Source organism: Molossus molossus, unplaced genomic scaffold (assembly GCF_014108415.1).
Source record: "Molossus molossus isolate mMolMol1 unplaced genomic scaffold, mMolMol1.p scaffold_m16_p_16, whole genome shotgun sequence".
Classification (NCBI taxonomy): Eukaryota; Metazoa; Chordata; class Mammalia; order Chiroptera; family Molossidae; genus Molossus; species Molossus molossus.
Genome location: NW_023425351.1, coordinates 262421 through 406599, shown reverse-complemented (window position 1 = coordinate 406599; position 144179 = coordinate 262421). Strand labels below are relative to the sequence as shown.

The window sequence follows — 144179 nt, the reverse complement described above, 5'->3', positions numbered from 1 at the left end:
TGGGATCTTGTTTTAATTTTCATTTCCCTGACAAAATGATGTGGAACACCTTTTTATATGCTTTTTATTATTATTATTAATTAATTTTTGTTACAGATGTTTCTCCTTTTCCCCCATTGATTCCCCCCTCCCCCACCCTCCCTGCCCTTTCCCCAGTTTGTTGTCCATTTTTTATATGCTTTTTTTTTGCCACCTATACATGTTCTTTGGTGAGAGGTCTCTTAAGATCTTGGGCCAATTTTTAATCAAGCTATTTGTCTCCTTTTTTTATCTTCATCTGAGGGCATTTTTGCATTTATCTTCAGATAGAGCGAAAGGAAGAGAGGGCGAAAGAGAGAGAAACATCGATGTGAGAGAGACACATCAAGTGGTCGCCACCCACACGACCCCAACCGTGGCCGGGGACAAACTGCAACCAAGGTACCTGCCCTTAGCAGGAACCAAACCTGGGACTCTCTGGTCTGCAGGCCGATGCTCTAACGGTTAGAGTCTAACCACTGAGCCAAACCAACCAGGGTGAGCTATATTTCTATGTTACTTATTGTGGAGTTTTAAGTTCTTTGTATATTTGGGTAAGAGTTCCTTTTTTTTTCTTTCTTTTCTTTACTGATTTTTATGGAGAGAGAGAGAGAAACATCGATGAGAGAGAACACTGATTGGCCGCCTCCTGCATGCCCCCCCACCCCGGGGATCAGGCTCATAACCTGGGCCCAGGTAACAGTTCTTTATCAGCTATGTCATCCACAAATTATTTTCCCAGTCTGTGACCTGTATTTTCATTCTCTTGACAATGTCATTCGTAAAGTAGAAATTTTTAATTTTAATGTCAACTTACCTTTTTTTTTCTCCCCATGGATCCTGCCCTTGGTGTTATATCTGAAAAATCACTGCCAAATCCAAGGTCATCTAGATTTTCCCCTATGTTATCTTCTAGGCATTGAGTTTTTCATTTTACATTTAGATCTGTAATCCATTTTCAGCTAATGTTTGTGAGGTGAAAAGGACTCTTTCAAGATTCACTGTCCTGCACGTGTATGTCTAGTTATTGGAAAAACAGCCTCGCTTCATTGTGTGGTCTTGACTCCCTCGTCAAAGATCGGTTGACTGTACATATGTGGGTCTATTTCTGAATTTAATGTGACTAATTTATTACTAACTCCTGTTAGTAGTAAACGTTTTGCCTATATATTTCTTTGTTTTCCCTCGAACATTTCAGATGCATGTACATCTGTCTGTTCTTTTGCCAACACCACACTGCCTGCTTCTGTAGGTTCAGTAGCTTGAGAGGAAATCTTGAAGTTGAGAAGTATCAGTCTTCCCCTGATGTTTTCTGTTTTTTTCCTCTGGATGTTATAATAATAATAAACAACTTTCAGTTTTGATTACCTACTACATGCCAAAGGCCATGCTTAGCCAATTACATACACGATTAATTCTTTGCTCAACTAATGAACCAGTCATGATCGACAGTGTGAACAGGGAACTCAGTCTCATGTTAATGGAGCCACAGTGTCTTAAATAAATACATGATTCGTGGGAGAAAAGAAGAAACCAATTATTTACACCTATAACCAACAATCCAGTATGATATGATGGCAAGTTTTTGTCTATCTTCACTGATTCCCTATATCAAAAAGCCAAAGATTAATTTTATTTGTTTTTCCAGCTTTACTGAGGTATAAATATCATTTATAGTTAAGTTACATAACAGGATTTTAAAGGTATACAGCATGATGATTTAATATATATGTCCATATATGTATATATTGTGAAATGATTACAATCAAGTTATCACATTCATCACCACACATGGATGCCTTTATTGTGTGTGTATATGTGTGTGTGTGTGTGTGTGTGTGTAATGCAAACACTCAGGATCTAGTCTCCTAGAAAATTTCAAGTATAAAATCCATTATTTTCTACCATCGCCACCATGCTACACGTTAGATGCTCAGACTTGCTCACCTCATAACTGAAACGTTGTTCTCTTTGACCAACATCTCCTGCCCACACTCCCAGGCCCTGGCAACAACCTTGTGTTCTCTGTTTCCATGAGTCCTACGATTTTAGATTCCACATAGAAGTGAGTACAGTGTCTTCCTGTATCTTGCTTCTTCCACGCGGCATAATGTCCTTCCGGGACACACACAAGCTCGGCTAGAGTGCATCTCTGGCTGCCCCGATGACACACACTGCTCAGATCCTTTCCCTCAGATCCCCCCATGTACATGCAAGTCCAGTGAACACATGCAAAATCTAGAAAAAAACCCAAGTATCCTGGTTAAATGGAGAGAAGGAGGTAAAACATACATCGACAGGTATCGTGTGGCCCTGTTGATGGGAAATGCTTCTCCACACCTGGTCTGTCCTTCTGGCGAGGGGACGCTGATGACAAAGGCAGCTTTCTCTTGCCTGTGACTTAGCTTCGAGAACTGTGGGGAAGATGATTGGGCATCCTCTGATAGCCTGTCACGCCCACTTGGGGGGACACCGGTCTTCTCTTCCCCACTGTAAGGTGGGCCTGGGCAGGCTCCTTGTGTGGGCTCCAGTTCCCAGCTGCCGGGACCAGGTGAGCACATCCATGTGGCCCGGAGCTTCCGCTGGCATCCTCCTTGGCTGACAACACAGGGCCCCTTGCTCTGGCTAAGCCGCGTGAAAGGAACATTATTTTAGTCTCCACATTTCTTTGTTTCTTTTCCCCTCTAACATTTCAGATGTAGAGAAAGTATGCTATTTCCTGAGGTTTCCTTGAGAGTCCCACAACCCATTTTTCTAAAATTCTCTATGCTTGCTTACTTTAAAATCTGAAAAAAAAAAAAAATGAAAACAAAGAATAGAATTATTGACAATATAGCTTTGCGTCTTTGCATATCCTAAACTTTTACCTTATTGTCATCGGGAAGAGGCTTCAATATATATGTTTCTAAATCTAATGCTCACCTCCTCAGAAAAAAGAAACTGGGTCTCCATAGTCCTAACAATAGGTGTTGTCTGAAAATGCTTCATATCCTTATTTTAGGTATTTACCAGTATTTTAATAACGAGCTCCCAAATGCGTTGCACAGTCAGGGGAAATCCGCAGGAAGTCTTGAGCCTCCTATGTTATTACGACCCCTTTTTAATCAGTGAACGGACTCCGAGTAATCAAAGAAAACTGCCTTCTTTTTTTTAGCACAGATGCAGTTTTCAAAAAAAAAAAAATCCCTTCGCTGCTCCCCGTCCGTGGACACAGAGCCCCGTTGGTCTGGTACCAGCTGCTGCTGCTTTAGCGGTGACAGTTCTGCAAATACCGCCGCCTTCCGCAGGCAGGCTTGGAGGAGGAGACCCGGTTCTCTCCTGTCGCTGTGCTCGCCCTTAGCCTCGCTTCATTCCGCCTGCGCACGAATGAGAAAAATCACTCCGGCTTGTTTCTTTGCCCTGACGTAAGAAAATAACTGGGAGTCTACACAGGACTGCTATAATTTCAGATTCTTACCAATGAAAGGCTATGCATATACACAGACACATTCAGAATCGCTATTCCTGTCATTTTAGCAATGTATCAATTCGGGCTATGCCATTTTTCTTTTTCTTTTTAACTCAAGAGGAGTTCACACAGTCGGTATTTTTCTCCAGGTCTCTCACTTTCACAAAAGCCAGCAGCCTGAGGCGCCAGAGGCTGGGCGGCTGGCGCAGGCTCCCGGGCCGGAGAGCAGGTGCCCTCCCGCTCAGCGGGACAGCCTGCGCGTTTCTGTCCCCATCGAGAAACAGAAAGTCCCGTGTAGGCAGCAGGTGACCCAACACTGGCGGAGGAAAGCAGGCTCTGGGAAGGGCGTTGCCATGGGCGAGAACGTGGGCGGAGTGGCCTTTGTTCGGAGTGCGCTCTGCCCGCAGGAGGCGTTGGCAGGGGCGACGCTGCGTCAGGGCCGGACCGCAGCCACCACAGTCGCTGGAAAGACAGAAACCCCCAGTCCATGCAGAGCGGGGAGCGAGAAACAACTGACGCCTGATAAGGCACCAGGGCCTTACAGCTGAAGATGGAAAGCAGCAAATTAGGGGCAAGGAACAAGCCTGAATTTGATGAATTTTAATAAATTTGAAAAAAAACAGGGAGACAGGAAAAAAAAAACAAAAAATCTTGCAACTCAGCAGGGCTGCAACATCAAACAGCCAGGAAAGGTTTTCTTAAAGTGTTGCTTTTGCTTGGTCAGTTTTTCCCTTGTTCTTTAATTTAATAATGTACAGTAATGCGCTGGAATGTGGTGATCTCTGTGATGGCAATGAACCACTGTTGACAGAGCACTCAAGGATTGCTACAGTGTTCTGCCGGTGACGCCCAGCTGCTGCTGACTCCGGGCACCCGCTGTGGGAGACCTGCAGGGTGAACAGTAGGAATTGAGGGCTATATTTGGAGGGCTTGCTTTCCCCTTTTGAAGTGATGGTTTTGCCTGGTTACATCAGAGGCTTAGGAGAGATCTGACCCCAGATGCTGGAACCTGCTTTGCTGGGAGACTTCTAATTGAATCAGACACGCACAGAATAAAATGACGTAAAACATAACACAAGCCTCTGATCAAGAGTGGGCGTCTCTGACCCCTGACTGTCTCTCTCACAAAAGACATTGGTGATTAGACACAGGCATCATTTCCAAAAATCCGAGAGCACCTGTTTAGGGTGGAAGAAAACAAGATCAGGAAAAATCCTTAGGGACTTTTTCCATGTCTATATTTTTGACATGAAAATTATACTCACATAAGAAAGTGGGAATTATATCGTATATGGTTGTAATGCAAAAAAGATAAACATAGCTTTGTGTTAGCATTTATGACACAGTATTTGGACAGATATGGCAAAGCCTAACCCCCAACACGACCAGATGGACAGCCTGTCACAGGGAGAAACTCAGAGTTTTGCTCTCGAATTCTAAAACAAGCCCTGATGCCCAGTATCCTACAGGTAGCATGTCTACATACATGTTCTTCCTAGCTTGGCCCCACGCTCCAACTTCCTTGCCCAGGTTTTTAAAAATGTAAATATGGAGCAGTTGAATCCGGCACAAAATATCCCCTAACACGCACCGGGCTCACCAGTGGGTGCCTATTACAGAACAGACATTGGTTTTGAACCCGAGCAGAGACACGGTGATGATTTCGACGATACAGTACATGTGTGTTCAGAGAGTCAACCCAGACACTGGCATTCGGGAAGGAAAACAAATGCAGGAGATGAGAGAAGACATTTCTGACAAGAAACTGATTTTTCTCTCTTCACTTTCTGTCCTTAGAGATGCTGGCAGTGACCACCAGGCAGGCTCTCCCTGCCACATGCTGCCACCTGCAGGACAGTGGGTGCACAGCTTGTGCTCCTTCTCCAGCAGAAAGATGTCCTTGCGGATTTCAGGGCCCCTATTCCTCCTGCGGGTCCTTAGTATACACACGGGCTACCTTGTCTACAGTCATCCAATGGAAGTGTCTGAGCCTGAGACTGATTCAGGGAAACGGAAGAAGGCCTTCCCTTCACATAGCAGCTCATAGCAGGCCCTGTTCCCATTCCTGTCCCACCTCATTTCTGGAAGCCGGTGATCAGGACCAGAGGGTCCAGTTCTGAACAAGGACCCCGGTTCCTCTACTTGTGATAAAGCTCAAATTTACTTGCCATGTTGAGTGGACGCTTTGATGACAGTGACGGTCAGCAGTAAGAGTACTTTCACCCACTATTTCATTTATGGGGGGGCAATTAGACACGTTTCCCAAGGGTGGTGCTGCCAACATTTACATGAGAAAGATTTAAACTTTTAAGATCATCTTGTTAATAAGCATAGAAAAAATAATCAAAAGCAAAAAGACTTTCCATGACACACTTAAATCTTGAATCTTAAATCACAAACTTAAATTTTAATATCTGTTGAATGTACATAAAATGACCAAAGAGCATGGTTATCAGGAGGAGACCATTAAGTTTTGAGAGAAACAATTTGTTCTTTTCAATTTAGTAACAAGAACATTATGACATTTTCACTTCGGAAAGAATTATCAAATTACTTGCTTTAAGAAAAAATTGATCAAATTAGGCCAGAAGAGCAGCTTCCATGGCAACGGTTGCATTAGAGGATTATAGCTGTTCCTCATCCTCATTTATTGTCTTGACTGATATAATTCAGAGTCAGCAAGGCCTAGAGGGACCCGAGCTAAATTTGATCACGCTGATTAGTGGAAGTTATGATAAGATCACTGGTGACAAAAAATCCACAGATTCCCAAAGAGTGATTGAGCATTTTATTAAATGGTTTCAACTCATCCTAAAAGCAAATTAATCAGAAATAGTCCCATAGTGAAAAAAAAAAATTCTCTTTGCTTTTGGTCCACAGTAAGTTGTGACTCAAGTTCTGTGTGAACCCATTTCTGTCGGTCATTTCGCACCCTTCCCTGCGCTGGACAAGCTGTCTCCACGGCTCTGCATTTTGTACAACAGAATCTTTCTATGGCACAAATGGTAACAATTTCTCTCCTCTGTGCACTTGGTAAATAATGATCTTCAGATATTGAATTTTCTTAAAGTAACACAGCCGTAATTTGCAAATAACAGAATGCCAGGAGACACTCAGAAATCACTCCTTGAGAGCGCAGTGTTCACAGACATCGCACCACAATTTTCCTGTATTATAAAAAATAAGCATTTGTGAATTAATCGAGCCTGCTGTTCAAAAATAAGGATCCTGGAATTCAGGTTCTTGGGTTGAATTCAGTGGCGAGCGAGACTCCCATGCCTACGTACCCCAGAGGGGTGGAAATCGTGTATCAATTGTTTTCTTTTTTTTTTATTAATAATTTTTGTTACAGATGTTTCTCCTTTTCCCCCCACTGATTCCCCCTTCCCCTCCCTCCCTGCCCTGTCCCCAGCTTTGTTGTCCATGTCCACTGTTCATGCACACATGCATATAAGTGCTGTGGTCTATCTCTCCCCCGCCACCCCCCTCTTCTGGGGATTGTCAGTCTGTACCCCACTTCCAAGTCTCTGGGACTACCCCATTCCTCAGACTGTTATGTTCATTATATTCCACAAATAAGTGAGATAATTGTTTTCTTAATTAATGAGCTTTATTGTAGCTAAATGTAATTTAATTTTTCTTTGTATGCAAATTCAAACCTGCAATGTGTTGTATCATTTTGGATAGGTGTATATATGTATTTTTGTGTGGTTTGACTTTTGTATCCAACCATGGACCACCACAAGAAATAACGATCTAATTTTTATTTTTTATTTTTTCTATCCTCACCCGAGGATATTTTTCCATTTTTTGTACAGATAGAGTGGGAGGGAGAGAGAGGAAGGGAGAGAGAGAGAAACATCGATGTGAAGGGACACATCGAGTGGCTGCCACCCGTACGACCAACCAGGGCCGGGGACAAACTGCAACCGAAGTACGTGCCCTTAGCGGGAACCGAACCCGGGTCTCTCCGGACCACAGGCCGACGCTCTAACCGCTGAGCCAAACTGGCCAGGGCAACGATCTAATTTTTAAAACTACAGATGGGAGTATGTTTTGGAGTGGTGATTTCCCTCCAGAAATTTCAATATTCGGTTTAAAAGTAAACATTTTAGTAGGGATAAAATATAGTACAAAAACCAACCTGGATTCTTTTATTTTTACAGTATTGGTTGGTGATATTAAGAAATTTAAGAAAAGGTTTTTTTGTTTTTAATTTTTTTCTTTATTGATTTTAGAGAGAGAGGCAGGGAGAGGGAAAGAGAGATAGAAACATGGATGAGAGAGAACATCGACTAGCCCCCTCCTGCACGCCCCCCAATGGGGATCAGGCCCACAACCTGGGCATGTGTCCTGACCGGAATCAAACTGGGGACCTCTTGGTGCAGGGTCGCCCGTCAACCACTGAGCCACAACGGCTGGGCTAAGAAAGGTTTTTAATCTTTCTGCTGTATTTCTCAAAAAGGAAGTGGTATTTTACTCCAAATTATTTTAAACATTTTTAAATGTTGTATATAAGGCTCTGCCAGCCCCAAATAATTTTTTCCTGAAATAACGATTCCCCTTGAAGAAAGCTATAATGATTCTATTTGCCAGATAACTGGGAAGAGGTTTTGGCTCTATTTTGCATTAATTAGCAAATTGCTTTCATTTTGCCACTTATGTTCTTATTTGTAAGAAAAGCCTCATAACAGTTGTGATTGCATTAGAAACTTTCATGCTTCTGTTGGGAGGGAATACACACTTGGTGGCATGAAACCCGACCGTCACACTGCCTGTGAAGGCTCTCTGCATTTCAGCAGGCATTGACATGCACACTGTTCTGCACAGGTCACCACACCACACCAGTAGTTCTCACAGCGTCCCTGACGGACAGACAGGGTCCTTCCCGAAGCCTGCAGGTGAGGGAAAACGGAAAGAGGCTCAAGTTCAAGACTGCTCTGGAACCAATGATGAACACGAGCTCCTTGAGGGTAACCACAGTATCTTCTCATCTCTGCTCCCCCGCTGGGGACAGTGCTTTGCACCGTTTGGTAAAAGTAAAACAAAGTCATGGCCTTTGCACCTCCACAGCTGACATCCTCCACACAACCAGCCACGCCCACTTCCAACAGACTCGCTGCATCGTGCACATTCGCATACAGTGAAACCCTGACAGAGGTGTGGGGAAGCCCACACGCCACAGTTCGTCTTCTCTTCTCCTTGCGGAACTAGCACAGGCCACAGGCATGCTCCTTCTTTGAAAACTGTCAAATGAAATCATTTGTTCACTACCGAGCGGCAGCTTAGATCAACCCGAAGCACAGAGTATGCTAATTCCGTGGTGATTTCTCTAAAAGTAACCAAAGACACACATTACCAGTCTGTCACACCACTTCGTGAATGTCCATGAGAATTACTAACTCTTTAAGGGGAACCTGGACTGAAAGCTTGGATGGGAACGGACAGAGGTGGTGACGTGTCCCCGATCTGCACCTCCTGCCTCTCACTCCCACATTGGTCCCCACCACCTGTACCAGGGATGGTCAGTGTGACCAGTAAGAGATGGTAGAATTAAGAGTGTGTCACTTCTGAGATTAGGTTAGATGACTGCCTCTTCTCTCTCTCTCTCGGCTCCAACTGAAGTCCAGCCAGGAACCAAGGCTGCCCAAAACCACATGAGTGAGTTTCTCAGTGACTCTGAGCCTTAGCAAAGCCTGAGCTCACTGCGGTCCAGCCTCCAGCATGGCTGAGGCCTCTAGAGAGACTCTGATGCACACCTTCCCTGCGATGTTGCTCTCAGATTCCTGACCCTCAGAAACCAGGAGATAGCAGGTGCTTGGTGTTTTAAGCTGCGATGCTCTCAGATACTGTGTTACACAGAAACAGATAACCAATACAGAGGTAGGGATTTTACAGCATTTTTCTCTCATTGGAAAGTATGACTACAGAAGTAAAACCATTTTTTTTAAATCACAGAAGTGAATATCTCACTACATAAAAGAGGAGAACCAGGATTTGGTTTTCAAGACTAAGGTTGGTGACTCCTACACCGTGTGCTCTTGGGAAAGGCTAGATATCTAAAATAACACAGACAGCACAATGAGGACAAAGAAAAGGGTGTTTACAGAGAAATCCATGGACTTCTAGGCAAAGAAAAGGGTGTTTACAGAGAAATCCATGGACTAAGAGCACAAGCACATTTGGGAACCACTAGGTAAGATTAGCAAGAAAAAGTAAAAGAAACACTGTCAGGGCGTCCCCGGTCATTTGGTCCGCAGTTCACAGAAATCCCTCTCCGGCAAGTTTTGAACCCTGGACATACCCTACCCCACTGTGCCATCACCAGCTGGGTATGGAGGCCAGAGGGTCTCTATTGACAATATAGTCACAACAGTTATTAGACCAATATTTTTTCTGTACTTATCCTATAAATGTAAAGTAGAAATAGATGTTATGGGCTGTTTAAACCCAAAAACATCTTCTTAAGCATAGGCCATTTTGGACAGGACCAAATACCCTGCAAGGCTGACGGAACTGTGGGCTGCAGACACCTAGCCTTAGCAAAGCCACAGACTCAAAAATGCGCAGGTGATGAACTAAGGGACCTACAAAGAACTATGAGGAGTATGGCTTCTGATACAGCTCTTTTTATAAATGCACAATATCTGTCACATTTCAGACTCCGCTCGTTGACGTTGCCATGTTTTACAATACCCAGAACACTGACAAGATGTGTAAGTGTGTTTACAGTGGAAATGTCAGGGGGGCAGGGGGAAGAACCCTGGCTCATGTAAGAGATCCCAAAACTTAAAAACAGATGTTGCCAGTGATTTTTCAAAAAGAAGGGGACATTTTCCAATCTATATACTAATGGCCTGGATTCCTGGAACGTTCTAGAATAATGTGTGGATACTTGGGAAGCAGCTATCCTCAGAAACCCCCTGGGTCACCGAGAAAAGCTCCTGTTGTAATACCCCGATCTCCATTTTTTTTTTATAGAATTACAAGATAATAATAATTTGACTATTGCTTTTTAGAAGAATATACCCCAATTTAAAATATCTTTCCACAAAGCCTCTCCAGATACCTTGGGAAAACAAGAAAACTCTCTGGTTAGTAGCAATAGTTAGGTGGAATAATCATTATAACTTCAATGTGTTGATTACTAAATGGACAAAAACTTCTTTTAATAAGGTTCTAGTGACCTATTGTCCATTAATTTGGAAAGATACATTAAAGTGAAGTTTATCGCATTTACTCATAATGCAGTGTCAAGAAAAATAAATTGGTGGCAGAACTAAATTTCTTTTATAAAAAGTTCATTCAACAAGAAACATTTGAGGTCCTAGATTTAGATTAAATCTATTGCATACATCCAGATTGGGAGACAATGGCTATTAATTAACCAATTGGAAAAAAGTCCTTCTTAGTTAACCTACTACAATCTCAATATTAGCCCACAGAATGTTGTTTAAAATGTGGATTATGGAAGTCCTAAAATGTAATCATCACTTGCATTCTTCATTGATCAGATAATCTTAGGGGTATCATGCTTAATTTGGAGCATTACTTATAAGGGGGATAGTGAAAAACTTTAGAAAGCTTGGTGGTGACTGATCACTCATTCTTCTAATAATGCATCTAGATGTATGTTTTTAATTGTCTAATTTGTTCCTGACATTATGCTGGAACTGGAAATAGAAAGATAAAAATGACCCTGTCCCTGACCACAATGAGCAAGTTACCCAACAAGGGAGAAAGGCAAACATATCAGACAGTGGACACCTGCACACCTGGATGTCAGCCTCTGAGATCACTGGCATACTCTGCCTGAAGGAAGGCACTCAGGGACAGGGGAGATGTCTTCAAACAAGCAAATGTGGCTGTAGGTACGTGTCTGCACTGTGTCATACCGGGGGGCAAGGAGGAAGTGACAGGAAGGCAAAGTGTGGCCTGTAAGGTTTCAACAATTAGAAATGCAAAAGACTGAAGTTAATCATAAAGTACTGAGACTTTATCTTGAAAACCTTTGATGGGGAAAATTAAACTTGGTGGAAATACTGTAAAAAGAATTTTTGCCTTGGGGGTAATAGTGATGGTGGTGGTGGTAGTGATGGTGGTGGTGGTGGTGGTGGTGGTGGTGATGGTCGTGATGATGGTGATAGTGGTGGTGGTTGTGGTAGTGGTGGTGGTGATGGTGGTTGTGGTGGTGGTGTGGTGGTGGTGGTGGTGATTGTGGTGATGATGATTATGGTGGTGGTGGTGGTGGTAGTGATGGTGATGGTGGTGATGATGATTGTGGTGATGATGATTGTGGTGATGATGATTATGGTGATGGTGGTGGTGGTGGTGGTGATGGTGGTGGTGGTAGTGATGGTGGTGGTGATAATGATTATGGTGATGGTGGTGGTGGTAGTGATGGTGGTGGTGGTGGTGATGATTGTGGTGATGGTGGTGGTGATGTGGTAATGATGATTATGGTGGTGGTGGTGGTGGCTATGGTGGTGGTGGTTGTGGTGGTGGTGGTGATGGTGATGGTAGCAATGGTAATGATGGTTGTGGTGTTGGTGTTGGTGGTGGTTATGGCAGTGGTAGTGGTTGTGGTGGTGGTGATGGTGGTGGTTGTGGTGGTAAAGATGGTGGAGGTGGTGGTGGTGGTGGTGGTGGTGGTGGTAAAGATGGTGGTGGTGGTGGTGGTGGTGGTAAAGATGGTGGTGATGGTGGTGGTGATGGTGGTGGTGGTGGTGGTGGTAAAGATGGTGGTGGTGGTGGTGGTGGTAAAGATGGTGGTGGTGGTAAAGATGGTGGAGGTGGTGGTGGTGGTGGTGGTGGTGGTGGTGGTAAAGATGGTGGTGGTGGTGGTGGTGGTGGTGGTGGTAAAGATGGTGGTGATGGTGGTGGTGATGGTGGTGGTGGTGGTGGTGGTAAAGATGGTGGTGGTGGTAAAGATGGTGGTGGTGGTGGTGGTGGTGGTGGTGGTAAAGATGGTGGTGATGGTGGTGGTGATGGTGGTGGTGGTGGTGGTGGTAAAGATGGTGGTGGTGGTAAAGATGGTGGAGGTGGTGGTGGTGGTGGTGGTGGTAAAGATGGTGGTGGTGGTGGTGGTGGTGGTGGTGGTGGTGGTAAAGATGGTGGTGATGGTGGTGGTGGTGGTGGTGGTAAAGATGGTGGTGGTGGTAAAGATGGTGGTGGTGGTGGTGGTGGTAGTGATGGTGGTGGTGGTGGTGGTGGTAAAGATGGTGGTGGTGGTGGTGGTGGTGGTTGTGGTGGTGGTGATGGTGGTGGTTAGCACTCAAACCAGCCCTTCACAAACCATGTATGGAAAGGAACCATGCTGGTTCTTCTTAAATTTCCAACCCTTCATGGACTGAAATTTTTGTAAAATACAACACAAATTATTTGCTAGAAAAAAAATAACAACATAAAAAGACACAAATGCCAGTGAATTTTTTATATTTACATTTACTGTTGAAAGTATTACAGTTGTCCCCTCATTTTTTCTCCCCATCTACCCCTCCACCCTGCTCCCACCCCCACCCAGGCCTTCAAGTGCAGTTTTAATCATTTAAATTAAGAAATGTTTTTAAATTACTATTAGATTCAGTGGATGTGAACTCCTCTGGCAAGTGCCCAGCAAGGTTTCCGAATACTTGGGCTCTCTCTGCTGTCCACGGTGAGCACTGACAGTCTGCCAACAAGCACAGGTGTGGCCCACACGCTCCACACCTTTCCACAACCACTCCAGTGACACTCTCCCCGTTACAGTCAGACTACTTCCCACAAATTGTTAGAAAAGGGGTTAATCTTGTCCCTCTGTTTCTCTCCACCTCTTCTCCTCCGCAATGACTCCGTACGCCATGAAAATGAACTGGCAGTCCTGAGGCAAATCCTTTATCCTGGGTGGGACAGCTGCACCTACACTAATTAGAAGAGCTTAAAGCTTTTTCTCAGACGTGGCCCTAATTTGGAACATCATTCCCTTCTTGCCATCGTTTCTTCTCAGGTTTTCATTTCAAAGATGATTACATTCATTACAAACATCAGGCTCCCCTCCCTCAGGGCACGAGGACCAGGGGTTCCCAGTCCACTCCACCAGGGCCGGACTGTGGGACTAATCTAGTCAGTGGACAGTGAGAGCTCATGAGTGATTCTTTCCTTTCTTTTCCCCAGGCCAAGTAAACAAAACTAAACAAACAAAAGAAATCCTGTCTGAGGAGGTACCTCTCCAGTCGACAGGGAGACACCACAGCGTCCTGACTCTACACGTGCCCACCTGAGCCCCGCAGACCTGCTCTGCACACAAAGCAATAGCAAGATCGGACTGTGGTTGGAGCGCCTGACGTCTCCGAATTGTTCTGCAACATGATGTACCTGTGCTGGTAACACAGCCTTTGTCGGGAGATGATAAAGCGAGAAAAATAGACACCAGACCAATATTTGGAAAAGGGATCATTATAATAAATACAAAAAGAAAAAATAATAAAGGAGAGTCCCATATTTCAAAGGGCTTAATTCATTCTAGGCTGGGCTAGGCTAGAACGTGTCCTCGGAGCATGATCCAGAGCAGTCTGCGGAAGAGAACGAGGACTTCTGAAAGTGTTCCCATCTCAACCCCGTCAGCTTTGCTTACAATGTCAACATCCAAAGAACATTCCGTCCACTGTCCCATCTACTTTCAGACACAGTTTCCATATCAGAAGGCAATACAGCTGTCCATGGGCATTTTTTTAAATCCTCACCAAAGGATATTTTTCCATTTATCCTCAGAGTGGGAGGGAGAGAGAGAGAAACATTGATATGAGAGAGACACACTGACAGGCTGCCTCCTGCACGACCTCAACCAGGGCTGAAGACTCAACCACAACCGAGACATGAGCCCTCAGCTGGAATTGAACCCACAACTCACTGATCTGCAGGCTGACACTCCAACCACTGAACCAAACTGGCCAAGATGGTCCATGGGCATTTTTAAATGGAAGGATTTGTTATTTGATGCTCACCAACAAATGCTTACTCACTTAATCAGGGTACAGAAGAAAACAAAAATTAAAGGTATTAATTTTTGGACGGCATTAATGCTTCACCTACGGAGAACCACAGAGCACCCACCCTGCCTGTGCCCTGCCCCTACCCCGCTGCCCTGCACCCTCCTGCCAGGGCACGTCACTTGCTCCATCATCGTCAGCACTGCCTCGCACGTATCTTCAGGTCCCCTGCCCGCGCTGGACGTGCTTCCTTCCCCAGCAAACACCCTGCCCCCGACCGCAGTCAGCTCCTCACCTGCTCCATGCTTGTACATAGTAGATGCACAATAAATATTGAATACAAGCATTTTTTTCATATATTGCATGGGATACACTTACACTGAAACAACCCCACAGAATTTAACTGAGTGTCTTATAGTTTAGTTTGCTAAATCGGGCTGTCCTAGAAAAAATGACACAGAACTATGCGTACGCCAGTGTCACCTGCCTGGGTGTGAGATCATACGGTAGCTACGTAAAATGTAGTCATTGAGGGAAACTGAGTGAAGGGTACACAGCACCTTTCTGTATCATTTTTGCAACTGTCTGTGAATGTATAATTCTTTCAAAACAAAAAGAATGTCTCTCAAAAGAAAAGAAAAAAAAAAAAGAGCCTGGCCAATGTGGCTCAGTGGTTGAGCATCGACCATGCACCAAGAGGTCACCGGTTCGATTCCTGGTCAGGGCACATGCCCAGGATATGGGCCCGATCCCCAGTGTGGGGCATGCAGGAGGCGGCCAATCAGTGTTCTCTCTCATCGAGGTTTCTATCTCTCTCTCCCTCTTCCTTTTTCTCTCTAAAATCAATAAAGAAAAACAATTTTTAAAAAGAGAGAGAGAGAATGAGTACTCCAGGCATAAGAACCCATGTGTGACTGTCTGGAAGCGGGAAGGCATGATGACACAGTGCAGGAAGTGAGCTCCGGGAGTGAGCTCCATGTCCATCAGACACCGACCCTGGTGCAACGGCTTCACCTCTTGCTCCTGGGTCTTGGTGTCACACTCCTCTCAACAGTTTCAGTTCTGTTCAACACCTGGCCCCTGGGTGGCCAGCACACACCTGCGGTGGCGCTGCACTCACGTCACTTCAGGAGCCTCACGTTGATGGCAGTCCCAGTGAAGAGCTTGTAACCGACGGCGTGAGCAACGACGCAGGACTAATGAAACGGAGAGGTGCGCGTGGCCCATGACATCTGCTCCCAGGCAAACACCGAAACCAAGCACCGTGCGAGAGCTATTCTCAACCGATGGCTTTCCAGGGGTGCCCCTTCCGCGTCTCTCCCAAAAACGGGTGTGGAGAAAGCCAGGATGAATTAGTGAAAAGATATCAATTTTAAAGAGAAAAAAAAATGCCATTTTATTACCACCCAACACAATCAACCAATTAATGGAAGAATAGCAATGCTAAGGAGGCATTCTGTGGTTCCTATGCTTGGTGCCTAGTCTTACAGGCGTGGTAAACAGTTTTTAGAGTCTCTACTATGAATTTTGAAAAAACACAATATCATTAAAAAATCGCTGTCTGAAACATGCGAAGCTGAACAGACCAGAAGTTACTGAAGATCACCACTGAGTCCAAATAGCACATTTGATGACTGTTCACATACTGAATTAGCATACTCATTTAATTTATTCAAATACATACAGCAAAATTAATTCTAAAGAACTCATTCTCTGAAATGCACACACTTTCCAGGATTGGGAAACCTTTTTTCTGCCAAGGGCCATTTGGATACTTGTAACATCATTCGTGGGCCACACAAAATTATCAACTTAGAAATCTGCCTCTGTATGTGGTCACGCATTCAACGACCCTGCCCGATGTCACGGCACACTGCTTCTCTGGGGCGAGGCTGCGATGTCAGCGGGTATCGATTTTGCAGGCCTTACACGGCCCATGCTTTATTCCCATTTTTTTCTGTGTTATTTTATAGTTCCCTTTTCTGAAAGGTAATAAATAAACTTTACTTAAATTTGGACACACATACATCAAGAACAGAAAAGTCCAGAAAACAAATAAACAAAGAAGACAGGATCTTCCTCCTATAAATGTTTTAAAGTTTCTGATCTTCACAAACTAATCTCTATGATCTTTCAAATTCTCTTTTTTTATTGAACAGTAAGTGTTTATGAAACAACTATCTAACATCCTATCTCCCACTGACTGGAGAACGATGTCCACTCACAGGCACCGAGTTGTGTTCATATTTTGGCTGGTGTAAGTAATGTCACAATAAACATGAGAGTCATATATCTGGTCAAAATCCTGCTTTCACTTCCTCTGGGTATATACTCGCAAGTAAAATTGCTGGATTGTGTGGTATTTCTGTTTTAATTTTTGGAGTAACCTCCATATTGCTTTCCATATTAGTTGGATAGATTTATATCCCAGCAACAATGTGTAAGGTTTTTTTTATACATTTTCCTGTGTTTACTTTAACATTATTCGCAACAACCGAGATACAAAAACAGCCCAGATGTCCACCAATGGATGAATGAATAAAAAAGAAGTGGTACACATACACAGTGAAATAGTATTCAGTCCTGAGAAAGGAGGATAGCTTTTCCTTTGCAACAACATGGGTGAACCTTGAGCACACTATGCTACCTGGGATAAGTCAGATGGAGAAAGACAAGTACTGCATGATCTCACTTATTTGTAGACTCCACAAAAATTAAACCTTTAAAAAACAGAGAGTAAAATTGTGGTTACCAGGGGGTGAGGGGCAAAAATAACAGTGATGGTGTTTAAGGGTACACATTTTTAACAAGTAGTAAATCAGCCATAGAGCGCTAAGGCACAGTATAATGAATATAGACAAAAATATTATGGTACCATAATTGTGTGGCACGATGAATATTTTGACATTGACAATCATAATATCATACATAAATGTATCAAAATAACACAGTATACACCTTAAACTTACACAATACTACCCATCAAATTTATTTAAGAATAAAAAATAGAACTCCCTTGTTTAAGGAAGGTCCTAGTATAATGGTAATGTTACTGCAGCATAGATAGAGTACTGGGGAGTCTCCCCCATTGGCCAAGATGGCACAGGGGCAGGTTCTTACAGTGAGCCCTCCAAGAGCTAGAAAGACAAGTGGACAGGACCCCAGTGCACCAAAAGCTAGCAACATAATTGGATAGAAAACAACTCCTCGCCCCCCATTCCTATAAGAACACTGGCCTTAAACAGGAATGAGAGATGGTCTTTGAGACTGGAGTCTACCATTGTCCCAGGCCATACAGCACCTGAATAAACCTCTTTCCTTTTGCACTGACACCTGCCTCACATGTTTGGCTTTCGTTGCAACAGGTAGCCAAACCTGTGATTTTCAGTTATAGTAACAGAAGAGATCTCAACCATTCCTTTTTATAACACTAACACATTTGCTCTGCCCAACACACTATCTTTTTAAAATTTTGCTCTGCATATTATTTTGTATATAGATAACAAATAATGTAACCTGCTTTCAATTTTTAAAAGGTGAGTCATTCAGTGTGAGATTTATTCTGGGTATTATTTTGTGATCTTCCTTGCCGATAACCAATAACATTTTTTCTCTATGATTACATATTGTTGTGATCAGGTTTACATTTCAACTCAATGAAGAGTCACCCTCATGACATGATATGGCTCTTTTATGAGCTGGCAGCAGATTAATCACAACATGTCCTCAAGATCACGCTGATGCATGTCTGCTGGCTGCAGCATCGCTCCACCATAAATGGGCTGCAACAAAAACCACTCAGAATAACTATGATGACTGTATCTGATTTCACTGAAACAACCAAATCTGACCTTTTACTTTATAGCTACAGTGATGCTGAATCGTGTTCTGATACATCAATCTCAACCTGTACATTTTGTTCTGTATGTATTTATTTTTCAGTATGAAAACAGCTGGACCTCTAGGAGGAGAACACAGGGTCCCATGTGACCAGAAGATGCACCACTGCTCTCCGCACTGGCTGGGGAGCCAGACACACCTTACACCATGGGCTGCCGCCAGTCCTGTTTCTTCCATCAGTGAGTCCCCTCATGAAACAAAAGCCCCTCTCTAAAACTCTGCCATATGTATAGTATGGCCATCACTTATTTCCAATAATGGAGATTTTTATCCTGCCCTGTATTCAGGGAAGAATATTTAAAAGCAGCTGATACATGTGGATAGTCAGAGTAATACTCAGTTTTTGTTTTTTTAAATTCTTCTCCTTCTAAAAGAAGAATCCTTAGTAGAGCCAGGGGTCAGAATTAATGGAAAGATTATATAAGAAGTCACTTCATGAGAAGCCAACTTTTACTCAAAGTCCTCAAGGGGTTTTCATCTCCCATTTAGGGTGACAGTTTAAGCTGATAGACAGATTCTGTCTCAGCTTGAAAGCCTATAATTTACTTCTGTGTGGGAATGTTTAAAAAGATTTTTCTTTAAATTAAACAACCACATTTGTCATCATTTTTTTCTCCTCATATTCACTCATCAATAACGTACAAGTCGGCTGACGAAAATGAAATAACTCCTGCCTTTGACCATGGGGTGGATATTTTCCTCTTAAGAGTAGGTCATTGGTATCTTTCCAAAGTGTACTGAGTGGTCAGCAGTGACCTTCACTGGGAATTTTTGCCTTAAGTAAGAGAGTTGGAGGTCACTGTCACCTAGAACTTTAAGGCCCGTGGATCAAGGGATTCCTGAAAGTCGAAGAGAATTAATTTATCAGCTCGTCATCCATCCTGAGTCCCTGTGGAACCTGGACTCAAAGAGAACTTCAAGGATGTTTCTCTTTTCTTGTACCATGTCTTCGGAGAGAAACACATCAGCACCAGTAAACTTGGACCCCTACCCTTCCTAGTCACAGCTCTACTGATGAGAGAGGGAGAGAGAAATTTCAAGCCTCAATTGTAAGACTGTTTATTTATTTATTTTTAGAACATTTTTTTTTATTAACTAATTTTTGTTACAGATGTTTCTCCTTTTTTCCCCCACGAATTCTCCCCTCCCCCTCCCTCCCTGCCCTTTCCCCAGTTTGTTGTCCATGTCCACTGTTCATGCATACATGCATATAAGTTCTGTGGTTTATCTCTCCCCCACCACCCCCATCTTTAGGGGATTGTCAGTCTGTACCCCACTTCTGCATCTCTGGGACTACCCCATTCCTCAGACTGTTATGTTCATTATATTCCACAAATAAGTGAGATCATATGAAACTTGTCTTTCTCTGGTTGGCTTGTTTCACTTAGGATGATACTTTCCAGGTCCCTCCATGTCGTCTCAAAGGATAAGAGGTCTTTCTTTCTTACAGCTGCGTAGTACTCCATTGTGTATATGTACCACAGCTTTTTGATCCATTCGTCTACTGATGGACACTTGGGCTGTTTCCAGATCTTAGCGATTGTAAATAGTGCTGCTACAAACATGGGGGTACATATATTCTTTCTGATTGGTGTTTTAGGCTTCTTAGGGTATATTCCTAGTAGTGGGATCACTGGGTCAAATGGAAGTTCAATTTTTAATTTTTGGAGGTAACACCATATTGTTTTCCACAGTGGCTGCACCAGTCTGCATTCCCACCAGCAGTGCACTAGAGTCCCCATTTCTCCACACCCTCGCCAACACTTGTTGTTTGATGATTTGTTGATGGTGGCCATTCGAACAGGTGTGAGGTGATACCTCATTGTTGTTTTGATTTGCATCTCTCTGATGATTAGTGATGATGAGCATTTCTTCATATGTTTCTTAGCCATTTGTATGTCCTGTTTGGAGAGGTGTCTATTTAGTTCCTCTGTCCATTTTCTAATTGTGGTCTTTGTCTTCCTTTTGTGGAGTTGTATGAGCTCTCTATATGTATTGGAAATTAACCCCTTATCTGATATATCATTGGCAATTATGCTCTCCCATACAGTGGGTAGCCTTTCCGTTTTGATGATTGTATCTTTCTCTGTGCAGAAGCTTTTGAGTTTGATGTAGTCCCATGTGTTCATTTTCTCCTTTGTTTCTATTGCCTTAGGTGATGTGTCAGTAAAAATTCTGCTGCGTATGATGTCTGAAATTTTGTTGCCTACAGTCTCTTCTAGGATTTTTATGGATTCATGAGTTACATTTAAGTTTTTTATCCATTTTGAGTTTATTCTCATGTAGGGTGTAAGTTGATGGTCTAGTTTCATTTTTCGGCAAGTAGCTGTCAAATTTTCCCAGCACCATTTATTAAAGAGGCTGTCCTTACTCCACTGTATGCTCTTGCCACCTTTGTCAAATATTAATTGAGCATATTGCCTTGGTTCCATTTCTGGGTTCTCTGTTCTGTTCCACTGGTCTATATGCCTGTTCTTGTGCCAGTACCAGGCTGTTTTGATTACAGTGGCTTTATAGTATAACCTGAAATCTGGTATTGTGATCCCTCCAACTTTGTTCTTCCTTTTCAAGATTGCTGTGGTTATTTGAGGTCTTTTTTGGTTCCATATGAACTTCTGAAGTAATTGTTCTAATTCTGTGAAGTATGCCATTGGTATTTTGATAGGGATTGCGTTGAATCTATATATTGCTTTGGGTAATATGGACATTTTAATGATGTTAATTCTCCCAATCCATGAACAGGGTATGTGCTTCCACTTTTTTATATCTTGCTCTATTTCTTTTTTCAATGACCTGTAGTTTTCTGCGAATAGGTCCTTTATTTCTTTGGTTAAGTTTATTCCTAGGTATCTTAATTTTTTTGCTGCAATGGTAAATGGGATTGTTTTCTTACTTTCTTTTTCTGTGAGTTCATCTTTGGTGTATAAGAATGCCATCAATTTCTAGACATTAATTTTGTATCCTGCTACTTTGCCAAATTCATTTATTAAGTCTAGTAAATTTTGATGGAGTCTTTGGGGTTTTCTTTGTATAGTATCATGTCATCTGCAAATAATGACATGTCACTTCCTCCTTTCCAATTTGGAACCCTTTTTATTTTTTCTTCCTGTCTGATTGCTGTGGCTAAGACTTCCAGTACTATGTTAAATAGGAGTGGCGAAAGTGGGCATCCTTGCCTTGTTCCTGTTCTTAAGGGAAATGCTTTTACTTTTTACCCATTGAGTATGATGTTGGCTGTAGGTCTTTCATATATGGCCTTTATTATGTCTAGATATGATCCCTCTATTCCCACACTGCTGAGCATTTTTATCAGAAATGGATGCTGGATTTTGTCAAAGGCTTTTTCAGTATCTATTGATATTATCATGTGGTTTTTATTCTTCATTTTATTTATGTGGTGTATCACATTTATGGATTTGCGAATATTGTACCAGCCTTGCATCCCTGGGATGAATCCCACTTGGTCATGGTGGATAATTTTTTTGGTGTATTGCTGGATCCGATTTGCTAGTATTTTGTTCAGGATTTTGGCATCTATGTTCATCAGGGATATTGGCCTGTAGTTTTCTTTCTTTGTTGTGTCTTTTTCTGGTTTTGGAATTAAAATTATGCTGGCTTCATAAAACGAGTTTGGAAGTCTTCCTTCTTCTTGAATTTTTTGAAATAGTTTGAGGAGAATGGGTATTAGTTCTTCTTTGAATGTTCGGTAAAACTCCCCCGTGAAGCCATCCGGGCCTGGGCTTTTGTTTGCTGGAAGAGTCTTGATTACATCTTCAATTTCTTCTGTTGTTATTGGTCTGTTCAAGTTTTCTATCTCTTCCTGATCCAGTTTTGGGAGACTATGTGTTTCTAGAAATTTGTCCATTTTGCTTAGATTGTCGAATTTGTTGCCATATAATTGTTCATAGTAGTTGTTAACGATCTTTTGTATTTCTGTGGTGTCGGTTGTTACTTGTCCTCTTTCATTTCTGATTTTGTGTATTTGGGTTCTCTCTCTTTGTTTCTTGGTGATTCCAGCTAAGGGTCCATCAATCTTGTTTATCTTTTCGAAAAACCAGCTCTTTGTTTCATTGATCCTTTGAATTGTTTTTTTGGTCTCTATGTCATTTATTTCTGCTCTGATCTTTACTATTTCCTTCCTTCTACTTGCTCTGGGGTTTTCTTTTTGTTTGCTCTCTAGTTCTTTAAGTTGTGAGGTTAGATAGTCTATTAGAGATTTTTCTTCTTTTTTGAGGTAGGCCTGTAGTGCTCTTAGCACCCTCCAGTTCTGTCCCCACACAGTTCCAGTCCAGTCTGCCTTCCCTCTGCTGGAGCCCAAGGTGAGTGGCTGCTGCCAATTTAGCCTCGGTCTAGACTCTGCGTCGTGGAGCCACCTGGGACTTTTAACCCGAGACGGCTGCTTCCAGCCAAGGGCGGCTGCGGCTGTGGCACCAGCGGGGGCATTGCACTCAGCAGAAACCCAGGACTGAGCCGTGGTAGTGGGACACTGCCAAGGTGGCAGCAGCTTCCAGCAGAGTCCCCACGAGTTTGTGCGGCACCTACCGTGGGCTTAGCACTCAGAGTTCGCAGGACTCAGCCTAGGTAGCAGCGTCCCGCCGAGTCCCCTGGTCGGAGCCAGTCCATGCCAGTCCGTGCGGCACCAGCCGAGGGCTTAGCAGGCAGCAGAGTTCACAGGACTCAGGCGGGGTCGCAGCCTAGGCGGCAGCAGCAACTTCCCGCCGAGCCCCCTGGTCCCTACCCAGGCCGCTGCGGACCGTGGGCTCCGGGCCCCCTCTCGCGTCCTTGCAAGCCTACCAGGATTGAGTTGGTGTCCCTGGTTATGTGGTCCTCCAAGGTGTCTTTCGGTTGCCCCTTCCTGAAGATTTGCCTTTATTTTCCTTGTAAATCCAGTTTGGTCCTGGGAGATGGTCTGTGTAGCTCCATCCACTCCGCCGCCATTTCTCCCGTCCCCTAAAACTGTTTAGAAGTAGACAGAATAATAATGTCTGAAACTGTGCAGTGACCCACCTGCAAGTCACAGGTCTCACATGAGGCGGAGTCAAAGCACTCCTTCACAGACCCCCTCTCAGATGCCAAACAACGGGGTGTCTGACATCTCCTTTTAAAATCAACATATGCCGCTAATTGACTGTGAAAGGCCAATCCTGTCTACACCATCGGCCGGCTCACGCAGACAGGACCGATCCTGTCTACACCATCGGCCGGCTCACGCAGACAGGACCGATCCTGTCTACACCATCGGCCGGCTCACGCAGACAGGACCGACCCTGTCTACACCATCGGCCGGCTCACACAGACAGGACCGATCCTGTCTACACCATCGGCCGGCTCACGCACACAGGACCGATCCTGTCTACACCATCGGCCGGCTCACGCACACAGGACCGATCCTGTCTACACCATCGGCCGGCTCACGCACACAGGACCGATCCTGTCTACACCATCGGCCGGCTCACGCAGACAAGACCGATCCTGTCTACACCATCGCCGGCTCACGCAGCACAGGACCGATCCTGTCTACACCATCGCCGGCTCACGCCGACAGGACCGATCCTGTCTACACCATCGGCCGCTCACGCACACAGGACCGATCCTGTCTACACATCGGCCGCTCACAGCAGCACAGGACCGATCCTGTCTACACCATCGGCCGGCTCACGCACACAGACCGATCCTGTCTACACCATCGCCGTCTCACGCAGACAGGACCGATCCTGTCTACACCATCGGCCGGCTCACGCACACAGGACCGATCCTGTCTACACCATCGGCCGGCTCACGCAGACAGGACCGATCCTGTCTACACCATCGGCCGGCTCACGCACACAGGACCGATCCTGTCTACACCATCGGCCGCTCACGCACACAGACCGATCCTGTCTACACCATCGGCCGGACTCACGCACACAGGACCGATCCTGTCTCACCATCGGCCGGCTCACGCACACAGGACCGATCCTGTCTACACCATCGCCGGCTCACGCAGACAGGACCCGATCCTGTCTACACCATCGGCCGGCTCACGCAGCACAGGACCGACCTGTCTACACCATCGGCCGGCTCACGCACACAGACCGATCCGGTCTACACCATCGCCGCCTCACGCAGACAGGACCGTCCTGTCTAACACCATCGGCCGGCTCACGCGACAGGACCGATCCTGTCTACACCATCGGCCGGCTCACGCAGACAGGACCGATCCTGTCTACAACCATCGGCCGGCTCACGCACACAGGACCGATCCTGTCTACACCATCGGCCGGCTCACGCAGACAGGACCGATCCTGTCTACACCATCGGCCGGCTCACGCACACAGGACCGATCCTGTCTACACCATCGGCCGGCTCACGCAGACAGGACCGATCCTGTCTACACCATCGGCCGGCTCACGCACACAGGACCGATCCTGTCTACACCATCGGCCGGCTCACGCAGACAGGACCGATCCTGTCTACACATCGGCCGGCTCACCACCAGGACCGATCCTGTCTACAACCATCGGCCGCCCCAGACAGGACCGATCCTGTCTACACCATCGCCGGCTCACGCACACAGGACCGATCCTGTCTACACCATCGGCCGGCTCACGCACACAGGACCGATCCTTCCTACACCATCGGCCGGCTCACGCACAACAGGACCGATCCTGTCTACACATCGGCCGGCTCACCGCACACAGGACCGATCCTGTCCTACACCATCGGCCGGCTCACGCACACAGGACGCTCCTGTCTACACCACGGCCGGCTCACGCACCCAGGACCGTCCTGTCTACACCACGCCGTCTCACGCACACAGGACCGTCCTGTCTACACCATCGGCGCTCACGCACACAGGACGATCCTGTCTACACCATCGGCCGTCTCACGCATACATGCCGATCCTGTCTACACCATCGGCCGTCTCACGCACACATGACCGATCCTGTCTACACCATCGGCCCTCACGCAGACAGGACCGCTCTGTCTACACCATCGGCCTCTCAGGCACACAGGACTGACCTGTCTACACCATCGGCCGCTCACGCACACGGACCGATCCTGTCTACACCATCGGCCTGCTCACGCACACAGACCGATCCTTTCTACACCATCGGCCGGCTCACGCCACAGGACGGATCCTTTCTACACCATCGCCTGCTCACGCAACGACCGACCCTGCTCCACCACGGCCGCTCCACAGACAGGACGATTCTTCTAAAACCATCGACGGTCCGCACCAGGACCGATCCTGTCTACACCATCTGCCGGCCCGCACACAGGACGATCCTGTTACACATCGGCCGGCTCACGCATACAGGACTATCTGTCTACACCATCGCCTCTCACTCACACAGGACCGATCCGTCTACACCATCTGCCGGCTCAGCAGACAGGACCGATCCTGCTACCCATCGGCGGCTCACGCCCACAGGACCGGATCCTGTCTCACCATCGGCCGGCTCACGCAGACGGCCTATCCTGTCTACACCACGGCCGCTCACGCCACAGGACTATCCTGTCTACACCATCGTCCGTCACGCAGACAGGACCGCTCTTTCAACCATCGGCCGGCTCACGCCACAGACCGATCCGTCTACACCACTGCCGGCTCACTCATACAGACCGATCCTTCTACCTCGGCGGTCCCGCACCCAGGACCGATCCTGTCTAACCCTGGCTGGTCACGCAGACCGGACGACCTGTTACACCCATCGGCGGCTCCACGCACCAGGACCGCTCTGTCTACACCATCGGCCGGCTCACGCAGACAGGACCGATCCTGTCTACACCATCGGCCGGCTCACGCAGACAGGACCGATCCTGTCTACACCATCGGCCGGCTCACGCAGACAGGACCGATCCTGTCTACACCATCGGCCGGCTCACGCACACAGGACCGATCCTGTCTACACCATCGGCCGGCTCACGCAGACAGGACCGACCCTGTCTACACCATCGGCCGGCTCACGCAGACAGGACCGATCCCTGTCTACACCATCGGTCGGCTCACTCAGACAGGGACCGACCTGTCTACAACCATCGGCCGGCTCACGCAGACAGGACCCGATCCTGTCTACACCATCGGCCGGCTCACGCAGACAGGACCGATCCTGTCTACACATCGGCCGGCTCAACGCACACAGGACCGATCCTGTCTACACCATCGGCCGGCTCACGCACACAGGACCGATCCTGTCTACACCATCGGCCGGCTCACGCACACAGGACCGATCCTGTCTACACCATCGGCCGGCTCACGCACACAGGACCGACCCTTGTCTACTACATCGGCTGGCTCAGCACACAGGACCGATCCTGTCTTACACATCGGCTGCTCACGCATAAGGGGCGATCCTTCTACACATCGGCCGGCTCACGCAGACAGTACCGTCCTGTCTACACCCATCGGCGGTCTCACGCACACAGGCCGATCCTTTTACCCATCGGCCGTCCACGCAGACGGACGATCCTGTCTACACCATCGGCGGCTCAGCACACAGGACCGACCTGTCTACCATCGCCGGCTCACGCAGACAGACCGTCCGTTACACCATCGGCCGCTCACGCACACAGGACCTATCCTGTCTACACCATCGGCCGTCTCACGAGACAGGGCGTCCTGTCTACCCCTCGTCCGTCTCACGCACACAGGACCTCTGTCTACACCATCGGCCGGCTCACGCAGCACAGGACCGATCCTGGTCTACCACCATCGGCCGGCTCACGCACACAGGACCGATCCTGTCTACACCCATCGGCCGGCTCACGCAGACAGGACCGATCCTGTTCTACACCATCGGCCGGCTCCCGCACCCAGGGACCGATCCTGTCTTACACATCGGCCGGCTCACGCAACACAGGACCGATCCTGTCTACACCATCGGCCGGCTCACGCACACAGGACCGATCCTGTCTACACCATCGGCCGGCTCACGCAGACAGGACCGATCCTGTCTACACCATCGGCCGGCTCACGCAGACAGGACCGATCCTGTCTACACCATCGGCCGGCTCACGCACACAGGACCGATCCTGTCTACACCATCGGCCGGCTCACGCACACAGGACCGATCCTGTCTACACCATCGGCCGGCTCACGCACACAGGACCGATCCTGTCTACACCATCGGCCGGCTCACGCACACAGGACCGATCCTGTCTACACCATCGGCCGGCTCACGCACACAGGACCGATCCCTGTCTACACCATCGGCCGGCTCACGCACACAGGACCCGATCACTGTTCTACACCATCGGACGGGCTCACGCACCACAGACCGGATCCTGTCTACACCATCGGCCGGCTCACGCCACACTAGGCCCGATCCTGTCTACACCATCGGCCCCGGCTCACGCACCACGGACCGATCTGTCTAACACCATCGGGCCGGCTCACGCACACAGGACCGATCCTTGTCTCACCATCGGACGCTCCGCAGACAGGACCGATCCTGTCTACACCATCGGCCGGCTCACGCACACAGGACGACCCGGTCTACACCATCGGCCGGCTCACGCAGACAGGACGATCCTGTCTACACCATCGCCGGCTCACGCACACAGGACCGATCCTGTCTACACCATCGGCCGGTCACGCACACAGGACCGATCCTGTCTACACCATCGGCCGGCTCACGCAGACAGGACCGATCCTTCTACACCATCGGCCGGCTCACGACACAGGACCGACCCTGTCCTACACCATCGGCCGGCTCACGCACACAGGACCGATCCTGTCTACACCATCGGCCGGCTCACGCACACAGGACCGATCCTGTCTACACCATCGGCCGGCTCACGCACACAGGACCGATCCTGTCTACACCATCGGCCGGCTCACGCAGACAGGACCGATCCTGTCTACACCATCGGCCGGCTCACGCACACAGGACCGATCCTGTCTACACCATCGGCCGGCTCACGCAGACAGGACCGATCCTGTCTACACCATCGGCGGCTCACGCACACAGGACCAGACCTGTCTACACCATCGGCCGGCTCCACGCACACAGGACCGATCCCTGTCTACACCATCGGCCGGCTCACGCATCACAGGACGATCCCTGTCTACACCATCGGCCGGCTCACGCACACCAGGGGACCGATCCCTGTCTTACACCATCCGGCCGGCTCAGCACACAGGGACCCGACCCTTGTCTACCACCATTCGGCCGACTCACACCGACCAGGACCGACTCCTGTCTAACACCACGGCCCCGGCTCACACGCACACACTGGAACCGATCCCTGTCTACACCATCGGCCGGCTCACACACACAGGACCCCGGATCCCGGTCTACACCATCGGCCAGGATCACGCACACAGGACCGAACCTGTCTACACCATCGGCCGGCTCACGCAGGACAGGACCGATCCTGTCTACACCATCGGCCGGCTCACTCACACAGGACCGATCCTGTCTACACCATCGGCCGGCTCACGCACACAGGACCGACCCTGTCTACACCATCGGCCGGCTCACCAGACAGGACCCGATCCTGTCTACACATCGGCGGCTCACGCCACACAGGAACGGACCTTCTACACCATCGGCCGGCTCACGCAGACAGGGACCGACCCTGTCTACACCATCGGCCGGCTCACGCACACAGGACCGACCCTGTCTACACCATCGGCCGGCTCACGCACACAGGACCGATCCTGTCTACACCATCGGCCGGCTCACGCAGACAGGACCGATCCTGTCTACACCATCGGTCGGCTCACGCAGACAGGACCGATCCTGTCTACACCATCGGCCGGCTCACGCACACAGGACCGACCCTGTCTACACCATCGGCCGGCTCACGCACACAGGACCGACCCTGTCTACACCATCGGCCGGCTCACGCACACAGGACCGATCCTGTCTACACCATCGGCCGGCTCACGCAGACAGGACACGCAGAGAAGTGAGGAAGCCAGATGAACGCGGATTCCTTCCAGACACTACGGCCACTGTCGGGAACACCAGCGGGGTGAGCCCAGGGGCTGAACACATGGGTTTGTTTCTCATTTATTTTTTTAATCAAGCATGGGGGAGGCTGAGAATGATCTAATTTGACAGCATTTTATGGGAAAAGCCTTAATAATTTTGGTCGGGCAGTTTCAGTGAGTCAGTAGGAAAACTCAAGTACCAAACATGCTGATGTGGTCATGGCCGACATTAGGAACATTCCAAAGAACACAGTGTCAGCGTCCATGAGAAGAAAGGTCTGAAGTCAGCACAGAGAGGGGGATGTCTGGGAGGTACACTGTTCCCTCCACGCCGGACATGTGCAGAGGGATGCCAGCAACATTCAACAGGACCATACAAACACGCACACAAGGGAGTGTTAATGACATAGAAAATATAGCTGCTGTGACCACATCAGTTTAAACAATAACAGATTAAACATAGGCCATTTTGAAGATAAGTTTTCTCAGTTTCCATCGGAAAATGCATATATACCAGTGTACATTGTGAAGGTGAGGTTTTAGATCTTCTCAGACAAATTTACATTAAACCCTTTTTATTTTATTTTTATTTATTCATTTATTTTTAGTTTTTTAAAGATGGAGTTTTCAATTTTTTTCATTATTGATTTCAGAGAGGGGAAGGGAGAGGGAGAGAGATGAAAACATTGATAAGAGAGAACATCAACTGGCTGCCTCCTGCATGTCCCTCACTGGGGATCAGGGCATGTGCCTTGACCAGGAATTGAACCAGCAACCTCTTGGTGCAGGGTCAATGATCAACCACTGAGCCACATCAGCTAGGCTGGATCCTTTTAAAGACTTGGTTCTCAGAACTATAAAGGACATGCTTTGGGGAATATTGATCTAAAAGATGATCAAAAGGTCATGTATCAAGTGATAAGAAATTTGAAAACCATGCTCTTTGAGGCTTATTTGGAAAAACTAGGTATTCAGATTTTAAAAAGGCTATGGAGAAGCATAATGAGTGATTTAAAGTATCAGACCTTGATTTAAATTGCAATCACTGAGTGGAAATACAGGAGCACATTTTGGCTTGGCTTCTGAAAGATATTTCTGTCATTATCTAAGAGTGTCAGTGTCTTTCTTAAGAAAATTTGTATGTTTTCTCTAAAGGACGTCAGCTAAGAAATTTGTGGAAGAAATCCCGCCTCCATAAAAGCTTAGCGTGACGTCCAAATTTATTCTAACACTATGACTTGAACTAGGCATAGTCATTTCTCGCTGAACCACCTATGCAAATCTGCCATATTATTAATAATCATAAAACATATCGATGCCTAGTTCATATCGCTCACTAATTGAACTCCCCATGGCTTTGACATTGGTTATCAAGTAAACGCCTGTTTCATCAGACCTCACTATTTTCATGCCGCTGAGCACACGTGTAGCAGACTCCCAGCGTGTGAGAAACACAGGTCAGCACTGAGGCCCCAAAATGCAGTCTCAGGAAACAGTGGTTTCCAAATGCTGTATCAAAATGGTTGGCTACCAGCAATAATCTGGGGGATTTTTAAAATGTAAAGATTTCATGGGTCTGTGCCCCCAAACTCTGCATCAGGACTGGGGAAGAGCCCAGGAGGACACACTCTCGAGACGCCTCCTGGTTGATTCTGGGGTTTGAACACCATTCAGCCTCCCTCCTTGACCCAGGTTCTATTTGTCAAAACACCTCTCTGAGCCCATGTCCCAGTTACAGTAACGTCTTGGAGATGATAAGACAAAATTGAGGGCACAGGCACTGATGAACTGGGCTGGCTCACTTTTAAATTGTGAGGATGACTTTGTCCACACTAGGCCAATCTAAGGGGCCTGGAAAATGCCTGCTGTCTGCTGGGCTACACTTTGGTCTGACATGGGCTTCCCTTGGCCAGAAACCAAGGCAACCCCCAGCCTGTTTCCATACCTGCAGCACGGCAGTCCCTTGATGCACGACCCCAAAGATGAGCCATGGATGCGAGAATACACCTCCTGCTCCTTTCTGAGCAGAAAGCCCCCTTTGAAATTATACACATACAGGGAGAAGCGGGACATGAGCGCTGCACCCCCAGGGGGTGGGAAGAGTGCCATCAGCACCAAAACGCCTCTCCAGTCGGGGTTCAATGACCTTCCCAGCTTCACACCTCTGACTTTTTGTGAAGCCTTCTCTTTACCAAGGTGGGTTTCTAGCTTCTCCTGACCATCAAGTCTTCATTTTAAGTCCCTGTCCACTCTCCGTCCTGCTGCTGTGTAGCCAGGACGAGGCCCAGCAGTGGCGTTAGAAGGACAGACATGGCAAGATCCCGGCTGCTGGCCACTCTCAGCCAAGCCCTACCCTGGCCTCAGTGCAGACACCACCTTCATGAACCCCCTTGTGGACACCCTGCTGGCACCCCTAAACAGAGACATGGTTTCTCCTTTCACACTCATACGGAATTTGTACATGCTTTCACAGCAGTTCTCTTGGGTGCTGTGCACATTATTTACATGTTCTGTTTCCAAGAGAAAGACCATGTTTTACTAACCAGCATCAAACAAAACAGGTGACGCCTGATCCGTATTCAGTGTCCCTGAGCTGAAGGGGTAAACAGAGGAGTAAATGGACCGATAATACATGTAAACGTTAATTTGGGGTGAACCTTGAAAAAGCGGGTAAGGGTTTGCAGAATACTCTTGAGATATTAGTGTAAAGTACGTTTGAACCTCAGGGGATGTGACATGTGTGTCCCTCCCCACCCCCACCCAGGCCCTTCACTCACTCTGTAAATGTTGACTGAAGAGTCCCTGCCAAGGGTGAGCCCTCGAGAATTAACATTCTGCAAAGTAGGGCTTCCCAGAGGCGCATACAATAGAAGACATGAAGTCACTGCAGCCACTAAATGTGCCCATCATTGGCTGTGCATGAAAGTCCTTTTAAAAGTTAATGGGATCCAAATGTGAAGAATAAAAGAGAGGAAGACCCAGAGCAAATCACACAAGGATTGATGACGCTTTGTCCTGATGGGTTGAATCGAGGGAGCTCGGTTCCTGAGGACGGCATTGTAATGAAGGCTCGTTCTGGGCCAACAGCTGTCCTAGGTAACACGTCAGCCGGGACAGCAGAGCAGCGGGCCTTCTGTCTGGATGCTCCCTCGGTCTTCATGTTCACTGTAAGAACTCTTAATCCTCTTCACTTAACAATGAATTTCTTCATTCGTGTGGTTTATCATTCGGTCCGGTTGGCTCTGCTCACGGCCGTCTGTCCTGCTGTGTGCTTCATCGGTGACCGTCCTGCATCTCAGAGGTTACACCACCCTCGGCAACTGCTCATGCAGTCATTGCAAACAGGACTGAGTATCAATTTCTGCTGGAGATGGAGAAATTTTCTCAAACACCTAATGTCTGTTGCTCAGCTCTGAACAAACAGCCCTGGTTGCATTAAATCCATGGCTCTGGGGCTTGGGCCAATGGATCATGTGTTCCGAGGAGGAGCCTGGGTTTCTGAACATCCTCATGAAGGCAGATTCATGTGAGAATTGACATTTTGATCTGAGGCAACACGTCAAGGCTGAACTTGGCCCCTTGGAAGGTCCCCCAGCCACCCTTACCTGTTTGAGAAAGTCCCAGAGGTCATCCACATTCTCATGGAAATCCATTCCCACCTGGTGGGACCTGTTCTGACATTCTTGCTAGAAAACACCGAAGTCTCAGCTGTGGTAACAGGGGAGGGAGTGAGGCCCCTCTCTGTTACATTCCACTGGCAGCTCGATGTGGGGCCTATGCTCTGAGTTTACACTATTCACTGACACAAGTCTCTTTTTTATTAGAGTGCTTTCTATTCTTAACACACAGAGACCCACCCTGGATCTAGAATGTTTTCCAGTGATTATTTGCGAATTGCCTTTAGAATAAGCTCTCTCTCTGATGGGGAAAGTTTACTCTCCTGATGCACTTCCTCAGGGCCCGTTCTTTCCAAGGGGTCCTCATCTTCTTCAGCTGATACAATCTGATGTCTCATGTGGGCCCCCTCTCGCAACTGCTTGCTGTTCAGGAATGTGAGCTTGTGTCCAAGATGGAACCCTCGTGACACGCGCACCGCCTTCCTTAATGGGAGAACGGCTCAGCGGTGCTCCCAGAGACGTCCACCCACTTCCTTCCAATGCCAGCAGCAGAAGTGCAGGTGCACACATCACATCACTAATATCTTGCCGGAAAGAGCTCATCACAGGGAAAGCACAGTGGTGATTCATGTTTACCTGTGGAGAGGTCTTAGATTTTGCCTCCAGTGGTGATGTTATGCCAATGAGGATATTCAGGTCCGAAAAATCAAAGGGATTTTAAAAGTCACACAGTTAAGCCCAACCAATGTGGCTCCATGGACTGAGCATTGTCCCAGGGACTGAGAGGACCTGGTTCTATTCCCATTCTGGGCACATGCCTGGGTTGTGGGCTTGATTCCCAGTGGGGGACATGCAGGAGGTGGCCAGTTAATGTTCCTCTGTCACACTGATGTTTCTATGTCTGTCTCCCTTCCTTTCTCTCCAAAAGACATAAATAAAAACACACCAAAAAAAAAAAAAGTTCACACAGTTAGCAAAAGTGAATATTTATCATTGTAGTCCCTTGGAAAGACTGAGAAAGGTACAATGTTTAAGAAAAGGCCAGGGAGGGCATGGAGAAAAGGGGACTCTGGTACACTGCTGAGGGGAATGCAGACTGGTGCAGCCACTATGGAAAACACTATGGTGTTACCTCAAAAAATTAAAACTTAGATTGCCATTTGATCCAATGATCCCATTTCTAGGAATATACCCTAAGAAGCCTGAAACACCAATAAGAAAGAATATATGTACCCCCATGTTCATAGCAGCACTATTTACAATAGCTAAGATCTGGAAACAGCCCAAATGTTCATCAGTAGATGAATGAATAAAAAAGCTGTGATACATAAACACAATGGAGTACTATGCAGCTGTAAGAAAGAAAGATCTCTTATCCTTTGAGACAACATAGAGAAACCTAGAAAGTATTATCCTAAGTGAAACAAGCCAAGCAGAGAAAGACAAGTACCACATGATCTCACTTATATATGGAATATAATGAACATAACAGTCTGAGGAACACAGTAGACCCAGAGTCATAGAAGTAGGTGACAGACTGACAACCCTCAGAAGAGTGGGTTGAGGTGTGGGGGGAGAGAAGAGATAAACCACAGAACTTATATGCATGTATGCATAACCGATAGACACGAACAACAAAGCTGGGTATGGGGTACGAGGAATGGGGAGGAGGGGTGTCAATGGGGAAAAAAAGGAGAAACATCTGTAACAGAAATAAATTAAGAAAAAGTTAAAAAAAAAAAAAAAAAGGCCACAAAAAGTTTATGGCAGGTGTCAGTGCCCACAGCAACCCCAGGCCCTGGGAGACAGCAGCAGCCAGCCAGGCTCAACCACAGGTACCAGGCTGGCCAGCGGCCAACCTCACCCTCACCACAATTGACATTATTTTCCAGGGAGGGCCTCTAATGGGAAAACGGTGCCCACAAAAATGTATGCCGATTCCCCATGGCCATATTCCAGGTCCTGCACCACATGGCATTGAATTAATTGGGGTGACATTGGTTACTAGAATCATACAGGTTTCAGGTGCACAACTCTACACTACGTCACATGGATTGTGTGTTCATCACCACTTATCCCCTCTTTCCTTCTGCTTCCTCCCTCCCACCCCTTCCCTCTGACAATCACCATGCGGTTGTCTGTGTCCACGAGTCCTTCCTCTTATTTATTTGCTTAACCATCACCCTCCTCATGCAGCCCCCAGCTCAGAGCTCTGACAGCAGTGATGGCCATGCGGGGAGCTCTGTGTGCCCACCCGTCACTCCCAAGTGGGCCCCTCACGGCGGCTGGGTGTTTCCTACCTTTATTGTATGGCGCCAAACAAAGGCCAAGGACAGCTCTGAAACTCTTGTGGGCTGAGAAAAGAGATTATATTTCAGTGTCTTCTGAGAACAAATGGACTCGAAATGAGGCGATGAATTGGGTCTCTGACTGCTCCGTCTGTGACGGCACCAGTGATGGAACATCCCTGTTTCCTTGGAGTATAAATTGTCCCCCGGGATTGTTCTGTGTGACCTTAACTCACTCTTGAAAACAAACAAATGGAAGCAAGGCTACGCCATCAGCTGGGATGATTTATTTTTAAAGCACCAGGTTTTTGTTTAATATCAACGTAAACACATAACTTTCCCTTCCAGCCAGTCAGGCAGTTCAGGCAGTTTATCAAACCCACAGGGGTTGCTGTGCAGTGAGGAAGGAGGGCATTCATGTCCAAGTCACTGTCTGCTCCTGAAACCCTGGACGACAGATTCAGATCAGAGGTGACTGCGAATGATGACACAGAACAAAGAAGCCTTTACCGCAATGTCTCGTCTCACTTCATCTCTGGGTCTTCAAGGGGTCTGGCCTCAATAAGGCTACATCTCCTGTTTGTTCTGAGCCATTCTGTGAATTTCATTTCTTCCAGAAGGTCCTAGTGAGCTCCTCACTCACATAATAAATGCCAGGGTTTTTTAAAGCCATTTTTCTCCTGTTGTCCTTTTGAGTCAAGCTCTCTCAAACCCTTGCACATCCCACTCCAATGCGGGGCAGGTCCCTGCAGCCACGGTGTCAAGGACAGACTGACTACTCCCTGCATTCGGCCACGCAGGTGCTCAGTGGCCACTTACTGTGGACCAGGTTGGATTCTAGGAGCGAGAAGTATAAGGATTAACATGCGTGATGAGATTTCTGATGTCATGGAAGAACTAACAAAAAGATCACTGTAAATGGGGAAAGTGGCCTAGGCTGGAATGGCAGTCACTTTCAAGGGAGCGGAGAGAGAATGCTTCTCTAAGAAAGTGATTTGATCTGGAACCTAAATGGGAGGACTCAGGCATGAGAAGATCAAAGAGAAAATATTCTGGGCAGAAGGAATAACCAGGGACAAGACCCTCAGTCGGGAAACGGCTCTGCATGCTGGCAGGCCAGGCGGGCCTGGTGTGCAGAGAGGGGAACCTGGGCAAGTCACAGAGACATCCTGAGAGGCCGAGCTGGGCCCACTCCAAGCCTGGACTGGAGAGGATGCAATCATTGTGCGACGTCACCAGGGCAGATGGTGGCAGATCATGAACACAGAAGAGACAAGCAGGGCTTGAGGCAGAGGGAAGAACACAATGCAGTGGCGTCCTTATGATGTTTATGTCCGCCCATGGGTGCAGACACGGGAGGGCTGGGGTTTACCAGAACGACGCACTCTCACATCCACTCTACGCACGGAACGCTTGCTCGCGGTCTCAGTTACCACACTGGTTCTGTGGTCACATCCTGAAGGAGCGTGGAGTGCAGTGAGGACGGTGCGTGGGTGCCTGCATCCCCGGTGTGCTCAGGAGGGGCTGAGCTTGCATGAGGGGAGACTAGGAGATGAACCTTGATCAGGAACGGGGACAGTCAGTACACGTGTTATAAAGCTGAAGGGCAGGAGCCGAACTTCAGAATAATATACCCTTTAAGCTGTCCTGCCGTTACACACACTCAGAATGGAAAGACCAGTCAAAGGGGATTACTATTTTATTTTAATTAAAATCTCATAATGTGCCCAGCCAGTGTGGCTCAGTGGTTGAGCGTGGACCCTGCACCAAGAGGTCCCAGTTCCATTCCTTGTCAGGGCACATGCCCAGGTTGTGGGCCCGATCCCCAGTGGGGGGCGTGCAGGAGGCGGCCCATGGATGTTCTCTCTCACTGATGTTTCTATCTACCTCTCTCTCTCCCTTCCGCTGTTTCTAAAATCAATAAATGAAAAAAAAATCTTATCACACTTCAAAATCAGAAGTGTCTGTAGTGTTGACATTTCAAAGCACGGAAACATGGAGAAAACACCCAACATTAAACCCTCCCATCTGTTAAATCCCTCACCATTTCCCACATATTTTCAGAGTGATGGGGAAATACACAGAAAATTATTCCCAATATTAGATCAGAATAATTACAGACCATTTTCTGTGCAATTCACTGCACATTTGGAAAACAAGGTTCTTCGTGCCACTGAGAGCCTCCAGAAATGCCGAGCAGATTTTAGGATGACGAGAGCTGCTCGCTGCTCAGAGAGGCAGCTGACCTGATGGCCTTTTGAGGGAAGAAGGATGGCTCACCAGGAGCCACTGGTCAACTAGGTGGACGTCATGTAAGGTGTCTCTGAAAATATGGGGGGAGGGTGTCTTTAAGCAGCTGGAAACTCAGCTGACCTGATTCACCTTGAGAAGCTTCACTATCCCATTTGCACACAAGATATCCTGCCATTTTCCTTCCCTTTTGGCCTTTGCAACTTTCAGACCCAAACACCTTAGAAGTTCAGATGAGACCCTTGTCGCATCACCGCCACTGGCGTGTTCAGGTGAGTCTATCTATCCATGACCACTCTTCTCTGAGAGGAGACAGACTCAGAGGAGACAGACACCAAACACAGGCGACATGGCATGATGGGAACAGTTCCACCATTCGCCTGAGTCATGGGAGGTGACTATGAACTGAATTTGAATTCTCATTGAGGAGCTATAATTAAGGATAGATAGATACCATTCCCACAAAGCACATGCTGACAAAGTAAAAACACTGAAGACAATTTAAATATTTGTTTCAAGTCTGGCCAGTATGTCTCAGTGGTTGAGTGTCTACCCTGTACCAAGAGGTCGCCAATTTAATTCCCAGTCAGGACACATGCCCAGGCTGTGGGCCTGATCCCCAGTGGGGGGCATGCAGGAGGCGGCCAATCGTGCTCTCTCTCATTGATGTTTCTCTTTCTCTCTCCCTCTCACTTCCTCTCTCTCTAAAATCAATAAAGAAAAAAAATTTTTAAATAAATATTTGTTTCTGTTTCAAAACTTAGCTACTGAACTTCAGTTTATCTTCCACCGTTTTTCTCTGATTTGTCCTGCTATTCTTCCTAGGGAAGTGGAAGCTGACAATAAAGTGATAGGTTGTAAAGAGAGAACTAGAAAGAGTGAGTAACAATGTATCAGGTAGAGCCAGAGAACACAGAAGTCTGGCAGGTAGACTGTGAAAGCAGGTCGTTGGGCCTGATTCTGGCTCCTCTGCTTAGTAGTTAATAACCTCCACTGCCTCAGTTTCCCCATTTAGAAAGTGGAGATAATAACAGAACCTACATCCTAGGGTTTGGCAAATAATTAAATGAGAGGGTGTATGGGAACTGCTGAAAAGTGTTCCTGGCATGCAGTTAAAACCATTATTTTAAAAGAAGGAACAGTTTGCAAATGACCAGAAGTTGTCTATGTTAATTCAGTATCAATCCTGGGGTCTACAGTTAATAATAAAGCCTGGGTGATTATAAATTATGTTATTTTAAAAAATAGTTGTGAGCCCTGGCCAGTTTGGCTCAGCGGTTAGAGCGTCGGCCTGCAGTTCGGAGAGACCCGGGTTCGGTTCCCGCTAAGGGCGCGTACTTCGGTTGCAGTTTGTCCCCGGCCCTGGTTGGTCGTGCGGGTGGCAGTCACTCGATGTGTCCCTTCACGTCGATGTTTCTCTCTCTCTCTTCCTCCCATTCTATCTATACAAAAAATGGAAAAATATCCTCAGGTGAGGATAAAAAAAAAAAAAAATAGTTGTGAGCCCTGGTTGGTTTTGCTCAGTGGTTAGAGCATCAGCCCACGGACCAGAAAGTCCCAGGTTCGGTTCTCGCTAAGGGCATGTACCTCGGGTGCAGTTTGTCCCTGGCCCTGGTTGGGGTCGGGTGGGTGGCAACCAATCGATGTGTCTCACATCAATGTTTCTCTCTCTCTCTCCCCCTCCCACTCTATCTGAAGACAAATACAAAAAAATGTTCTCTGCTGAGGATAAAAAAAAAAAATAGTTGTCAAACAGTGTGAGGTGAGAAACGTTGATTTTTAAATTTTAACTATAGTGGGTGGGGGCAGTGCTAATAATATATTTAAAAAAGGGTCTGTTAACACACTATTGATGATAGACCACTAATGGAAGGGGAGATGCATTCTTACAGCTGCTGATCACTGCTCATTATGGTGTCTCTCTGATATTCAGGGTGTGTGTATGTGTGTTAAATGGAAATATTTAAAAAATTCTCATAAGCTTGGAATAGGATTGAGATACTGTGTGTGAACAGCCCTCAGTGTCTGGCACACAGCAGGTATTCAATAAAGTGTCCATTCTGGCCCTGGCTGGTGTGTCTCAGTTGGCTGGGTGTGGTCCATGCACCCAAAGGTTGGCAGTTTGATTCCTGGTCAGGGCACATGCCCGGGTTGTGGGTTCCATCCCCGCTCAGGGGTGTACAGGAGGCAGCTGATCGATGTTTTGCTCTCACATCAATATTTTTCTCTTTCCCACCCCACTTCCACTCTCTCTAAAAATCTATTTTAAAGCCCTGGCCGGTTTGGCTCAGCAGTTAGAGCGTCGGCCTGCGGTCCGGAGAGACCTGGGTTCGGTTCCCGCTAAGGGCATGTACCTCGGTTGCAGTTTGTCCCCGGCCCTGGTTGGTCGTGCGGGTGGCAGCCACTCGATGTGTCCCTTTCACATTGATGTTTCTCTCTCTCTCTCTCCCTCCTGCTCTATCTGAACAAAGAATGAAAAAGTGTCCTCGGGTGAGGATAAAAAAAAATAAAAAAAAATCTATTTTAAACATTTTTAGAAGTTTTCCATTCTTGCCGTTTAAGACTGATACTGTGGCCCGGCCGGTGTGGCTCAGTGGTTGAGCATCGATCCTGCACCAAGAGGTCACGGGTTCGATTCTCAGTCAGGGCACATGCCCAGGTTGTGGGCCCGATTCCCAATGGGGGGCGTGCAGGAGGTAACCAATCGATGTTCTCTCTCATCAACCTTCCTATCTCTCTCCCTCTCCCTTCCTCTCTCTAAAATCAATGAAGAAAAGAAAAGACAGACTCTGTGAGGTCAGCCAGCCCTCCCACGACATCAGTCTGGAGCTGAGTCGACGACGGGTCCACCCTGGAAAAGCACTGCCCGTCCCGACATGTACCTCTCATCAAGTGAAAGCAGCCAAAATAAACCTGGGGTCCAAACAGGAGGAGGAGGAGGATTCTCCTTTGTGGAGCCTCCGATTCCTCATCACCAAGATCTGTAGATCAAAGGACTTGCCCAGCGTCCCTGAGCCTGCTGGATGCCACGGCCCTTGGCAGCGCGGCCCGTCCTCAAGGACAGCCACGGACCTCAGGGGCGCCGGCCCAGACCGACCCGGTAGACGGGGCGAGCACCAGCCCAGCAGACATGAGCCCGTGAGTCTTTTCAGAAAGCAAAACCCCTGCCTCCCCTCCTACGTGTGCTGTTTGTGTTCACACACGGACCTGCTCCAGGCAGACCTCACACATCTGGGAGGCTGCTGGGATAGGAAGATGGATGCGCACCCCAACAAATGTAGCATTTTACTGTGGACAAAGCCAAAGGAAATTGGGCACGATTTTTATAGGCCTATTCATCTCTGCAACTCCTTACAGAAATGATCGAACAGTTGGGGTCATGTAATAAAAAACACACGGCTGGCTGTTTCAGAGTTTCTAGTAGCTGCACAAGAATAACAAAGGAAATGATTCAAATAACATTTTATTTAACTCAACATTTCCAAAATAGTATTTCGAGATGTAATCAATACAATTATCAATAAAATGTTGTACCTTTTGTTTTGTACTAAACTCCAAAATCCTGTGTACGTTTCACAATATTATATACACAGTGCACGTCAACTCAGACCTACTGCATTTAGCCCATCTGTTAGCTCAGATCTAGAGCATTGGTATGAATAATAGCCATAGACTAGATTTTACTGTTTCTTTGTAATGAGCATAGATGATGAATAAATGATAGATATAGATAGCTAGATGATAGATGATAGATAGATAGATAGATAGATAGATAGATAGATGATAGATTAGAGTCTAGCAAAAAAATATTAAAAAATATACCACTGCTTGAGATAATAAACCCTAACTTTTTTTTCAGTTTTTAATCTATTTTCATTCCCAGGTATAAGCCAGGTGGTATGTGGCTGTAACTGTCTTATCCGAGTTGACCACTGAATTCTGAAGTAGTGACCTCTAAGGGGGACTCAGAGGTTCAAGGTCAACACCCACACTGATCTGCTTTTCAAAGTTGTCCTGAAATTATTTATAAATGTTAATAACAAGTTCCTAAGAAGACAGACATTTGCAAAACAAATGAGCAAGTGGATGATGATGAAGAATGTATAATTGTACAAAATGCATATTTTAGAATTTTGTAATTTGTATTTAGTTGGTAAAGATCATTATGTTGAACAATTTTATAGAAAGAGGAGAGGTAGGAAAGCAGGTAGATAGGTATACAGATAGATAATTACCATGGGTTATCTAAATCTCCTCTTTCAAGTAAAAGTGTTTCATTACAAAAACCTAAAGTTACTTCTAAACCACTCAGTGAAGGGCCGAACAGCATGACCAAGGCACAGAGAAATCTGGAACGGACGATGAAGGATGAGTCAGCAGACCCGCACACTCTTGCTTACATTTTCTCAGGACAGTCTACATCGGTCTGCTTTCCAATTGTTCAAAAATTGAGAAAAATATTATTTTATCCTTCAACCATATTCTACTGAGGCAGAGAAATCTTTAAAAAGAGTCAATAAAACCTCATTTGCACCTGTCCATGCCCTTATGACTTGTTTCCTAGTTTCTCAAACGTCAGCTTACCCAAGATACTAGTTACCCAAGATACTAGTCAAGGTCTTCCCACGGGACGCGGATCCCCCGGGGCTGCCCTCATGCTCAGGGACTTCCTCTCCCTGGCAACTCAGCTCCGAACTCCCTGGCCCCCAAATCTTCCATCTGATGCTGCACCTCGTGATATTTCCTGACTCACTGTCTCAGAAGCCTCTCCTCTTTGTATTTCTCCACATCCTGTACCTGACAAAGTATTTATGCCCAGAGTCTGTGAGGAATGGTGGAGACATGCCAAGTGTTCCATGAAATTTCACCGCATTTTTTCTGATGCCTGCCAGCATGCCCATGAATCAGCCACGACAGACAGAGGCACAAGCCCAGCCAGAATACAGCTATATGTGTGGGAGGAAACCATGGATCAAAGGCACAGGTATGGACCATCAGATTTTATGAGATCAAAACCACAGAATGGAAACTGTCCAGCTGACATATTAGGAATTTTTGCCAAAAAACTAAATACTTAGCTAAATCCTGAATCACTGAAGAGCTGCCTGGACTGAGCATGTTTAGTGGTATTTGAAGGTCTACTTTGTCCAGAACAGGGAGATGCAGCCAATTAAATGACCTGTCCAGCATGTGAGTCAGCCTGGGAGATTTTAAGAAAAGATGTAGATCTTTTTGGTATACACAGAAACTTTTCAGATCAGCCAAAATCACAACTAGAGGCTGATTCCTATCTCTCTGGCATGAGGACGGACCTCAGTATTATGAAGGTCCAGTCAGCAGTACAATCCGGATCACTTGCACCCTGGCTTGGGGTGCCACCTTTACTGAGAGAGAAGATGTCATGTCAGGTACACAGTTAAATTAGAAGAAAATCTGAGAGTGAATCTGACTGCAGCACAAGCTCCAGAAATGGGGTGATGTCCGGGAGCTGGTCCCGGAACGACTCACAGTCGGAGGAGTGCTCCACCCCCAGCCATGGAATGAAATTGATGAGGGCTCTGCAGGTTGATTCAACCAGGAGTGATGAGTCCACATGCTGGGTGCCGTACACCAGTGACCAAGGGGCTGTGTGGTTCCAGAAGCCAAGTTGCCAAGTTCGCCAGCTGAGCTACAAGACAGAAAGGTCTGTCAACCCTGATGACTTTGCTCCTGGTGCTCAAACAGGACAGTTTTTCACAGCATGGTCTCCATGTGCAGTAACAGCCCTCACGGTGCTGCAATAGAAGGTCTAGAAGAAATGATAACAAGAGAAGGGTCCACACCAACTTCTTCTCTTCAAGATGCTGTCTTTGTTCTAACTACTCCAGCAAAACCGTGGTGCACTCCTGCAGAGGACCCTTACAAACACAGCAGGAAGCAAAGAACAAAAACCCAGGCTGCAATTCCCCTTCAACATGCTTTCAGATTCATCTGGATGGGCCTGCGAGCACTCAGAGACCCAGCTGGCCAACTGTCCGGAAGGGAACCTCAGACTCCAGGAGGCGGCGATGCATGCCGGGCATTGGGCAGGGTCCAGGTCAACACGGGCTCCAGGATACCAGTGTTCACTCCCTAGAAGACTTCGAAAGCCCAGAATCTGGAGGCTGAGCTATGTGCAAGCAGCACTACGGTGCACACCTGAGCCTTGTCTGCATGAAGCCATAAGTGTTCAAACATTACAAGCTTTCTTCTTTGATTCGGGGGTTCTTCCACAGGTGGGCTGTGCCCATGAATTTCTTTACCGCCCCACATGCTGTGAAGATTTTATCCATTTCAAATGTCTTCTAGATTAAAACTTCACATTATAGACATGCTACCTGCTCTCCCGAGCCCCAAGGGCACAGCTGATGTGTACACGGAAATCTGTCCAAATGGCTACATCACAAGAGGGCCTTTACTGAAAGAAAATATTCAAATCCAGCTTATGTAAAATGTCACATATGAGATGTGATAGAGAGAACATAAAAGACACCTCTGAAAGAATGGAAATGATAGCTACAGATCCATGCCATAAGCGGATTTTCTTCACAGTCTCTAAAATAACACACAAAAAGCATCTCCCCCCAAACTCTCTCCTTCTTGAAGAAGAAAAATGGCACCACCATCTACCCAGTCCCTCTGACCCTTCCACGTCTCCGAATCCCAGCCTGGAGCTCTGGCCCCCTGCAGGAACGCGTCTCAGGCCAGGCTCTGTCCGCTGTGACCTGCCTCCATCACACTCAGCCAGCAGGTCCCATCGGGACCTGGAACCTCACCAAAGGACAGAGGCCCACAGCCCTGCCTTTCTCAAGCTTACCCCACAGCCACATCTCATCTTCCTGTTGTCAGAACCCCTCAGGGATTTCCCTCTGCCATTAGGGCCAAGTCTTCAAAATATTGTAACATGTCTCCCAACACCCTTTGCCATCTTCACACTGCCAGCCTCTAAGGATTCAAGGAAAGGAAACATCTATGAGTGAGTGCAGAGCTCACAGCAGAAGACTTGAAGAGGGGGACTCAGAAGCAAACCGTGAAGCTAAGATTTGAGAGCAGGTGGAGGGTGTGGGAGGAGACTTGGGGAGTGCCAGTCAGAGAGCGCCAGGGTCAGGGGTGCTGCCAACTGCTGCCGGTGCTGCCGACTGCTGCCGGGTGCTGCCGGTGCTGCCGACTGCTGCCGCGTGCTGCCGGGTGCTGCCGGGTGCTGCCGGGTGCTGCCGACTGCTGCCGGGTGCTGCCGCGTGCTGCCGGGTGCTGCCGACTGCTGCCGCGTGCTGCCGGGTGCTGCCGGGTGCTGCTGGGTGATTCCGGGTGCTGCTGGGTGCTGCCGTGTGCTTCCAGGTGCTGCTGGGTGCTGCCGGGTGCTGCCGCGTGCTGCCGGGTGCTGCCGGGTGCTGCGCGTGCTGCCCCGGTGCTGCCGGTGCTGCCGAGGTGCTGCTGGGTGCTGCTGGGTGCTGCTGGGTGCTGCTGGGTGCTTCCAGGTGCTGCTGAGTGCTGCTGGGTGCTTCTGAGTGCTGCTGAGTGCTGCTGGATGCAGCTGGGTGCTGCTGAGTGCTGCTGGGTGCTGCTGGGTGTGCAGTGTGCTGCCTGGTTGCTGCCGGTTGCTTCTGGGTGGCTGCGCCGTGTTCTGCCGGTGCTGCCGGTGCTGCCGGTGCTGCCGCGTGCTGCCGGGTGCTGCCGGGTGCTGCCGCGTGCTGCCGGGTGCTGCCGGGTGCTGCCGGGTGCTGCCGGGTGCTGCCGCGTGCTGCCGGGTGCTGCCGCGTGCTGCCGGGTGCTGCCGGGTGCTGCCGCGTGCTGCCGGGTGCTGCCGGGTGCTGCCGGGTGCTGCCGGGTGCTGCCGGGTGCTGCCGCGTGCTGCCGAGCCCTGCCGCTGGACACCTGCCACTGTGCACCTGCTGCATTGGAACACATATGCCTAGCGGATGTGACGGGCACCAGCCACCTGCTGAAAGGGTGAGGGACCAAATGAGTCTTTCTCCAAGTGGGGTGGAGGGGGTCAATGGGGGAAGAAAGAGGGGACATGTGCAATACTTTCAACAGTAAAGTTAAATTTTTTGTAAAGGAAAGGATCTTAAAACTACATAACATGAATACGGTTGAAACAATGAAGAATGGTCCCCCTGGGGGGGAATATATATATATATATATAAAATCAGAAAGTTAACTCTCGCCCTGGCTGGTTTGGCTCAGCAGTTAGAGCGTTGGCCTGCGGTCCAGAGAGACCCGGGTTCGGTTCCCGCTAAGGGCATGTACCTCGGTTGCAGTTTGTCCCCGGCCCTGGTTGGGTCGTGCAGGTGGCAGCCCCTCGACGTGTCCCTTTCACATCGATGTTCCTCTCTCTCTCTTCCTCCTGCTCTATCTGAACAAAAAATGAAAAAATGGCCCTGGCCGGTTTGGCTCAGCGGTTAGAGCGTCGGCCTGTGGTCCTGAGAGACCCGGGTTCGGTTCCCGCTAAGGGCACGTACCTCGGTTGCAGTTTGTCCCCGGCCCTGGTCGGTTGTGCGGGTGGCAGCCACTCGATGTGTCCCCTTCACATCGATGTTTCTCTCTCTCTCTCCCTCTCTCTCCCTCCCACTCTACCTGAACAAAAAATGGAAAAATGTCCTCGGGTGAGGATAAAAAAAAAAAAAAAAAAATGAAAAAATGTCCTCGGGTGAGGATAAAAAATAAAAATAAAAAGTTAACTCTCCACTTAGAACACAGTTAACCTTGACAGGAAGAAAACTGAAAAGCAAATCAACTAGATGTAACAGTTCTTTAGTTTACTTGGTTTCCGTATTGTAGCAATTCTACCATCTGCTCATAAAAAGAAATGGGAAATCCAGAATATTTGTGACCTAGGGTGCCACAGGAAGGACATCTGTGCTAACCAATCAGGTTGCACTAAAGTCTAAAATGTAATTAGATTTGAATATGATCTGTTCTCGGTATTAAGCGACAAATTTCTTTGCTGTATTTGTCAGCCTTAATGTAAAGATACAATTACTCTCTATGATTAAGATATTTTAATATGTATCTAAAATCTATACTTATGGTTTTTAATAATTATGGTACATTTTTCAATTAACTAAGAATTAAAATATAACTAGAAAAGATCAATTCTATTACTTACATTGTACTTTTAAATCACTTGGGACAAATATGAATTCATAATGCACGGTTTCATGTGCCTGGCCTTAAAGTTCTGCCTTTTCTCTCAAAAGAAAATGCACACAGCCAGGACAGCTGTGGGTGCAGAGACCGCTCTCACATTTCCATTTCCTTTCTGCAGAAGTTTGCAACCAGCATGATTAAAATAAAAGTTAACAGCCCAGCTGGTGTGGCTCAGTGATTGAGCATTGTCCCATGGACTGAGAGGTCCTAGTTTGATTCCCGGTCAGGGCACATGCCCAGGTTGCAAGCTTGATCCCTATAAGGGGGAGTGCAGGAGGCGGCTGATGGATGTATCTCTTTCATCAATGTTTCTCTCTCTCCCTTCCTCTCACTCTAAAAAATCAATAAGAATATTAAAAAAATTAACAGTGCCCTTGACCACTTCTAAACCCTCGCCCAAAGGAGAGCTCTCATCCTGTGACCCAGAACAACTGCCTGGGTCTGAAACCCTGACCTGTGGCAGAGGGTCAGGCTTCTCCACGGCCACAGGAGACAGACTGGACACAACAGTGGGAGAGGGGTATCAGCTCGAATGAAGATGGAGGGAGAGGGGGGGAGGAGAAGGAGGAAGAGGAATGGGGAGGGGGAGGAAGGGAAAGAGGAGGAGAAAGAGGGGAGGGGAAGGAGGAGAAAGGGGAGGAAGAGGGGGAGGGGAGGAGGAGAAAGAGGAGGAAGAGGGGGAGGGGAGGAGGAGGAAGAGGAGGAGGGAGGAGGAGGGGGAGAAAGAGGAGGAGGGAGGAGGAGGGGGAGAAAGAGGAGGAAGAGGGGGAGGGGAAGAGTAGAAAGAGAAGAAGGAAGAGGGGGAGGAGGAGAAAGAGGAGGAAGAGGGGGAGGGGGAGGAGAAGGAGGACAAGGAGGAGGAGTGGAAGGAGAGGGAGGAGGGGAGGAAGGAGGAGGGGGAGGGGAAACACACCCTGAAATAGCTGGGTTATCTGAGCCTTTGCAGGGGCTCTGGTGACTCTCACCTGAGCCACAGGCCATGGGACAGAAACCTTGATTATGTTCCTGTGCATTAGGTCTTCCCTATGAGATCCGGGAAGTGTGTGTGTGTGTGTGTGTGTGTGTGTGTGTGTTCGGGAGTATAATAATATCTAGACCCAATATTAAACACGTACTATTATACCAAATCTTTCCTAAGCCTGGTAAGCTGGGTCTCACAGAGCCCAACGTGGAATGAAGGAAACAGACATCTGGGGACATGCAAAGTGCCCACAGAGAGTCAGCAGCAGAACTGGGAACCGACCAGGCCCATCTCCCTCTAAAGTTATGCCCACTTCACAAAAATAAGATGCCACGGCATCAAGATCTAGTCTGTAATCCATGGAGTGCCGAGGACAGGGCTTGGCTCCCCAGCTCCCCAGCTCCCCAGCTCCCCAGCTCATACTAAACAAAGACTCAGTCAGGTCCACTGAGCCAGGAATCTACATTGAATTGTTGAATAAAAGGAAGAATAAAAGGAAGAGAGAAACAGGAGAAGGAGAGAGGGAAGAGGAGGGGTTGGAGGGGGCAGAAGACCAGCAATGCCTCCTCCCCTTTCCCCTGCCACCCTGGATGCATTTCAACTTCAAAACAGCCCTATGGTGCAGAGGTTAGGTCCCAAAGGGGAGCAGGTGTGCTCTTTCCCTGCTAGTGCTCAGAGGGAGCCCCCAACAACTCAGCCTCTCGTTGAGAGAACAGGCTTAGGGCCACAGCTCTCTCACACAGGCATCTGAAAAGAAAAGTCAGTCCTGAGCACTGAGCCTTGCAACTGCATGTGTTTCACCAGATGTCAGCACTGTCTGCTGAGTGGTTTCAGTTGGTTCACTTCATTATGCAATTCTCAGCCTGAGAACTATGTTTCCAGTGGAAAAGGAAATGGCTTGTCCCAAACCCTGGACTCCATGCAGTTTCCAAAAGCACCATTTAAGCCATTTTCCAGCATTTGGTCATAATTTAGCTTTCTAGTCCCCTGTATCCAGCTAGGTAACAACCTCCTGACCATAAGAGAAATTGCTTCAAGTCTTCCCTTAATTCTTCCATTGTCAGACGATTTCAGCTGATGGCCCATATTTGTCCAAGAGGCCAGGGTACTGTCCCTCTCCTGCTCAAGGCTGGACCGAAGGCTTTATTTCAGGTTTCTCTACATACACGTAACCCTCTGCATTAAGGGTCAAGTGTGACGTTACGTACGCACCTGTAAAGGTCCCTCTACACTCAAGGAAGTCTCAAGACGAGTGTTTTTGTCATGATTGTCAAACTGTTTCCCGAGGCCTGTTTTAAAATAATATAATGTAGTGAATCAAATTAAATCTCTGTTATTCTCCACATCACACCATTCTAAATGCTAGCGGAAGTGTCTTTTGATGATGCTTAATGGCCCATAGGTGTGCCGACAGCAATAACAACATGCATTTTGGGCTTGTGTGTGCCAGGACATATATTATGTGTCTCAAATGAATTACCTATTCAAGCATCAAAATGGCCCATTTCCTGCCTCAAATTATTTGTTTAGCTAAAATTCCAATATCAGAGAGATTTTGACTGTGGGCACTTTCTACACTTGATATACACAACTGCATCCACAAAGATGATGCTAATTTAGGCTCCCACCAGCAGAGCACCTAAAGTCCTTTTCCTCCCTGCCTGTCAGCATTGCGGAATCTGACTGTCTTTCTCCTTCCGAACGTTTCCTGATTCGCCATCTGCACGCCACTGAGTGTGCCGGCCTGTTTCCTCTCCTAATTACCCATAGGAGTTGCACCTGGTCATGTATGAGCATCTTTTTGAGGTGTCGCTCCCCGTTTGAATGAACTGGAGCTGTTTACCTTTGTCTCATGTATTATCAATAGTTGTCCCCGTTTAACTTGCTTCTTTGTTTTGGTCTTTTTGGTTTTGGACCCACCATTTCTCTCACGTTGGAAGGAGGGTCTTCCGACCTCAGTCCCGTGACGGCCCCCACGGCGCTGCATCCCCGTGGGCCCAGGCCCCGCCGACCCGTCGCCCCCCCCCCCCGGGCCGTCCTTCCCCAGGGGTGCCACAGCACCTCAAGCTCACTCCTCAAATGCTTCATGCCCAGAAACCCCACGGCCCCTGCCACTGGCTTCCAGACACTGGTGCCGCCGGCGCCGCACGTCCCTGCGTTATCTCGCGTGGTGGAAGTCAGTCCTTGTCTGTTAACTGAGTGAATTCATGACAAAAGTTGATGGCAAGGGTACTGAAACATGTGGCTTTATCTTATCTGTAAATGCAATTTTTATTTCTAATACTTCATGTGACATTATTGGAGAAAAACTAGTGACTTTCAAACCCTTTTTACTACTTTAAAATATGTCCTGGGATCTTTACCTTCCTCTACCTCTCCCACTCCCTCTCCTCTGGTCATCACCACACTATTGTCTGTGTCTGGAAATTTTTTTCTCAATCTCTTCACCCCTTTCGCCCCGACCGTCCCTTGTCTGTCCTCACGGCGCTTCTTTAAGAAGCAACACACATGGAGACATTTGAAAATCTCAGTGCTCTGTCAACTGCAACTCAGTGTCTCCAGCCACGTTCCACAGCAAAATACAAACCGTGTTCACATAAGCTAACTCAGACGAGGTGCAGGTCCAGCTGGGTGCCGGTCGGGACAGGGTGGTCCTGGGCACAGACCAGCTGGAGCCTTACATGTGTCCCTGAGCTCACTACCCTCATCTCTTCGTCCACAAATGGAACCAAGAGGAGCCCTTAAATCACAGACCTGCCGAGATGATTAAAAAGTAACATAAGCCCTGGCCAGTCGGCCTGCGGTCCGGAGAGACTCGGGTTCGGTTCCCGCTAAGGGCACGTGCTTCGGTTGCAGTTTGTCCCCGGCCCTGGTTGGTCGTGCGGGTGGCAGCCACTCGATGTGTCCCTTCCCGTCGATGTTTCTCTCTCTCTGCCTTCCTCTCTCCTTCCCACTCTATCTGTACAAAAAATGGAAAAATATCCTCGGGTGAGGATAAAAAAAAAAAAGTAACATAAGCAAGGTGGTCATACAATTCCCTGGTCAAGGGCAGGGGTCCCCCAGGCACCCATCAGCCATGAGCACGTCACAGGCTCAGGTGCTGTGAGCCCGAGACCAGAGCGCTCTGTAGCCTGTGCTCGGCCCTCCCCGTCCTCCCCCGCACCTGTCTCGCACGCGAATCACGATGCCCACGGTGCGTTCTGAGTGCCCGATGGTGCGAGAATCCCCACGACACCCTCTGATAGTGTCCACTCCCTTCTGTGACTGTCCTGGCAGGTTGGCCATAAAACCTTTTCCGGGAACCTCACAGGCTGCCCGAGACCGAAACAATTGTGATGGGAACTCTGGGGAGATTTCAGTGAGTTGCTCAATGTGATCGGCTCTGCCCTGGGAGCCAGGTAACCCCGCTGCATGGCAGGAGCAAGGACAGCAGGTCCCAGCAGCTGCTGCCCTGCATTCATCAACACATGCCCAGGGCTGGACACTTTGGGAAAGTCTCTTCTTCTAAGCTTTGGACTTTAACATTGTTTACCTCCCATAATATGGGTCATGACATGTTTTAATATAATCTCCTAAGATTGTGCCAGACTCTGCCAAAATGCTGCCAATAATCCACTCAACTCACTTCATGGCCTACCACTGGGATATCACTCCCGGGTTCCAGAACCCTGTGCAGTGGCCGGCACACCATTTGATGCTGCTCCTCACTCTGCCATACCAGGCACAGGAAGAGACAGAGCACAGCAGCCAGGAGCAGTCCCGGCCACCCGCCCTTCCCGACCTCACCCCCCATCGTCCCCCTCAGAGCCCATTGGTCTGTTTTTTCTTCCCCCTTTCCCAACATCTCAGCACTGAACCACCTGACTGGAGCCAGACACCTGGACAAGAGGCTCAGCTCCATCTCCTGTTCATCTCTTACTCTGAACAGCACTATTTACCTCTCTGAGCCTCAGTTTCCCCACCTGTAAAGCTGGAAACTATAATTCACAAACATATGATATTATGGTGCGCATGAACCAAGATCAGACAGGACATACCTGTGACATGGTCAAGGACTCAATGCAGATTGGCCATGGTTGTTATGAAAACCGACTCATGGAATAAGAAAAACTAATCACTCATTGTTATAAATGACAATGTGATAATTTTTCTTGCAGGACATTGGAACTCTGTAACTAAAGCAAATAATTTCTAACTGCAGAATGCTGAAGATGAGTTGACCAATATGCATGACCGGACGTATGCATGACCAGAGGGTGTTTTCCACATGCCCCAAAGTCACATAACGACATATGTGGTTGACTCTGTCCTTGCCGAAAAGAAAGAAGGGAAGAAAAAGCATTTTTGCGCCAAAGAACACTATCGAAATCTCTCTTTGTCTCTGGATTAGACTGAAAATATTTTAGAGTTAAACCCAAGGAGTCAATGATCTATCTTCCTTCCTTTAAGACTAGTATTTGAGCAGAGCGAATCCTGGGGCATGAGGACATACTGAGCTCTCTGGGAAACAGGTCAGTCAGGAGCAAATTCGCTGAAACTGCTTTTAGAACCCTTAGCAACCTGCAGGACCCTCCCCCAGCCCTGCCCTGCTGTCCCCCATTGAGCAACCTGCAGGACCCTCCCCCAGCCCTGCCCTGCTAACCCCCAATTTGCACAGCGATGTCACACTTGCGCTGAGCCCCTCTGAGCACCAGCACAGCCAGAGACCAGAGACCGGGTCCTGAAACAGATCGCATCAACAGGCTGCAGACAGGACGTGGGGAGGCTGTAAAATTCCCCATCCATAGCTGCAGAGCGTTATGAACCCCACAGCGACGGACCAATTTGAAGAAGCTACCTAACGCGGTCACCCAGAGTCGTCAGCGCTCCACTGTGGCCTGAGTTTCCGCACCAACTACGTTTGATTTGTGGGCCTTCGCCCCGGTGCTGCCTAACGTGTGGCCGTTGGTCGTGTGGTCTTTTGCAGTTAGAATTAAATAGAAAGTATACATTATATTTTGACAATATACATATTAGGTAGATTTATGTTGTGTTTGATTTTACATTATTCCTGGATACCCAGTGTCCCCCAAATCAACTTCAGCGACCTCGGTTGCTACCCCTGAGTTTGACAGGCTGCCAAGAGGAAGCACTTTTCCTTCCGAATGGAAACGGGGCAGGGCAGATGGAGCAGGAAACGCCGAAAGCCTTCCAGGGACACAGGGAAAAGGCGTCGGATGGCCTCTCTTCTCTCACGGTGTGGCTTAGGGGTGCCTCCTGGTGACTACATCTCTGTCAGCCCATTCGCCGTGGATCCGCCTCCCACGCCAGTTACCGTGGTCACGCAGGCCCCTCACACTGGTGCCCAGAGCCCAGCCGGCACTGCGCTGAAACCGCTCAGGACCCCACTGGCTGGGCAGTGGGAGCCCGAGAGGAATCACAATGTCTCTGCCGACTACTAATCCATGGGCTTCTGTGTGCAACTGATTACGTTTGGAGATGAGCTTAGTTTATGCTAAAAACAAACAACCAAAAATCTACCCATTACATTGTGATGATTGTTCCTTCCAGCATGCTTATTAAAAAAAGTACTCAATCTTTCCTAATGAATTAAAACTAAGTAGAGCCCTGGCTGGTTTGGCTCAGCGGTTAGAGCATCGGCCCGCAGACCAGAGAGTCCTGGGTTCGGTTCCCACTAGGGGCACATACCTCAGTTGCAGTTTGTCCCTGGCCCCAGTTGGGGTCGTTTGGGTGGCAACCACTCGGTGTGTTCTCTCTCTCTCTTCCTCCCTCTGTCCCTCCTGCTCTATATGAAGATAAATGCAAAAATGTCCTTGGGTGAGGATAAAAAAGAAAAGTACTCAATCTTTCCTAATGAATTAAAACTGAGTGCAGTGAACAGCAAGGGGTCAATGACTACTGACCAGTTGGTGTCAACAGTAAAACTTCCCAAAAGCGCTTTCGTGATTCCGTGTTCTCACAGCAGGTGGAGAAGCTGCACAAGCAACCTGAAGCGGTTACTGTCGGGTCTTCACAGAGAACCACTGACCCTGAACAGTCACGGAGAAGCCAGGAGCCCCAGTACTAACTGTTGCTTCTATGTGGACTAATATGATTTACCAATCCCTTCTTTCTATTTTTTTAATCCTCACCCAAGAATATTTTTCCATTGCTTTCTAGACAGAGTGGAAGGGAGAGAGGGACAGACAGAGAGAGACACATCGATCGGTTGCCTCGCACACCACCCACACCAGGGCCGGGGATCAAGCCTGCAAGCCAGGTACGTGCCCCTGACCGGGACTCATCCCTAAGAGAACGCTGCCCCCGCAAAAATGATGTGTATGCGGGGGAGGGGCGTCGACATTCCAGAGGTCAAGGTGGGTGTGTGCGGTGTCCTTCACTCGGAGGACGTGCCTGACGCACTCTTCCCTGCCTGGGCCCAGGGGAGGGTCTCGGCTTCAGCTGCAGTTGAACAGCAGAGGTTCCCCACCCCGTGAGGCTCACTGTGCACAGACAGGAAGAGGACGGGATGGAGACAGGCATGTCCCGTCATCTTCCAAACTCCGACGGACCGGGGACGTCAGGGGAGGCAGCGGCGCTCCTGGGCGGCTCAGGCCCCACCCTTCCAGAGAGTGCAGGTCACCAGGCTGCGCCTGACAGCTGCCTGCCCCTTGCACAGGGCACGTGGCCACATCTGGGGACAGTTTTGCTTGTCTCTGCCAAAGTACCTTGTTTCCGAGGTGAGGGATGCTACGGAAAATGTACAGGCAGTCCGGCACAACAAAGCCCAAAATGCCGGCAGGTTGAGAGGCCCTGGCACAGACTTCAGGTGGAGCCTGCTGACAATTACTCAAGATTCTGCTGGGGAGGCCAATTTTCAGGTAGCCCCCGTACAAAACCCCCTCTGGATCTGGTCACGCGATGCATGCAGACACACCCTACACGCGCTCAAATATATGTCCCACGAGAAAACCTGGCACAACCTGCATAATTCAAACCGCTTGGGCCTCTATTTTCTTCAAGTCAAAAGTAGTGTTTCATCTGCATTATTATCCACATAGCCTCCATCCCTTTGCACATGGGGAGACAGCACACAGATGGCATTTTGAAGTGGTCCTATGGCTCCCACTTTATCACTTCACATCAGTAAGGGAGATTTTTTGAGGAAGTGAACTGCCAGAAGACACGTCTGAGAGGTTTTCTGTGCCACGCAGCGCTGATGAGGGCATCCTGTCTACACACTCACTCCACGCCCCAGTGACATCACTGACCTCCAGAAAGAGTGTTGGAGAAGGATCGTCGTAGCCTCCAGTCTGGCCGTCTGTCCACACAGGAGGGAATGTTTCCGAAGCATCCCAAAAGGCTCCAAACACTTACACTGAAGTAAAGACTGGTTGCAAAGTAACATTCCACAGGTCACTATTGCCTTCTGAATTTTAGAGAACAAATGGGTGTTTCTACATCTGCAGGAGAAGACACAGGATGGCTTTGCTGTTTGTTAGCGGTCTCATTGTTCTCTCAGGAAGAGCGGAACCTAAACTACCAAGATCCCTGAATGTTCACAGATAGTTTTGAAACTTCTAAAATGCAGGCTCTGGTGTTCATAATAGCAACTAGCATGTCCGTCATTATTTATTTATAGATGTTGTTAGCAAAGATCAAGTAGAAACACAAAGAAAACTGAAACAGCGTCTCCCCAGTGAACTGATCGGTGCGCCTCCCGTGTGGTCTCCTCTGTGGAGCAGTCATCGGGGCTCACAGCGCTCCCCACTGCGAAGCCCACGTGAAGCGGAGACCTGGGCAGCACTGGCCTTGCTGGAGCCCACCACTGCTCTGCCCAGGTCTCAAGCAGACAAGACCAGGAAGCGGATGGATGTCTCTTACCCTGCTTCCCACCCATTCTAGGGGTTCCAAGGCCTCTTCTTGTTCTGTTTTATTTTATTTTTAGCTAACTCCATCCCTTTTCATCCAAGTTGTTCAGGTTTCCAAAACACAGTGTGGTTCACGCTATTACACAAAAAATACAGTCACAGATCTCTCAGGACAACCCCTCCGGGACTCACGCTGCCTGGGAGGCTGTGTAGGACCACACCCTCAAAAGTCCTATTGCTGTCCCGCCGGTGTGGCTCAGTGGCTGAGCATCGACCCTGCACCGAGAGGTTGCTGGTTCAATTCCTGGCCAGGGCACATACCCAGGTGGTGGCCCTGATCCCCAGTAGGGGGTATGCAGGAGGCAGCTAATTGATGTTCTCTCTCATTGATGTTTCTCTCTAAAATCAATAAAAACATATTTAAATACATAAATAAAGGCAATGATTCGCCTGTGTGATTTTAAGATTCTTTAAAGGCACTTTTTTCTGTTTGAGGCTCCATATAAACCTTGCTATGTATGTGAAGTTGTAAAATGTTAATATTAAGGAAACTGTGAGAAGTTAAGAGCGTATATTGTAATTCCTAGAGCAAGCACTTAAAAAGCGGCAGCAAACTGTGGCTAAAATGCCAGTAACTAAATTAAAAATGGAATGTTCAAAATTAATCAAAAATGGCAAGAAAAGGAGAACAGAGAAACCCAAACAGAAGTAGCAAAGAATACCTAACAAACAACATTGATAATTACATTAAATGTTAAAGGCAGTATATGACAATTAAAACATTAAATTGTCAAATTGGCCCTGGCCGGTTTGGCTCAGTGGTTAGAGCGTTGGCCTGCAATCCAGAGAGACCCAGGTTCAGTTCCCACTAAGGGCATGTACCTCGGTTGCAGTTTGTCCCCGGCCCTGGTTGGGTCATGTGGGTGGCAGCCACTCGATGTGTCCCTTTCACGTCGATGTTTCTCTCTCTCTCCCTCTCATTCTATCTGAACAAAAAATGGAAAAATGTCTTTGGGTGAGGATAAAAAAAATTGTCAAATTGAATTTTCTTTAAGAAAAGAGAAAAAAAGCAAACCCCAACTGCATGCTGGCTCTCGCCAAGATGAACCCTGAAATGAAGGACAGACAGTGGAAAGTGAATGGATGAAAACAATGTCAGGCTGAAAAGACCTGGGGCAATGTGGCAGGACCATCAGACAGACGGCAGACACAGTGTGGCCCGCTCTGACCTGAGTGATGATGCAACCAAAACACGGGGTACGTGGGATGCAGTGAAACCCCGTGTACGGGGACACGGACGCATCAAGTGCTTCTCCTGGAAAATGGGCAAGGCCTGACTCCCACGGTTTGACTCCCCCTGAAGAAGCTAGAAAAAGAAAAGTGAATCAAGAACATGTCAGAGGATGGGATTCTAACAGTAAGAGCAGAAATCGAAGGAACACAAAACCGACAATCGAGAAAATTTAAATGGCCAAAAATTATTTCTTCAGAAAGACCAGCATGGCGAAGCCCCGGCTATGCGCACGCACAGCGCACACAACCAACGTCGGCACCAAAAGAAAGGTCACTACCCACCTTACAGATATTAAAAGGAAAATAAAAAAATTTAATAAATGTATGCCAACAATTTTGACTACTTGAAGATAATATCTACTGTAGGAGTTCAAAAAGAATAACGTATATAAAGAGAATGTACATAAAATGCTTACGTTACATTGGCGCCAATAATAAGGCCTTAAATATACTGTATCTCACACAACCTTGTAACTCCACGGGCAAGTGGAACCGAGGAATAATAAGTAACATTTTAAGGTTTACACAGATGATAGAAAAGGAAGTTGTCATTTGAATCCAGTGTCTACTTGGACCCAGAGCATAAGCTTTTAAATGATATATTGCTATAATTACACAGATATAGTTTACCTTAGTTGAGGCGTATAAAACACTATATTTAAGTTTCATCTTCTGTTTTCTTATCATCCCTCACATCCCCAATGTCAAAATTAGATATTTTGAAAATAATTTGTTGAATATTTTTCTTTAAATTTAAAATATGTGACACAAAATAATGAGATAATAATTTGAGGTTCTGAAAGAAATTACAAGTCCATTTTAAGTAGTATGAACATGATATAAAATAACCATAATCACCCAGCCGGTGTTGCTCAGTGGCTGAACATCAACCCATGAACCAAGAGATTGCTGGTTCAATTCCCGGTCAGGGCACATGCCCAGGTTGTGGGCCCGATCCCCAGTGGGGGCGTGCAGGAGGCAGCCAATCGATGTTCTCTCTCATCGATGTTTCGATCTCTCTCTCCTTTCACCCTCTCTCTAAAATCAATAAAGATAAATAAATAAATAAATAACCATAATCACAATAACCTCTAAATTCTCTGGGTCAGGAGGCAGGTTTTATACAACTTAATATTTGCTATGGGAACAAATTCAGTGCTTTCCAAATTATTTTAAACTTTTCATTAAACATTGTACACAAAAGTATCACACAAATTAAAGGAACTTAAGAGAATAACTATGAAATAAAATTATCAAACAAATCATGCTGAAAACATAGTTAATTAACTAATACAAATTTTCTTTTTCTTTTTTCTGGAATAAATAATGAAGATTTATTCAAGGGTCTTCAGGTCTGCAAACAGGAAACACTGGGCTATACCCAGAGTGTCTGAAGAAGAAAAAGGGGGGTTCTTACAGCAAAAAGCACGTCCTTGACAAGGTCTAGCCCTGCATTCTCAGCCTTGGGACTGCTGGGAGATGGTGGTCCTCTCGGTGACCGGAGGTCTGCACCCTGATGTCAGGCGGTCTGGCTAACAAATGTCAGGGGTCATCTGGCCTCAGGTTTCCACTGAGTGGCGAAGGAGCCAAGTGTCCAGGCCCTTGGGAAATCAGTGCACCCTCCCTTCACACCATGCAAGTCACAAACCCAGCGAGGCCACATCAAAGATACTCCCTCACAGTCAGGGCTCAAAACTACTCCCTGTTGCTTCCAGGAAATCCAGGGGAATGTGTACCCTTAACAAGAAGGAAAGTGGAAAAGACGATGGCCTGCAAAAGGAAGTAAATCAGCATCCCAGCAGGATGCGTTGTCACGGTTACAGCAGGCGGGGTGGGGAGGGGAAGGTCGGTAAAGGGAAGTCAGCGGACTCCGGAAGAAATTTCTCAAAAAGCATGCCACAAGAAAACAACACAAAAATAACTGAAAAAATCCTCAGGGTTCAAATAGGAAGCAAACGACAATATGGCATGAAGTTCAGCAATTAACAAAGCATTAGAAAAGATCATTCATTCGACTTAGTTCTGTGATAATCTTGTAACAGGCAAGTCTTCACAGTAGGCCTTTAGAAAGGGGATCCTAATATCCCATTGGTTCTGACACTAAAAATACTAAAATAATAGAATTTAATTAGGAGCAACCTATAAAAAATTCTGAGATATTCAAATATAGATAATACATGAAATATTTTTGTAGCTACGGACACAGCTAAAGCATGAGATGCAGTGGGAGACCGGTTATACTTAACAACCAAATGTATGTGATCAGTATCAGTCATGTGAAAGTACAATCACAGATCGCAGAATCTGGAAGGGAATGATGAGGGTGCCAATTACCACGTCTTACATTAGCATAAACTTGAGAGTTGCTATCTGAATGTGACAGGATAATAAATATAAGTTTATGTATCATACTTAAAGTTATGTAAAAAACTAATACAATAATAATACTAATATCAATAATTGAGAAGGCAGAAAGGAATTGAATAATATGAGTAAAACACTTACCTTTCCTAATAGAGGCAACAGAGCTGGTATTTCAGGGAACAGCCTCTTGCTCAGATGTGTGAGGTGAACCAACAATCGGTCTTGGAGAAGCAGCTGAGAATATTGCTTCTGACAAGTGGGAGGGGGGACTGTACATTGAGGCCTATCTGAATTTGTAGCATGCCTGTTCTGTGTTGATAAAAACAAAATAATTTAAAATAACATATAAAACAAAAAGGAAGAGTGTTGCACAGATCACGTGTATAACCTTGACTAACACATGAATACTCTGAATATATTGCCATTGACATGAACAAAGAATAGAGAACATTTCTCAAAGTAGACCACAGCTTTAACTCATGTAAAATTATCCCATATGCAACTTCACTAGAAGACTATAAAACTGATGCAACAAGAATAATTCTGCTTCTAAAACTTCTGCAGTTCTGCTAAACTGCAGAAGTTTTAGAAGCAGAATTGTACAAGCTAAAAAAATTGTCAAAAATCAAAGTACTGCTGAGCAGTGTATTAATTCACTGCCAAAAGGAGCCAGGCCATCAATCAATCAAGTACTTCAATAAAATTCTTAAAAGCCCAAAAATGTTTAACTGTCTTCCAATAATGAGAAGTGAATGAATAATGGGAGCTGTTGGCAGAAGCGTCTCCGACAGACTCTCTGAGCCGCTCACATGCTCCTTTAGCACAGCTGTCACCAAGTAAGAAGTGGAGCCTACTCTTCTCCCAAAACAAGATCTTAGGGCTCACAGCCTTTATCTCCCTTGTTTTACTCTCTGCTTCCCCAAAGCCCCGCCTATTGTAACACTTTTATAGATCTCTGACCTTTAACTATGTCAGGAGGATGTAAAAGCTCCCCATTTTGCACCACTAAATGAGCTACACTCTGAAAATGCCTTGCTGTGGTCGTCTGGCCATCAGCCCTCCCCTGGGTAGACTCGTTTACCTGTGAATATGCCTCTTGAATCGCCAGGTCTCTTTGGCACACACCGGTTCCCACCTGCTGCTGGAAGCTCTCATTTCTGACCAACACTATGCAGAGAAAGGGCGTTGTCTGTTTGTCTCCGCACCCACAGCTTGACTTCAGGCCAGCCGGGCTACTCAGTGTCCTCAAGCAGTGTCAGCAGAGTCGTTTTGCCTGAAATCCTTTGTGGACAAGCACTCTGTGCTCAGGTAGCCTCTGTCATTGCTGGGATCACAGGATTGTTCTACTGTGTACATACTGATCATGCTGCAGCGGGGGGAATGGAACAAGTGCATTCTGTAGCACATGTTTTCATAGTCCTGGGGAGCCAGGAATTCTTGAAATCACTAAGGGAGACACTGAGGAGCTCGTCACCAGTGGGGCTGTGTTAATGAGAGAGTGGCCGAGCGTGGTGACCCACACAGCCTCCTCAGCCATGGTGAGTACAGCACAGCCCAGAGCTCCACAAGAAAGGGGTCTCAGAGATTTAACAGCGACAACTGGGTATGCACAGTGTCTGCATTTTGCCTGTAGTATCCCATTGGAACTGAAAGAACCCCACACACTGTGCACTATTTTAACCCTCCTGTTCTCGATCAGGAAACTGGGACACAGAGGACATCGCTCTGCCCACATCTAGCACGTGGCAGGACCGGATTACCTGATTCCAAGGCTTTGCCACACAGCTCAAGACAAAGGTTCACACATACAAGCAGGAGAGGCAGACACATCTTACTAGAGCTGAGCCAGAAGGCATGTGCTAGGTGTCTGTGAAAGGCGTGATGGCCAGGCCTGTAAACAGGGATAAGGCAAAGGGGGTAATGACCTATTGAACTGATACCTAGTGAAATCTGAAGATGCTCTGATCTCTTCTGGAAGTGCCCCCTAAAACTCAACACTGATACAGAACACCATTAGGCACAAATCACAACTAACAAAATATGGGAAAGACCAAGCTAAGGATGAAATATTGTAAGAGTTTATTCACAAATGACTTGATTTAATGGGTATATTTTAATAAAATAATTTATGCCTATTTCTACACATGAATAAAATATTATAGAAGGAATATGTGTATATGTGTGTGTGTGTGTGTGTATCCCAATGGATCTAATCTTTTTTTTTTAAAGACTGATTTCAAGATCAACATAAAAATTGAAGGTGATGGAGTCATGAGGTTCAGTATTATGTTGGTTTTAACAGGTCATTAATATCTATTTCGGTATTTAATCCAACATCCATTTTTCCCTTTTCTATGCATACTATGGGTGCCATTACATTTGCCCCATTTGTTGACCTTTCAACTAGATACCCAGTGAGACCCTCAGTTATCTGGTTCAGAGAAAAAAATTACCAGGCCTTCTGGGAAATTAAATTGAAAAAGACTCAACGTCTGGTATACAGCAAGACAAACATTTTCAGGACCATCTGGAATTGAAATATCTCCTTAGAGAATTTTGTTTTCTGATGTTGTGAATACATTTAAATATTAGATTTAATAGATGGATATGTAGAAAGTGAGGTAAGTTGGTAGATGGATGGATGAATGGATGAATGGATAGATAGATGATGGATAGATTTCCAAGAGAACTTGTGAATATAAAATTTAAAGTATGATGTAAAAAACTTTCAAAATTTCATCCAAAAGGATTCACTTTTGAGATTTCATCTGTAAATTCTCTGCCCAGTTACATCAGCCGCATGTCATGTTCTGTGCCTGTAGGTCATTGTGTGGTCAATCACCTACCTTCACATGTAAAAACACCTCTTTTTCTCTGAGTTGCTCAGCTTTTCAAAAATTTCTCTCTGATACAGCCATTCAACACAACTACGTCTAATAAGATATGACAAGATTGCCCATTAATGTGTTCTCAAAAACACCTTCAAGTAAAGGCTTCATACAATATTCAGAACTGGACAGGCAGCGGGAGACCTCGCTTTTAACTTTGGGGACTGCTGAGCGGCTGCCTCCAGCATCTACCCAGGAGCTTCAGAGGCTGTTTCTCCTGGAATCAAGTCCTCTGAATCCAACACATGTCTCTCAAACAATGTTTTCTTCTTTAGAGAGCAGATTTTACAACATGATCAAGGGGAGTCTTCTGCTTGCTTTCCTGTGTTCTTCCTGTCTCTCTGAGTCTCCATTAACTGCTCAATTATTGTGTGTATTCAGAACTGTAACAGCAATGGAAGGTGGGGTCTCTATTTCAGAAGAGGTGTTTGCAATCAGTCCTCCAGCCAAGCCGCACTTCTTCTCTAGCCCCAGTGCTAAATGACATCGCTCCAGCTGCACCTTGGAGCCAGTGTCTTTGAGCAAGGCAGCACCTGTGTCTGTTTCTCTGCAGACACAGTCAATCACTTATATTGGGGAGTTTTCTAAAATGCAGACTTCTGAGCTGTGGTCCAGATTTACTACATCAGACTCTGGACATGAGGCAAGACAAACTACAAGACCTCACCAAAATCGTAAGACATGCTTGAAGGTACTTGAATGGTAAAGTCTATGATTACAATAAAGTCTGTAATTCCTTACCTGGAATTCTGGAATCCTAGACTTATGAAACTTGGTGACGTGCAGAATAAAAGTCACCAAAGTATCATATTCAGACTTTAAACTTACACTCATGAGCTGTAAGACAATATATTTTGATGTTTAAATAAAGAAGTAAATCATACTAAATACGATGTGAGAGAAACTGAATTCTTATTAATGATACATGTATAAAAATATCAAATTCAGACCCCAAGTCAGATCAATAAAATCACCCATTATATATTCTTCAACAAGCTTGAGCCCATCTTTCTAATAATTTTGAGATAGAAATATGCATCTGACATATTCCTTCTAGCAAAAGAAACAGACTCAAAAACAAATCTCTGTGATACAGTGTTTTAACGCAAGAGTAAAAATAGGCAAAGGTGTTTTGTGCGCACCAAAGGGAATCAATATCCCTCTGTGACAAAAGTAAGGTCACTGTCAAGAAAGACTTCCTGGAGACGACTCGTAGGGGGAGACTTCACACAGAAAAGTGGGATATATTTCTCAATCTAGACACGAGAGTGAACAGGATATAGAGATAAGAGATGCCACACCATGTGTGATAAATTATGACTTACTCAGAGAACTAAAGAGAAAATCAAATGTCAGGTACTGGCTTAGGCTTGAAACTGGAAAGACAGGCAAAAAGATTATTAAATGTATAATGGAATGTGAAACGTGTGGGACTTTAAATAATTTTTATTCTGTACTTTTCTTCTCCTGGGACCCCAATTAAACATCTGACAGACCACTTGACATCACCCCAAGGTCATAGAGGTTCTCCGTTGCTCAGTGTCTGTTTCTTCTCTGGGCTTCATTTCTCTACACTTTCTGTATCTGTGTATTAGAGTTCACCAACACTCCCTGCTACCGTGTCTCATCAGATATTAAGCCCATCTGGTGACTTCTTTTCCAGACATTGTATTTTTCATCTCTAAAAGTTATACTTAGGACATTTTATAGCTTCCATTTCCCTTCTCATGGTGTTCATGTGTTTTTCTAATTCCTTGAGCATATTTATAATACTCATAAGAAATGTCTCATAGCATTTCATCATTTCTACCACTTTGGTGCCTGTTTCTACTGACTAGTTTTTTTCCTCGTGTGGTCACAATTTTCTTCTTCATAAGTCTAGTAATTTTTGATTGGGTGATAGATATCGTATGCATTTTACATTGTCAGAAACTAGATTTAGGTCTGGTAGGAAGTTAACATACTTAATCCTTTTGAACTTTGTTTTTAAGCTTCGAGGTGTGGGTATAAAATACTCCTCAGTCAGGGTGCCACAAGAGAATTAAACCCTGTTGTCTGAGGTAACACTGCACATAATAAATTAACTTCTCTCTAACACAGTCAGAATGGTTTCATGCCAACCATGAGAGAAACAAGAAAACCATTATTCAAGTCATTTTTCATAAAACCCTGGTTGAGAACCAAGAATGACAATTTAGTGGCAATGCTAAGGTATGAACTCTCTGAAGGCTCCCTGAAGGCCCAGGTATCTAAGAAATACTCATCTCTCTAGCTAATCAAAACTCAAATGCCACCCAGCCCTGCATAAAGACTGGAAACTTTTCAGCTCACAGTTTTCTAGCAGCTTTCTGCCTGGGCTCATGTGGTTTCTTCCTACATGTGCACAGCTTGGTATGTGTGGTGAATGGAAGGTGTTTCCAGACAGATGTCTGACATTCCTTTTCCATGCAGCTTCACTCTGTTATCTGTCATCCCAGTTCCAGGTGCTTGACTTAATGAGACCACTGTGCTCTGCTCAAGACATCCAGAGCTCTTGCATGAGCACTGATAAAAATGAAGATATTAATTATGGTGATGATAAAATAGACTCTGATAGACCTATGTTCCCCCTAGAGCACTGCATTGCCCTGGCTACTGGGAGTACTGCTAGCAGACAGCTGCTTACAGCAAGTTAACCTCAGTTCAGGAGTTGCCTTCCCCAAGGTTATGATTCATTCCCAGCTATAACCTGCACCCCATGACTGGTCAATGCAAGGGTACAGAAGTCCAGCCTCTTGGCCCAAACTCAGGATGAAGCAGAAAAGCCATCCAGTTGGTTCTGGCCAGAGTTGCTAAGTGGTTAGAGCATTGGCCTGCAGTCTGAAGAGACCTGGGTTCAGTTCCCTCTAAGGATATGTACCATGGTTGCAATTTGTCCCTGGCCCTGGTTGGGTCATGCAGGTGGCAGTCACTCCATGTGTCCCTTTCACATCGATGTTTCTCTCTCTCTCTCCCTCTCTCTCTCTCTCCCACTCTATCTGAACAAAAAATGGAGAAATGTTGTCGGGTGAGGATAAAAAAAAAAAAAAAAGCCATCCAGTTCTAGGTCTTGTATTGTTGCTGAGAGCAGCCCACCTCCACTGTGTCATGTGTCCACCAACACCTTTCCTTCCTCTACACACAGGACAGCCACACAAAATCCATGGCACCTGGTGAAATAGAAATTTCACTGAGATATGTCCCAAACAGGAAATTTTATGTCAAAAATTATTCAGAAATGTAACTTAAACTGAGCATCCTGCATTTGTATAGGCTGTCCTGGTGACCTACCCATGAATGTGAGTCCTGAGAACACTCCCTAGTCAGCTCCTCTGCACAGGCTCCAGGCCAGGGCTGGCCCTCCAAGGGAACCGACCTGCACAGTCAGTGAACCCTGGAGTGCAGCCACCTGCTGGCTGGCTGGCTACGAAAAACCATGTCTGGGGAGTGGTGGAATATGAATGGTTACCAGCTGTGTGGGAGGTAGAAGAGGGTAAATAGCCACAGCAATTAGGCAAGAAGAAAAACTGAAGGGATTCAATTTGGAAAGAGAGGACTGAAACTATCATTATTCACAGATGACATAATATTGTGCATAGAAAATCCTAAAGACTCCATCAAAAACCTACCAGATTTAATAAACTAATTTGGCAAAGTGGCAGGATACAACATTAACATCAAGAAATCGACAGCATACAGCCCGGCCAGAGTGGCTCAGTGGTTGAGCATCAACCAAGGGGTCACCAGTTCAATTCCCAGTCAGGGAACATGCTCAGGTGTGAGCCCGATCCCCAATGGGGGGTATGCAGGAGGCAGCCAATCAATGTTCTCTCTCATTGATGTTTCTATCTCTTTCCCTCTCCCTTCCTCTCTCTCTAAAAATCAATTAAAAATTTTTTTTAAGAAATCAATGGCATTCTTGTACACCAATAATGAACTCACAGAAAGTGATACTTAGAAAACAATCCCATTTACCATTGCTGCAAAAAAATTAAGATACCTAGAAATAAACTTAACCAAAGAAGTAAAGAACCTATTTGCAAAAAACAATAGGACATTGAAAAAAGAAATAGAGGAAGACATATAAAAGTGGAAGCACATATTTTGTTCATGGATTGAAAGAATTAACATCACTAAAATGTTCATTCTACCAAAAGCAATCTATAGATTCAATGCAATCCCCATCAAAATACCAATAACATAGTTTACGGACACTAGAAAAAATACTCCAAAAGATTATATGAAACCAGAAAAGATCCCAAATAGCCACAGCAATCTTGAAAAAGGACAGAGTAGGTGGGATCACAGTACCAAATATCAGGTTATACTACAAAGCTACAGTAATCAAACCAGCCTGGTACTGGCAAAAGAACAGGCATATATATGAATGGAACAGGACAGAGAACCCAGAAACTAACGCAACTCATTATGCTCAATTAATATTTGACAAAGGTGGCAAGAGCATACAATGGAGTAAAGACAGCCTCTTTAATAAATGGTTTTAGGAAAATTGGACAGCTACATGCAAAAAACTGAAACCAGACCACCAACTTACACCATACACAAGAATAAACTCATAATGAATAAAAGACTTAAATGTGACTCATGAATCCATAAAAATTCTAGAAGAAAAGGCAGGTAACAAAATTTCAGACATCATACGTAGCAGAATTTTCACTGATACATCACCTAAGGCAAGAGAAACAGAGGAAAAAATTAATAAATGGGACTACATCAAACTCAAAAGCTTCTGCACAGTAAAACAAACAAGCATCAATATAGAAAGGGAACCCACTATATGGGAGAGTATAATTGCCAAGGATATATCAGATAAGAGGTTAATTTCCAAAATATATAGAGTACTCACACAACTCAATAAAAGGAAGACAAAGAACCCAATTAAAAAATGGGCAGAGGACCTAATTAGACACCTCTCCAAACAGGACATACAAATGGCCAAGAGACTTATGAAAAAATGCTCAACATCACTAATCCTCAGAGAGATGTAAATTAAAACAACTGTGAGGTATAACCTCACACCTGCCAGAATGGTCACCATCAACAAATCATCAAACAACAAGTACTGGCGAGAGTGTGGAGAAAAGGGGACTCTAGTAAACTGCTGGTGGGAATGCAGCCACTACAGAAAACAGTGTTTCCTCAAAAAATTATAAATGGAACTGCCATTTGACCCAGTGATCCCACTTCTAGGAATATACCCTAAGAAGACTGAAACACCAATCAGAAAGAATATATGCCCTATGTTGATAGCAGCACTATTTACAATAGCTAAGATCTGGAAACAGCCCATGTATCCATCAGTAGATGAGTGGATAAAAAAGCTGTGGTACATATACTCATTAAAATACTATGCAGCTGTAAGAAAGAAAGATCTCTTATCCTTTGAGATGACATGGAGGGACCTAGAGAGTATTATGCTAAGTGAAATAAGCCAATCAGAGAAAGACAAGTACCACATGATCTTGTTTATTTGTGGAATATAATGAACAAAATAAGGTGATGAACAAATTAGACCCAGAGACATGGAAGTAGGGTGCAGACTGACAAACCTTAGAAGAGGGGAACAGGAGGGATGAATGAGATAAGCCAAAGAACTTATATGCATGTATGCATAACAAATGGACACAGGCAATAATGCTGGGGGGGGGGGGGGTGTGATGGGGAGGAGGTTGTCAATGGGGAAAAAAGGAGAAACATATTTAACAAAAATGAATTAATTAGTAAAAATAAATAAATATTCCCAATTTAAAAAATAATGAAATAAAAATAAGTAAATAAAGAAATAAAACTTGGGTGGTGAACTGGGATACTCTGTGGTAGAAGGAGATGCACCAGCATACAGAATTCATCAGCAATTTGAGAAATACTGGGAATTGAGACAATTAGAAAGACAATGAAATTTGGTGGTTGTTGCTGGAGACAACTGACACTTTGGAAGAAAAGATAATCAACAGTTGTGAGAGAATAAATCGCATTTCATTGCTAAGAGTGAAGGATAGGATTTCTAGGAGGCCAAGAAAAACACCTGGGAAAAGGTGACTCCTTCAGGCCTGAGAGGGCAATCATTTATTTTCCTGCTTTAGGCATATACTAAGATATGCCTTCTTCTTTTCTCATAGGGCCTTAGACTGAAATACTACCCAAAAGCTGAGAATGTCTGAGCTACTGACACGAGTTTCATACAAAATCACGACAGACCAATGGAGGTGAAGCAGTGGACAATGAACTTGGGGTCCCATGGTCCTTTCATATCCTGCAACACCCAGGATATGCCTGCCTGGTAGACACAGAAACACCTGCAGAAGGTATGGCCCAGGCACCCACTCAGAGAAAATATCCTACAAAGTTGGGCAGCATTCTCCAGAATGCAAGACACACATACACGTACATGTCTATGTACACACAATAGCTCTGTGTCCCCAAGAGGCAAATTTATGGATCTCAGAACCAAGGGTAAAATAAGAAACAGTGTCCCTTGGACCACTCCCAGGGAACCACCAGGAAATTCTGCGTTCTGGGCTTTTTGGGTTGAGAAGTCCTGACTCCCAAAGGAGGGACACTCCTGCCAAGGAGAACGGCACAAATCCCCCTGAGCTATGGCTTCACGCGGTAAAGCATCACCAAGCAAGAAGTGATGTCACCATTCTGGACGGAAGTCATTTAACCTGACCATTAAGAGCTAAAGCTACAATACATAATTATCACAGAAACCCTCAGTATTATGTCTTATTCTCCACAGACTTGGAAATTGAGTCTTAAGAAGTGACTAATGAAAACATGCCCACTAAAATATGTCCACATAGAAAACTATGAGCAAACAGCAGGCAATGGCGGCGAAGTGAATGGAGCGACACAGACCATCTCCCAAGACCAAACTGGATTTACAACGAAAATAAAGGCAAACCGTCAGGAAAGGGCAGCCAAAAGACATCTTGGAGGACCACTTAACCAGAAACACCCACTCAATCCTGGTAGGCTTGCGAGGACGGGAGAGGGGACCGAGAGCCCAGGGTCCGCAGCGGCCTGGGCAGGGGCCAGGGAACTCGGCGGGAAGTTAATCCTACCATCTCCCTTGCCACCCTGCACGGGCCCTGGAAACTCTGTAGCCGGCTAAACTCTCCGCTGGAGCCACACAGACTCTCGGGCCCCAGGGAACTCGGCGGGACCAGGGAACTCGGTGGGAAGTTAATCCTACCGTCTCCCTTGCGACCCTGCATGGGCCCTGGGAACTCTGTAGCCTGCTAAGCTCTTGGCTGGAGCCGCACAGACTCCCGGAGAACAGGGGACTTGGCAGGATTAAAGTGGGTCCTCCCTGGTGCATCCAAACCCAGGAGACGGAGCCACAAACAGCAAAACACCAACACCCACTGGGAAAACTTGTCAGACTCCAAAGCCCACTGTGATAGCCAAAATGGTGAGAAACAGAAACAAAAGCCAAATGAAAGATCAAGAGACCTCTACAGAAGATGAAATAAATGAGGTGCAGTTAAGCAAGTTAACAGAACTAGAATTTAGAGCCATGATGTTGTGGAAGCTCAACAGCATGTGTAAGGACATGAGCACCATGAGTAAAGACAGAAATGTTGAAAATAAACCAGTTGGAAATGAAAAACCAACAGGAAGAAATGAAGAATGACATATCAGAAATGAAAAACACACTTGAAGGTCTAAAAAGCAGAGTAGGGGAAGCTGAGGACCGGATCAGTGAATTAGAAGACAGGCTAGAAGAAATCAACCAATCAGAAAACCAAAAGGAAAAAACGATTAAAAAACAGGAAGACAGCTTAAGAGAATTGTGGGACAACTGGAAACGGAATAATATTCGTATCATAGGAGTCCCTGAAGAAGAAGAAAGTAAGCGAGGGCTAGAGAATATATTCAAAGAAATAGTGACAGAAAAATTCCCTAATTTGGTGAAGGAAGAAGGCATTCAAGTTCAAGAAGCTCAGAGAGCCCCAAGTAAGAAGAACCAAAAAAGGCCCACACCAAGATACATAGTAATCAAACTGCCAAAAATTAAAGACAAAGAGAGAATCCTAAAAGCAGCAAGAGATAAGCAACAGGTTACCTACAAAGGAAACCCCATAAGGCTCTCAGCTGACTTTTCACAAGAAACACTACAGGCTAGAAGGGAATGGCATGAAGTAATCAAGGTCATGAAAAACAAGGATCTGAATCCAAGACTACTCTACCCAGCAAGGCTATCATTCAAAATAGAAGGTCAAATAAAGAGCTTCCCAGACAAAAAAATGCTGAGGGAATACATTAGTACCAAACCAGCACTGCAAGAAATGTTAAAAGGACTGCTGTAATTACCAGGAGAAATGGGAAGGAAAATAGAACCACACTAAACAACAATGGCAATAAATAAGTACACATCAATAACCACCTTAAATGTAAATGGACTGAATGCTCCCATAAAAAGACACAGAGTAGCTGATTGGATAAGAAAGCATGACTCATCTATATGCTGTCTACAAGAGACCCACCTCACAACAAAAGACTCACATAGATTGAAAGTAAAGGGATGGAAAAAAATCTTTCAAGCAAATGGAAAAGAAAAAAAGCTGGGGTAGCAATACTTATATCTCATAAAATAGACTTCAGATTGAAGGCCATAACTAGAGACAAAGAAGGCCACTACATAATATTGAAAGGATCTATCCAACAGGAAGATATAACCTTGATAAACATATATGCACCCAATATAGGAGCACCAAAATATATTAAAAAACTATTGGAGGACTTCAAAGGAGAAATCGATAGCAATACAATCATAGCAGGGGACTTCAACACCCCGCTCACATCACTGGATAGATCCTCTAGACAAAAAATTAGCAAGGAAACAGAGACTCTAAATGAAGCACTAGACCAAATGGATTTAATAGATATCTACAGAGAACTACACCCCAAAACTACAGAATTCACATTCTTCTCAAGTGCACATGGAACATTCTCAAAGATAGACCACATGTTAGGGCACAAACTAAGTCTCTACAAGTTCAAGAAGATTGAAATTATAACAAGCATCTTCTCAGACCACAATGGTATGAAACTAGAAATCAATTGCAAGAAGAACATACAAAGACATTTTAACACATGGAAGCTAAATAGCATGTTATTAAACAATGAATGGGTCACCGAGGAGATCAAGGAAGAAATCAAAAACTTCCTGGAAACCAATGAAAATGAGGGCACAACAATACAAAATATATGGGATACAGCAAAAGCAGTTCTGAGAGGGAAGTTCATAGCACTATAGGCCTACCTCAAAAAAGAAGAAAAATCTCTAATAGACTACCTAACCTCACAACATAAAGAACTAGAGAGTAAACAAAAAGAAAACCCCAGAGCAAGTAGAAGAAAGGAAATAGTAAGGATCAGAGCAGAAATAAACGACATAGAGACCAAAAAAACAATTCAGAGGATCAATAAAACAAAGAGCTGGTTTTTCGAAAAGATAAACAAGATTGATAGACCCTTAGCTAGACTCAACAAGAAAAAAAGAGAGAGAACCCAAATACATAAAATCAGAAATGAAAGAGGAGAGATAACAACTGACACCACAGAAATACAAAAGATCGTTAACAACTACTATGAACAATTATACGCCAACAAATTCGAAAATCTAAGCGATATGGACAAATTTCTAGAAACCCATAGTCTCCCAAAACTGGATCAGGAAGAGATAGAAAACTTGAACAGAACAATAACAACAGAAGAAATCGAAGATGTAATCAAGACTCTTCCAGCAAACAAAAGCCCAGGCCCAGATGGCTTCACGGGGGAGTTTTACCGAACATTCAAAGAAGAACTAATACCCATTCTCCTCAAACTATTTCAAAAAAATTCAAGAAGAAGGAAGACTTCCAAACTCGTTTTATGAAGCCAGCATAATTTTAATTCCAAAACCAGAAAAAGACACTACGAAGAAAGAAAACTACAGGCCAATATCCCTGATGAACATAGATGCCAAAATCCTGAACAAAATACTAGCAAATCGAATCCAGCAATGCACCAGAAAAATTATCCACCATGACCAAGTGGGATTCATCCCAGGGATGCAAGGCTGGTACAATATTCGCAAATCCATAAATGTGATACACCACATAAATAAATTGAATAATAAACACCACATGATAATATCAATAGATGCTGAAAAAGCCTTCGACAAAATCCAGCATCCATTTCTGATAAAAACGCTCAGCAATGTAGGAATAGAGGGATCATATCTCGACATAATAAAGGCCATATATGAAAGACCTACAGCCAACATCATACTCAATGGGCAAAAACTAGAAGCATTTCCCTTAAGAACAGGAACAAGGCAAGGATGCCCACTTTCGCCACTCCTATTTAACATAGTACTGGAAGTCTTAGCCACAGCAATCAGACAGGAAGAAAAAATAAAAGGGATCCGAATTGGAAAGGAGGAAGTGAAATTGTCATTATTTGCAGATGACATGATACTGTACATAGAAAACCCCAAAGACTCCACACCAAAAGCTTACTAGACTTAATAAATGAATTTGGCAAAGTAGCAGGATACAAAATTAACGTCAAGAAATCGATGGCATTCTTATACACCAATGATGAACTCACAGAAACAGAAACTAAGCAAACAATCCCATTTACCATTGCGGCAAAAAAATTAAGATACCTAGGAATAAACTTAACCAAAGAAATAAAAGACCTATTCGCAGAAAACTACAGGTCTTTGAAAAAAGAAATAGAGCAAGATATAAAAAAGTGGAAGCACATACCCTGTTCATGGATTGGGAGAATTAACATCATTAAAATGTCCATATTACCCAAAGCAATATATAGATTCAACGCAATCCCCATCAAAATACCAACGGCATACTTCACAGAATTAGAACAATTACTTCAAAAGTTCATATGGAACCAAAAAAAGCCACAGCAATCTTGAAAAGGAAGAACAAAGTTGGAGGGATCACAATACCAGATTTCAGGTTATACTACAAAGCCACCATAATCAAAACAGCCTGGTACTGGCACAAGAACAGGTATATAGACCAGTGGAACAGAATAGAGAACCCAGAAATGGAACCAAGGCAATATGCTCAATTAATATTTGACAAAGGTGGCAAGAGGATACAGTGGAGTAAGGACAGCCTCTTTAATAAATAAATGGTGCTGGGAAAATTGGACAGCTACTTGCAGAAAAATGAAACTAGACCATCAACTTACACCCTACACCAAAATAAACTCAAAATGGATAAAAGACTTAAATGTAACTCATGAATCCATAAAAATCCTAGAGGAGACTGTGGGCAACAAAATCTCAGACATCATACGCAGCAGAATTTTTACTGACACATCACCTAAGGCAACAGAAACAAAGGAGAAAATGAACACATGGGACTACGTCAAACTCAAAAGCTTCTGCACAGAGAAAGATACAATCATCAAAACGGAAAGGCTACCCACTGTATGGGAGAGCATAATTGCCAATGATATATTAGATAAGGGGTTAATTTCGAATACGTATAGAGAGCTCATACAACTCCACAAAAGGAAGACAAAGAATCCAATTAAAAAATGGGCAGAGGAACTAAATAGACACCTCTCCAAACAGGACATACAAATGGCTAAGAGACATATGAAGAAATGCTCATCATCACTAATCATCAGAGAGATGCAAATCAAAACAACAATGAGGTATCACTTCACACCTGTCAGAATGGCCGCCATCAACAAATCATCAAACAACAAGTGTTGGCAAGGGTGTGGAGAAAAGGGGACTCTAGTGCACTGCTGGTGGGAATGCAGATTGGTGCAGCCACTGTGGAAAACAATATCGTGTCACCTCAAAAAATTAAAAATTGATCTTCCATTTGACCCAGTGATCCCACTTCTAGGAATATACCCTAAGAAGCCTAAAACACCAATCAGAAAGAATATATGTACCCCCATGTTTGTAGCAGCACTATTTACAATCGCTAAGATCTGGAAACAGCCCAAGTACCCATCAGTAGACGAATGGATCAAAAAGCTGTGGTACATATACACAATGGAGTACTACGCAGCGGTAAGAAAGAAAGATCTCTTATCCTTTGAGACTACATGGAGGGACCTGGAAAGTATCATCCTAAGTGAAAGAAGCCAAACAGAGAAAGACAAATTTCATATGATCTCACTGATTTGTGGAATATAATGAACATAACAGTCTGAGGAATGGGGTAGTCCCAGAGACGCGGAAGCGGCGCACAGACTGACAATCCCCTAAGGAGTGGGGAGGTGGGGGAGGGATGAACCACAGAACTTATACGCATGTATGCATGAACAGTGGACATGGACAACAATCTGGGGAAGGGGCAGGGAGGGGTTGTGGAGGGGGGAATCAGTGGGGGGGGGGGAAGGAGAATCATCTGTAACAAAAATTAATCAATAAAAAATAAATATATATAAAAAAAAAGAAAGAAAACTATGAGCTTCAGGCAGAGTGAATAGGACCCTAGAAATCGGAAATAGCGCTCAGATGGTCAAATACAAATATTCAAAGGCAATATACTGCAACAGAGCTTTCTGGGGAGACAGCAATGTTCAATATCTGTCTGTTCTATCCAACGTGGTAGCCACTGGCCCTGAGAACCTACTGAGTGTCACAATGTAGCTAATGCAACTGAGAAATCTTCTAATTGTACTTAATTTTATTTACATTCAAACTTAAATAGCCACTTGTACTGGATTAGCACTGACCTACACAAGCCCTGCGTTACTGGATTGAGATGACCGTTCCAAGAAAAGCGATGCAACTCGGATCTTGCAGAACAAGATTTCTAGTTCACTGACCACACTTCTCTTCTCCCTCAAGTTCTAACAAAATTGGACTCACTGCATACCAAGCTCTAATTCTTTGTTTGTAAATCCTTACCTGAATACATTTTTCTGTTTATCATCAGACAGAGTGGGAGGGAGGGAGAGAGAGGGAAAGAGAGAGGGGGAGAGAGAAACATCGATGTGCTAGAGCCACGTTGACTGGTTGCCTCCTGCATGACCCAACCAGGGCCGGGGATGAACCACAACTGAAGTACGTGCCCTTGACCAGAATCGAACCCACAACTCTTGGGTCCACGGGCCAATGCTCTAACTACTGATCCAAACTGGCCAGGGCCAAACTCTAATTCTTCTTGTTTTTTTATCCTCACCCGAGGACATTTTTTCCATTTTTTACTCAGATAGAGCGGGAAGGAGAGAGAGGAAGAGAGAGAAACATCGATGTGAAAGGGACACATCGAGTGGCCGCCACCCACACGACCCAACCAGGGCCGGGGACAAACTGCAGCCAAGGTGCATGCCCTTAGCAGGAACCGAACCCGGGTCTCTGTGGACCGCAGGCTGACGCTCTAACCGCTGAGCCAAACCAGCCAGGGCCTGAACTCTAATTCTTAAACAGAATAAATGTATTACAGACATTGATTAAAGACTTTTAGCAGCCATGCCTATACACAGAGGTCTTGTTACATAGTAGCTAGCACTCAGAGCTATTTTTTATTTTTTGCAACTTCATGGCTGGGCGAAGTCTAACCTTCTTTCTCAAAGCTAATGTGGTGATATTAAGTGAAACAGCAGCTTTCTTCATTGATGTCATTGTTGTTATGCCTGTTTCTGTTGGGAAGGACTGGTTTTATTTTGTTCTTCACTATCAAACTCATTTTTAAATGTCTTCAGCTTACTGTTCGCTGTCCAAACTTCTCCCGAGATTTAGAACAAATAGATTTTCCCAGTTAGGCTGCTCATCACTATTTTCCAAGTTTCCAGTGTGAAACATTAAGGCAGGATGTATTTCAATTTTTCCTTTTTCCTTTTAATTTTCATTAGAAAGAATCTATTTTTGAGGCCACTGCCGAATTGAGACCTCCGAATACTTCATAAGTGTTAAAACCTTGCCAAACCCACAGAAATGTGTGCTCTGCTTGAAAGGAATTGTTAAATAGAATCCTATGACAAATCATTTACCAAAGGGAGAGTGTTTAACTGATTTTCTGGCTCCTCTCCTTCCATCAACTGAGTCGTATTGAAATCCTTAAATTCTGTCCGTGTCACAACTGCCCACAGAATTTCCGGAATTACACTCTCTCTCCAGGGAAGGCGAGGCGAGAGCAAGGCCTCCTGGAGTGTTTCCAAGGCACCACCCACCTCCACACGAGTACTTACCACCTGCCTCCTGCGGCGATGGGAGGAGTGCGGTCCGCACAGGGAGGCCTGGGCAGACGAGCACATCGCTGTCACACAGCAAGGCCACACTTCCACCTGAAGTTCAGGGCTTCCAAGGAGCTGGCTAGTGTTGGAGGCTGCCCACCAAGGGAATCTACGTAGATACTCAACTCTGTAAACCAAGAGCCTGAGTCAGAACCCCGGTTCCACTGCTGAACATCAGACATGCATTTAATACATATGTCCCTCTGTTTCTTCATCCATAAAATAAGGGTGATAATAATATGTACCTTAGAATGTGGCTCTCTTAGTTAAGTAAGTTAGTACAAGCACCTGGAACAGTGCCAGGCACACCAACATAGTAGCTTGTGTTAATACACATTTCACATAATCACAGTATACAAATGCAAAAGGACTTGAAATGTTAGTCATTTCACATGTATATGATCTCTTTCATGATCTCGGAAACACTTTTTACACATACCTTTGGGACTTCAGTATTTACATTCTAGAAACAGCAATAAAATGTTAAGTACTCATTTACTACTGGTTACAAGCAGAATTCACAGAAAAGGGGTTTTCGTGAAACATGAAATTTCAGAAGGAAAAAGTAACAGGAGAAAAATTATATACACGATCAATAAACATGATCTGGTTTTAAGAAAGACCTGAATGTACCGATGTACATCTTGAGAGTGAAGTCCAGCAGCAGCGACAGAACGCTGACGGCAGGCGGGAACAGAAGTCCTACGGAAGGAAGCAGGTGGCCTCTACGCAGGTGAGCAGAAGCCCAGCGGTTCTGCCATCAGGAAACGGAGGCTGGTGGAACAGCTTCCCTCGGGGCAGGATCGAGGTGGGGAGACGGAGGGGGTAGGAAACAGCGATACTTTGTCATCCACTCTTAAACCGCTTGATTTTTAACTATGTACCAATATTGGGGGTGATTGAAATTCAAATGATTTTTCTCAAGCTCAATGAGTCACAAAATAAATTCAGTACGTTTTTTAAATGTCAATACTTTTTTAAAGGCAAGTCTTGATGGAAAGGCACCGTGCAAGGCGCAGCGCGGCGACCGCCGGTATGATCTATCCGCAGATTTGGAAGTAGCTGGGAGAGGATCCTGGAGGTTCTCATCACAAGGAGCAAAGTCTGGAGCTACGTGTGGGGACAGAGGGAAACTGGCCCACTGTGGTGGTGAGCATTTTCAGTACATACAAATAGCACACCGTGATATAGTACACCAGAAACAAAAGCTGATGTCTACTATACCTCAATTAAAAAATTAAATTTGAAACGTTTTTTTTTTATCTTCACCCGAGGACATTTTTGCGTCTATCTTCAGACCGAGCAGGAGGGATAGAGGGAGGAAGAGAGAGAGAGACAGACATCGACGTGAGAGAGACACACTGAGTGGTCACCACGCACACAACCCCAACAAGGGCCGGGGACAAACTGTTACTGAGGTACATGCCCTTAGTGGGAACCGAACCTGGGTCTCTCTGGACCGCAGGCCGACGCTCTAACCGCTGAGCCAAACCGGCCAGAGCCGAAACCATTTTTGAAAAGGTGCTACAGTTTTCTCAGGTCAGGACTATCATCCCCAGGCCGCCGGCCCCCTCGGCACCCCTGTTGAAAGTGAGGGACACGCACTCCTGTCAGGGGTGCGGCACAGTCCCCTTCTCGGCGTGGGGCACTGCAGAGGTACCACCACATGGCCGCGTCTTCCCACAGCTGAGAGCTGTCCACCACTGTTCCCGCACTGCGCGCGACGGCTCCTGGACATACGGATGTGAGCACACGCGGTCAACAGAAGGAACACGGCCTCCAGCCACACAGGCCTCGTTCTGACGTCTTGTTTAACCTTCAAGCTTAAATTAATTTCTCTAACCTGCATTTTCTCATCTATCAAATGGAACTAGTAATTCCTATTATTACAAATAAAAAAATGCATGTAAACCAGTTTGCGGTGTGCATGGCGCACAGTAGGTATTCAATACGTGATGAATATTTTATTATACACACTCCCATGGTATTTGAGTCAGAATTTTGTAATCCAAGTAACCAGAAACTCACAGGCAGGCCTACAAAACTAGGTCATGTTTCCTCTTCAAGTTTAAATGATCATGGCACAGATCGGCTTCCGGTCAGGACAGCGGGCAGGTAACTGCGGCATCGCCTCCTCCACAACCACATCAAAGCTACAGCGAAACTACAACATAACCATCCTTCAGAACTGCCTGAAATCGAGCTGAAGGGAAGTCCTACAGCTACAAAATTCAAGAAGAAGCCACATGGAGACTGGTAGGAGGGCAAAGGCGGACACCCACATGTGACAGATAAAACTCAGGGGGACACCTTGGCTGGGAAGGTCCTCCCTGAGGACTGAGGGGTCCCCGTCCCACACCAGGCCCCCAGCTCAGGGTTCTAGTGCCAGGAAGAGAGTCCCCATCACTTCTGGCTGTAAATCCAGCGGGAACTGAGGCTCGGGGAGGCTGAGGTGGCTGGAGCCCCAGGCAGCTCCTCTTAAAGGACCCGCATACGCACTTACTCAGACTTGCTCCCTCTGAGCTAAGATGGGGGGCAGCTTGAGGAGGCAACAGAGACATACAGGGAAGAACTGAGCTGTATGGCCTCCAGACAAGGGCTGGAGAGGTGGCTTTCTCCTGGGCAGAAGTGCTGGTGGAGGCCTTTGCTGAGCCCTTCCCTGGGGCGGCAGACGCCACCACAGCTGGGCCTCCAGCAACCTGGCTCACACTGGTAGCCCCGCCCTGGTTACTCCCTGAGGGCCCACCCCACCCAACTTTCAGGCCCACCCAAGTCGTTTCCAGTAGCTTTACCATAGGATTGTCTGGGATCCTGCTTCAGAGTTTCCTAAATTCTCTCAACAAGCAGCATCTGGTCTCAGCCAGCCCCATACCTCTCGCTAAGTGGCCCCAGGCCTGGCACTAGAAGCAGCCAAACTTGGTTCACGACTGGGCTTTTCCTGGGCACCTCCAAGTACAGCACAAGAAGCAACTGTCTACAGATCACTTTCTAGCTTATGCCTGGTGACCCCGGGTAGGACACAGGCAGAGGCTGACCTGGCCCCAGAGCCAGCACACCCCGTGGACAGCTTCAGACCACATAGAAGCACCACCACCCAAGCACCTCCACAAGTGACACACTCAGTGAGTGGACTCAGTGGGTACCAGAGCCCTGCTGAAGTAAGTCTTGCTCTGTGTGGTGGGCCCTACACAGCTGATCCTCCAAGGTAGTCAGAGGTCAGTGGTCAGTGGGTACAGCCAGTCCTTGCAGGTGATCAGCCTGAGTAAATCCCCCCCATTGACATGCCAACAGCAATCAACATTCAATTATAACAAAAGGGTATAAATTCCACACTAGGGGTGCACCTCGAGGGCCTAGCTGGGGTGATCAGGGAGACTATACCACTGGACCCTACAGGACACCTACTATAATAGGCCACCCTATGAATCTTAGGAAACATAGCAACTCTACCTAATACATAGAAACAATCACAGAGAAGCAGCCAAAATGAGGAGACAAAGTAACATGTCCCAAATGAAAGAACAGAATGAAACTCCAAGAAAAGAACTAAATGAAATGGAGATAAGCTATCTAACAGATGCAGAGTTCACACAGGTTATAAGGTTGCTCAGGGAACCTGGTGAGACATTCAAGGGACTTACTGAGAACATCAACAACATAAAAAAGGACCAGTCAGAAATTAAGGATGCACTAACTGAAATAAAGAATAATTTACAGGGAATAATTTACAGGTAAGCCAAGAAGCAAACCATCAATTTGGAATATAAGGAAGCAGAAAACACCCAACCAGAACAGCAAAAAGAAAAAAGAACCCCCAAAAATGAGAATAGTGTAAGGAGCCTCTGGGACAAATTCAAGCATGCCAACATTCACATCATAGGGGTGCCTGAAGGAGAAGAGAGAGAGCAAGAAATTGAAAAACTATTTGAAACAGTAATGACAGGAAACTTCTCTAACTTGGTGAAGGAAACAGACATACGAGTCCAGGAAGCACAGAGAGTCCCAAAGAAGATGAACTCAAAGTGGCCCACACCAAGACACATCATCATCAAAATGCCAAAGGTTAAAGACAAAGGGAGAATCTTAAAAGTAGTGAGAGAAAAGCAGTTAGTTACCTACAAAAGAGCTCCCCTAAGACTGTCAGCTGATTTCTCAAATGAAACTTTGCAGGCCAGAAAGAAGTGGCAAGAGATATTCAAGGTGATGAAAAGCAATGACCTACAACCAATATTACTCCATCCTGCAAAGCTATCATTTAGAATCAATGGTCATATAAAGAGTTTCCTAGACAAGAAAAAGCTAAAGGAGTTCATCATCACCAAACCTGTATTATATGAAATGTTGAAGGGTCTTCTTGAAGGAGAAGAAAAAAAATATGAACAATAAAATGGCAATTAATATATATCTATCAACAATTGAATCTACAAACAAAATGAGCAAGCAGAACAGAAACAGACTCATAGATACAGAGAACTTTTTGTTGCTTGCCAGATGAGTGGAGGCTGGGGGGATGGGTAAAAATGATGAAGGATTTAAGAAGTACAAATTGGTTGTTAGACTGATGAACCTCAAAGGGAAGGGGGGAGGGAGGGTGGGATGAGATAAACCAAAGAACTTCTATGCATATGTGCACCACCAATGGAGGCAGGAGGGGGTGGGATTGGGAGGAGGGGGTCAATGGGGAAAAAAATAAACATCTGCAATACATTCAACAATAAAGATGAGTTTAAAAAAAAAATTTTTTTTAAATCATCATGGCACAATTCTCCACAAGGTTAATTACCAACAATGGCACCCAAAAAATGTCCCCAGTTATTTGGGGGGCATTCCAAAGGGTCCTTGCAATTGCCCAAAACACAGTTACCCGGCATGCCTGTCCTCAGTGTCTTGTTCTGCCTTTTATATCTCCCGCCTAGGAGCCGCTGGGGGAGTCTCCCAGACCAGCTGGCCACGTCCGTGATGCCACCAGGCCAGTGCATGGCAGGAAAAAGAAAGAAAAGGCCTCTGTCCCAATTCTGGGCCATTCAATAGCCAAGATTTATTAGTCTGGGAGGGGCAGGTAATTTAAGTTATGGAATTGGGGTTTAATTTCTTTTTTAAATGAGGCAGGTGTCAGTCTGTGTGAGAATTTCTGCAGATGTTGTTCCGGCCACTGGTGAAAATAGGCCAATGCCATGGTGACACTCAGGACTCGGGCGCAGGCTCCTTCCAAAGCAGTTTCATGACTCAAAGTAACCCTGTGGCCCTGGCTGGTGAAGCTCGGCGGTTAGAGCATCAGCCCACGATCAGAGTGAAGGGCTCAATTCCTTATCAAGGGCACCCGCGGACCTTGGTTGTGTGTTTGATCCTTGGCCCCAGTCTGGGTCTGCAGGAGACAACCAATCAATGTCTCTCTCTCTCCTCCTTCCCCTATCCCACTCTACCTAAAAAGACCAATGGAAAATATCTTCGGATGAGAATTTAAAAAAAAAAAAGTGTAGCCACCGATGTGACCCAGCCTGAGGAGTATAGTCAATCCTCATCACTTTCAGATTCCACATCTGCACATTTGCCTCCTCGCCAAAATGTATTTGCAGCCCCAGGAATCCATACACATGGTGCCTTCCTGTAACTCTTGAACATGGGCCTAGGCAGAGAGGTGGAAAATTGGTCAGCCATGAGCATGCCCAGTGGAAGTCAAACGAGGGCACTATGCCTTCTTGTTTAGTCCTGAGAATACAGACACGTCCTTTTCAACGTAGTCGGTGCTGTGCTTGTCACATCATTGTCCTTTCTGTTGGCGATTTTGCCCTTAAACTGCCTATGTTCCCAGGCTCAGGGAGCTGTGCTGCGTCCTACAGAAAAAGCCATGTTGGAGGAGCTTCGTTGAGGCGGGAGTCACTGCTATTGGCTGTGAGTTCATGTGAATGAATCAAAAACAACATTAAACGAGGTTTTTAAACAGAAACACACATTGAACAAGGTTATGGACTGATTGGTTGACGAAAATGTTGTGACCAAAGGCTCCCAGGCACTAACCTCTACTCCCCGGGAAAGATGATTCAGTATTCGCTCATTCCTGGACCTGGTTCAGTATTTGCGAACTCACGTCCCCTGGTTCAGTGTTCACTCATCCGTGTTCCCTGGTTGAGTGTTGGCTAATCCGTGTGCCCTGGTTCAGTGTTCCTGAGAGTGCCTATGTAACTGTTGCGAAGAATGAAAATCTGTTTGTTGACGTAGTTGAGGCCCTCTGTCTGGCTACTAGGGGAATGAGCATGAGACACACACTGTGGGACAGGCCTGCAGACAAGCACCGGGGATCCCGATTCTGCTCGGACAGGGACATGTTCTTGGGAGGCCATGGGAGAGGAAGCCGCCAACGGGCTGAGCCTCAACAGAATGGGGTGTCTGCAGCTGGGATTGCCCACTCATCAGAAATGACCCTCCCCACTTTCCCCAGGGCCAGGAAGGGGGGGGTCCAGGCCACTCAGCCCAGGTCCAGGGGGGCCTCCACACTGGAGCTTCCCAGACCCTGGACATCAGGCCCTGACTCGGGGCGCCCACTCAGGCCTGGAAAACTCCTTCTCAGATTTCCTCTCTGGAGCCTGCACCTGCGAAGTGGGTTTCTGTGTTCCAGTGCCCAGTGTTAGAAGGGTATGGATTTACCTGAACTACATGAGCAGACACAAGTGATACACCGTGGAGCATCGATGAAGTCGGCCGTCAGAAGGTTCTGCAGCCCTCACAGGGCGCTGGGTTGCTGCTCACAAACTCCTCTCGGCATCTGACCATCACCTCTTGCCCGGCACCTCGAATCTCTGTTAGGGCACAGGTCCGCCCGTCTCCACACATGGCCATGCAAACCTGGACCACGGGCCTGACAGGACACATGCACACACACACGCACATACACGTATAGCGATCAGTGCACATAAACACCAGGAGAGGCATTTCTGCAGGACTGCTTTCGGGGCTCAACTCACTGAGTCCCAGGTACATATTGCATGGAGAAGTGAGATCTGACAGACAAACGAGAGTCCGGCCAACTAACGGCAACAGTTCACCCTGTGCCCACCATGTGGTCAGCGTGGCTGCGAGTCAGGCACAGGTGTTTCACACATTGACTCATTAAATCCCACACCCTCATGGGCGGTGACTGCCATAATCCTCACGTAAGACATACGGAAACCGAGGGATACATACATTAAGGAACTTGCGCCCAGTTGCACATCTAGTGACAGAAGAGAGATGTGAGCTCAGGACTCTGGTTCTCACCCTCTCAAAGTTAAGTCCTTAAAGTGAGAGAACACGCGTGGTTCCTCCCTGCAGCTCCCAGCATGACGACCGCACGCCTGGCTCACAAACACAGGTGTCATGAGAATTCTCCGGGGCTGGGATACTTCCAGTGACATCCAGTCACTTTGAAAGGGGTCAAGGAGGTGTGATGTCCATCACCAGGGCGAGGCTGCCATCACAGGCATCTGATGACACTGTGTCTCCACGTTTAGAAAAACACAAGCTGAGGCTTCGCCCGTTTCCTGCCCGGATGATCCCATCTGACTCCAGGACACGACAGTCCTGGTTAAGACAGCCATGGTTTCACGGGTCAGGGGATGTAACTTCTCGATTTGCCGACCACCAGGGGATGTGGGATGAGGAAAAGGCAAGGCACTTGGAGATTCCATGCTCAGGAGAGATGGTACCGTGTCCTGACTGAGGACGCCAGAAACCCGGGGAAGACAGGAAGGCAGGTGGCAAGACAGTAGGCAGTGTTCGTCGGCTGTGTCCCTGGAAGATGCTCGGTGGAGAACGAACACCTTTCACAAACACCACAAAGCACACGGAGGGGGTCCCAGCCACGCTGCCGCCTAGGAAACCCGAACATTCACTCACATCTAGAGAAGCATCCAGATCTGACAGTCCACTCATTTTAAATCTTTCCAAGTGAGAGGAGTCCATGAAAACAGCCCAAACAAGCATGTTTCCTGCTGTGCGGACGGCCGGTGCTGTGGCCTGCTGGCAGCATGTACCTGGGAGCAGCCCCCTCATCCGCCGCAGGGAGCCCGCCGCACGGCCACAGGGGCCCCGGGCGATCGCTTAGTGCTGGGTGGTCTGGGACCCCGTTTACCCTGCACTGCCTTTCTTCCAAGGCCGTTCTCTTCAAGACGTAAAATTTAACATCTGCGAGTAAGAAAACAAGCATTTGGAGTTTGGATACATAAAAGAAGAAAAGTCCATACACAGTGTCTGTCTTTCTCAAATATTGGTCATGTTGTAATGAGTCAATGTTACCATTTACATACTAATATAGAATTACTTTATACAAGAAGGTATTGATTTTCAAACTGCTCTTCCAGAGCCCAGGGTTCGAGGGTGTATAAGGAGCCTCATGGGTGAAGAAAGAAAGGCCAAGAGAACCACTTAGTCAATTTTTAAATCCATCATAAATTACGGTTTTACATGCAATATTTTTTTTTCTTTTATTGATTTTTAGAGAGAGAGGAAATGAGAAGGAAAGAGAGATAGAAACATCGATCAGAAAGAACATCGACTGGCCACCTCCTGCATGCCCCCCACTGGGGATTAGGCCACAACCTGGGCATGTGCCCTGACTGGGAATCGAACCAGCGACCTCTTGGTGCAGGGTCGACGCTCAACCACTGAGCCACACCGGCCAGACACAATGATGTTTTATGGGGAAACTGCTAAAATATATACAAACTACCATTCATAAAATTCTGTTAAAAAAAAAACACTGCACATCCTCATCCACTCTTTACCCCATAGAAATGATTATCGTTGGTTAGTTGTTTCCAAAATGTACCTCAGCCACGCTCAGCTAATGGTTTATGTAATTTAATATTAACTAAAGCCTCAAATGTTATCACAGAATATTTGGCACAATTGGAGATGATATACTCTCAATCTGAAAAAGCCAAATATTTAGATGCCAGTTTCAAAAACAAGAATATTACCTCTCACAATTATCACAGTGAGGTTTTTCTTTTCTTTCCGTAATCATCAGCATGTTTCTCGGTTACTGCAGTTAAATTGACAACTTTCTCTCAAAGCAGTCTGCATCTCCACTAGGTTTTCCAATATCCCACATGAATAGAAATGAGGCATTTGTATCTTGCCACAAAATTAAATTTAGCTCATATGCCTGAAGTTCAAGGGTGATTTGATTTCACATTCATTTGTCTGCAGTATTTCTGTGCATATAAAGTGCTGTTACTTTTTAAAATGTATCTTCCTTGTTGAAAGTATTACAGATGTCCCTCCTTTTTCCCCCATTGACTCCCTTCTCCCCACTCCCGCTTCCCCCCAACGCCCCCACATACTGCCTTCACTGCTCTGTGGTCTGTGTCCATTGGTTGTGCATCCATGCATATTAGTTCTTTGGTTTATCTCTCCCCACCTCATCCTCTGAAGTTTGTCAGTCTGTACCCTACTTCCATGTCTCTGGATCTATTTTGATTGTCAGCGTATTTTGTTCATTTTGTTCTACAAATAAGTGGGATCATGTGGTACTTGTCTTTCTCTGACTGGCTTAGTTCGCTTAGTATAATACTCTCCAGGTCCCTCCATGTTCTCTCAAAAGATAAGAGATCTTTCTTTCTTACAGCTGCATAGTATTCCATCGTGTAGATGTACCACAGCTTTTTATCTACTCATCTACTGATGGACACTTGAGTTGTTTCCAGATCTTAGCAATTAGCTTAGCAGTAAATAGTGCTGCTATGAACATGGGGGTACCTATATTCTTTCTGATTGGTGCTTCAGGCTTCTTAGGGTATATTCCTAGAAGTGGGATCACTGGATCAAATGGCAGTTTAATTTTTAACTTTTTGAGGTAACACCAAAGGGTTTTCCATAGTGGCTGCACCAGTCTGCATTCCCACCAGCAGTGTATTAGAGTCCCCTTTTCTCCACACCCTCGCCAGCACTTGTTGTTTGATGATTTGTTGATGGTGGCCATTCTGACAGGTGTGAGGTGATACCTCATTGTTGTTTTAATTTGCATCTCTCTGATGATTAGTGACATTGACCATTTTTTCATATATCTCTTGGTGATTTGTATGTCCTGTCTGAAGAGGTGTCTCTTTAGGTCCTCTGCCCATTTTTTAATTGGGTTCTTTGTCTTCCTTTTGTTGAGTTGTATGAGTACTCTATATATTTTGGAAATTAAGCCCTTATCTGATGTATCCTTGGCAATATGCTCTCCCATATAGTGGGTTCCCTCCTTCATTTTGATGCTTGTTTCTTTTGCTGTGCAGAAGCTTTTTAGTTTGATGTCCGGTGTATTAATTTTTGCCTTTGTTTCTGTTGCTCTAGGTGATGTATTGGTGGAAAATCTGCTACTTGTGATGTCTGAGATTTTGCTGCCTATATTTTTTTTAAGAATTTCTAGGAATAAATTTAACCAATGAGATTAAAAAAAAAAAAAAAAAACCTGTTCTAGGAACAAGACAGGGATGTCCACTTTCGCCACTCTTATTTAACTTAGTACTAGAAGTATTAGCCACAGCAATCAGACATAAGGAAACAAATAAAAGGGATCTAAATTGGAAAGGAGGAAGTGAAACTGTCATTATTTGCAGATGACATGATATTATACATAGAAAACCCTAAAGACTCCACCAAAAAGCTACTAGACTTAATAAATGAATTTGGAAAAGTAGCAGGATACAAAATTAACGTCAGGAAATCGACGGCATTCTTGTACATCAATGATGAACTCACAGAAAGAGAAACTGAAAAAACAATCCCATTTACCATCGCTCCAAAAAAATTACGATACCTAGGAATAAACTTAACCAAAGAAGTAAAGGACCTACTTGCAGAAAACTACAGGACATTGAAAAAAGAAATAGAGGAAGATATAAAAAAGTGGAAGCACATACCTTGTTCATGGATTGGACGAACTAACATCATTAAAATGTCCATACTACCCAAAGCAACCTATAGATTCAATGCAATCCCCATCAAAATACCAATGACATATTTCACAGAACTAGAACACTAGAACAAATATTTCAAAAGTTCATATGGAACCAAAAAAGTCCCCGAATAGCCACAGCAATTTTGAAAAAGAAGGACAAAGTGGGTGGGTTCACAATACCAGATATCAGGTTATACTACAAAGTGACTGTAATCAAAACAGCCTGGTACTGGTACAAGAACAGGCATATAGACCAGTGGAACAGAACAGCGAACCCAGAAATGGACCCAAGGCAATATGCTCAATTAATATTTGACAAAGGTGGCAAGAGCATACAGTGGAGTAAAGACAGCCTCTTTAATAAATGGTGTTGGGAAAATTGGACAGCTACATGCAAAAAAATGAAACTAGTCCATCAACTTACACCATACACAAGAATAAACTCAAAATGGATAAAAGACTTAAATGTGACGCGTGAATCCATAAAAATTCTAGAAGAAAATGTAGGCAACAAAATTTCAGACATCATACGGAGCAGAATTTTCACTGATACATCACCTAAGGCAACACAAATGAAGAAAAAATGAACACATGGGACTACATCAAACTAAAAAGCTTCTGCACAGCAAAAGAAACAATCATCAAAATGGAAAGGCAACCTACTGTATGGGAGAACATCATTGCCAATGATATATCAGATAAGGGGTTAATTTCCAATATATAGAGAGTGCTCATACAACTCCACAAAAGGAAGACAAAGAACCCAATTAAAAAATGGGCAGAGGAGCTGAATAGACACCTCTCCAAACAGGACATACAAATGGCCAAGAGACATATGAAGAAATGCTCAACTTCACAAATCATCAGAGAGATGCAAATTAAAACAACAATGAGGTATCACCTCACACCTGTCAGAATGGCCGCCATCAACAAATCATCAAACAACAAGTGTTGGCGAGGGTGTGGAGAAAAGGGACTCTAGTACTCTGCTGGTGGGAATGCAGACTGGTGCAGCCACTATGGAAAACCCTTTGGTGTTACCTCAAAAAATTAGAAATTGAACTGCCATTTGACCCAGTGATCCCACTGCTGGGAATATACCCTAAGAAGCCTGAAACACCAATCAGGAAGAATATATGTACCCCCATGTTCATAGCAGCACTATTTACAATAGCTAAGATCTGGAAACAGCCCAAGTGTCCATCAGTAGATGAATGGATAAAAAAGCAGTGGTACATATACACAATGGAGTGTATATGCAGCTGTAAGAAAGAAAGATCTCTTATCCTTTGAGACGACATGGAGAAACCTGGAAAGTATTATCCTAAGTGAAAGAAGCCAAGCAGAAAAAGACAAATACCACATGATCTCACTTATAAATGGAATATAATGAACATAACAGTCTGAGGAATACAGTAGACCCAGAAACATGGAAATGGGGCACAGACTGACATCACTCAGAAGAGGGTGTGGAGGGGTGGGAAGAGATAAACCACAAAACTTACATGCATGTATGCATAACCAATAGACATGGACAACAAAGCCAGGGACGAGGCAGGGGTGGGGTGGGGAGGGGGGTGCCAATGGGGTAAAAAAGGAGAAACATCTGTAACAAAAAAATAAATAAATAAAAATTAAAAAACAAACAAACAAACAAAAAACCTGTTCTCTGAAAACTACAAGATGCTAAGAAAAGAAATAGAGGCTCTTTCCAGCCAGCGCCAAGCCATGGACATCTCCCAGGACAACTGGCACAAGCGCCGTAAGACTGGGGGCAAGAGGAAGCCCTACCACAAGAAGCGAAAACACAAGCTGGGACGCCCTGCTGCCAACACTAAGATTGGACCCCGCCGCATACACACGGTCCACGTGCAGGGAGGCAACAAGAAGTACAGAGCTTTGAGGCTGGATGTGGGCAACTTCTCCTGGGGCTCAGAGTATTGTACGTGCAAAACAAGGATTACTGATGTTGTCTACAATGCATCCAACAACAAACTGGTCTTCACCAAAACCCTGGTGAAGAACTGCATCGTGCTGTTGCAGCACACCATGCCACAGTGTACGAGTCCCGCTAGGCACTGCCTCTGGGCTGCAAGAAGGCGGCCAAGCTGACTCCTGGGGAGGAAGAGGTTTTAATCAAAAAATGATCAAAGAGAATTCAGAAGAAGTATGATGGGAGGTAAAAGAATGCCACCACCAGCAGTCTCCTCGAGGAGCAGTTCCAGCAGGCAAGCTCCTTGCACGCGTCACTTCCAGACAGGCCAGTGTGGCCGAGCCCATGGCTGTGTGCTGGAGGGCAGGGAGCTGGAGCTCTACCTGAGGGAAACCAAGGCCCGGAGAGGCAAGTAAGTTCCCTTCCCTCCTGTCTTAGCTCATGTAATAAAGGTGATTACCCCCCCCCCACCCCCCAAAAAAGAAAAAGAAATAGAGGAAGATATAAAAAAGTGGAATCATTTACCATGTTCATGGATTGGAAAAATCAACATCATTAAAATGTCCATACTACCCAAAGCAATCTATAGATTGAATGCAATCCCTATTAAAGTACCAATGGCATACTTCACAGATCTAGAACATTAAATACTCCAAAAGTTTATATGGAACCAAAAAAAAAACCCAAATAGCCACAGCAACCTTGAAAAAGAAGAACAAAGTAGGAGGAATCACGATACCAGATATCAGGTTATACTACAAAGCTACTGTAATCAAAACAGCCTGGTACTGGCACAAGAACAGGCAGATAGATCAATGGAACAGAACAGAGAACTCAGAAATTGACCCAAGACATTACGCTCAATTAATATTTGACAAAGGTGGCAAGAGCATAGAGTGGAGTAAAGACAGTCTCTTCAATAAATGGTGTTGGGAAAACTGGACAGCTACATGCAAAAAAAGGACACTATAATACCAACTTACACCATACACAAGAATAAACTCAAAATGGATAAAAGACTTAAATGTAACCAGTGAAACAATAAAATTTCTTGAGGTGCTGTTACTATACAGAAAATTTTTTCTACCTTTAGAATGAGAAATTTCATCAAGATTCTACAAAAACCTATTTAAAGTTACATAGACAAGAAATAGTCAAAACCTCCTAATACATTTCCTTGACAAATATCAGTGTGACAAAGTAGATGCACATGAGAATTGATTTATGGAAAACTCAAATATAGATTCTTTATTATTCTCCATCATCTCCTTAAAATAACAGAAACTAATAGATTCATATAATTGGATGGAAATTTTTAAATTATTTCACCTAGCATATCCTTTTCTTGTTTAACATAAGGAAACTAAGGGCCCAGGAAATAGAAATAACTTCTAATTTAATAACTAAATTGTGACCAAAACAGTCTTCTATCTAATAAGGAATGAATAATTTTCAAAGGTGAATAGAAGTTGCATTTAATCTAAGGAATGTGTTCACGTAGGAAGAGATGTACGTTTTCAAAGACACTGAGAGCGGTACCTAAGGTAAAGAACTTTGAGCACCCCAAGAAATAGGCAGCCATCATTCAGAGACACTCAAGAGACGGTCTGACTATAATAGAGAGAGAGATGTTTGTTCTCAAAAGCTGAAATTGAGATTAGACATTGGAGCTACGGGCCAGCTATTAAAATGTCATTGACAGAGAACATAGGAGTTTCAAAATTAAACCCAAATTAATTAGGTTAATAATTGAATTACAAAATAAATATCTTCCACTACAATATGTGAAAAAGAAAACAAATCTAATCTCCATGAACCACAGCCACCGAGTAATGAAATGTAAACTTTCCCATTAATATCACGTCTGTCACTTGGGGTTTAATTCACATTCCTCTTAGTGCCAACCTTCCCTTTCGAGGACGTGTGTTCCACGGCTTCACCCCACATGCCTCCACCCCACTGTCTCAGCTACAAGGTGATGACACCCTCCACCAAGAATGGGATCCAGTGTCTACACACTGCACTGTTTGCCCACCACCCAAGTCACACCACCTTCCACTATTACCCAATGTCACCCATGAATTAAGGAAAGAACTGGGCTCCAAAGTTCCAGTCCAGATGGTGACATGAAGGGGCCCTGAACCAGCTCTTCCCCAAACTCACTGAATACAGCTGTGTATGGAACAGCTTCCTCTGAGAATCACCTAAACCTGGCTAAGTGGCATCTCTGCCTGGGCACAGGAGGGGCCACATGGAAGAGGCTAGGACACAATCTGCCTATCAACCCACCCCCGGCGCGGTGAACACCCCAGAGTCTGACAGTGGGAAGGGATCTCAAAACCCCAAGCTTCTCCCTGAAGAGTGAAGGGTTTGAACCCCCATCAGGCACCCCAACTTCTAAGACCTGTACCTGAGAGATGAGCAACCAAAAACGCATTAGCTATGAAAACCAAGGGGGCGCAGATCCACAGAATTCCGGTGATCTGAGAACAGTCTCCAGAGGCCCATCGCATGGCCTCCCCACCCCAGGATCTGATCGAGGTGCACCCAGGCCCTGTAGAGGCTCCTTCACTTGTCTGGGAGAATCCGGCCTGAGGGGTGACACAGCCCTGGCTGGACCCAGGAATGCAGGCTGGTGGGCAACCTCTGCATCCGCTCTCCGTCTGTACACTCCCGAGCACCAGTGTCTTCGAAGGGAGCTGTGCCATGGTCTGGCCCAGGCTGGGAGCTGCCCCCAGGGTCACAGCGGCCTGGCTCTGGTAGCCAGCTAGGCTTACACCTGCCATCCCATAGCCCTGTCTACACTGACACTGAGGGTCTGGCTTCATCAGCTGACCAGCTGACCGAGGCGCTGACTCAGATCCCCCTTTGGGACACAGACAGGTCTCTGCACACCCTCAGCTACAGGAGCACCACAAAGAACACAGCTGGGTGCACCCTCCAGCAGACTTGAACGACACCCAGAGCTCGGGTGGGGTTGAGGGGTAAGGTCTATCTCCTACCTGAACTACTCCTTCAAGACAGAACTGGCTGTCTTGTCCACTGCAGAGACACCAGCGGAGTCCAACAAAAGGAAGACACAGGTGTGTTCCAAATAAAAGAACAAGATAAAACCTCAGGGAGCCCTGGCCGGTTTGGCTCAGCGGTTAGAGCGTCAGCCTGTGGTCCAGAGAGACTTGGTTCGGTTCCTGCTGAGGGCGCGTACCTCCGTTGCAGCTTGTCCCTGGCCCTGGTTGGGTCGTGCGGGTGGCAACCAGTCAATGTGTTCCTTTCACGATAATGTTTCTCTCTCTCTCTCTGTCCCACTCTATCTGAACAAAAAAAAAAGTCAAAAAGTGGAAAAATGTCCTCGGGTGAGAATAAAAAAAAAAAAAAAAAAAACCTCAGGGAAACAATTTAACTTGGATGGTGAACTCACAAGTGTTTATGTTATTGTATACACCAAGTACGTGAAACCTGCTTTATCTATTTAAGTTAAAGTACATATCTAAATGACATATATACACATATAATTTACTTCTTTTTGTATGTTAATTATTTTGTATACTTCAAATATTTTATAATCAAGTGTTAGCTCGCCGTATACATAAATTCAAACATGATTTAGACAGTTGAAATAATGAGGCCTGCTCCCTCCCCTCGTATCTGGGTGAGCTTGTGATGGCCACAAACAGAGTATGACAAGCTCGATGCTACACGACCTCCAAAGCCAGGTCACAAAAGCCATGTAGCTGCCATCGTGTCCACTGAGACGCTTGCTTTAAGGACCCTGAGCCACCTTGTAAAGAATCGAACTGATCCATGTTTTGAAAACCAGGCCACAGGTAGAGGCCACAGAGATGCTCTGGTTGGAAGGCAGCTGAGGTCTTCTTGGCCAACCTCAGGCAGCCCACAGGTGACAGAAGTCATGTCCTGTGATCCTGGCCCCAGGTATAAGCTCGCTCAAGGCCAGCCAGTGTTCCTAGGTAAGGGTACGGAGACACCTTCCTCACCCTGCCTCACCCAAAACCTCGAAGAGCATAATGCACTTGTGGTTTTATTCCAGTAACTGTTTGAGTGGCTCAGTACGTTGTGGTGGTAACTGGGACACTAACCTGCTCCAGGTTCCACCCAGATAGTGTCAGAAAATACTAGGGACCTGTGGTGTTAGAACAGAAGGTGTCGTCTGGGTCCCTTCTAGTTTCTGTTCTGATGTGACTGGTCTAGTTCCTGAATGATGCCTCCTCTTGTGTGATGAGTCAACGGAAGCATCATAATAGTGTCCACCGTGGAGCTGCAGTCTTAGACCCGGGCCTCCGCTCATCCCCGGCCAACGCGCTCCACCGTGGAGCTGCGGTCTTACACCTGGGCCTCCGCTCATCCCCGGCCAACGCGCTCCACCGTGGAGCTGCGGTCTTACACCTGGGCCTCCGCTCATCCCCGGCCAACGCGCTCCACCGTGGAGCTGCGGTCTTACACCTGGGCCTCCGCTCATCCCCGGCCAATGCGCTCCACCGTGGAGCTGTGGTCTTACACCTGGGCCTCCGCTCATCCCCGGCCAATGTGCTCCACCACGCTGTAGGTCTGCCCTTGCCATCATGGACAGGGTCAACCTGGAGTTCCTCTCTGAGCTCTACAGTCTCCCCTGAGCTTGCTTCCACTAAAACCGATGGTGGGGTCCGGTTCTTCCACGCACACCTGGATTTGCCTACCATATGCGCTGGTTCTGTTCCAGAGAGGAGGGGAAGGCAGGCATGGAAGTCTGATCTCTCTGCCACACCCCCCTCTCCTGGCCCAAAGCCACATGTCCAGAGAAGAGTATCCCATTCTGTTCTCTCTGGCAAAGACTTCTCCTCTGCTATATCTGCTCCTTCCAGGAGACAGAAAACCTCTATGCCCAGCCTCAATAACAGAAGAGGCCTCTTCTCTAAAGAATAAATAGTATAGTACGAGCTACCAGGCATGGCTCTTCATGTGGGAGCCATAAAGTTACTGGCAAAGACTAAAAACAATGCATGGGTCAACAGCATAAAACATCATTTCTGCAACACTAAGGAATATCACGTTTCCAGTGTGTGAATGGAAACATGTGCAGAAAGCTACCTGCCTTACCACTGACCTGTGTATCACACACACCCTCACTTATAGAAACATAATGTTGCTGCACCATTGGGATCATCTATCATATGGATTTGAAATCACTACCTTCTCTGTGTATGTCTATATCACGCCGTGTATCCTGAAGCCTTCCGTGGGTCAGACCTACAAAGACAATGAATGTTTGCTTATTTCTTTGTCCTCCTTATTCATCATCCATCGTCGTTTTAAAAGTGGGCTAAATAATTCACATTTTTAAATCAGTTTCTCCTCTGCACACCATCTGAAGCAATAGAAAAATGCTCTGTCCTGACTGCCAAGCCATAGACAAGGCCATGGACAACGATGGCAACCGAGAATTGAGAGGGAGGCGGTGTGCCAAGGGAATCTCTCCAAGGGGCTCTGGTAGTTACAGTGTGTACGTCTGCCTGAACTCGACCCGTGTGTGGTCAATACATTGACTGGATTTCTGCCGTTCAAAGTCAAGAGTCAATTACTACACAAAATAGTGACAACAGATGTATCCCAATTCAACCATTAAAGTTTATTTTCCTATTTTGACAGTTGCCAGATGGGAAGGAGGCAGGGTTGTGGAAGAAAAAGGTGAAGGGGTTAAGAAGTACAAATTGTCAATTATAACAACAGTCACGGGGACGTAAGGGACAGCATATGGACTATAATCAATACTATTGCCATAACTACGTGTCCGATGGGTACGAGACGTACGGAGACCACTTCATAGGTTATAGAAGTGTCTAATCACTCTGTTGTACACCTGAAACTGATAGGCTACTATATGTCAACTGTAAATGAAAAATAAATAAGCTTGTTTTCCAATGATAACGCTTAATCATATAAACATCAGTAAAACATGCCTCTGAATTAAAAAGCAGATACAAATAACATTTCATTCTCCATCTCACTGAATTTCCACCACCACACCACGTCCATAAGACCCTGGAGAGCAAAGGATTTTAAATGCACCTGTCTCCTCAGCCGCTAGGAGACAGGAGCACCCTCTGTCCTGCCCATCTTTGTATCTCCAGCACAGAAGCATTCTGAGTAAATGAATGAGCCCAGACAAGAAAAATAAATATAAAAATAAAAAATGAATGAGCCGAGTCCAGCTCCTTTACTTTACAGCTGAGGACACAGAGACCCGGAGAAACACATCTTCTCCCTGCCCGCACAAGGGAGACCAAGGCACTCACGTGCTGCTAGTGCCCCACAGTGTGCCACTGCACACACTCGGCACCTGCCCTAGAGCCTGGTTCGGAATCGACAAGTACATTTAGGTTCTCTTTGCATTTATCGATCTTTCTTGCTTCTGAGTAAGAGCATTGACAGTAAAGCAAAAGAGAAGAAGAAGAATATGCACAGGAATTATTCAGTCAGTCTGGAACCTAGTCTTCACTATGCCCCGAGGCCCCAGAGCCCCCTGCGGAGCGAATGGCAGGAGACCCTCAGGTGCGAGGACACAGCGTGAGCGTCACCACACACAGCCCCTGTGATGAAGGACCGCTGCACGGTGCTGAACATCGGGCTGCAGCAAGGTCCCGTGACTTTAGTTTCTATTACTTATTACATACTATTCTGTTTGCTTACTATTTGTATTTAAATTGTGTTTACCCTTTCCCAGGGTTTCTCAAAATGTTCACTTAGATTCAGTGTCTATTATGCCCAACCTGGAGTTTACAGTCAAAAAGTATAAAGACACATGAGATAAAAAATTAAAACATAATTTAAAAGTATCCTAGTAGACCTATATAGATAATCTTTTAAGAACAAATATTACAAATGATTAGTTCTGCCTGGGAAACCTTGGAAGTCCTTTTATTTATTTTTTATTTATTTTGTTGTTATTGTTAATCCTCACCCAAGGATATTTTTCCACTAATTTTTTTGTTTGTTTGTTTGTTTTTTATCCTCACCCGAGGATATTTTTCCATTTTTTGTACAGATAGAGTGGGAGGGAGAGAGAGGAAGGGAGAGAGAGAGAGAAACATCGATGTGAAGGGACACATCGAGTGGCTGCCACCCGCACGACCAACCAGGGCCGGGGACAAACTGCAACCGAAGTACGTGCCCTTAGCGGGAACCGAACCCGGGTCTCTCCGGACCGCAGGTCGACACTCTAACCGCTGAGCCAAACTGGCCAGGGCTCCACTAATTTTTTTAGAGAGTGGAAGGGCAGGAGGAAGGGGTGGAGGAAGAGGGAAGGAAAGAAGGAGAAAGAGAAAGAAATATCGATGTGAGAGAGACATTGATTAGATGCCCCTGCATGTGCCCTGACCGGGGCCAGGGAGTGAACCTTCCACCCAGTTACATGCCTCTGACTGGGAATCAAACCCGTGACCCTTTGGTGTGCAGGCCTACGCTCTAATCAGTGAGCCACACCGGCCAGGGTTTGGAAGTCCTTCCAGAAGATATGATTTTGAGCCAAGTTCTAAGAAATATAAAGGAATGTATCAGATGCAGGGAAATGAAAAGGAGAAATAAAATGCAGGGCCCAGAGAAAAACACAACCACACAGAGTAGGGAACAACCAGCAAGAATGAGGAATAGCCAGTGACCCTGGTGACAAGAACAGGTGACGTGGAGAAGGGGTGTTTCTCTGGTATAATTCTCAAAGGAGAGGCTGGAATCAAATCAGAAGAATTTCGCATCATGGTACAGAGTTTTAACTTCCTCTTACAGGTGATAGAAAGTAGTGTCTGAGCAGGAAATGACTGCAATATGGGTATAGAGTAGAAAGAGAATTGATTGGAATAATAAAGAGATTGAAGACAAAGACTGTAATAACCTTTAAATAGGTCCAAGGTAGTGACAAGCATCACAGAGAGAACAGAGAGGCGGGCACAGGTTGGGTGTCTGGCAAGCACATGGCACACGGACTGCGCACCACAAGGTCCAAGACGGTGACAAGCATCACAGAGAGAACAGAGAGGAGGGCACAGGTTGGGTGTCTGGCAAGCACATGGCACACGGACTGCGCACCACAAGGTCCAAGACGGTGACAAGCATCACAGAGAGAACAGAGAGGAGGGCACAGGTTGGGTGTCTGGCAAGCACATGGCACACGGACTGCGCACCACAAGGTCCAAGACGGTGACAAGCATCACAGAGAGAACAGAGAGGCGGGCACAGGTTGGGTGTCTGGCAAGCACATGGCACACGGACTGCGCACCACAAGGTCCAAGACGGTGACAAGCATCACAGAGAGAACAGAGAGGCGGGCACAGGTTGGGTGTCTGGCAAGCACATGGCACACGGACTGCGCACCACAAGGTCCAAGACGGTGACAAGCATCACAGAGAGAACAGAGAGGCGGGCACAGGTTGGGTGTCTGGCGAGCACATGGCACACGGACTGCGCACCACAAGGGGAGGGGCCATCGTTTCTATCTGGGCGCCTGAACCACTTTAGCCAAACAGAAGGCACTTAGGAGAACCAGAAGGCCATCGCCTTTGTAACACACAACAGCAGTTACTTGAAATTTGAAATTTAAAAACTTGACAATAGCCATTTAGTTTTTTGTTTGTTTTGTTTGTTTGTTTTAGAGAGGAGGAAAGAGAGAGAGAAATGTCAATGTCAGAGAGACACATCAACTGGCTGCCACCCACATAACTCCAACCCGGGCCGGGGACAAACTGCAACCGAGGTACGTGGCCTTAGCAGGAACCAAACCCGGGTCTCTCTGGTCCGCGGGCCAACGCCCTAACCGCTGAGCCAAACTGGCCAAGGCTAGCCGTTTAGTTTTTACTGACCTGGTTGAGCCAATCAGCTTTATGTTCCCATCACAAGGACAAAGCCCTACGAAGCCACATTCCGACGGAGTTGCCAGGAGCAAACACCGCAGCAGAGGAGACGGATCCCCCCTGCCTTCCCTACCTCTGGGCGCAGCCCACTTCCCCGTCGTCGACGAGGGTCCCTGCCAGGGTGCCCATCAGCCCCGCACCGCCACCCCTCCTCCACACTCAGTCCTGGGCAGTGGAGAACGGCAGGAGGAGTGTGCAGTGCTGGGAGTTCAAGTCCCCTGAGGCGCAGGAGCAAGAGGGGTCAGCCCTGTGAGCGGTCAGTGGGGAGACGGCCTGCAGGGTGGCAGGGAGGGCAGGGGAGGAGAGCCCTCGCAGTGCCCGGAGGCCTGGCGCCCGCTGCCCGGGAGAACTGTGAGGACAGCCTGTGCCTGCAGTGCTGCTCCAGGGCAGTGGAAGGCCCCGCACCGGCAGCAAAGGCTGTCCATCGAGGGTCTGCACTTGGGCCTGCACAGCCGAGCCCCAAGCCAAGCTGGGCCACTGAGGGGAGCAGTGGCAGGAGGCGCCCCAGCAACCAGAGTTGGCTCCTTCCCCTCTCCCTTCTCGGGAGCCAAACTCCCCTCCAGAGGTGACCCTCCTCCAGCTCCAGGTCAGGACGCAGCTGTACCCCTGCTGGGGAAGGAGGCCGCACTGTTTCTGAGGGAGAAGCTGCCTGGTGCATGACAGCAGGGTCTCCGCGAGGACAGAGAGGGTAATTGAACGGCGGGGACAGTGAACACCAGGCTGCTGGGCTTCCGGGGCAGCTCCGACAGCTGCCCAGCTTCCTTTTTTTTTAACTGGGTCCTGGGTAGGAACTTTTATCAGACCTCCTTGAAGCTTAGTCACACAAGGGTTTGTTCTGCTCTGTTCGAAAGACGTGGAGCCTTGAGCCCAGAATGTTTCCCACTCAGGGCGACTGCAGCTGAGGACAGAGGCTCCTTCTCTGGGGGCAGAGCCACACCCACCAGGACCAGGCAGAGGACGGGGCTGCTGGGCCTGACCTGGAGCACACAGGCGCCCGTCCGCAGTGAGGGACAGTCTTCTCATGCCGAGCCTGGCGTACGGGCCACAGGGCACCTGGCGCCACCCCGGGTCCCACCTGCGCTGGTGGCTCTGGAAAGGCTCCAGGTCTAGGTGGGTACAGTGGGCCCAGGTGAGCAGCACACAGAACGAGAGCTTTGGCTACGGGGGGAAAGGGCCTCAAACACGACTGTCACCACTGGACACTTCTGAACCGCGGAAGACGGCGCCTCTCCAGGGCACACCTGACGAAGAGACACGCAGAGGTAGGTCTTCTCTCCCTACGTATATGCATGATGGAAAAAATCAACCTCTTGCTGATTTCTGCCATTTGAGTTTATGAATTCTGGACCAACTGGCATCCCGACTGGCATGCTAGCTAAGCCAAGAACATGTCCTGCCTGAGCCCTCACCCAGATGCCACTGAGCCTGCACCGTGGTCTCTCACGGACAGTGTTTAGTGAGACAAGATCCTGGGGAGACTATTTCCTCCTGTGTAACTGTTCTAGGGACTAGGGGTTGGTTGGTTTTGAAATCTGCTGTGTGTGCCCGGAGCTGGGTCTCGTGAAGAGCAAATTAAGGTGATACAACGTCTGAGGCCCGGAAGGACCTACCCCCGCTGCAGAGGCAGACAGCCGAGCCTGCAGCTTTTCGGGGACCTCCGACTCTCCCAAGCACCAAGAAATCCCACGAGCCAAGAGTCAGCAGAGTCTGAAGTTAAAATGATTGTATTTTGGGCATAGATTTCTTTGGTGTTTTACGACACAAGGCAACAGATTTTGATTTTGGAGTTCATTTCCTTTGCGCTTTTTTTAAAACTTGAAATTAGGAGCTGGAGATTTTCTTCCTGGTTTTCCAGACCAGCCCCGAGCTCTGCGCCCTCTGACTGCTATCCACCAAGTCCGAGTCTGAGCTTCGGAAAGCCCGACGGGACAGCGGGACGTGGATTAGGGGTTCACCGGCTCCTTCCTGCCGGTCACCACGAGTTGGCAGCATCGTCTGTGTAAAGTGGTATCTCCACACAGCTCCTTCCCCCACTGTCTGAGGCCCTCTGCCTCCTCTCCAGGCCCAGGGCAGGGACAGCCCTCCCACTGGTGACCCCAGAATGTCACCCTCCGTGGCGGTCCTGACGCTCTGTCCCCGCAGGTGTGAGGGGCCCTCACCACCCTCCTCTCACCACCCAGCCTGCTGCAGCCGGAGGGGCTCCCTGGGGCATCTCACAGCAGAAGCTGAGGGCAGGCTTGAGGGCAGCTGAGTGAACAGCACTCGTTCCTCCCTGGGAACTGGACCCTCCGAAGGGGCTGCACTGATGGCCGGAAGGACCTGCATCTGTGCGCTGTCGGAGGCCCCCCGGAGCGTGCTCCAACACACTGGGAAGGCGAAGTCCTGGGGCGTGACCTTCAGCCTGCCTGCAGTGGCCCTGGAGAGGCTTATCTAACCGGTTGGTGTGATGACCTGTCTGAGAGCCTTCGGGTATAATTCCCCAGGCCTGCGGGGTCCCAGCAGGCGCTCTGTGCGCAATGGTGGGTACAGAGCACCCTCAGAGACAGCGCGACACCCGGGGACACTGCTGCTCCCCTCCCCAGGGGTCTGGCTGCAAGGTTGGTTGAGCAGAGTCCATAGTTAAGCCCAGTGGATGAAGACGGAAAACCCTAGGAAACTTCCGCGGTGACAGACACTGACTGTCCACTCCTGCTGTGCCTCTGAGGCAGAGGGGCTTCACCAGGTAACAGCAGCCTCCCTGCACCCCTCGCTCCCCGAGGACTGGAGGCAGAGACCGGGTGACCCGGCCTCGTCCACACCGACGCGGTGGGAGGACCGGCCCAACATCAGGAATCAACGCTCAGAAACACATCTGTACGCAACTATAGGCTCATTCTGAAATACTAGCTTTACGTAGAATGAAGATACTATTGGGACTTCAATGACCTTGCTCTTTGGGGAAAAGAGGTAGTTATTTATTTGTCCTCTCAAGGATCCCCAACAAATACCACGTTAATAGTTTCTCAGGCCAAATTTCATAAGTCGCCAAGACAATTTCCTTGAGTTTATTGCAAACATAAAGTATAAAATAATTAATATCATTATGCTATGACCAAGTCGTTATTTGATTACTTGTTTTGCAAACCCAGCAAAAATGCAAAGCATTAAAATTATAGAGCAGTAAGTAAAACAATAAACATCATAAATCTGCCATGGTTTGGAAGATTTCCATACATTCTACTAAGAGGACTATGTGATTCTTGAAAACCACCTTCGACTAGACTATAATGAAGGGTAAGAGCTCTCATGCCCGCCACCTTTCCTGCCCGCATCCTCCTCTGCTCAGATAACGTGCTGGTGTTCTCCCGTCCCCAGCGGGCAGAAGGAAGGTCAGGACTGAGAACAGTCCCCGTGGCTCCCTGTGAGCAGCTGGCGTGGGCGTGAACGCTGCCCCGTGACAGAGGGACCTTCCCCGGCGTGCCCTGTGCTGTCCCACGCAGCTCACGAGAAAGCGCGGGCTGACAAAGGCACATCAGCATGTGCAAACCGACAGAGCTGGAGGGAGGAGACTCGTATTCGAGAGGAATGTTTCCGGACTAAATTGAGGAGTTGCTCGATTCGGAGCAGGCCACTGACATTCCTCCCACCGACAGACCTGCTCAGAGCAGGGTGACGCTGTGGGACATTTCCTAGCACTGTGACCACGGGCCCGCACTGCTCCCAGGACTGTGACACGTCTCCTGTGGGCTTCACCTCCAACACACCTCCTCCACGGACGTCCACGCGGGCGGAGGGCGGCGCCAGGAGCGTGCGGCGAACATGTCCCTGGAGGGAAGCTGGGTGACGTGCACCAGGGGCACAGCTCCGCCCTGAGGACCCGAGATCCGAGGGAAGTTCTTCTACATGAGAATGACCACCCGAGCAGGAAGCAACATTGAGGAAGGAGCGGGTTTTCATAGTTTAGGGGTGTCCTGAATCACTAGTCACCTCACATTGGTCACCACAGACGTTCACTGCACCGTCCCTGTGCCAGGAACTTCGCCAGGCAGAGGAGACACCTGCTCCCAAGGCGCACACCCACATGGATGAAATACAAGCACCAAGGTGGCAGGTACTACATGTGACAGGTGAGGATGAAAACAGCCAAATATTCCCGTTTGTGAGAACCGTGCAGTGTCTGGCTATTACGGTCATCTGAACGAGAGACTAGAACCAGCCCAGACCCTTGAGAACTGGGTAGACTTCCCCCAGAGGGAAGTGCTCCGTTTGTCGATCACCCCGATGGAGGCTAAACCAGAGGGTGGGCGGTGAGAAACGTGGGTATGGAGGAAACTTGTGCTAAAAGACAACATTTAACTGAGTAAGTCCAGAGGCCTACTGGCTTTATTCAGTGACTCGTGAACAGAACAGCATCCCACCCAGCAAACAAAGGAGCTGCACGAACACGGAAGACTTCCATCGGCAGAGAGTCAGACAAGGCTAGACACTGCCTTTGGGGCAGGCAGGTCTGTCCAGCAGATCACCTCACGAGGTTGACCAGTGATTCCAGACTGACTGGTTAAAGGCGACCTTCTCGGGAGAGAAGGTTCAGTACTGAGTCTGGTTTGCTAACACGGGGCTTAGCCTAAGTGACTCCATTTTAGGCCTGATGTTTGCTTTTTTTAAAGCACTTGTCTCTTTCTGGGCAGGTACATTGGATGCATAAACATGCCTGAGAATCCTGGAGAGTTCAAGCGGGGGGGTTTGGGTCACCCGTAGTCGGAGGACACAGGCTGAAATCAAGGCCAAGAACAAGCCTAACAGTGCCCATCGGTGTGAGCACAGGTCAGGCAGTGGTTGTGAGGGTTTCTGTGACTTAAAGCCTCTTCTTTGCATCAGTAAAGCCTAAGCAAGAATCAGTGTTCTTAGTGGTATTCGGGACCATTAAGAAAGGACTGTGCGGCCCTGGCCAGTATGCTCAGTGGTTAGAGCAGCCCTCTGTCTTCCTCTTCATTCAGTCACCTCCCTTCGAGACACATCTCGGGTCTAGTCTCCTTTACCCTTCAGCAACGTCTCCCCTCTGAGCTACGTGTCTTTCTCTGCTGCCTCAACGCAGTGTTTATTCAGGGTGACCCCAGTGTTTATGGGGGTGGCTGAGGTTCATCTCAATGAGCCTAGTTGCTCAGCAGTGAAGCTGTGGGGAGATCTGCACACGATCTGCATATAAATGCAGAGTTTGCTTTGATGTGTCAATAGCAGCTTTGAAACTTAGGGCTCCACTGGTCATGGGGCGGCCATCTGTCCACTACCCAGGTCACCCCCAATGCATGCCGGTTGCCCCATTGATTACCAAGTGTCAAGGGTATTCATTCTGCCCATCCAGTGTGGCTCAGCGGATGGAGCGTCGCCCCGGGGACGAGAGGCCCCGCTGGTGAGATGGATCAAGGGCCCCTGTACCCCCAGTGGCGCAGACACCAATGGGTTCTCAGATGTTCACTTGAGCAGGGTATGTTTCAGAAGATGTGTCTATGAGTGGAGCATACAGAAGAAATCAGAGTTAGATTCATGAGGCTGTTTTCATCACACCGGTTTATAATCTCAAATTTATTTCATGTGTTTCCCTTACTCTGCACGTTGGTGACATCTTTAAGAAGTGCTTGCCACTAAGATTTATTGAAAATCAGGTTAATATTCAGAATTCAGAATAAGAAAGTAACCAGGGAGGGGGATCCAGACACATACTGTACAGACAGCATTCCTCGTTCAGGGGCCGCTGTCTGAGAACCCGAAGCCGGGCGTGGAGGCCGACGAGAGGAATGAGCGGACAATGAAGGGAAACAAGACAGGGAGGCCATCAAGTGAGATCAGGAGAGAATGCGCCTGGCACACGTCAGGAAAGGTGGTTAAGTTTCAGCTCAAAACAAGAAAACATTTTCCAACAGTCACAACTATCCAAGAGCAATCAGACAAAGTGATGTCCGTGGACTTGTGATCCCAGAGCCTCCAGCTCAAAAGTCCACCTACTGAACGTTATCTAAAAAATGAGAAAGAGCCCTGGCTATTTGGCTCAGCAGTTAGAGCATCGGCCCGTGCCAGGGCATCCCAGGTTCAGTTCCCGCTAAGGGCACGTATCTCAGTTGCAGTTTGTCCCCGGCCCTTGTTGGGGTCGTGTGGGTGGCAGCCAGTCAATGTCTCTCTCTCACATCGATGCTTCTCTCTCTCTCCTCCCCCCTCTTTCCCTCCCGCTCTATCTGAAGATAAATGCAAAAAAGTCCTCAGGTGAAGATAAAAATAATAAGATAAAAAATGAGAAAGAAATGTAACTTAAACAGTGTACATACCATCGGTGAAGTGACGAGAGACAGACGGACAGATGGGTGCTAACTACACAGACAGACAGCTACACAGACAGACAGATGAGCATTATGTTATTTTACCACATTTCCCAGCTTCCGAAAGGTGGCAGCCCCAGACGAGCCTCTGAGAGTTCAAGGGCTTTGCCTGAGTGATGGTTTCCATGGCCCATGTACCAGTAAATGGGCAACGGAAATGACTGAAGGTTTTCGTAATGATTTCTAACATCCAGATCTGGACAATTAGCATTTGTTCTTGAGCTTAAAATTAGATAGTATTTCACATTATTAAAGATCCAGTGAGTATTGAAATTCGGGGAGATTATTTTCCCTAAATAATATAAAATACATACTTGAATGTGTTCCTTTTCCTAGCCCCTGAGGAAACGTGTGCACTGTTTCCTTGGTAAGCGTCAGCACTGGGGCACCCGTGTCAGTGTGCTGAGGCTGTGCATGTCTGTGTGCATGTTCTGAAAATGCAAACTAATCTTGCAAATGTATATTATATTCATCTCAAATAGTATATCAAAAAGTAATTTCCTGAAACTTCTATACAAGTAAATAAATTAAAATCACAAACATTCTGTTTACCCTAATATATATATTTTATATCATATGTAGAGTTTCATTCCCTTTGCCTAGTTAGTCTATAGCTCACAGTGGCCCTGATGAACACTCCAGAAAACAGTAAGACACCTGTCTTCAATGCTTATACACTATTTTGAGAAAAAAATGAATTCTACAGATGAACAACAATAAAAACATTTTCACTTTCAAATCATTTATGTCAGCAGAAAGACACCTAATGGGTTCTTTTTCTTATTAACTTATGTTTCTTAGGTTATAGAATGAAGTCATTATTTCCAGAGAATAATTCCCCCATCCAATTGCTTGAAACCAGTCATAATTTGATTCAGATTGGAAAGAAACAATCATAGTCTCTTTTCAATTAAGAGACACTTTATTTTCCAATGCCTCCATTCTCTTCATTTCTTCTAAAACTCATTACAAACCAAATAATTTTATTCAGCCCAAACAGCTTCCAGAAACACAATCAAGGGTTATAGTATATTGTAAAATTTTAATGTTGTCCTTTATCTTTTTCTTGGGAATGTTTTACATTAAAGGGGTAGAAAGTCCAGCTTTTTAAGAACTTCCTGAAGGTAGTGCATCTGCCATGAACAGGAAAGACAGCTTTCCTCCAGGACCACCACGCGATCGCACTGGTAGATCATGTTTTGTGAGATGCAAATGTATCGAGAAAAATGATTGTTATTACATGGTCAAGAGAGCAATTAAAAGGAAGTTCCTTAAACTATAATGTCCAATATGTGGATTTTTGAAGTCAGCAACATAGAAATGCATTCTTCCAAATATATATTTTTTAAAGTTAAGCTATAATTTCAGAAGAAATGCCATTCTTCTGAAAACGTAGTTATCAAGCTACACTCTGTAATAAAAGGCAGAAAGGTTGTATTTTGAGGTAATATAGTTAAATAAAAATTTGATGAAGGAAAGGAAAAAAATTAACAATAAAAAGAATTTAACAATAATTCTTAGTTCCAAGAATTTCACCAAGCACTTTACATACGTAGCTATCTCATTTCACTCTTTTCGACAGTCCAGAAAGGTTGTTTGCATTGCTTGTGTTTCATGGATGAAGACACTGAGGCTGGACCAGTCCTTTACCCAGGACCACACAGCTAGTTAGTGGCTGAGTAAGAATTTCAAACTAGATGTCAATTCAAAACCCTTCCTTTATTCTCAGGAGGATTCTTTACTCTATGGAGCTACCATCCCCCGAGCTCAACCACATCAAAGTCGGTATGGACAGATGCAGGCAAGTATCGGCAGGCGTATGTCTACACAGCCATTTGAGAGAGTAATATGCCAGGCTGCCATCAAAATTTTAAACAAACAAACCAAAAAGCATTCCCTTTTCCCCATAACTCTCTTTCAGGAATCCATCCTACAGAAATTCTTGCTATGCACGGGTACGTCATTGCAACATTATCTACAATCTCCATTACAATGAAAAAGCAGGATCAACTAATGTCCACGTATAAGAAATTATCTCAATATAATGCAGTGTGGGCACCACAGAACTTTTTCAGTGAGGTAAGCCTGATAAATCCACATGCACTTACATGAAGGGATCTCTAAGATATGTTTTTGAGTACAAGCAAAACAATATTAAAACTAACGTGAGCCCTGGCCAGTTTGGCTCAGCGGTTAGAGCGTCGGCCTGCGGTACAGAGAGACCCGGGTTCGGTTCCCGCTAAGGGCACGTACTTCGGTTGCAGTTTGTCCCCGGCCCTGGTTGGTCGTGCGGGTGGCAGCCACTCGATGTGTCCCTTCACGTCGATGTTTCTCTCTCTCTCTCCCTTCCTCTCTCTCCCTCCCACTCTATCTGTACAAAAAATGGAAAAATATCCTCGGGTGAGGATAAAAAAAAAAAAAAACAAAAAACTAACGTGATCTTAGGAGTTATGTTAAAATTACAGATAGATATAAGTGGATGGATAGATAGATAGATAGTCATACTGAGAAAGAGATCTCCAAACTCTCCAATGCTATATCTAATTTCATCTTGTGATCTTGACTTATCTTATTCCTACATAACCAGTCTATGCCACAGGTCAAAGACCAGGAGTGGAATGTCTCCAGGCCTTCCTCAATCCACCAGAGACCAGGACTGAACCCGCCACTCCCACACTCATCACAATCACATCTGAATTTGCCACTTTAAAGTGCTTTCACTTGATACCTACCCTGGTCCTCACAATACCTGCAATCCGAGTACCCCAGAGCAGGTCAGCAATGACAACGTGATACTGCCCTGTCACTTTCTGCTGGCATGAACCCACATCTTCACCTGACGGACACGTATGCAGGTTTGCCGTCAGTCAGCTGCTCAGGCCTCGTCTGAGTTCAGTCAGACAAAATCCTGCCCTGAACAAGACAAGCAACCATTCTGAGCACCAGAAGAGGTGGTGAGTTATATGTGCACAAATGACATAATTTAAGGTAAAAAGTGAATAGGTGACATAAGAAAGGTTAAAAAAGAAAAAAGATACAAACTATTCTCAGTGACCTGCAAATCTGAAAACCTGAGGCCTTCTGTGAGATTCAAAACTCTGAATTTCAGTTTATGTAACTTTCTTTGCTTAGTTATTCACAATAGTTCTTTTGAGATTGTCCTGATGCTGGAATACTGCTGCACAGGGTGATCAAGGGTCAAGCACAAAAAGTAGGACAAATCAATCTGCTCATCTGTGAGGGTTGCTCCACTTTCTAGCTATTCGACTGGGAGAGTTATTTAACCTCTCTGAGGCTGTGTGTGCTCAAATGTTATTTTCCAAAAGTCATAAAAGTTGTATCTCACTCTCTCTCTCCACTCACCGGAGTTCCATCGGCCACGCTGTTCAGAAGCACCACCTATGTGGGAAGGTCACACAGAGGTCCTCAGCATTCCTGACATCAACCACTGCACCTGTGAGCCACGGGTCTTCCCAGCCCTCCTGTCTTCCCACGGGGGCCGCAACGTATGGGCAGAGACACGCCGTCCCAGTCTGAACTTCTGGTCCGTCGGCAGACATGGTTGTTTTGATGTAAAGACACAGAGCTGGAACACTCAATGTCCATCTGGAGAAAAAGAGCAAGAACAGTATTTGGAAGGTTGTTTTGAAAATTAAATGGGACAGTATGAAGCATCTAGTACAATGCCAGGCACCCTGAAGATACGAAATAGAAATTGCTGTTACCGGGCCAGTCCCTCCCAGACTCACCTCTGCTCCACCCCGGCGGAAAAGTCAAGCCCTACTCTGAAACTGCACCCCGACAGATATTCCAGAACTAACCAAGCCTTCAGGATGGGAAACTGGGTGCTGTGCAGCAAGCAGTTTAAAATCCCTAATCCTTTGGGAACTTCAACTCCGAGGGCAGGAGCTAACAGAGAAGAAGGGAGTGGATGGACCAGTCAGGACTGGACAAAGTAGACAACACTCTTCCGTGATGAATCTGCCTTCTGATATTTCTGTGTCACGTAGGGCAACAGGTACACTTGTACAATATCACACACACACACATTCATTATTGGAAATGAGCACTTGTGTGATCAGCAATCTGCTAATTGGTATTCAGAGCATCAGCGTAAACATTTCATTTTGCTGTTCATTCATTCATTCATTCATTCATACATTTGTTCATTTGTTCGTTCATGGGACACACCTGTACTTGGTACCTGTACGAGCAGGTGCTGTGTAGGTACGAATAACCCAATGGCATATTCTACACAATCTCTACCTTGAAGACTTACTCTCTAACGGCGGGGAGAACACATGAACGTCCTTTTTCCGGCTTTTTTTTTTTTTAGTTCTTTCTTCTTCCAAAAAATCCTTACTATTTTGCTTACATAGAAGTGTGTTTTAAAGTAGTCAAAATTTAAAACAATCATGTTGCAGGCTGGCGTGTCTTCAGTTCGCAGGTGTGTTCTCCGGGGACGTACACTGTCCTCTCGGCATGGCCGCCACGGCACAGCGGCAGCCACGGCACAGCGGCAGCCACGGCAGTGCAGCCAGTCCGCCCCGCCTTCTCCGCAGCCACGGGCAGCCGACAACCGTGGCGCTGCCATCTGGGCACAGTTATCACAGCGCACAGACTGCTGTTCACATACACTTAATAAATACCCACTAAACAAGGCAATTAGAATGTGATTCTGGTGAAAACAGATTCAGAGCAGATGGAAAGGATTAGACAACCTTCCCTGAGCTCCATGCCTGCTGCCTGTGGCCCCTCAGGACTGAATCCCCGTGATCGTGGATGAGCCCTGCCCCCCCCCCAACCCTCACAGTTTGGCTGCCCGAGGAAGCTGCAAACACTCCTACTGCCTGGGGCACCCATGTCGCCAGCCCAAGAGCAAGCAGGACCCCACCTCCTCACGCAGCCCTATGCCCTCAATCCTCACCGAAGTTCAGGCCTCACATCATCTTGATCTGATCATCAAACTGCTTCTTACACCCTCTAATCTGACCCAGTTGCCATACTTTCGTCTGCCACCTAAGCCAGATCTGCACCTGCCTGGCCCTCACTGTTCTCATCTCAGCTCCATCGTCATCTTCTCCAATTCTCTTCAGACCACGCGTGACCCCTGCACAGCTCTGCCTGCGCGGCAGCTGGGCTTCGGGTTTTTGTGCTTGTTCGTGATGTATCTTTCCAAGTCAGGCAGTAAGTCCCACAGAGCCGGGAACAATGTTAATGCGCCCCATTCTTTGGCCAGTGCCTAGATCAGGCTCCAGCACCTGGTATGCACCCCATTAACACACTCTGGATGAAACGGGGAACAGTGAATAAGTAAACAGCCTCCACAATCGCATCATTCTGTAGCAGAAACATAAGCTCCGCTCCACATCCACCACCCTCACCTGCGTGCAGGCCAACATCATCCCTTCACGGAGGGGTGGGAACAACTCTTAACTCGTCTCCCAGCTCCTTCCGAATCTGCTTTTCACAGACTAGCATAAATGATGTATAAAAAGCAAATTTAAAAAATAAGTTATGTAAGACTTCTGCTCCCACGAAAAACAAAGTACATCTACATTCCCCTACTTCCCCCACAAAGTGCAACTAAAAACCCTGGAGACGATGCTGAAAAGTGGGGAGAAGGCCAACCAGAGGGGGGTACAGAGATCCACGGGACCAGGTGGTCATGAGAGTCCTGTTTTCTTTTCATCTCACGTGTCCCAGGTTTGGAACTGAAGACTGGGCAACCCAGGGAGTCCCAGAGGCACAGGCAAAAGGAGCCCAATCCAAAGCCGTACACCCCTGGAGGTCTGAGAGGGAGAAACGTGTGAAATGGGGAGGGAGCAGAACCCAGAGGGAGAGGGAGGGATGCATGGGTGGGGAGAAGCGGGCCTGTGTTTCTCTCTCTCCTTCCAACCCACCATGATATCCAGATTCCGGACCTCCCTGCTCCATGTCCACACCACACGCACCCCATCACCACCTGCGGGACCCCACAACCACCGGAATGAAGGACAGAGTTAGATACTGAGTTCAGGTCTCAGCTCCCAGGAAGTGTTCAAAGTGCCTGGGGAGGGAGGAGAAAGGGGGTGCTCCCACAGTGGGGGGGGCGCTCAGACCTCAGCAGACTTTATGAGGACTTGTTAAGACTTGCAAATTTACCACCACAGTCGAGAGATGGAGATTTTATGAAAGACATGAAAACGCGGGGTCAGCGGGAAGGAGAATTCAGCCACTTGCAAGCCATGAGGGAGAAACACAAGAAACTGCAAAGGCCTCAGTACGATAATTACACCAGAAAGAAAACTGAGGATTCTCAATCGCTGATACTTGACTACAACTAATTGTATGTAAATCTATTAAAATATATAAAATTTAAGCTGTATTAAATATATAATAAAATACATAATGAAATTTAACTGCGATTGAATATCAAGAAAAATCTAATTGAATATACTTTTACATTTCACTTTTAAGGTTCAAATTAGTGTGAAACTGGGTGTACCAGGAGACCAGTGGGACCTTGAAATAAGCATTTTAAATATAGATACTACTGTATGTAATATCTTTTGCATATTTTATTCTACACTACTGGAATTCTCAAGAAATATCTCTGATTAATATTTGCTAATGTTATAATCAAACTATATACCTCAGAAACCATATTAAGTGGCATACATAGTATCAGTATCTTTTATTTTGCTGTCCAATGGATTTCTTGTAGAACTGCTTTAAGTTTTTTCTTTAGAACTTATGTATACCTGTGAAATGCTAAATTTTGCCACAAGGTGGCTCTTCCTAGATTCCAAACTGTGTGTCATGTAAGAAGCGCTGGAAGAAAACACTTTCCATAGAAAATATAGTATCTCTTCTGTGTTTTTTTTAAAGCAAAAGTAAATACTATTGAGATACTATTGGGGAGGGAAAAAAAACATAAGCACAATAGAATATATACACCTCAATGTGCGTGAGTGTGTGTGTGTGTGTGTGTGTGTGTGTGTGTGAAGGCGGGGGGGGGGGGGAGGGGAGAGAAGCTGCCACTGTAGCACATCTATGTAACTGCAGGGGAATGTGGTCCCCGACGGCCCCTCCCACCTGGAAGGCAGCTCCCTTGGAATCCATGACTGCCCCTTTTCACTTGCACAGAGGTATGTCCCCACCCGTGTTGACGGGTGGGCTATGAAACCATCTGTACCATTCCCTTAAGGAATGTCTTTACTAGCACTTGTGGGGAATGCCGAAAAGCAGATCATTCATTCATTCTGCAAAAATGTATTGGCCCAGCTGTGTTCCAGACTCTGCAGCAGACAACACAGCTGAGCACTTAAGAGCACAGACCCGGGGGGTGAGGGGGCGATATTCCAGGTTCTGGTGCTGGCTCCGCCCCTTCCTGTGTCATCTTAGGTCAAACACTTGACTTAATGGGCCTAGATCTTCTCTCATGTGAAGAGGGTGTAATAACACAGGTTGTCATGAGGATCAAACAAAACAATGTAGGTGTCAACTACAGGACCTGCTATGTAACTGCTTGGCAAGTGTCTGCTGTTATTGTGAGGCACCGGGCACATCAGCGAAGGCCTTGACACCTCTCCCGTCACAAGGTGGAAGCTGGCTCTGGCCAGGCTCATGCACCAGAAAGGCTGCGGGTTTGATCCCTGGTTGGGGTGTGTACAGGAAGCAACCAATCAATGCTTCTCTCTCACACTGATGTTGCTCTCTCTCTCTCCCTTCTTCTCTCTCTAAAATCAATAAACATGTCCTCGGGTAACGATTGAAAATGAATAAATAAAAAGGTGGAGTCCAACTGCTTTTCTTCAGGTATGAGCTTACCTTCATGAGGCATCTCTGAAAGGCAGGGTGCGGCGACTTCCAAGGCTAGCTTTTAGGGACATGACAGCCCTCTCTTTCTTACGACACTCAGCCTTGGGACCCAGTCACCACGATGTGAGAAAATAAGGAACAGGACACAAGGCAGGCCCTGCAGAGGGGTCTGGCCAATAGCCCAAACTAAGGTTCCAGGCAAGAGTACGCAGCGGCGGGCAGACCCGCGTGTGATGGAGCCACGGATGTTCCAGGCCCACCTTCCTTCCCCCCGCCCTGGCGACACTCAGCAGGGCAGAGCTGAGCTTCTCTCGAAGTCCTGCTCATACTGCCGACGCATGAACAAGTAAACGTCACTGCTTTAAGTCCTTAGTCCTGTCACGGTCAATCCTCCACCATAGATAACAAGAACACACAATGTCACCCATAGGAAGGAAGACCTGGGCTCCTCCTAAGAGTGATTCAGCTTGATAGACACTGACAGTGTGATCTACAGAAAAGCGGGGTCATACGCGCCCTCGAAGGATTGCTCCATACCCTAGCAAATCATCACCTTCCCTCTGGCCTGTTTATTCTGGATATCAGAGCCTGAGTAATCTGTCTGAAGTGCAAATCTGATCCTGAGTTCTTTTCCCTGTCTGCCCACTGCCCATTCCCAGTGGTAAATTTCTAAGCTCCTCAACCTTGCTTTCACGACCCTCTGGAATCTGGCCTTCCTTCTCTTCCTCTGCTCCATCCACGTCTCCACTTTGTGGTATTTGCTCTACAAACCTTTCCTATGTCTTTTCTTACACGTCCTTCTGAAATCCAGAGAGTTCCCAGGGCTCCAGAGTCCAGTCTCGACATGGTGTTGCAGCCACAGAAACGGGAGCCTTGGGCCTGAAGGGCAGGGCAGGGCTTGGCCGCGCAGGTATCAAAGAGGGGGCACAGGCTTACCACTCGGGCTTCACAGAGAGCTACCTAAGTGGTCCTGTCACACACTGTCCTTCCCCGAGACTTCTAGTCCGAGCAGCGGGTAAGCACCTGCTCTTTCCCCATGCCCGTTGAGTACGCTCCTGGTCCCCCATTTTCACTGCAGCCCAATAGCCACGGCGACCCGTTATAGAATGGTCTACTTGGCCAGAGAACCCTGCCGGCCCGGCTCTGAGACCCCATTTCCTCAAAGGGAAAGCACATCCAAAACTTACTGAAGAAGCCAGTCTCTGCTCCCTCTCAGTAGCTTTCCTTATTTCAAACAAAAATCAGCTCCTCACTAGATCATGCAGAAGACCTCACAGCAAGACCGACCCCTGCATTTAAAGTCAAGGCTGTATGGAAACTCGCACAGCCATACATTTGTGGCCCCAAATACACTGGACTCTGCAGTGCTGGTTTTCACCTCCACCTGAGAAAATGCTGTGTTGCCTGGAACACCTCCCCAACCCCCACTTTCAGTCCCCATTCCCTTCACCTGCCTAACTTTTAATCATCCTTCAGTCTGAACTTAGATGTCATTTCCTCCAGAAAGTCGTCACTGAAGAACCCCCGCGGGGCCTGGGTTGGCAGCCTCCTGTGTGTGAACAGCCGCTAAGTCACCCCACCCCGGCGCTCACTCTCCGTGCTCTCCCTGTGTGCGCCCAGTCTCCCTCCAACCCCGCCGAGAATGCCATGAGAGCAGTAGCTAATTCTGCTTTGATTGCCACTCTACTTCTCGGTTCATTGTGTGGCAACCGTAAGTGCTCAATAAATATCTGTTGTTGGTGAGAATAAACGAGGTAACACATAAAGTGACTAGCAGAGAACCTGACATTTAACCCACAACTCCAAGCACAATACCTCTCTCTCCTCACTGCTGATCAGGGACCTGTTTGTTGAGAGATCCATCCCAGGGTCAAGAACGTGTTCCCACTCATTGATTTAAATGCCGATCTCTACTTAACTGCTGACTGAGGTCAGTGCGCACAGGGTATTTATTGTCAAATGGCCAGCACTTGGAATCAGCTTCATTCACACAAGGGACTCAAAAAAGGTGGGCAGACTGAATGAAGGGGAGACAAACACGGAAACAATCTCAACACAGTGTGATAAAGGCCAAGGTGTATACTATGGACAAACAGAGGCCAACGAAGAAACGCCAACGCAGCTCGGGAAAGTTACAAAACACCAAGGAAGGATTTAAAATGTGGCCTTATGAATGAAATCTTTCAAAGGACAGAGAAGCAGCAGCTTGGACCAAGGATAGCAAGCATTTCACAGATAGGACAAGGGCACTAAAGACAGAGATAAAGAAAACTGGGAATGATGAGGCTGGAGTGGCAGGCGGGGCCGGGCACAAAGCTCTTGGCTGCCAGGGTAGCAAAAAACATTGCAGCTCGTAAGTGCTGAGCAAGAAGCAAGGATTCTGGCAGGTTGTTACAATGTATGCAGATCTGTGTTCCGGAAGCCCACTCCAGTAGCAAAGTGGGGAATGAATGTCTGGCGTCAAGAACACTGATCTGGTGCTCACTGTATTGGTCCAGGGAAATCCGGGTGGAGGCATTTGTAGTGAGGATGGGAAACTTGAAATGTATTATGAAACAAGTGGCAGAGACTGTTTCTGACAGGGCATCAGGAATGGAGAAGAAAAAATGTGAGACAATTCTCAAGTTTTCTGCTTGACCTGGTAGTAGGAATGCCATCACCAACCAGCAGCGACAGGGGAAGGGAGCATCAAGGTGGACAGAAGTGTGGCCTGTGCGGTGCTGGTGGACATTCCAGGAGGAACCTCCCCCCAGAGACTGGAAATGGGCCCGAGCGGTCTGCCCCTTCCTCTTCTGTCCCACCAGGTATGTCTCCTCACTGCTAGGACTGGGGTGGCCCGGATCGTCCCCCCAGCTGGACTGCTGTCCGCAGTAGGTGCTTCTCACCAAGCAGCCACAGTGGAGCTGGTGCCTCTCCCTGGGGTGGCTGGAGGAGACCCACTTCCCCGTCTGCACCAGACACCACCCTCCTCACCACCGCCGAGTGGAGCAGACCCCAGCGGAAGCACAGGCTGATCCTCTTGACAAAGGACCTTTGAAATCATCACAACCTCTCTCTGACAGCTGTCCACTGCTACCTGGGAACTGGGGCACCGTCCAAGTCCTGCCCCTTACCCAGGGTGTGCATGTGTCCCCAGCATGGTCACCTCCCCTCTCCCATGTCACTGACTTTCTTACAGAGGACAGTGCTGACTGGTTTTCGGCATTCATGCCCCATTCTTCCTAACAGCATCCAGATTTGTACTGAGAAGCCTGGGGACAGTGAGGTCAGGAACAAGGCCTAAAGCCAAAGCATAAAACAGTCACGTGGCCACTACTGCCTCTGAGCCTCAGAGCCTGAACCTGGACCACCGTCACGCAGGCACGGAGAAGGGCTCACAGGGACATGTATCTAGACCCAGGCTGCAGGCAGGCTGACGAGGCAAATATATGGCGATTTGGAATTTTACAGTGGGAAGTGGGCTCTGACCTCTCACCAAGACTCATGGGGCAGGAACTCCTGAGACACAGAGAGGTTCAGGAGGCTGGCACCAGTCGGGAGCTGGCAGAGTGATGTGGGAAGCCCTGCCAGCTCCACCGCCACGGTGCTGCTCAGGGGAGGACTGGCGAGCCTGGGACGGCAGGATGGACGGGGAGCAAGGGCACTCTCAATTTCAATGGGCAGCAGCCTGCAGCGCTGCCAGTCCGGTTCAGCGTAAGGAGGGGCCCTGGATGGCCTCCGGCTTGCACCCACGGTGCAGGAGTTTGAGTCAGGAGACCTGGAGGTCTCATCTCTGAGTGGCAGGGCTGGTGCACAGCTATGGCCCAGGCGGTGACTGCAGGCCATGCAGCAGTGACAGGAGCCAGGACAAGACCAGGTCCCCTGGAGCACAGATGTCCCTCAGGGACTCTAAGAATACACAAGAAAAAGAAAATCTGCAAGAGACTACAATTCCTCAGAATGAAGCAGGAGCTTGAAACCAGCAAGGTCGGGTATTCGTGTTAAACCCAGTGCGCCAGAGGCATGGCCCACACGTAATTACAGAAACACCTGCGTGGGAGCTCCTGGAATGGGAGCTCTCAGAAGGAAGTGGGCACGTGCTGCTAACTAGCTTCCTTTTTCCTCCTGCAGAACACATGAGGCCACTGCCCGGAACGCTCTGCCTCCCGGGTTCTGCAAAGCTGTGGTCTTTTAGACGTTCACTGGGAGACCTCTAGCCAGGTCACGAGTACATGGCTGCCTGAGCTTCCATGGGTCCAATCCCTCGGCTCACATGACTCCATTTCTCTGTCTTCAAAGAACATGAACCTCGCTCAACTCTGAAAATGTATTTTTATGTTTATAGCCTGTCCCTGCATAAACTTCCACCAGAATGGGAATGCCATGAGAAGGGTGGGTGTGTACACACTGTTGTTGCTAGTAATTAATTCCTGTAGGCTCACACAGCAACTGGCATGCCGGGCAGGCACTCCCCAAATACTTGTGGGATGAGTGTGAAGGTCTGGCTCCTCACACAAACCTTAACTTTGTCTCTCATTGTTAAGCAGTCTCTGCATAAAATCTACACCTTTTCTGCCTGGACACGCCCCTTCCCAACTGCACCCCTCCTTCGGACTTCACCTGCCTAACTCCCTCCCAACCCTTCCAGTCCTATAGTGTTTCCGCAAGAAAGATGGAAGGAGCGAGACATCGGAGCCAATACAGAGAGCAACTCAGAATAACCACCGCGAAGCTGAGGATGGGACAGGATAGCATCTGCTTATCATGACAAATTATTTTAGGAGCCAAACCAGGATGCATAAATTATACTAGAGCTCGGTAAGAGTTGAAGACAAAAAAAAAAATTAATAAAATCATTTGGGCTGGCTACAGTGTTAAAAGGGGGTGAGGAACCCAGGAGTCCCTGGGACTAAGTCTGAAGACTTCACTTCCAGCCTCTGTCCTGCCAGTGTGGCGCTGGAGGGCCTGGGCTCTACCCACATCAGCAGAGGAAGCACGTGGGGCAGACATCTGAGCAGGCGCTTTGCAGACAGCAGAGCCGGGCTTGAGCCCCAGCCCTGCTGACCCAGATGACCTCCCAGAGAACAATACTTTCTGTATTAAAAGGACAAGCTAATCAGCCTCTCAGAGAGTCAACTGTAAAGAATCAATTATAATAATAGCACCTGAATAATGAGATTATTGTGAGGGTTAAATAAATCAATGCACCAAAAAGCAGTAGAGCAGTTTTCTGCTCATAGGTAACTACTATCCACTCATTCAACAAATACCTGCATACATTATTATTAATATTGTCTATATTTTCAAAGTAGTTGAACTACTTAGTGGACTCCACAGATAATAATAATAGCTATTGTTCATTTTGCCAGGCACCATACTAAACACTTAAGCATAATCACTTTTTATTTTTCACAATAACCCTATGAGAAAGGACTATTATTGTGGCATATTATAAGTGAAAAGAAGTTGGAAGCAATCCCAATGAGAGAGCACAGGTAACCAGATGATTTAGGCCTTCACTGAGTTATCACACTCAGCCAGAGGAGCAGGGGTCCTGGTGCTGATGGAATGAAGACTTGCTACTTCTTCCAAGGCTACATGTTCCCCTCTGAAAAAGTGTTTGGAAGGTGCTTTCACACACTGGGATGCTGAAACTTGGCACTTGGACCTCGGAAGACAGAATTCCTCCTCCGTGTGTACACCAGGTGTGGGAGCATATTGAAAATTTAATTAAGACAAGACTTAAGTGTGCAATAATACCAGATTCATTGGTCTGTGTAATTTCAGGAGTTTAGCTGTTTTTGTGTGTTTGTGTTCATTTCTCCCTGCCTGTGCCTTTTACAGACCTCAACCACTGCTCACCAGGCCGTGGTACATGTGTGGTCGTCTGCTTCAGGTGACACAGAAATGCTCAAAACATTCGCTCTGAAGTGGACCATGGGAACCATCTGTCTAGTCCAGTGGTTTGCAAATGACTCTGAGTAAATGAACAAACCCTTTTAGTTAACCAGGAATAGTTCACTTTGTTCCATAGAATGAGCTTCCATTACAGAGAATGTGTGTGTGTGTGTGTGTGTGTGTGTGTTTATACCACCAAGCTGATCCAATGAGGAAATGGCAGTGACGCCTTTCATTCATGTATTCACCCACTTAGCCCCACCGCAGGCCAGAGGTCCTGCAGCCACTGGAGAAGGAAGAGAGCGTGTGGTCCAGTTGGGAAGGCGGACACAGGACAAGCAGGAATGGCGGGAGGACGGCCACAGGGGAAGCTTGCAGAGGGGACCGTGAGGACATGGTGGGGGTTCAGATAAGCTTCTGTAGAGAAGGTCACCTAGCGCTGAGCTGCAGAAACGGGACAGGAGAAGCAAATTCCAGGCCAAGGTGACCACACATGCCAGCAGGAGGGAGAATGAAGGGCTCGGGATGGGAGAGAGCTGACGTGGCTGGACTTTCAGAGTCACTGCATGTGCCAGGTACTCAATAAACAGCTGGTTCATTGGTTAAGTAATTAATTAATCTGCAGGAATAGGCTATAAAAGTAAATAGAAGTTCATGAAGGAACACAGAGGCTTACTCAAAGGACTTGGATTTCATTCTCTACACTAGGAGTTGAAAATGCAAACGTCTACACAGATCTTACAGGAAATGTACATGAGGAGAGTGGGCCAGGTACAAACCAAATAGCAATTATGGGATCACGCACGAAGTGCCTGACTTACCCGGATCCATACGAGGTCCTGGAGGCACGTGGGGTGCAACAGCAGAGCCTGGCCCTCGGCCTGCAACACAGTACTCACAGCACAGTGTGATGCTGGCCACCACGCGTGACCCAAATACCACGTGGTCGCAGAGCAGGGGACCTACTTCCCTCTGAGGGATCAGGAAGGGGTCAGATGAGAATGAGACGGACTTAGGAAAGGCAGGAACTCCTCTATTTCTAGTTACACCTGAACACCTTCAATGCAATCATGCTGGTCTCCTTGCGGCCCCACGACACCCCCACTCTGTTAGGTCCCCTCTGAAGTCTCCGCCTTTGTCCGATATGCCCAAGTTCCCTCCTCTACATATAGATTCCTAGCAGCCCTGACAGGCCCAGGGCAGACCCTCCTCACCCATCGAACCCATGACATTTCCCAAGCATCAAATGTTGAGAGTGCGCCCGAGGGAAACACCCCAAAAGGCGGAAGAACATTCGGCCACAATGGTGCAGAAATTCTCAGGGAAGGCTGTCTCGCCGAGCATGCGGAGAAGCTCACTGTGTGGGAGTCAAGGAGGCATCGTCAGCCCGGGATTACGGCGGGGCTCCCCCTCTCCGCGGCGGGCAGCCCGGGATTACGGCGGAGCGCCCCCCGTCTCCAGGGCGGGCCGCCCGGGATTACGGTGGAGAACCCCCTCTCCGCGGCGGGCCGCCCGGGATTACGGCGGGGCTCCCCCTCTCCGCAGCGGGCCGCCCGGGATTACGGTGGAGAACCCCGTCTCCGCAGCGGGCCGCCCGGGATTACGGCGGGGCTCCCCCTCCGCGGCGGGCCGCCCGGGATTACGGCGGGGCTCCCCCTCTCCGCAGCGGGCCGCCCGGGATTACGACGGGGCTCCCCGTCTCCGCAGCGGGCCGCCCGGGATTACGGCGGGGCTCCCCCTCTCCGCAGCGGGCCGCCCGGGATTACGGCGGGGCTCCCCCTCCGCGGCGGGCCGCCCGGGATTACGACGGGGCTCCCCCTCTCCGCAGCGGGCCGCCCGGGATTACGACGGGGCTCCCCCTCTCCGCAGCGGGCCGCCCGGGATTACGGAGGAGCGCCCCCGTCTCCGCGGCGGGCCGCCCGGGATTACGGCGGAGCTCCCCCTCTCCGCGGCGGGCCGCCCGGGATTACGGCGGAGCGCCCCCTCTCCGCGGCGGGCTCCACGCTGAAAGGGAGCCGGGGAGCCCTGCAGCCCCTTAGTTCTGAGTTACAGGTGTGCTTCCGTGAAGAAAGTCCATCTCTTTGTCGTGCTCCAGTAGGGTTCCTACACGCCCTCACCCTGTCCCTCACGGAGTATGAGGAGCGGGGAAGCACTGGCCAAAGGAGACGTGCTGAAGAGTGTCCTCCCTGTGCCACTAAAGGGCTGTCTAGTTCCCACCCCAGAGCTGGGAAACTGCACAGGCCACAGGCTCACCGCAAGGCAGCTGGCTGCCCTGCTGCCTCCTTGCTGCTTCCGTCACCTGCTGCCACTCTGCGAGTAGAGCACTGAGGCTCCTCTGACCTCTGAGGATCGCACAGCAGGGAGCAAGCAGGACACGGGAAGGCCACGCCCTGCAGTGTAAGATTCCAGAACACTGCCTATGGAAACCAATATGCATAAATCAAGGAATCTATCAAATGACATCAAAATACTAAGTGGAGAAGTTATTTTATTTGATGGTAGTCATAAATTATCGACAAGGAATTGGTTGCATTTTATCAGCATTTACAACTCATATTCTGTTTGCCTCATTCCAACTTGCTATTTTAGTTGCGCTTTTGGTTATAAGCAAAAGAACCAACTCCAGCACGATTTAAACAACAAGCAAACCCACTGACAGAACACCAGGGTATCTCATGAACTCTGAGCCAAAGTCAAGAACAGAGAAGGACCCAATCAGCTCCAGAACTCAGCAGAGGGCATCATGGAACCTCTCACACAGAATTCCCTTAGTCTGACTTCAGCTCCTGTGATTTCCAGCCTGCCTCTCCCACTCCCCACTCCAGTTTTAATTCCTAGGAGAGAATACACTTTGCACACAACTTAGGTCAAATGTCCTCCTCAGACACAACCATCTATGACCAAAAAAATGTGTTACAAGAGTAACATACTACAAACATGGCCCCAGGGGCCCCGCCTGGTTGGAAAGGCACCAGTTCCAGAGAGGGGGACATGTTGGGATCCAGGGACCACCTCAGGAGACGTCTGCTTATTGCATATACTTTTTTCTCCTTTTTTTTACCCTTTTCCCTTCTCCTAAAACCTCCTGCCCCCCAGTTATCAATATCTGTATTTCATTGTATAAAATGGTACTTTGGTGGGCTTAAAATGTCCTGCTAGGTGTATATATATTTTATATATAATTAAAATAATTAAAGGGCAGAAAAATGACCTTATGTTATTCTACAAATTAGAATTTATATGATTCAATTTGATTGTGTGCATACAGGCACCAGTTTAGGTAACATAGTCCACAGGAGACTGGCAATTAGATATGGTCTGTGATAAAGTAGCTTTTACTCTTACAACCATGGGATAGTCTCTTGATTATTAAAGATGTTCAGGGGCCCAGAAATAAACCCACACCTATAAGGTCAATTAGTTTACCACAAAGGAACTAAGAACGTACAGTGGGGAAAGGATAGCCTTTTCAATAAACAGTGTTGAAAATCTGGACAGCCACATGCAAAATGTTACTATGTTACACCACACTAAACATGGACTCAAAATGGTGGAAGACTTGAAAGTGAGACTATAAAACTAGAAGAAAACACAGGCGGTAAGCTCCTTGACATGGACCTTGGCAACATTTTTTGGATCTAACTTCAAAAGCAAAGGCAACAATAGAAAAAATAAACAAGTGGGACTACAACAAACTAAAAATCTACCGCATAGCAAATGAAATCATCAACAAGTGAAAAGGTAACCTACTAAATGGGGAAAAGATGTGCAACTATGAACCTGATAACGGGTTAATATCCAAAATACATACAACTCAATAGCAAAAAAAAAAAAAATAGATGAAGAACCTGAATAGATATTTTTCCAAAGAAAGATACAGATGCATGAAAAGATGCTCAACATCATTAATCATCAGGGAAATGCAAATCAAAACCACAGTAAGCCCTGGCTGGTGTGGCTCAGCAGTAGAGCATCGGCCCATGGACCAATGAGTCCTGGGTTTGATTCCAGCCAAGAACCTCTGTTGCAGTTTGTCCCTGGCCCTGGTCGGGGTCATGCAGGAGGCAACAAGTTGATGTGTCCCTCTTATATCAATGTTTCTCTCTGTCTCCCTGCCTCTCCCTCCCTCTCTACCTGAAGATAAATAGGAAAAGATCCTTGGGTAAGGATTAAAAAAAAAAAAAAAAAACCCACAATAAGATATCTCCTCATCCTTGTTAGAATGTCTATTATAAAATAAAAAATTTAAAAAAAAAAGGAAATAATAAAGAAACCCTTGTTTGTGGACTGTTAGTGGGATTATAAATAGGTGCGGCCACAATGAAAAACAGTAGGGAGGTTCCTCAAAAAAACTTAAAAAATAACTACAGATGTTCCAATAATCCCAATTCTGGATATTTATCCAAAGAAAAGAAAAACACAACTTCGAAAAGATATATGCACCCCCATACTCATTGCAGAATTATTTATAATACCCAATAAATGGAAAAGATATGAAAACAACCTATGTGCCATCAATGGATGAATAAAGGAATTGCCACACACTCATACTCACACACACGCACGCTTGTGTGCACAATGGAATACTATGCAGCCTTAAAGAGAATGTAATCTTGCCATTTGCAACAGTATGAGAGGCCCTTGAGGGCATTATGCTACGTGAAATAAGTCAGGCAGAGAAAGACAAATAGTGTATGATCTCCCTTACATGTGGAATTTAAAAAACAAAACACTAAGCACACGGAAACAGAGAATAGATTGGTGGTTGCCAGAGACCGGGTGTAGAGGGTGAGCAAAATGAGTGAAGGAGGTCAAAAGGCACAACTCCCAGTTTAAGGTAAACATGTCCTGGAGATGTGATGTGCACCATGGTGACTGTAGTTAATACTGCATTGCACACTTGAAAGTTGCTAAAAAGAAGTATATCTTAAAAGTTCTTATCACATGAAAAAAAATGCCTGTAACTATGTGTGGTGACGAATGTATTGTGATCATTTTGCAATATATACAAACATAGATTCATTATGTTGTACACCTGAAACTAATATGTTTTATTTCAATTATACCAAAATTTTTTAAAAACAGTTTTAATTTTTAAAAAGATGTTCAGTTCATTTTCCGAAAATGAAATCTAGACATTTACTAATAGCAGATAATCTGGAAGATAAAGAACATATACAGTATGTGTATCCTGTATGCTTCTTACAATGCTCTATGAAGAAAGTTCTTCTTGGACAACGTCAATGACCTTTTCTAGACTGTTATCTTCCTCCTGTGGTATCTGTACACCTTTACTTCTTGAAAGTTGATACAACGGTCGCCTTGGGCCAAGGCTGCCAAGTCTAGCCCAAAAACGACCTCGCATTTTATCTACTGTGTCTATAGAATTATCTTGTTAGGTCTCATTCACACTGAAAGAACAACATCGACCCCAAACCATTACTGTACCCCAAGCCAGGTTATCTTCCTATGTCCATTATGAAATAACAGCTACCCACTTCTGTCTAGTGGTGGGAATGTTACAACCCTGGCAATTATGAGATGACACTGACATCAATCTGCACACTTCTACCGATAAACAGGCCTGCAGACTGGAATACATGTTGGTGTTTGACTATCAAATAACGATTGTCCCGAAAACCTTACAGTTCTTCGGATGAGCACGTCTAACAAGCCTAATGCTGCATCGTTTGGATTAAATTGCTCCCAAATATAAAGCAAACCAACAAGCACTGAGGAATTTCAGTTCTCTGCCCATAAACTTTGTGAATTACGTGGGATCAAAAGGCTGCCGAGGGGCGTCTGTCTTCCCACTCCCAGAATCGCTCGGCACCCCTTAAAGCCATGCTCGTTTTGGAAACGACCCACAACCCTGCAGAACCGACCGGGCTGACGAAGACTACAAGTCCCACGATGCATCGCAGGGGCCCTGACCTCGGTTGGCCTCCGCGCCTCCTGGGAGTTGTCGCCTTCTCATCAACCTGCCGGGCAAACGCGGCACCAGAGTCTGAGTTTCTCAGACTGTATACGAATAGCGCTGTGGCGGAGAAAAGAGAATTCTTACCGCAAAACTGCGTTGCAGCCAGCTGCCAAAACCCTGGCCCAAGTCTGGCCAACGCCTCCGGGGGTGGTGCCGTGGGTTGCGTCACTTCCGGGGCGCCGCTCGCCCCGCCCCTCGCGCCCGGGCGCGGGCTCCAGGTCGGCAGCGGGCGGGCGCGCGGAGCCGCTGCAGCCGGGGCGGCGTCACGTGCGGCGGCTCGTGGAGTGGGTGGAGACGGAGAGCCGCCGCGCAGGGGTCGGACCGAACCGTCACGGGACGCGGGCTCGATCGGGACCGCGGACTGGGCTGAGGTGGGGACACAGCGGCGGCGTGGTCTGGGCGCTCGTGCGGTGACACCTGCGCCCCGCGGCGGGCGGAGGGCGCCGCACAGTCCCCGGGGCCCGCAGGCCAGCGCCGACGGCGGGGGCCCGGGACCCCCCGTGGGGAGCGGCCGTCGTGGGCCCGGGACCCCGGTGCGGGCGGGCTGAGCCTGCCGCCCCCCGCCGCCCGCACCTGCCCGCGGGCTCCGCCGTCTGGGCGCCAAGAGAGCGCAGACGCCCCCCTGAGCCTCCGCGTCCGCAGGTCGGAAGCGCCCTTGTTGGCGGGCGGGCCCGGTACGTCCTACGAGACCCGGGAGCGCGGGGCGGCCAGATGGGCCATGGGCGGCCGAGGTTCGGAGCCGGCGGAACCGGGCGCTGCGGGTCCAGCGTTTGTCTACGGGCGGGGCCGGCTGAGACTCGCTCTCGGGCGTTGGGAGTGCGCGTGCCGCCTCCTTCCCCGCCGGCGGCTGCCCTGGGTCCAGCGGACCCCGTGGTCGTGTCCGCGCGCTGGTCCGCGGTTCCTGCCGTTCCCAGGGTATTATTTGAGGACTTCTCCGCCAACCTCCCCTGCTCGGTGTCCTGATGGAGTTGTTCCGTGATGAGACCCGCCAGCCCTGTTGGCAGCAGGAGTTACTGAGCATGCGTGGTGGAGAGTTCGTGCCCTCCGTTGGGGCCTGGTGGAGTCCGTGGTTATCGGAACCGATGAAGGACGTTTATTTATTTGCTTTTTTTCTTTATTGATTTTAGAGAGAGGAAGGGGGGGCGGAGAGACAGAAATATCCATGAGAAAGAACATCAACTGGCCGCCTCCTGCACGCCCCCCACTGAGGATCGGGCCCACAACCTGGGCATGTGCCCTGACCGGGAATCAAACCGGTGACCTCTTGGTGCAGGGTCAACGCTCAACCACTGAGCCACACCAGCGGCTGATGAAGGGGGTTTAAGTAAACGGTGGACTCTTTTCATCTCCTGGGAGACAAGTTTCATGTTCATTCGGGTTTATTTGATTTATTTAATCAAGCCCTCCCCCTCCCCCAAATGCATTGGAGCCTGGATTTCATGAACTGTTACTTGAAGAGCTTCTGGTTCCACTATTGTCCCTTCCTTTGGATGAGTCTTTAAAGCTTCACTAATTCAAAAGGTGATGTGAATAATTTTCCTTCCCCTCTCCCCTCTTCCCTTCTCTCCTTTTTTCCCTGTGCTGTAGTCAGGACTAGATGCAGAAAATAAAACCTCAGGAAGGTGGAAACAAACATTACGAAAATCTATCACAAAGAAGTAGAGTGGAGCTGGTGGGAATGCAGACTGGTGCAGCCACTATGGAAAACAATATGGTGTTACCTCAAAAAATTAAAAATTGAACTTCCATTTGACCCAGTGATCCCACTTCTAGGAATATACCCTAAGAAGCCTGAAACACCAATCAGAAAGAATATATGCACCCCCATGTTCATAGCAGCACTAATTACAATAGCTAAGATCTGGAAACAGCCCAACTGTCCATCAGTAGACGAATGGATAAAAAAGTTGTACATATACACAATGGAGTACTATGCAGCTATAAGAAAGAAAGATCTCTTATCCTTTGAGACAACATGGAGGTTCCTGGAAAGTAGTATCCTAAGTGAACCAAGCCAAGCAGAAAAAGATAAATACCACATGATCTCACTTATATACGGAATATAATGAACATAACAGTCTGAGGAATAAGGTAGACCCAGAAACATGGAAGTGGGATACAGACTGACAACCCTCAGAAGAGGGGGTGGTGGGGGGAGGGAAGAGATAAACCACAGAACTTATATGCATGTATGCATAATTAATGGACGTGGACAACAAAGCCGGGGACGGGGCAGGGGGATGGGGAGAAGGGTATCAATGGGGTAAAAAAGGAGAAACATCTGTAACAAAAATATAGTTAAAAATTTTAAAAAAAGGTAGAGTGGAGAAGAAAAGGATAACATGAGTGTCAAGAAAAAGGGTGTGGATTTCTGCTCTCTTTAACTTGCAAATAAGAGTCCTTGGAGATAATATTTTGCATTTAAAGGGAAGAGATTTGGGGCCTGTTTTCATTCCAGATAAAGTAATAGAGCGTCACAAAATTAAAAGAAATGGATAAGAACATTGTGGGGTTTTTGGATAATGCCACAGATTAAAGACCAGTCTTTCAACATGTTCTTCTCATTTTCTAGATAGCGAATTCCCAGGAAGAAGAAAATGGATTGCACATCAGTTGTTCTCTAAATATTTGGTCGCAGCAGTGTGCAGGTTTGTTGCAAAGCCCCAAAGAAAATGGCAACTCCTTATGTCCCAGTTCCCATGCCCATAGGGAGCTCGGCTTCTGGTTTTACGACCAACAGAAACCAAAGAAGTTCTTCTTTTGGGAGCATCTCAACAAGCTCAAACTCTTCCAAAGGCCATTTGGAAGACTCACATGTGGGAAATGTGAAACAGACAGATGTACATCATCAAACGGGTAGCACTTCATCAGTCTGCAGCAGCCCCCTTCTTAGGACTAAATTTACAAATGCAGATTCCTGCATTGAGTATTCTACTAGACCGAGAGACAGTGAAGAAGAGAATCCTGAAACAGAGAATTTGGAAGATAGGCCTTCCACACCTACGATTCTGGGTTACGAGGTGATGGAAGAAAGAGCTAAATTTACTGTGAGTATCGACCTTTGCTGCACAGCAGTAACCAGTGAAAGACTGGCCCTGGCCAGTTTTGCTCAGCAGTTAGAGCATTGCCTGCAGACCTAAGGGGAAGGGTTTCGGGTTCGATTCCCAGTCAAGAGCACATACCTGGGTTGTAGGTTTGAGCCCTGGCCCGATTGGGGTCATGTAGGAGGCAACCGATCTGTGTGTCTCTATCATATAAATGTTCCTCTCCCTCTTTCTCCCCCCCTCTCTCCCTCCCATCTCTAAAAACCAATTGAAAAATATGCATGGGTGAGGATTAACTCCCCCCCCCAAAAAGCGAAGAAAGTGAAAGACTGACTCACCTTATTCTACACCTATGTTAAATTTGTTAATGTTGGCATGTACTTGTAATTTCATGAAGATGAAATTCAAGTGGTTTTTGTAGTCTAAATCCTGTCCTTGTGGTAAGTAAACTTGCCGTACTTGAATGAATTGTCACAAACCAGACATATCTGTGAAGCTGGCACCCAGATTGAGAAAGAACATAACTAGCATCCATCACCACCACCATGCTGCCCTTCAGTCAGTACCCTCTTTCCTGGTAGCCTACATTAATTTTGCCTATATTTGTGCTTTATATAAGGGGAATTGTTGAGTGTGTACTCTTTTGGGTATGATCTCTTCAGCATTGTGTGTGTGAGACTCCTCGACCTTGCATGTAAAGGTAGGCAGCTCATTTTTATTACTGATACTGTTCCTTTGTGTGAATGTATATCCATTCTCCTGTTGCAGAGAACTTGGATAATTACCCATTTGGGGTTCTTGAAAATACCACCACTATGAACCTTGTAGTGCTTGTCACTCAGTACACACATGGATGCATCTTTGATGTCTGCCAAGGAATAAAATTGCTGGGTCATATTCTCAGCTTTAGAAGATACGAGCAATGTACCAGAGTGGCTGTATAATTTATTCTCTTATAAGCAGTGTATGAGAGTTCCAATCACCCCACACTTTCCCAACATGTGGTATTTTTCCATCTTTTTCATTTTAACTATTCTGGTGGGTGGAGTAATATCAAATTGTGGTCTTAATTTGCATTTCTTAATGACTAATGAAATGGAAGATAATTTTTGGCCATTTGGATAATCTCTTTTGTGAAGACTCTGTTCGAGATCTTTATACATTTTTCTTTGGGGAAGCCTTTTCCACTTTACTTTATAGTTTTCTGTGCATTTTGGACATGAGTCTTACTCATGAACATGTATCGTGAGTATCATCTCTCTGCTTTGCCTTTTCACACCCTTAGTGATTGATGCATTTGATAAATAAATGTTCTTAATTTTATTTATTTTTTTAATTTTTTTTTTATTCCTCACCTGAGGATTTTTTTTTTTCTACTTATCAGATAGAGTGGGAAGGAGGGAGAGAGACGGAGAGAAACATCAATGTGATAGAGCCACATTGACTGGTTGCCTCTTGAACAACCCAACCAGAACCAAGGACAAACCACAACCAAGGTACATCCCCTTGACCGGAATTGAACCCGCGACTCATTGGTCCTCGGGCCAATGCTCTAACTGCTGAGCCAAACCAGCCAGGGCAAAGGCTCTTAATTTTAATACAGTTCAGTTTGTTAACGTTTTCTTATGTGGTCAGCACTCTCCAAAAACCTGCCTACTCACATCGAACAATGTCCTATATTTTCTTCTAAACATACTGTGATTCTTTTAGATCAGGACTTTCTAAAAGTTTGATTGTTCTACCTTTCGTATCTATATCTATAAACCACCTGGAATTGAGTTTTGTCCATGGTGTGATCTCCATATGAGATCATATGATCAGTTTTTATTGAGACCACTGCTCTCTCCTCTACATTTGCACTGTTCCTGTGACACAGATCGGATCATAAATGTGTGGGTCTGTTTCTGGGTTCCATTCTTCCTTTCTTGACCAATTCTACAGTCTTGATGATTAAAGCTTCCTGATAGGTCCTGGTGTCTGGCTCCAGCTGTGTGGCTCTTCGGGGCTGTCTCGGCCGCTCTGGGCCCTCTGTGTTGGGATTGTACTAAGCTCAGGCTCATCTGGGAGAACGGACGTCGTTGCAGTGCCGAGTTCTAGTCTGTGAAGTCAGTCCCTTTACTTCTGTCATTCACTTTTCAGAATGACGATCTGTAGTTTTCAGGGTAGAGGTCTAATACTTGGTTAGATTTATGTCCAGGTGTGGATGTTGTTGGATGTTCTTTGTAGTTTTTTCTGTTTTATGTTTGTTCTTTGCCAGTTTATATATATCAGGCTTGTGTATTTATGTATCCAGTGACTTCACTAAATTCACTTATTAGTTGAAATTGTTTTTCTCTTGTACTTTATTGAGGTAAAGTTTATATGTTTATGCCTTATCTTGTTACAGATTTACAGTAGTATGGAAGGACCTCCAAGAAAAAATCATTGAGAAAATTTATGGAGAGACGATCTTTACAGTTAAATTAGCATAAGAATGATGATGTGTTGAGAAATTTGCAAGAACCTTTTTGTTTTCTTGATTTTTAGGGAGAGAGGAAGGAAGAGGGAGAGAGAGAGAGAGAAATATTGACGCGAGAGAACATTGATTGGCTGCCTCCTGCACGCCCCCCACTGTTGATTAGCCACAACCTGGGCATGTGCCTTGACCAGGAATCGAACTGGTGACCTCTTGGTGCCGAGTTAACACTCAACCACTGAGCCACACCTGCCAGGCTAATTCTTTCATATTATAAGCTTTTTTAAATAGTGACATGCTTCAAGTTTTTCTATTCAATAGCCTAGATAATTGTGCATAATTATATAAATGTAAACTTTTATCTAATATGGGTATTTTCAGCTTGTATTTCAGCCTTGAAGATTAAAACATCAAACTTATTTAAAAAGTTTGCCTGGTAGTATTAAGTTTAAAATTAAATTGATTGTATAATGGACAAGAGTGGCTATTTCTCATAGCTTTTTCAGGCATGGATGATTCTTTTATCAGTTTTAAAATGTGTGGCATAAAATATATTTTGGAAACTGATGAGTTCATTTATTCTTAGTGTGCACCCAAGAAAGCATTTTATCACACATTATCATACTCTTGTTTCTTAAGAAAAAAATCTTGCTTTTGGTGCCTACATCAACTGTACATTTCATGGTCTAAATGATTTCTGATATTTTTAACATAATAGTTGTTATGATCTAGATTGTCAAGTAAAAGTTTTTTAAATATTTTATTTGAATTTTTAAATATCTTTATGTATTTTTTAACCTTTCCTCTCATAGGTATATAAAATACAAGTAAAGAAAAACCCAGAAGAAAGCTGGGTAGTTTTCAGAAGATACACTGACTTCTCTAGGCTTAATGATAAAGTAAGTACTTTAACAAATCTCAAATGGACTTTTCAGTTTTGACTTACCAGTTCCTAACAGTTCTGCTGTTATATTTGTGTTTTTTCTTCCTTGTTAATTATTTGCTAGTTCCTAAGAAAATTCACTGTTTCCTTTCTCTTTAGTAGCCTAAAGTCCCATCTCTACACATAGCTTTCTGTTTTTGAAAGCAAGAAAAAAATGTGAAAGCCTTAAAATTATTAACACAAATATAATTAAAATACACCTGTTTGTTACCTACTGTGATTTAGGTGGGCTCAGCTGGGTGCGTTGCTTTGGCTCCAGCACAGTCAGGATTAAGCTCTTGGCTATATTGGGCTCCTATCTGGAGGCTCTGGGAAAAAATCAGCGTCCAGGCTCATTCAGGTTGTTGACACAGTTCACTTTCTCGTGGTTGTAAGACCAGGGTCCCTGTGTCCTTGCTGGTTGTCAGCCAGAGGTGGTTCCTACCTCAGAGCCGGCCCTGCTCTGCAGAGCACAGCGGGGCCCTGCCTCCGCTTTCTCTCCTGCCGCCAGCACAGGAAGCTCTACTTAAAATGCTCCTGTGATGACGGACTCTCAGGGAATCTTCCAGTGGTTAGGGTCATCCAGCGGGGGTCCTAATCACAGCTGCAAAACCCCTTTGCTGTGAAAGGTGACGCAGTCACAGAAGCAACACCAGGGGCAGAAGTCACGCGTCCTTTTTCGGAGACTTGTTTATAGAAACATCAAATGCCTATTATGATGTGATTTTTGCAGAAATATGTTAATGTTTTAATGTAATGAAATATAAAAACTAGCACTTATTAAAGTTGTGTTAAGCTAATGTATAGTTTCCAAACTGTACTTTGTTCAAAATAAAGTTACTCATTACCCGTAATCTATAATACGAAGTACACGTAAGATGAACACTTTGTGAGGAGTTAATTGTGGGATAACTTCCTCTTCTGAGGATAATTTTTTAAGGGGGAAAATGTCTAACTATGTATGTGAACATATGGGACATTTAAATTTTAATGCTCAAAATTAATAAAAAGACTTTTTATTTCCTCTTCATGGTTTTTATTATTTTCACTGTCAACACATTAAATAACAAAACTCCAAGGCCAAAATTATCTAGTTACATCTTGAAATCAAATCAAGGTTTTCAATTGTCCAAGTTGCTTTCTAGGTTTTGTCTTATTTATTTTATCATCACGTATTTATAGAAACATAGACAAAACGTTGTATTTTATGTTTTTACTTAACATTTTACCCTGTGAATTTCCCTCTAGTCTGTCTTTTGTTACCTTGTGATACTTAGTTTCACGTCTAAGAACAGAAACGTGAATGTCCATGGTTCTGCTCGTTCACCCACTTACATGGCACAGATGGCTGACTACCTGTGCCAGCCGGGCCCGTGCCAGGCCGACGGACGCAGCCCCGAGTGAGACAGCCGTCCGGTCCAGGCATGGTTTCAGCCTCGCTGTCCTTTGGACTTCCTGGAGGCCTTCTAAAATTAAGGTGCCCAGGCCACACCCCAACCAATTAAATGACGGTGCCAGGCCACACCCCAGCCAATCAAACCCCAATCCCTGGGAGGCAGGACAGTCATTTGTCTCCTGCAGGTCCTCGGGTGGTTCCCATGTGCAGCCAAGGTTTGGAGTCACTGGTCTAGGAGAAGAGTCCAAAATTAAATAAATGTTATTTACATTGTGATGTATGTCATTTAAAAATAAATTAGTACTTTCTAAAAACGTTGGAAGCAATATATCAAGTCCCTTATGCTCTTCCAGAATCTTGTCACTGACCACCAGGAGGTTAACTCTGTTCCCCTTCCCCTTGAACCTGGGTGAACTTGGACAGTGGAGATGCTGCTGCCTGGCTAGGCCGTACACAATGCATGGCTCCATCCTGACTTCCTCTCAGGATGCTCCCCCAGAGCTCAGCTTCTACACTGTGAGAAAGTCCAGGACATTCCACGTTAAGACTGGCTGATGCCACAGCTAAGGTCTCAGCAGCCAGCGCCGTCCCCTGCACACACGTGGGAGTGAGCTTCCGGTGGTTCCAGGCCCACTTAGGTCTTCCAGCTGTCCTGACTCATCATGGGACAAAGATAAGCCTCCTCACTGTGCCCACAGAGTCCATGGCCTAATAAATGGTGGTTTATGTCACTGAGTGTTACACAGTCACATAACAGAGTAGATAAAGGCAGACCAAACCCAGCTTAGGTTGGAAAAGTCTCTCCCTAAGAACAGAAAATTTAAGCAAACATGCAAAATGGATCAAAAACCAAAATGTAGAAGCTAAAACTATGAAAGTCTAGGAGAACACATGGAAGAATATTCTTGCAACCTTGGAGTGAGCAAAGATTTGGGATCTAAAAAAGTATAACCCAAAAAATATCAAAAGGGATGAATTAGGTAACATTAAAATTTAAAATATATGCTGTTAAGAGTTTTAAAATGAAAAGGCAGGCCATAGTCTGGGAGAAAATATTTGTCCTACATATATCTGACAAGAGACTTATATCTGGAATATAGAAGGAACTATTAATAATAAAAACAGCACAGTTTTTCCTAAAAAGTGGGGGGATCTGAAGATTTGAATAGATAACTCACCAAAGAGAATATGCAGATCCAAATAAGCACATGCGAGATTCAATGTCATCAGTGAGCAGGCATGCAAGTGAACACCCAAAGAAGCTGCCTGACTCCCACGGGATGGCTGCGTTAGCCACAGACCTGCAGGTGTGCCGGAGGGGCGCGGCTGAGTTGTGGGCACCGTGGGGAGAAGTCGGGACCTAAGCAAGGCCTTAAGAGCTTAGTTGGATTTAATTCTTTTATGTTAAGCTTGTTTCATGAACAGTTGTACCTAGTCATCAGGATAGATTTTGTAGACTTGGTAGCATGGAGTTGAACAATGTATATATTTTTTTCTTCTTTTTCAGTTAAAAGAGATGTTTCCAGGCTTTCGATTAGCACTTCCACCAAAACGCTGGTTTAAAGATAATTACAATGCCGACTTTTTAGAAGATAGAAAATTAGGATTACAAGCATTTCTTCAAAATTTAGTAGCTCACAAGGACATTGCTCACTGGTATGTAATAAACGGAAATAAGAGGTTATAAATGCATTTCAACAGCTAGTTGAAGCCAAGACTAAGTCTAGGATGGTAGTTATTCAAGGTGAACAAAAGCTGTAAAACGAGTATAATTACCGAACAGAGCATGGAATTTTATTTTCTTCAGTGAGGAATTTATTTGCTGTTTGATTTGTATTAACACTTTTAAAAAGTCAGAAAAGTTAATAATTTATATATATTTAGACCACTCAACTCTTAACTTGATTTCAGTTTTTAGTATTTTAGCAATCATTTAAACAAAGTGGCCCTCATATTAGATTTTTGGTTAATATGACACTATAATTCTGAGGGTAATATTTTTCATATCTTTTCAAAGTAATGCAAAAATATGAAAATTGTGAAGCTGGGTTGGTTTGTATAGAAGGTAAAGTGAAAATACCAGAATCATTGAACAGGGAGAGAAAGGGTCTATGTGGGTTTTGCTTCTGAATGCATTTACCAGAAAGTTGCTGTATGATTTACTATCAGCTGGGTGTCTACTTTTGGAACTTACGTCGTCAGACAGTAACCTGTTCTGACACGCAGGGCAGGGCAGCGATGGCACACAGGCCTGTCCCAGCTGTCTTCAGCAGGTGTTCCCAGAAGGACGTAAAACAAGAGCCACCCATCTCACTCCTACCCTGCCTTCTCGGCGTTTGCACTGCTGTCTCTCACTCGGCGCGCCTGCACGCTGCTTCCTTGTGCTGCCGGCGCTGGCAACTGTGGGAGACTCTGCCTCCACCCTCCTGTCCAGCCAGACCCCCTCACCCCACACTCACTCGTGTGGGTGCCCCTTGACACTGGTGTCTCAGAGTGACCTGGAACTGAAAACAGGCTTAACAGCTGACTCTAGAATTTCCCCCAGGATTCAGCAGCTCTCTACCCAGAACCCCTTATCCCTTCATGTTGTAAATTACATTCACCTCTGCCTACGTTTCCCCGTTCCTGCCTTTGCACCCAAGTCCAGGTGGTCTCACCTGAGTCACTGCAGAAGCTCCCCAGTCTTGCTCCCCACTCGGGCCTCTGCAGCTGCCCGAGGCCCGGGACCTGTCGTGATGCGGTCTGACCTCTCACCTGCCCGCCTGTCTTTCTGGCTCTGCACTTTGCTTCGTCCCCTGCACGTCAGCTGTGTTGGTCTCTTTATTTCCTGAGGTTACCTTGCTCTGCTGTCTCTTAGGGCCTTGCACTGTCCTGTTCCCTGGAGAGGCCATGTTTCCCACTACTGCCCATCCATCCTGGCCCAGATAACTCCATACAGCCTTCAACTTTCAGCAGACTTTGCTTCCCTAGGCCCCTGGCTTTCCTGACCACCTGCAGGTGCTTTATGATCATCAAGACCTTGGCTTGGTTCCCTCTTGCTCAAGGAGCTACATGGGTTTTAGCAGGGATTGAAATAAAACATTGGTTTTTGAAGCAGTGTTCTGGATTAGAAGGAGTAGGGCTGAGCATCAGGACCCAGGTGGACTAAGAGGACAGGGTGGGAAATGACCAGGGCTAAACGAGCCCCACAGGGAGCCAGATGCAAGCTCCACACCACAGCCAGCTCCCACAGTGACCCTCGCTGTCACCACCCTGATCCCCAGTGCCTCGTGCTCAGGGTGGCATCAATGTCTTTGTTGTTGTTAATCTCCACCTGAGCATATTTTCCCATTGACATGACAGAGACACATTGATTGGCTGCCTCCCCACATGTCCTGACCAGGACCGGGCCTTGAACCCGTTATCCCCTGGTGCCAACACTCTAACCGCTGAGCCACACCAGCCAGGGCGTAATGTCATTTTTTAAAACCTTTTTAACAGGTGGAGAATAATGAGGAGAAATATTAACTGATCTCTATCTGAAATCCCTCAGTAATGTTTTGACACAGTGATTTATGCCTACTCTTGATTTGACAGAAGTGTTATCTAATACTTAGTACATTTTTTACTTAATTCTTAATTGACCTCTTAATGAATTGTCAGCATTAGTTTTAGGGTTTTGTTTTGTTTTTTTCCTTTTATTTCATGGTTATAAATACTCAAGTTTTCTCTGTTTCCTTGACTGTGTCCTTTATTACCTATGTTATCAAGTTTTATAGTCTAGAAATTTACTTCTCTTTGGGATCTTCTGGATTGCTTTCTTAATACCACTTCTCTATATTAATTCATATTGTTTTTCTTGGGGAAGATTTCACTAAAAATCCCATTTTTCTCTACATGACCTCCCCTGTCATTAGCAACTCATCGGGCCCCATCTGAACCAGAAGCCCCCTCCGGTGCAGGCGGTCATCTCCTTTGTGTGGTGCAATCAGAAATTACATTTCTGTCCTTTACACTTAAAAAGTTAAATACCCATTTATGTTTTAACATGTACATAGAGTTGTCTCTCTCCAAAATTGCTTTTAGAAAGTGGAGTATTTGTACAGAAGGAGCTTAATTTCCTATATTCTTAACCCATTTCTGATCATTCCAAAGTATAAGCATAACAATACCATAGGTCATTATTTTGAAATTTATGAACATCGATCAATGGCATGGTCGGAATTTTTTTTCTTGAACTCTCTAGAGAAAATAAGTAAATTAATATAATTTTTTAAAAAGCCTGCAAGAAAAATCTTTAACTTTTTTCAGAGTAAATACTCTTCAGTTACTTTAGAGTCATCTTCTAAAGAAACAAATGGAGTATAAGTTATCATAACAAGATAATGACATTTCTCAATACTTTCAGCCAGCACTTATTGGAAGGAGATCTCACCTCTTATCTGCTCATCATTCAGATTGGTCTCGGCACCATTCTTCTGAGTTGTGTTTCATGTCCTTGTAGCTTTTATAGAACACAAATTCCACATCTCTATTTATGTTCAGAAGGTCTTAGAAAATAGTTTAAAATCTTTGTATCTTCTATATATTCTACATTTATATTTGATTACTTGTATGAATCCACATAAACCAAATTGTTTATTTTGGTATGTCAGCAGCCGACATGCTTGAAACACTGTGTAACTTCAAAGTAACTTCTGCTTTTTGCAATCTTCTGTAAATTTACTTGTACCCCAGCTAATTTTCTTTCTCCTTTGAAAAGCCTGGCAGTGAGAGAGTTCCTGTGCCTGGACGACCCGCCGGGTCCGTTTGATAGCCTGGAGGAGAGCAGGGTGAGTGCTGCGCCCTCTGCTGGGGGAGGAACGAGCCGGCCAGTGCAGGGCTGCGTGGTTCCGCGAACGGGTACAGACCGCAGGGTGTGATGACCGCAGGCCACGGTCTGCACAGGGAGCTCTAATGTTTAAGTCAAAGGTTTGTTTCACTGAAATCCATGCACCTGATTCAGTGGAAACACAAAAAGCTCTAGAATTAGATCCTGCATTTTATTCTCTTTATTTTTACTTTTTCCAAAAAAAAAGGGAAGTTAATTATGAATTTATTTTACTACTTTTAAAAGTATAATTTAGTATGTTGAGTTTTTTTCCCATCTAAGTAGTCAAGAACCTATAGTTGAAATGAAACCGAAACTTATTTTCCGAGTAGAGTTCCTGTTCTGTTGTCAGTTCAGGTCGGACTCGAGGCCGCTCAGGTCACCTGACGCACGTGGCAGGCGGCTTCTTTCTTGAAGGGATTGCTAGGTTATCAAAGCAGACTTGGTGATAATAGATTAGCTAGAATTATTTTGTAAGTTTTTTCCCCCAAATGTTTATTGGTGCTTAAATGGAACAGGTTTAATTGGTAGTTTGGTAATGTTTCCAGTTGAACTGAGTCAGTCCCTTGTATTAGGGTGAATACCATTGCTTTTTAGAAACATCTTTATGAAGTAAGGTCTTCATCCACAAAACTTGCTATTTCATTGTGAATGTACAATTTAATAATCTTAGTAAATTTACAGTGCTGTGCCATAAACCAATTTTAGAAATTCCCATCGCCTGAAAAAAAGTTCCTACCAACCATTTTACATTCCCAGCCCCTGACAACTACGGGTCTGCTCTCTCTCTGTAAACTTGCCTTTTCTGATGTTTCAGATAAACAGTCACAGTGTGTGTGTGCGTGTGTGTTGCATGCACCTATTAAAATCAGTATTCAATTATATAACTTTATGTGTATGGTATTTATAACATTATATGCACTCTTTGTATATATAGAAACATATAATCCTTGTATCTGGTTCCTTTCACTTACTGTAATGTTCTTGAGGGTCATCCATGTCATAGCCTCTATCAGCGGTTTTCCATTGTATATGTGGACCCATCTGACCGCCCAGTCACCGGGAGGGACACGACTGTTCTGTTCTGTTAGGAATGATGCTGTTGTGAACATCCTTGCAGAGGCTTTGTGGGGACCCCCGTTTTCATTCTCCTGGTTTGGCTCCAAGGAGCAGAATATCTGTTTATATGGCAAATCATGCTTGACTTTTTTAAGAAACTTACACACTGTTTTCTAACGTGGCTGTACCATTTTACATTCTCACCAGTAGTATATGAGAGTTCCGTTTCCTCACAAATATTCTTTTCTTTTTTCTAGGCTTTAAAAATTAGGGTGACTTTACATTTAAAATTGACATCCCAGCTCCTCTTAAAAGATGGGTAGAGCTGGTGTCACTGAGTCCCCCTTCTTGCAGGCACAAGAGTCTCGAGATGAGCGTGCCCCCTCCGCAGAGCCAGCACACCCCCCCCCCGCCCGTGCCCTCCCCAGTGATGGAGGGTGAGGCAGGTCATGCTCTGGATGAGCCAGAGCACCAGCCAGAGCATTGGTATAGTAATACGATGTGTCTTTTGATTCTAGCCATTCTTGTGGGTGTGTAGTGGTATTTTCTTTTATTGATGTTCAAGAGAGAGGAAGAGAGAGGGAGAGAGCGATAGAAACAACAATGAGAGAGAACATCGACTGGCTGCCTCCTGCATTATCCCACTGGGGATTGGGCCCACAGCCTGGGCGTGTGCCCTGGCCGGGAATCGAACTGGGACCTCTTGGAGCCACACTGGCTGGGCTGTGTAGTGGTGTTTTATTACAGTTTTAATTTGCATTTCCCCAATGATTATTTTTATGTTGATTGCTTTTTCATGGGCTTTTAGCCATTCATGATTTCTTGGATAAATTTTCCAGTTAAGCCTTTTGCCCATTTTTTTAGTTGGGCTGTTTGTCTTCATGAGTTGTAAGAGATCTTTATTTTGGATACAAGTCCTATATCAGATAAATGATTTATAAATATCATCTCCCGGTCTATATGTGTCTTTTCATCTTCTGACTGGTCTTGTGAAGTGCTGATGTGTTTAATGTTAATGGAGTTTGATCAGTCACTTGGGCTTATGCTTTGGGTGTTGTATCATAAGAACTCTTTGCCTCATACAGGGTCACAAAGATTTTTTTGTACTTTTTTTTCTAGAATTTTTATAGTCTAAATTCCTACGAGTAGGTCTCTGACCCATCCCAGGATGATTTTTTTGTAAGGTCTCACACCACACAAGATGAGAGTCTTAAGTTCCTGTAGATATCTAAGTGTGTCACTGCCTTTATTGATCTATGTTGAAACCTTTATCAAAAGTCAAATGAAAATAAAAGGAAGGGTATGCTTCTGGACTTCCAATTTTCTTCATTGAGCCAGTCACCGATCCTCATGTGTCTGCTCGAGGTATTGTGTGTGCGTTTGGACAGTCTAAACCCGTCTAAACCCAGTCTGCTCCCAGAGACCCTGCCGCGGTTCCGTGTCTGCATGTCCCTGTGCTGTGTGCAGAGCGACGCTGGAAGCTGAAGGACCTTCCAGCTTCGAGTCCTCGTGTGGTACCTCCTTAAGGCAGGTCTGCTGGCAACAAACGCTCAATCTCTGTTTTTCTGAGAGTGTTCATTTTTGAAGCCCGGTGTATTGAGAGATTTGACCTTTGGTGCTCTGTCATCCTACTACCTTCTGGGCGCTGTGATTTCTGGGGGAAGTCAGCCGTGAATGATGCTGCCCCCCCCCCCATGCGCATGAAGCGCCATCCACCCTCACGACTTCCCAGCGCATGGTTCTCGCCGACTTCCAGCCGCGCGATGATGTGCTGACGTGTGGGTCTCTCTGTGTTCCCCGTGCTTCGGATCATTGAGCTTCTTGAGTTTGTCAGATTCATGCTTGACATCAGACCTGGGAAGTTGTTGGCCATGATTTGTTCAAATAATTTTTCAGTCTTTTTCCACCCTTTCCTTCTGGGATTCCTGTTACTTGTATGTTTATGTGCTTTGTGTTCTACATCATGTTTCCGGAGTGCCATTCATGCTTCTTCAGTCACTGTTCTCTCTGCTCGAGCCGGACAGTTTCCATGCTCATCCATCCTCGAGCTCCCTGATTCGCGCTTCTGACATCTCCAGTCTGCTGCTGAGCCCTCTTGTTAATTTTTCATCTAGATTATTATACTTTTCAAATCCAGAATTTATCTTTTTTGTCATTTATTTTTATTTGTATTGAGGCTCTGTTTGTCGAGCACATGCCTTGTTCATTGCTGTGGTTCTGCATCTCCACGCCTGGCAGGCTCGAGTTCCCTGCCCGACTCTCCTTATGTTGACTGCATGCTCTTCCCCGTGGACTCTAGGATCAAACATGTGAGTTCAAGGGAAGCCTGTTGCATTGCATTTGTCATTGCAGCAGGTCTCAGTCGGCTCTGGAGAGCACAGTCAGCAGCAGCGAGTCTTCCTTTGGTCTTCGCTGGCTTGGTCCTCTGAGCCCTTCAGTAAGGTTGAGTTTTCTTTCCTTAGACTTCTAAGGAAAACTGTAGGACTTATATTTTTATTTCATAATTGGTACTTTATTATACCCTGATTTGTTTTTGTGTATTGCTTTTATATGTCACATCTGTTGGTGAGAACTCTCATCAGTTTGCAAATTCTTTTGGATTCACTGTTTACTATTTCTGTGTGCTATTCCTGAGCTAATGCCAATGGAATCAGTAGCCTCAGGTTTTTGTTTAAAATGCAGCCATTGAGGCCTGGGCAGAAGGGCTGAGGAGACGAGAAACTCACACAGCAGTTGTCAGTGGTTTTTCGTTCTACACTGGAGGGTCCATCCCTGCTCTTCTCAGACACACTGGGGAGGGTGGGGAGGAGAGCTGAGGCCACGGAGACCAAGACGCACACACACACCTGGGCGCAGACGTGCTGCCATGGTCGCCGTGGTCTTGTCTCCTCTGCCGTGGTCGCCGTGGTCGTTGTGGTCTCAAGAGACACTGAGCACGTCGTCGAGTATATTCTTCCCCTGCATATGGTGTCTGTGTGTTTGTTTTTAAGGCTTTCTGCGAAACGTTGGAGGACACCAACTACCGTTTTCAGAAAGAATTACTTGAAAAACAAAAAGAGGTGGATTCGCTGAGGAAACTGCTCAGTGAGAAGCAACTTCGCATAGACACGCTCGAGAGCAGGATCAGGTGCGTGAGTCCGGCTCTCTCTGGGCGGCCCTTGTGTTGTCATGTGATCGAGGGAATCCTGGTTCCTGCTCACAGACTCTGGGCGTACTGCCTCGTACATGAAGAAAGTCATCTTTGATCATTGATTTCAGAGCCTGACCAGTGGAAGGTGGGGAACATCAGGACAGTGAGCCTCTCGCTGTTCCGCAGGACAGACATTGTTCATTTTAACTTACTTAAGTGGTCTTTCTGTTTCTAGGCATTTATGCCAAATTTTCACATACGAAAGTTCTAGTTTGCCTTCTCGTCAGCATGTATTGATGCTAAAATTGTTTTAAATCATAAACACTAATGTTCTATTGACTGCCAATCAGTCAGCAGGTTACGAGCCATATGCCTGCATTCAGACCTAGCAGCTGGGAGCGAGGAGGCTGTGCGCTTCACAGCAGCGCCCTGGCAGCCAGGAGGGTGCTGGGGAAGGTGACCTGTCCCTGTGGTTCACTCCTAGAGCGCTGTGCTCGCACCCCGAGGAGGCGCTGCGCCTGTCCGAGCCAGGAGGTGAGCCCGCCCCGCAGGTGGAGGCCCCTGTGCCGGGGGCTGATCCGGAAGTCCTGGACGACGAGTCCAGGTGCGTGATGTTGAGTCTGTGAGAGCCTGGTCGTCTGCACAGTTGGAGAGAGAGTGTTACAATACTCAACAGAGTATCTTTCATGAGCTCACTGACTGTCGCATCACAAATCTGCTGAGCAAACAGAAAAAGACTGGAGGTGCTCTCGGCTGTCCCACGCAGGAGTCTCGGGCTTCGGGCTGTCTGTTTTCTTACTATTTCATTCGAGGCTCTGTCTGAATTAACTGGGCTGTGGGTCAGTTAATTAACTTCTTTGTAAACCCTCACAAGCTACTTCTCCCACGGTGTTGCTCTCCATCCCGGTGTGGGTGCTGCTCTAGCCTCCACCTGCCCAACAACAGGAAGGATGAAAAACTGAATCTCTAGAAGTTTTTATTGCCTATAAATCCAAATTAATTATTAATACTTAAGTGTAAATGGTCAAGCTGTAATTAGGACAACACATTTATGTTTGTAAGGATAATTACAAATGAGATTTTTATGGACAAATAGTTGTTGGAAGAGCTGAAAGAGTTAACATTGATCTGCACAAGCTCTGGCAGGGACAAGTGGAAGCAGCCGGTTCTGGCTGGGCCCAGACGCTCTGGCACTGTGCCGGTGAGAGCGCGGCCCCGTCCCAACACTGACCTCTCTCCGCAGAGCTAGCGACAGGCCCTGCTGCAGGCTCCCGGAGCCCCAGAGCCCCGCGTCGGACATCGAGGTGGCAGAAGTCGCGTACGACGCCGAGGACTGACCTGCGGGCCCTCCCTTCCGACACTGCAACTCTGCGACCGAACACCAGTGCTGAGGGAGACACTGCCGGTCGCGGGACTGCGTGGACGCACGTGTGTGGCGTTGGCATGGGAGCCGCTCCGAGCTACTGGGACAGGAGCGTGTTCACTGCGCTCTGAGCAGTGTCTGTCGTCCCGCCCTTGGGTTCATGCACTAAAGAATCTAGTTAGATCTGTAATCAGCACCCACATTCTTAAATACTGGGCATGAATTATTTTGGTGTTTTGCCAATATATTGCTCCGAACCACTGTGTTTAAATTACGTTATATTAGTCAAACGCAATGCATTGCATGTTGCTCTCTGGCTGATGCGTCCTTCTTTGTGTCTTTGATATGATACAATTTCACTAACCGTTTAAACCAGTGGTAAAGGACTGAGGTTTAAATGTTGACATGTTTACCATCTCTACATAGAAATTGCTTATTTAGAATGTTACTATTTAAAAGTACAACACTCCTAGTACCAAAGGAAAACTGTGTGAAAGAGCTGTAATTATATAGCTAATGTGATGAAATAGCCTTGGTTTTAAAAGCTGATTCATTAACATCACAAGCCTAGAGTAGTTCCCGTTCACTGTTACACTTGTTTCCTTTCCACGTGGTCTTTATCTCCATTCTCTCCCTGCAGAATCAGTGAGCTGCCTCTGTCAGAACACTACCTCTTTGTGCTAACCAAGGCATACTCTTGAAAATATATTATAGAGTCTAAGTAAATAGGGAGTTATACAAAAAATAAAGATAAAAAGCCATATCTATCACAAAGGCCCTCACTGTGTTGGCTCCTGGCATTGCATTTTTATTCCTGTACATGTAAATATGTTACTATCATCTATTCTTAGCCGATTTTCTTTTTAATATATTTAGCCAAGCCATGCACTTTATGTGATTAACTCCTTTGTGCCAAGTCGAGTGGTACGTTTGTCCATGAGAGGAGGGAGGCGCTCCTCCGCTCTGTGCCCCGGCCTCCTCGGATCCATGCCCTCCCTCCGCGCGACTGGCGCTCACCGTGCTGCTGGGCGTCGTGTTCGCTGGTGTCGTGGCCCCGCCTCTGGTACATCGCACCTCGTCTACTTCTGAAAACAGAGGAGCTGGCGGGAGGAGGAGTGACAAGGTCCATCGTTTCTTCACCAAGAAACACACCCACGCGCGTCAGGGTGTTGGCTGCACTAGGCGTGGGGTTACAGTTCTCCCGTGGGCTGACAGGCCCAGCGTGGCTCTTAGCCCGTGGCCTACAGAGCAGACTGTACCAGAGACCAGACATCTTAGACGTGTGTCGGGTACCACGGGACGCGGTGTCTGTTCTCCCGGGTGCACCCGGAGTGCTCGCTCTCCTGGGACAGAGCGCAGCACCTGGTCATGGTGCCTCCCAAATGTTTTCCAGGGTTAAGGAAGGTTTAGAAAGAACAATCATTTAAACTAATTGATACAATTTTTAGTCTAATGAAACGTGATTATCTGTACTGCATTCCATATGTTAGAGCCCTGCGTGTCCGTCCCAAAGTGAGCCACGCGCAGCCCCACCTCCAGAGGAGTGTGGTCCCGTCGGGCGGGCGAGGAGCTGTTGGCGCGCCAGCCTCAGTCGCCTGTGTTCAGGGTCTACCTGTACTTTCTGATGTATTCGTTCAATAAATTATTTTTCCAGTGCAATAGTAGCTGTGTTGTTTAGACGTTGAGTACCCTCAGCCTAGGTCCCCGTGCCCATCCCCGTGGCCACCCCTATGCTCTCCCCCATGCTTGTCCCCACCCCTGTGCTCGTGCCCGTCCCCTCCCGTGCCCGTCCTCGTGCCCACCGTCACCATGGACTCTGTGCCAGCCGCTGCGGCGCGGAGGTGGGAGCAAGGCCGCGTCTGCCCTTCACCTGTCTGTGTGGAAAGGCACAGTGCTCTTCAAGTGTCAGCAGCATTCACAGTGGACAGACACCACAGCAGCCTCTTCCGTGGGTGACCTCTGTCCCTTTGAAGATGAAGCTGATGTTGAGGCAGTGCCACCACGT

General features: G+C 46.5%; 1 protein-coding gene, 2 long non-coding RNA genes and 1 pseudogene across 8 annotated transcripts; 2 read left to right on the top strand and 2 right to left on the bottom strand.

Annotated features, from left to right (window-relative positions):
- Positions 1-76159: 76159 nt before the first annotated feature.
- LOC118631575 lies at positions 76160-84201 on the bottom strand. Of its 5 annotated transcripts, none has more exons than XR_004959860.1 (4): positions 83381-84201; positions 82844-82995; positions 82217-82381; positions 76160-76325 (listed from the first exon to the last, which is right to left on the bottom strand). It is a non-coding gene; the product is annotated as an uncharacterized LOC118631575 (long non-coding RNA). The 5 variants fall into 5 exon arrangements; XR_004959859.1 differs by having other exon boundaries at positions 82844-83054; positions 83453-84201; XR_004959858.1 differs by having other exon boundaries at positions 83453-84201.
- Positions 84202-88847: 4646 nt separating this feature from the next.
- LOC118631574 lies at positions 88848-89468 on the top strand (annotated as a pseudogene).
- A 13792-nt stretch (positions 89469-103260) lies between these two features.
- Positions 103261-124083, bottom strand: LOC118631576. Of its 2 annotated transcripts, XR_004959862.1 has the most exons (4): positions 124041-124083; positions 107660-107902; positions 107029-107209; positions 103261-103430 (listed from the first exon to the last, which is right to left on the bottom strand). It is a non-coding gene; the product is annotated as an uncharacterized LOC118631576 (long non-coding RNA). The 2 variants fall into 2 exon arrangements; XR_004959863.1 differs by lacking the exon at positions 107029-107209.
- A 149-nt stretch (positions 124084-124232) lies between these two features.
- On the top strand, positions 124233-143805 carry SNX16 (sorting nexin 16). The gene is made up of 8 exons (XM_036264382.1): positions 124233-124327; positions 126529-127003; positions 130268-130354; positions 133281-133429; positions 136515-136584; positions 140672-140808; positions 141296-141415; positions 142055-143805. The coding sequence occupies exons 2-8, from the start codon at positions 126629-126631 to the stop codon at positions 142146-142148; spliced, it is 1032 nt and encodes a 343-aa protein (XP_036120275.1). The 5' UTR covers positions 124233-124327; positions 126529-126628; the 3' UTR covers positions 142149-143805.
- The last annotated feature ends 374 nt before the right edge of the window (positions 143806-144179 follow it).

Excerpts from the sequence above, each read along its gene's own strand:
- SNX16 (XM_036264382.1), top strand. The coding sequence starts at position 126,629 with ATGGCAACTCCTTATGTCCCAGTTCCCATGCCCATAGGGAGCTCGGCT. Across the intron at positions 127,004-130,267 it reads AAGAAAGAGCTAAATTTACT|GTATATAAAATACAAGTAAA; the intron begins GTGAGTATCGAC and ends TTCCTCTCATAG. Across the intron at positions 130,355-133,280 it reads TCTCTAGGCTTAATGATAAA|TTAAAAGAGATGTTTCCAGG; the intron begins GTAAGTACTTTA and ends CTTCTTTTTCAG.